Source organism: Meles meles, chromosome 5 (genome assembly GCF_922984935.1).
Source record: "Meles meles chromosome 5, mMelMel3.1 paternal haplotype, whole genome shotgun sequence".
In the NCBI taxonomy this organism is placed as follows: Eukaryota; Metazoa; Chordata; class Mammalia; order Carnivora; family Mustelidae; genus Meles; species Meles meles.
In genome coordinates, this window is record NC_060070.1 from 64193770 (window position 1) to 64315665 (window position 121896).

General features: G+C 38.4%; 1 protein-coding gene across 1 annotated transcript; it reads left to right on the forward strand.

Annotated features, from left to right (window-relative positions):
• Window positions 1–65556: 65556 nt before the first annotated feature.
• On the forward strand, window positions 65557–121383 carry TXLNB (taxilin beta). Its single transcript, XM_046005759.1, has 10 exons — window positions 65557–65650; window positions 68090–68533; window positions 76935–77026; window positions 83145–83315; window positions 89510–89704; window positions 91516–91635; window positions 95603–95677; window positions 102190–102282; window positions 119138–119233; window positions 120483–121383. Exons 2-10 carry the CDS (start codon window positions 68104–68106, stop codon window positions 121251–121253), a joined length of 2043 nt encoding a protein of 680 aa, XP_045861715.1. The 5' UTR covers window positions 65557–65650; window positions 68090–68103; the 3' UTR covers window positions 121254–121383.
• The last annotated feature ends 513 nt before the right edge of the window (window positions 121384–121896 follow it).

Sequence of the window (121896 nt, forward strand, 5' to 3'; positions counted from 1 at the left end):
TTGGTCCTGGACCACTATCACCAGAATCAGAGTTCTCAGGCAGGTTGAAGCAAGAACAAGAGGTAGCAAGTAAGTGACTTAGCCAATGAGCCCCTATTATCATGTGTTCTGTTTGCCTTCCCCCCCCAGAATAGAAGAAACAATGGCAATGTCAGAATTTTCATTGCCATGGACTGGCTTAAATTACTTGATCATTTTTACGCAGAGAGGAGAGAAATGGTTGTTTTTCCTGGTGGCAATACTTCTCATTTAAATTGGAAAAAGAAATATAAGGACTTTTCTCTATCAACTACAGTACTGCTCATAAATAGTGTAGTCTGCGTTATGGCAAATAAGACTCACATATACCTTTGAAAAATTTTAAGACACCTGAAATAAAGATCTTTTCCCTCTCATTGAAGAACTTAAATTCATAAGGAATGCTAAATACTGAACTGAAAAGACTCTTAAGAGCTGTCAGTGTGAATTCCCACAGTATTTTGCTACTTATGAACATAATAAGAGAAAGGCTAAGAGCAATTGGGGTCTACTGTGTTGAGTATCTGAATCCATGTTTGTCCTTGGGAAAAAAACGTCAGCCAACACCTTTCATTCCATCTCGGAACAAATAATTGCTCTTTAGTGCTGGGATCCTTATCAGCTTCTTCTTTGCCCAAGATGAGTGTTAAAGTTGTCAGAGCGGGCCCCAAGAGCCAGCTGGGGGTACTTTTTGAGGAATCTGCTTGACTAAACCAAAACATGCTAAGTGAACTAAAGCAGACATGAGGTAAACGATGAGTGTGCCTTTATGTTGTTGGTTTTCATGCGGCTGAACTAATCTGAAAGATTAGTGAGGTAGGGAACAACGTGGGTGAGGACAGTGCTTCACAGGATTCTTGGAATTTTCCTGTGGTATCACCAATGTGCTCCACCCTGGAATCCTTCCCCTTCTTCCCTCTACAGTGGAGCAGTTCCTTGACCCCTTTTGGGTTGCCGAACAAAGCAGACAAGGGATTCCGGCTCCAAGGTTCCTGTGGTCTGCCTTGCAGGAGATATGCAAATAGGCAAGTGGCTTTTGAAAAGTTAATGGTGCTAAAGAGTCCTGTGGGTCTATTCTTGACAGCTGGGTGGGGAGCGAGATTTAGGCTTGAATAAAAGTCAAACTGGCATGAAACCAGAAAAAAGTCGTCAGAGGACAGCCAACTCCAGGGTGTGCTATTATTTTATGAACACTTGTAGGGGACAGGATGCTAGAGTGGAGGAAATGTGATCAGGACTATTGAAGCCTTTTCTCTTTGTGTCTCCCTAGGGACTGATAGAAAATTTGGCCTTGTGGTTTCTTTAACTAGCTTGAGCACAGGGCTTTTTAAATTTCTGGTGACCCACCTTTGTTTTGTTGTTTTGTTTTCTACCCCCTTTGCTTCATGACAATATCCCCTTGCTGCCAAACGCACAGAACTTAACTTGTGCATAAAAATCCTTAGGTCAGGGGTGCTTGGGTGGCTCAGTGGGTTAAGCCTCTGCCTTTGGCTCAGGTCATGATCTCAGGCTCCTGGGATTGAGCCCTGCATCAGGCTATGTGCTCAGCGGGGAGCCTGCTTCCGCCACCCCCCACCCCTAGCCTGCGTCTCTGCCTACTTGTGATCTCCATCTGTCAAATAAATAAATAAAATCTTTAAAAAAAAAATTCTTAGGTCACCTTGGAAATATTGCCCCATTATATTTGTTTTGAATAACTCTTTGAAGGAAGATCCTAGATGCCCTATAATGGCTAGTTCCATTTTTCTTCTCTTGATCTTACGTGTTTAGCAAATATATGGACAATGGAGCCAGTAGGTGAAGGCGATTGAACTGCTATGCTCCTAACATGAACCTAAAATAAATATCTATATGTTTCTTAGATCCCTGTCTGCCACCATGCTTCAGGACAAAGGTTCTCAGCTGAGTGGGGCCACCCCTCTAGGAGGCAGATCAGAATGGGGAGAAGGTATCCAGCAGTAACCTGAAAAAACATAAAAGCCTACTATTATGTCTTTGGAAAAAGGTTTAAATACATATTATTTCAGTAGCACTTTTTAAAAATCTTCTTGACCAATGGGGCATGGACTTTAAACTGGTAAGAAACACTGGTTAGGCTACATGGTTTTTACCAAACCAGAGAAATTCACCCTTTCGCCAGCATTGCCGGACAAATCATTTTGTTAAGCTTGCTGTGACTGAGCTGACTTTGCTGAGCACCTACTATGCAACAGGCATGGTGATAGGTTCTTTATGTATGGAATCTTCTTTGACCCTCACACTATTCCTGCAAGGTTCATGTCCTTATTCCAATAGCAGATAAGGAAACTATTATTTGGAGAGGAAGTAAATACAAGGGCAATACAGCTGGGAGGAGGCTGAGTGGTTTCCCAGACCTCACTTCTAATAGTAACACTGCCATTCTACACCAAACTACTCTTATTCTTGGATGTCACGATTATAAGCTCATCAGTCAATTTAGTAATGTGCTTCATGGGGGAAAAAAAGCACTACATTATATATACACAAATGATGACGTATACTAACAGAACTATGACATGGAGCTTTCCGTACAGCGACATACCATTTCTTTTTGGGATTCACATTTGGGTCTACACTTCTCACATCCAGTCTAAAGATTCTCCTAAATTTAAGTTCCACCCCAACAGTGCAAGAGTAGCGTAGGCGCTTGAGTCTGCCTCCTCTCTCCTTAACAGCTTCACCTCGTTCACACTTCAAGTCAAATGAAATAGTACAAGTGATTTAAATTTTGATTTTGCTTTTTATTTCTTAACTGAACTACAGATTGCTGGATAGTAAAGTTTCTTTTGCAGATTAAGGGAATACCTTAGCTTTGTCGATTTCATAACCTATTAAATCACAATGTCAATGGCTAGATTCTTCCGGGTAAACAGAACTAGCTCACAACTTGATACACCTGGAAGCAACTGTGATTTAACATAGCTCGTAAGAGTCAGGCTGATATCAGAATATTAGCATGTAAAAATTAGATACATCTCAAAATAAGGAAAATACAGTATTTAGTTACTTTACACTTAAATAAGCTTCCTCAATCTATCTAAACTTTCTTGATAGACATATAAACCCATTTCCTCTTGCTTTGCTCTTCTATGGAAACAGAAAATTTTCCGCTAATAATTGTAGTAAAAAGAATAGTACAGGAGGAGGAAAGACCATGGGTTGCCGTCTTAGCTCTGCAACCAAATAGCTGCGTAACTTAATCACTGTTGGCTCAAGTTTCTCCATCAGTAAAATGAAGATATATGTTTAATTAATATATCATGTATTCAAATTCTCAAGAGGGAAACATAAACCCATTCCTGTCATTTGCTTCCTCTGGAAAACTGCAGTAGAATATCATAAAACCTCTTCAAAATCTTTACATTGCTTCTTGCCATTGTTTTTCCAAGATAAATGTGATTCCGGGAATGTGTTGCCATTTGGGTCAACTCTTCAATGGTTGGAATCATCTCCCTGAATGCCCCGCTTCATTGCTATAATAAATGCTCAGGTTGGCTACTGGGATTTCTCAATCTGTAAGCAAATGCCAAAAAAAAAAAAAAAAAAGCCACTTGCAAAGATACAGGTGACTATGTAACATTCTTGGCTGGTACAGTGGTTGAAGTATTTATATTATGCTTTGAAAATAATTTGATCAATTCTTCCTTCAGGTTCTGCTCTATTTTCTTACAGGTTAATTTCATTTTTCAAGCCCCATAAATACCAGATGCAGAATAAATATTTGGGCTCTCTTTCCTTCGAATAACTCTTCCTGGACCATCATCATCATCACTGTTATTGTTGTTTATTTTCTGGAAAAGACAATATAAAGCTAAAATAGAGGAACCTAGCAGGTGCTGAATACTGTAAGTTTTCAAGCACATCTATCCCCTTTTATATCCTTTTCCCCAGCTTTCCAACACACACACAGTCTCTTTCTGTTTTATACCATCACAGTCCTCCAGTTTGGGGAATCGATTATCTAACTAGATGACAAATAGAGTCTTTGAAAATAGTTATACAGAGGAAACTGTACACTATAATGCATAACTACCCAAGAAATAATTATTGACTGATATGTAAAGGAAAAGGTCAGCTGAAGAACCATGATCAACTATTAAAATAAAATATCTGTGCCTTTCACTACTTGGCCACTAGGTGTAGCTGGAGGTCCATAAGTTCATACTTATACTTAGGTCACCTACTAGACTGGATTGTCGTAGACTTGAACTTGCCTCCGGCCCTTGCTCTTTGTTTTATTTATTAAAATGTAAAATATTCCATGTGATCTATTATAACTCAAAATTAAAGATAAGCCTCAACACCCTCTGCCAAGACACCATTGCTCACTACAGTTTGATAGATATTGGAAATGGACTATATGTATCTTTGAACAGCTCCCCACTTTCCCACCCCTCAATCCCCTTCCCTTTCCAAAGTGCCCTCACCCTGCCTTTCCTTCACTCAAGTACCAGTGGCTCAATTTTCTGCCTTACTGGGAACATTTACATCTTAGGAGAGAAACTCTGGAGAGCATACAACATTTAAACTGAAGGCGTAAATTTTGAATGGTAGGTTCTTGTACACCAGTCTGAAAGAGATTTGAAGGTTGCTACGTCTTTCTCTGCCTTTCGCCGACCCTTAAATCATTCCCCTCTCCTGTTTCTCCTCTTATGTCTCAAGCCAGTCCAGTTCGATGTCTTATATTAAGCCCTTTGCTCTTCCCTTAAGTATTGATGTTCACCAGACTTCTCACATCACCTTACTTGCCAATTCCATAAATTCCCAAAAGTTGATACCATCAGAAAGAGTTCTAATACTGAGGATTCCAATACTTGGATCTTCAGCCCCAGCTTCCTTCCCACATTCTGCCTGCTACTGAATGAACACACACACACACACACACACACACACACACACACACACACACACGACGACGACTACTTCTGGTAAGCATTTAAGCACATTGTGTCCAAGACTCGTTCAGTCCTCTCTTCTTTGCCTCCTGTGTTACATTCCTAGTAATAGAACAACCATTTTTTTAGATTCACAAGATAGAAGTCTAGAAATCCTAGATTTCTTCCTTTTTATCCACCTCAACTCCCTTCAATCTAATTGGTAAATGCATTCAATAAGTTCTTCGCCCTTGCTGTCCCTCTGCCCGAAATGTGCTCTCCTTCCTAAACAACCTTTGCTTCTTCAATGACCACATTAATTAAAATGGAAAGCTATCTCCTGTTTCCCCCCTGCCCCCCACCCCTGGCATTCCCTATCCTTTGATCCTGCCCAGTTTTTCTCCAGAGCCCTCATGGTTGTTTTCATATCAATCTGTAAAGTCCTAGACACTCATCTCATCTAAAGGTGGATTCCCTGAATCTACTACACATCTTCAGAGGCTGAGTCAGAAAACACCATAGAGTTTCCTTGTAGTTCTCTTGGGATACTTGCCCTTGGAGCTGTGAGCTGCAATATAAGAAGCCCAACTCAAGCCCAACTCTTCTGAGGCTGTCATACCGTGAGGAAATCAGGCTACTTAGAAAAGCCATGTATAGGAGCATCTGCCAACACGCTCCCTCTTGATTGCCAGTAACAACCACTAGTGTGAGTGAAGATGCCTCCACGTGCTTCCATTCTCCAGCACTGAGTTGTCCTTAGCTGTTAAGTCTTTCCAGCAAAAGCTCCAGACGTCAGATGCTGTAGAACAGAGATAAACCATGCTCCTGGTACCCTTTCTGAATTCCTGCCCACAGAATCCATAAGGATAATAAAAATGGAGAGTGTGGGGGTGATTTGACAAATAACTATCATAACTGAATAACACCACTATCTCGCATAATACATAATTTACTTATTCAAATTATTTCCTGATTCTGTCCGTACTTTAAATTATGAGCCCTATGAGGATAGGAATTTTTGTCTATGTTGTTCATCATACCCAGAAGAATAAATATTTGTTGAATAAATGAATAAGTCAATGAGTGAATGAATTCATCTCACCTTTGTTGTATCATTCTCCTCTCCATCCCCCTCCTATTGTCTTAGGTCAGACACTATTTCTTACTTTGACCACAGTAACTTCCTATCTGGTCTCACTTCCTCTGATTTTACCCCCTACCATCCAAGCTTCTTGCTTCAGGAAGAGTTATTCTAAGTTATTCTAGATTCGATCCTATTACTCAAGCCAACTGAAATGGTTCATCTAAGTAGTCACGTTCATATCATAATGACCCTATCTCCCAATGACACGAATGATTGGACCATAGGCAAGTAGCTATCCAAAGGCTAGTACATTGGCTAGCCAGGAAAATCCCAGCCAAGAGACAGGGAAACTATAGTCAGATCACCATAGTGTTTAAACAGAAATCATCTTGAGGTGAGTCCAGGATGTCCTTTTGGGGTCATATATTCATATTAAAGACCAGAGAAACTAGCCTGCAGAAGTCCACTAGAGAGGAACACTCGGTCAGAACAAAGTAATACTAAGAGATCATATGACCCCAAATACAGAGGGAGAGAAGATACATCTGTCCCCAACAGATTTCTAATTCCCCAGTTCAGTGTCCATGACATCCATCTGTTCATTGTTCCTTTGAGTTATCCCCAGACTTTTCTTTATTTGCTCTAACTTGAGTTATTTAAACAGGAACACCTATTTTATGACTCTATGATCTTACATATGTTGCTCCATCTGCCTGGAAGGCTCTCCTCATCTTCATCCCCTTGTTGAGGTGGCCTTCAAAATCCATTTCAGGTGTCTTCTGCTCCAAAAGACCTTTTCATATGAGTTTGTACTTTGTGGCACCCCTATACATTGTAGATACCTCTATTTATTTGTATTTATCACACAATACTATAATTATTTCATAATAAGCTCCTCTTTCATACTTTGCAATTGGAGTAGTCCCCCTTTATTTGTATTGTGGCTTCACTATCCATGGTTTCAGTTACCTACAGTCAACATGGTCCAGAAGTAGATGTCAAAAGGTCAACAGGAGCCTAACTCTAAGTTATGATGTCTACGTCATTCACTTCACTACATCTCATCGCATAGGCATTTTATCATTTCTCATCAACATGAGAGGAAGAAGCATGGGTATGGCACAATAAGATATTTTGAGACAGAGACTATACTCACATAACCTTTATTACAGTATTTTGTTATAATTGTTTTATCTTATTAGCAGTTATTGTTATTCTCCTACTGCATCTAATTTGAAAATTGAACTTAGGAAAAAACATAGTATACATAGAGGTCCAGTACTATTCTTGGCTTCAGGCATCCCCTGGGGTTCTTGGAACATATCCCCCATAGACTAGGAGGGACTACTATATATACATTAAGAAATATGCAGCTAGAAGTAATAGAAACCTGATTTTGGTTTACAGCATAAGGAGATGTATCAGCCATCCTAAGTCAATGGAAGGAAAGACTCGGAGGTTGGTTAATTCATTGATTCAACAATGTCAACAGGGACTTGGGTTCTTATCTTTCTATTGGGCTATCCTCAGTGTTGGCCTCACTGGGACTAGTGACAGGTAGCATTGGCAGAGCAGACGTGACATATAGACACAACAGTGTCCAAAAGAAAATCTCCCCACATTCTGTGGAAGAGAAAATTTTCACATCACACAGCCCTTTCTGAACCAACCACTGAGACTGGTTTTACTGTGGGATGGAAGTAACACAGTGACGGTGGGATGGAAGTAACACAGTTGGCTTAAACTGATCACCTGGGGGTGGAGTAGATAGATATTGGACCAGCAGTTCTAACACTAGAAGAGTTAAAGGCTAAACTGATCCTTTCTGAAATTGAAGGCGAGATTTTTTTTTTCTGGAACTGAACAGGACTATTTTTAAAATTGTTATTTTTCAAATAGGTCTGCTTCATATGATAAAGATGTATAGCCAACAAAATTATATTGTAAATCACTCAGAGTAGGCTTGTTTGATAAAGGTGTAAATTCCTTCTATAAAGTGATATTTGTTAATATAAATAAATATCCTCTTAAAAAGAAGTATATAATCATTATGTCTTCATTTCTAGCTCTTAAAAAATCCCCTTGTTAATATGATTAATAAGCAATTTCTCTGAACCAAGAAAATCATGTACATGTTGGCAGGTGATTAATCTCAGTGCAAAATGAACAGAACCTAATATTTATGAACAATTTACTGATAGTTAGCTATGTGGTCTATTTCCATGATTAGATGCACTGACCCGTATGCCAAAGCCAAAAAGAAAATAACATTAGTCTGGTAAGATTGAAACAAGGGGATAAGAGAAATCTAATACACTACATGTTTTGTTCTATCCACTCATTGCTTGCCCTACCCTTCCTTAAAATGCTCCCTTTTGCATACCAGTCATGTGCATAAACTCAAGAACTCCCATGATCTTACTTGGCCACAGGGACTAGTTAGCACTATCCAGATAGACTGCATTGAACCAATCATCATACCTTATCTTCCTGGTTGCAGCTAATTTGTCCACAGATAACACTTGACCCAGTAAAAACCTTTCCCAGGAAGTTTTTAACTTCACAATAGAGAGATCAAGTTTTAATCCCTCTCCAGTGATGAAATTGAGCCTGGAAACTGCTGTGAGCCATATTTCCAGCTGTATGGAAGAAGCAAATGGGACAATGAAGACAATATGAAGAGAGAAGCAGAGACAAAAAAGTGATCTGTTACCATCTAAGTCCCTGAGGTCTACTTGCAGTTTTGCCTTTCCTGGAGTTTGGTTACATGAGACTATACAATTTCCTGTTTCTGAACTAATTTTAGTTGGGTTCAATTACGTGAAACCAAATCACCCTGACTAATACATACTAACACAAGTTTCATCTCCATTTGGGTTTTTTAAAAATGTGTCATTGAAATGTATGTTTGAAGGGGAACTTCTATTTTAGACCATACTGGTGAGTGACTTAAAAATTGTTCTTTTTGATGAACAACATGAGGTATATAAAGTGCCAGCAGTAAAACTCACTTTTTTTTCCCTCTCAGATGAAGCTTCCAGCATCCTCTTCCACTAATACTACAATTAGCAATGGGTGCAGCCCAGATTTCCCTTCAGGACTGAAGAACCTATTCCCTCAGTTGCTGCGAATGCTGTCAGCGGCCAGCCCACAGCAGACAACTCTCTTTCAGAATGGTCTCATTACTTTACTCAAGGTCATATCCCTTTCCCACGGCAGCCTGCCTCCAATGATGGGTTAATGTTTGGTACAAAGGACTGGCTCCCTTGCCCCAACTCAGGACAACTCCGAAAGGCTATCCTAGCGTCAGAGCTTGCCATGGAGTGGGCCGAGGATTTCACTGGGGCTGCATCAAAGGCCATCTTCTCCTCACCCCCTCGGTTCCCTTCCTTTCCCTTCCCTTCCACAGGCATTGCTTCCAACAGCACTTCCCACTCAACTCCCAGCCTGCTAATCTCCATCTCAGAGGCTACTCCCTGAGAAACTCAACCTGCCACACAGTGCTTTTTAAAAATCAACCATAAAGATAATATATGACCCTTTAAGAAAAACTCAATAACTGTTTAATGGCTCCTTAAATTTTCCCAGCACTATCCTAAGCATTACAGAGGACAGAATAAAACTATAAGGCATATTTCCTGCCCTTAAAGAATTCAGTCTCATTGGACACATGCAACTTAAGCAATCATTTTCATAAATTCATCAGTGTGCTCATAGAAGGAAAACTAAAAGGAAGCCCAAACTGGCATATGGTAGATGGTTCGTAAATATTCATTGGATGGATGGAAGGATGGATGGGAAGAGATATCTCTGAGCTGGGATAGACAAGAAAATGTACATGAAGCCTATCTACATTTGCCATAGCAACCTTTCTTCTATTTGTTAACCCCCTTTATCATCTCCTACTTTTCACATCAAAAAATAGAATAATCAACCCAAGTGAACACACGAAATCCTACTAGGAACTCAGATTTGGTTTGGGGGAAAAGGGACTGCCCTTCGCCCTGCGCCAGAATCTAATCTCTAACATACTCCTTGGATGGTCAAAGTAAACTGACCACACTCCAGCCTCACAAACAAGCTGTGGAGAAAAAGAGCTAATCTATATCCAGTAATGATTATACCAACATTGATAATAATATCTTATATCAAAAGTAGTGTTTTAGGGACATGACTCTTACCTTATTTGATCCTCACATAATCTTGGGAGGCAGAAAGGGCAAATATCATTGTACCCCCCTTTCACAGATGGAGAAACTGAGATCTAGAGGTCCTAAATATTAGAGTAGAAATTAAAATGTAGTCCTACTTCCACTGCAGTCCTATAAACTATTAGAATTTACATAGACTGTTGATGGGATTCTGTCTCTGAAGGCTACCAATTGAGAATTATTTAGTAATTATTTAGTAATAATTAGTTTTGGACTCAGTAAAGGTCATCAATCTTAACCAAGCAGAATTTGTATTATTGCATGTATTATTCAGAAATGATGTATTTGAACATAAACCTTAAATTAGAAAACATTTGAACATAAACCTTAAATTAGAAAAACAGAAAGAAGTTTGTCCAATTAATTATATCCATATTTGGAGATAAATATGGATAACTTTCCAGGTAATAAATATCCTTATCTTCTATCTAGGATCTTATTTACAATTGTACAATTTCCCAGGAGATAAAAGCTAGATCAGAAATCTATTTCCTTTTCTACTCAGTTGTATGGCACAACATTGTATTCGTAACTGAGATACACTTATTTTGGATGTCTACTTTGGCAGGTCCCTTGTGGGGTACAGGTAGGGGTGGGGGTGAAAATTGATGGGGAAAGAAATTAGGCTGCCAGCTCCTGCCATGTGCTTTCAACTCAAATCAGCTTGCTATTTCCTCCACACGTCTCCAGCCAGCACATGGCAAAGACATCAGTTCACTTTTTCTTCCCTTCATGAGTGAATTGAGGTCATCTCTTGTGCAGTCATTATTCAGTAAGGATTATTCTGTAGGATGATTTGATTTCCTATTGTCTTGCCTACTCTTGTTTCCACCTATATTTACATCTCATTGACTCTCAAGAATAATGTCTTACTCAGCTCTATTCCATCTGTTCCTGGATATAATGAAGATTCAGTTTCTAAAGTGCTCTATTCCTGAATCTGAGTCTCATCCCAGCAGTCTCACTTATGGACTATCTGACCTTGGCCAAGACAATTATACCCTCATTGGCTTCAGATTCTTCTTCTACTAGACAAAGGGGATAATTATAACTGTTCCCTTTATTAATGTGCTTTGAAAAATCATGGGGATCATTGGAATGTACAGATTTAATTGTTATGTCTATGCATCCACACATAATCTCTGACATATTCAGTACATTGTCATTTTGAATTAGTGGATGTTCAAGGATGATACCTGAGGTAGTCACTCAGCATGTATAAGCACCTGGACTGTCCAATAACTAAATTGTTCAGGCTTTGTAGTTCCCTTCTCATCAGCAAAAATTGACATTGAGCTATAGAAACTTCGTTTCTTTGTTTAAACATGGACACCTTGGGCCAAAGCAAGCCATATGCAAGTGCTGTTGGAAAAATTGAAGACAATGTTAAGAGAACTAAGAAAGTAATAATTATTAGTCAGAAAAATAAAGTTTTAAATATATTAAAGAGTGGAATCTTGAATTTGGCCATGTGACTCTTGATTTGATCATTAGTGATTCTATTATGTGAAAGACTGCCATATTTATTGAATATGAAAGAAAAAAAAGTGATTGAAGAAACTATTTCAGCTAGAATGTTAGCCAGTGCAAATATGGAAATTTGTGGGGGAAAAACTGTATGTTAAAGTACTTTTGTAACTTGAAAAATTCCAGATGGGTTCAGCTGTCTCTCTCTTGAATGTTAAGAACCTGCTATACAAGGCGGTGTGGAAATTCTGGGCATGTTATTATGGTCCCACCCAATGAGATAATGCTGATCGTATAGAAACTACTTTTAAAAGATTTTTTTTCTGACTGCTACATAAAAAAACTAAGTATTTAAAACTCCCTAGAGTTCATCTTCCATATTCCTGACTGAGAAAATAGTAAGCTGTTTAAATTACTCCTAAGCATTTATTTAAAACTATTGACTAATTTGAAAGTGACTATGATTGTGTATAAATGCTCATGTCTTTCAATTTCTCTGCTTTTCTTATATGAATCTATCCTAAGAAAGTAGTCCAACATATAGAGAAATGTTTATTCATTACAGTATTTATTTTTATGTAGTGAAAATATCCACTATTAAGGGGATGGTTCTGTAAATTATGGTTTAAACATGAAAGAAAAGTGCTATCATTTAAAATGACCCTTTAGCAGACTTTAATGAAAAGTAGAAATTCCGTGACAAAAAATTTTTAAAAGTTCAGAATAAAAATTCATTTACTGTTTGATTTCAACCACGTAAAGATGTATATCAATAGGGGCGCCTGGGTGGCTCAGTGGGTTAAGCCTCTGCCTTCGGCTCAGGTCATGATCCCGGGGTCCTGGGATGGAGCCCCACGTCGGGCTCTCTGCTCCGCAGGGAGTCTGCTTCCTCCTCTCTCTCTGTCTGCCTCTCTGCCTACTTGTGATCTCTGTCTGTCAAATAAATAAATAAAATCTTTTTTAAAAAAGTGTATTGATAAAAGTCTGAATGCAAGCCTGTAAAAATGCAATCGTTTTTGGACACCGAAACAAAGACTTCTTTACATTTGATGAACTTTCCAGTTGCTCTAGATGTATACATGTCACCTTTACAGTCAGGAAAAAGTTGAAGGGAAATTTTAAATACTCAGTCTTTCTTAAACATGACAATATTATCGGGAGGAATGAGCAAATGAAACACTACCCCAATGTCAGGAAGTGGGAGAGTGGTTGACAATCCACAGTACCTGTGCCCTACAGGCGTGGAACTGTCTCCCAGGTCCCCATCTGCCACTTATGAAATGTTTGTTTATGAGGCTAGAATGTTTCCACAGCTAGTAAAACAGAAATCACTGACAGTATCAAGAAGGAAATTTGAAGATGCTTCTGTTACTATCCAAAGCAGTTATTTATTTACAATATTGAACTAACTAGATACTGGGTACTATGTGCATAGGGCATGGGGAAATAAGACAGGATGAATACTGCAGAGTTTACAGCCTCATGGTAGAGCTACATGGGAAGCAAAGCATCATTTAACCCAAAGCTAGCAAGGTTAGGGTTAGCAAAGATGAGGGTTAGCAAAGCCAAACCGAGGGCTAAGTCAGGCATGGGGCAGTCAGAGAAGAACCACATGGTCCTCTCAATTGACGCAGAAAAAGCATTTGACAAAATCCAGCATCCGTTCCTGATGAAAATGCTTCAAAGTATAGGGATGGAGGGAACATTCCTGAACTTCATAAAATCTATCTATGAAAGACCCACAGCAAATATCATCCTCAATGGGAAAAAGCTTGCAGCCTTCCCATTGAGATCAGGAACACGACAAGGATGCCCACTCTCACCACTCTTGTTCAACATAGTATTAGAAGTTCTAGCAACGGCAATCAGACAACAAAGAGAAATAAAAGGTATCCAAATTGGCAAGGGAGAAGTCAAACTCTCTCTCTTCACAGATGACATGATTCTTTATATGGAAACCCCCAAGACTCCACCTCCAAACTACTAGAACTCATACAGCAATTCAGTAACGTGGCAGGATACAAAGTCAATGTACAGAAATCAGTGGCTTTCTTATACACCAACAATGAAAATACAGAAAGGGAAATTAGAGAATCAATTCCATTTACTATACCACCAAGAACCATAAGATACCTGGGAATAACCTGGGAATAAACCTAACCAAAGAGGTAAAGGACCTGTACTCGAGGAACTACAGAACACTCATGAAAGAAATTGAAGAAGACACAAAAAGATGGAAGACTGTTCCATGCTCTTGGATTGGAAGAATAAACATTGTTAAAATGTCTATAATGCCTAGAGCAATCTATACTTTTAATGCCATTCCGATCAAAATTCCACCGGTATTTTTCAAAGAGCTGGAGCAAATAATCCTAAAATTTGTATGGAATCAGAAGAGACCCCGAATTGCTAAGGAAATGTTGAAAAACAAAAACAAAACTGGCGGCATCACGTTACCCGATTTCAAGCTTTACTACAAAGCTGTGATCACCAAGACAGCGTGGTACTGGCATAAAAACAGACACAGACCAGTGGAACAGAGTGGAGAGCCCAGATATGGACCCTCAACTCTATGGTGAAATAATCTTCGACAAAACAGGAAAAAATATTCAATGGAAAAAAGACAGTCTCTTCAATAAATGGTGCTGGGAAAACTGGACAGCGATATGTAGAAGAATGAAACTCGACCATTCTCTTGGGCACAAGAATTCTCTGACATCCAGGTCTCCTTTTCTTGCCTATTCACAGAGGATTCTACTGCTTGGTTCCTTTGTAACTAGGTGGAGCGATGTGATTAATTCTGTCCAGTAAAATGTGAGCAGAAGTGACATATCTTCCAGGCTAGGGCAGTCTCTGTCATCCTCTGACCTTTAACTGAAGAGGTCCCGGGCATGCCTTGGGTGGCTCACTTGGTTAAGTGCCTGAATCTTGATTTGGGTTCAAGTCATGATCTCAGGATCCCGAGATGGTGTCCCAAGTCAGGCTCCATGCTCATTAGGGAGTCTGTTTGAGAGTCTCTCTCTTTTTCCCTCTCTCCTTCTGCCCCTCCCCCACCACTCATGCATGCTCTCTGTTTCCCTCTCTCTCAAATAATAAATAAATATTTAAAAGATCCTGAGTTCCAGGTTACAGGATCATGTTTCAGTCACTGAAAAACCACATGGATGGCAGTTGTCCTGGGGAGTCACATGGACCCACAGCTGATTGTGCATTGATAAGAAATAATTATTGTGCTCAGCTGCAGAGATGGGGGAGCTTTTTATTTCTAGTGTAACTCAACCTATCCTGTCTTAAACAGGGATTTTATTTATTTATTCATCTATTTATTTATTTACTTATTTATTTGAGAGGACCAGAGGGAGAGGGACTCTCACAACCCTGACACCATGACCTGAGCCAAAATCAAGAGTTGGATGCTTAACCAACAGAGCTACCCAGGTGCCCCTTAAACAGGGATTTTAAAGATCAAAATAGTATGACTGAATCAAGTAGAAGGGATGTACATTTGGAAATAAGAGTGTTAATTTCCTCAGCTATGGCTGACATCGTTATTACGTGGTTCCCAGAGGGATGCATTCCCCAGCATTAGCAGTTGGTACTGACTCCTTTTCGATTTTCCCCATGACATGTTTCTGGAATACATGTTTTCCCAACCCCATTTGTTTAATTTCTGCTCAGACCTCCCCTGTTGCAGTTATGTTTATAGTATACTTCACAATAGACTACCACCAATCCCTAACAACTCTTTCTTTGAAGACTTTTCTAGTAAATGTAAAAGTCAAATTTTAATGTCCAGTATAAGGTTTCTTTGCTTCACTTTTCTAGAACACTGTCATCACATGTATTGGCCATGTACAAGGTAAACAATGTAAAGAGAAGGCACAGGAAAGACTACAATGTTGCAACATAGTCAACTCAGAGTACTGGTGCAGTGGAGGGGTGCCTGGCTGGCTCAGTCAGTAGGATATCCAGCCCTTGACCTCATCAGGGTTGTAAGTTCAAGCCCAACATTGGGTGTAGAGATTACTTAAAAAAAAAATAAAATAAAATCTTAAAAAAAAAAGAATAGTACAGTGGAGAACATTTCAGGCATGATACAGAAATGTTCATTGCTATGGGTGCAGATTACAGTCTGCTGAATTACTTTTCGTTGTTTAAATATATAATAATAGTTAACATTACACAGAGCTTACCATGTGTTAGTAGATTAGAACAGAAGAACATTTTGGCACTTGCATCAACTCTTACTTCAAGAAATTAATCAAAGACTGTTCCCACTTACAATATCCTAAAACCAATGAACGATAAAAACTGTATAGTCATTTCCTCTAATGAGATGCCATTTCTGAATTGAAATCTTCCCTCTTGTTTCTATAGTTTGCTCATTTATATTATAAATGATTTCTTTATTTAAAGAGGAGATTTCCACAGTGTGGAAGACTTAGCCAGATTCAGCTCTGACCTTCCTGCCGCACACCAGGACTGATGAGCCAGACAACTTCTGTTTGGCTCAATAATAATTTTAAAATTTAAATTAAATTAAATTAAAATAATTTTTAAATTATTTTAAAGAGTTTATTAGAAATTGCAGAGGAAAAACTTAGTGTGTTTGAAAACATAGCAATAGAGACTATCCAAAATTATTATTCCTCAGGGCCTTGCTTGTCTCTTATGTTTGAGGTTCTTGGCTGTGCTGGAAAGATGAATCATGTGTTGGGTCTAAAATATTATTTCATTGCATATTCCAAAAATAAATAAAACTGTTTTTCCTGAGAAAATAATATTTTATTCATTCATGTCTTGAACTTTCTGATTAGATCTGTGGTACAAAAAATTCTTGGTGGAAAAAAAAATTCTTGGTGGTATTGTGTTCTCTTACAAAACTTTATCTTGTCATATCTTCTCATAAACATTATTTGCTGGTTACAGAAAAAGCAATATAGAATGATTAACAGATAGAATGATAAACAGAATCCCGGTAAGTCTAAGTCTGTGACAAAATTGGCACCACGGTCTTCTGCGTAGGACCAAGATAGAGTAACAGATACCAGATTTACTCTCTTGTCTAACCCTGGGCATCAGGAAAAAAACATCAATGACAGAGAAATGAGGAAGAAATCAGGTAAATCTTATGATTGCCTTAGCGTGGAAATTAAGGAATTTCCAGGTCACAGGACAGAAAAAGAACCCAGGAACTCAAAGCAGACCTCTTGCATTGAGGAGATGGAGTTTAGAGTTTCAGGAAAACAAGGTAGCTAGAGTTGACAGGGCAAAGTACTAGAGACTGCAGCTGGGAAAGAACCAGCCAGAAGGATTAGAACTCACCATGCTTAGTGTTCACCCAGGACTGGGAAGAGTGCCTTTTCCCACTAAGTAGACTGAAATACTTCATAATTCACCTATTTGGTAAAGCATCTTACTTCATTAGTGTGGGATGATTAACCTAGGCAAAACCTTACACTAGGACTGCTGACCACATCTTAAAAACAACTCATGAAAGAATCAAATATTTTCAGGTAACCTAACTGCATCCCAGAACAATGCTCGAAAATATTTTCACTAATATAAGAATATCCATCACAGAACAAGAAAAAAATCTACAATGTCCAGCATCCCATAAAAGATTATGAGGCATGCAAAGAAGCAATATACAACCCTTAATGAGGAGGAAAGTCAATCAACTGAAAACAACCAAGATATTAAAATTAGCAGAGAAGGACATTGAAAGAGTTGTGTTTCCATATGATCAAAAGGACAGACACGGATGATATAGAAAGGACCTAATTCAAATTTCTGGCGATAAAAATTTTAGTAATGAGATGAAAAACAAATCAAATGGAATTAAGAGTAGATTAGAAAAATAGGTAAGATGCTTCACAACAATGTGAATATACTTAACACTATTGAACTATGTACTTAAAAATAGGTAGATGGTAAATTTTATGTGATATGTTTTTTACCACAGTAAAAATTTATTTTAAGGAGTTGCAGAAGAAAGTTGCAGAGATTGCAGAAGAAAAACTCAGTGGTTTGAAGACATAGCAATGGAAACTATCCAAAATAAAGCAGAGAAAGAGAAAAAATAGTAAGAGTGTCAGTGAGCTGTGGACAACTTGAAGGTACCATATCTATGTATGTAGTAGAAGTCTCTGTAAGAATGGGTGACAGAAAGAAATTTGAAGAAACAATGGCCAATAATTTTCCAAATTAGGTGAAAACTATGTATCTGCATATCCAAGCTCAACGAATCCAAGAAACAAGAGTTAGGAAAAGAGAATACACCAAAGCACATCATAATTGAATTTACTAAACCAGTGATACAAAGAAAATTGTAAAAGCAAGAAAAAAGCAAAACTACAACAACAACAAAAAAAAAAAAAAAACTGTGGAAAGAACCAAGATGCCCCTCAACAGACAAATGGATAAGTAAGATGTGGTCCATATACACGATGGAGTATTATGCCTCCCTCAGAAAGGATGAATACCCAACATTTGTATCAACATGGACAGGACTGGAAGAGATTATACTGAGTGAAATAAGTCAAGCAGAGAAAGTTAATTATCATATGGTTTCACTTATTTGCGGAGCATAACAAATAACACAGAGGACATGGGGAGATGGAGAGAAGGGAGTTGAGGGAAACTGGAAGGGAAGATGAACCATGAGAGACTATGGACTCTGAAAAACAATGTGAGGATTTTGAAGGGGCGGGGGGTGGGAGGTTGGGTGAACCAGGTGGTGGGTAATAGGGAGGGCACATATTGCATGGAGCACTGGGTGTGGGGCAAAAACAATGAATTCTGTCACGCTGAAAAGAAACAAAAACAAAAACGAAAACAAAACCGAAAGTCCTGTTAAGTACAGAGAACTAAAGATAGAGAGATGAGAGCAGATTTCTTGTAGGAAACACTGCACGTGAGAAGACAGTGAAGCAACATCTTTAATGTATTGACAGAAAAAACAAAACAGAAAACCTGTCCACCTAGAATTCTATACTAAGCAAAATATTTTTTAAGAAATAAGGTGAAATAAAGACTTTCAGATGTACAAAAGATGAAAAAAATTGTTTAGAAAACAGTGAATAATCTATAATAGTCTACATAATTTATAATAGTCTAATTATTACCAAGAGGCATGGAGAATCTTCTGGGGAAAAAAATGGGCATTTTCATTATCTTGACTATGGATTAGCGCACCAATTTATATATTTGTCAAAACTTACAAATTTTATACTTTAATTATGTGCATTTTATTTTATGTCAATTATACCTCAATAAAGCTGTTAATAAAAATCTTGCAAGCTAATGTTCCCCAATTGCATAAAATTTACTTTGAGTCACCATCCAAAAACTTTACAAGGTTTATTTTTCCTCTTTTCTGCTTTTACAACCCTGGGAGTTAATCTGGGAGACAAATGTCCACAAATTTTATCTGCCAAAGACCACAAATTATCAAATCTGTTGTCAAAGATGGACAACCACTGGCTTGGGACTTGATATATGAAGCTATGGAATCAACACATTAAACTGCCCGTGATAATTTTCCAGAAATACCCCCAGTTCAAGTTAGCACATCTGCCAAGCTACTACTGCTTCTTATATGCAGTATCATTGTTACTCAAATCCTTGCACACATCCCACAAAATGGCACTATTTTATCAACAATCATTTAGAATCACAGTGATCGCTTTGGGTGAACTCTAGCTATTTCCCAAAACTGTCCATCTTAGAATCATCTTAAAGCAAATGGGCAGTCAAATCCCTAATGTTAAATGTATTGTCTTTTTTTTTTATTATTGCTATAGAGAAGCTTCTAAACAAAATTCTGATCTTCTAATAACTTTAATTACAAAGGAAGCTCCAAAAGCCCATAGCTTCACAGAGACTGTCTTTTGATCCAATGGCAAAGACCTACCTTGCCTCAAGGTTATAGCAGCCACTGCCAAATTTATGGTGGCTTCTGCTGGCACAGTTTCAAGGTCTTCCTTAGAACTGGTGTTATACAATTTGGCACTTAACTGAAAATAAACATTTCCAGCAAACTGGCTTATATCCTACAAGATAGTCTTGCTAGCAAGACTATCTTGTAAGATCTTGTTGCTTTGAAAGCCTCTCTGGAGTTTCGTGGGTGAAATCTGAAACCTGCCTCTGTACTCAGAGGGCATAGAGAGACTGAACAAAGAGGTGACCACTCCAGGTTGGTAAGAGGCAGATTTAAAAAGCAAAGGGAACTTACATACAAGGCTTGTCTTGGGCAGCAAGATGAGCAGATCCCCACGTCTGTTAGCCAAACTTAAAACTTTATAAAGAACCCCTAACTAGGTGCAGTCATGTATGCCTTGCAGATGTTCTCAACACATCACTGTCCAAAGTTTGTGTCCTTGGAACAGCCTCTGGGAGCAAGAAAGGAAAGCGGAACCCACATTCCAGGAAGGGGGGGGGGGACCTGATTGCCCAGGTCGCCCTCAGGGGTCAACTGGTGGTCACGTCTTCTCAATGACCTCTCCCTATAACCTCTCTCAACACTCCTTTATAAATTAGTAGCCACTGTTTTAACTTTCTACCTTGCTGCTTCCCTTCTCAGAATAAGGAGAAATGCACACAAATAGAGGTAACATCATCTATGACACCTCCTTAAAATTAGATATCCCTTGGGCAAGATTGATATTTAGGGGAAGAAGCTTAAGTTGAATGAATTAATCCTGAAATAATATATTTTTTAAAATCCTGATTTGATTAGGTTTATTCTGAATTGGCTAAATGAAATTTTTCACTAGCTGGTGGAAATTAACATTTATGACAGAAATTAATTTTAATAATAAAACAATTCTTAAAGTTGTATTTCATGCACAATTGGGGTCCAGACTGATATGTTTGCATCCATTAAAACAGCTTGCTTCCCTGCTAGGAGGAACCAGGTTCCTGGATGATTTCATTCGGACAGTAATGGAGTGAATTCTACAAGCCCCTAGATAAGGGTCTCAGGCTAGAATTTAAATTAATTCCACTGCAAGGATAAAGGAGGTGATGGAACAAGCTGATTGAAGGCTCTGGAGCAGAAATAGGAACCTAACCCAGCTTTACAGCCAAGTTTATTCGAATCCAAACCCACGTTCACTCTCTTTCTGAAGAGGTAGCGCGGGGTTTGAAGTCCAGTCCAGCAGCCTGGAGTCTGGGCAATATGGCCTCTTATGCAACAGGAGAGATTACAGCGATCTTCAAATATGAGAGAGCATCTGTGAACACCTGCCCGTAGCAAGTGTTTAACACCTTTTATTTAAAAATAATAAGCATCTAGTAGAATGTCAGGTGATGTGTACCCTCCAAAAAAGGAGGCTTTCATACTTAATGATCAGTTTTCTGGTCAAGGAGAAGTGTAGTCAGATTGGCAGGAAAGAGGCAGCCGGAGGTTTGAATGGGCTGCACATGACTTGGCGGCGGTCAGAGGGAGTCAGGAGAATATTTATACTTGCTTTTTCAGCTTCTGTCTACAGAATGACTCACCGCATAAATCTCGCAGGGGCTTTGTTCAGACGAGTTCTAAGTGCCTGCAGAGCCAATGGCCCCGCCTTTTGGACATTTATTATTTCACCTACCTCTGTTGGGAGACAACGAATAGAACTTCCCATTAAAGGTATTTCTGGATCCGAAATTTACTCATTTGCTGCTGTCGTCTGATCTGATCTCCTTACATATTCGCCAGTGTTCAGTGATTTCAGTTTCATTTGTTCTTGTGTCTTACCTTGACTCACGTTTTCAGGCTACTCCATTCACCATCCAGCTTCCCCTGACCCGCCTCAAGAACAAAACAACAACCGCCCAAAAAACCTTTCTGTATGTTTCTAAGTACCAGCCTTACCCGTATGTCATAGCCTCTAAGATTATAAAATCAATACAAATATTTTTCTCTTGAGACAGATTTCATCATCGCAGCCATGAAAGAAACATAAGATGATTTTTAGTGTTGATTTCTGAAGATGAGGACGCCTAAGGAATGGTCTGTTTGTTGGAAGATGAGTCACATTTGGCAAAGGTTTAAATGAAACTGCGAATTTGATAAATCTGTCCAAGGTTTAAGAATATTCAGACATCTTTCTTCTCAAGAAAATCCCCATGGATCTCTTCAAGAACAAAAGCTTCTCTACAACGGCTTCAAATGATTCCGACATAACTTCCTGCGTGTTTGCCACCAAAGGGATTTCTTTGCTTTTAGTAAGACCATTAGCTAGCTTGCCAAATTCTTCAGCATAACAAAATTATAGGCCGTTTCTCTCTTGGGCATGCTGAAATGGTGAAAATTGCCCGGAGAAAATTGAAACCCTGATAATTGATTTTCTTGCTGTTTTCAAAAGATCCAAACCTTTCTACGATTAAATTGAAACTTTTCAGGAAGAACACAATCAAGACCATAGGGAATACCGCTAGATTCTTAGAACAGTTTCACAGCTAAAACCTATATATGACATTTCTTCAGACACAGATTTAGAATTAAATTATTTTTCTAAAATAGAACTCTTCTCTTTGGGCTTATGCAGAATCAGCTAATTTAGTTATGTTGTTCACTTCGTCCTTGGAATCTGGGAGCCAAGAATTAAAAATTTTAAAAAAACAAAAACAAAAACAGGTAACTGTTGGCTGTGAAAAGAAATTCTTCATATTATAAACTTGATATTGAAAAATAAATCTATCTCCCCATCAGTGAATTTCAGATAGGGACTTTGTTGACCAACTGCCTGAAACGTGAGACCTTTAGTTTCCCCCAAAATACACTTCTAAGTGATTAGACCGTGTTGTCAATGTGATTGTGGGTTGTATATACTTCCAAATCAAGATACTTTATGGTTGTCCCAAGACACAGACTGGGTCACACAATACCATTGGTAGTTGATACATGAAAAACCTATTCAAAAGTTGAAGGAAACTTTATACATATATGGAAGGCTTTACCATATAAACACTTGGTTACCCTTTCTAGGATAACTGTGTTCCACAAGAATATTTGGACTATTAAGAAAAGTTCTTTGAATCATTATTTCTTGAACATGATACATCAATATTTAAAATCTCAACTGAAATGAATGTCCTTTATTTCTGAAGACCTAGATCAGAGGAAGGAGTTTATGAAGAGGCCTATAAAGGTCATTGCCTTCAAATACTGGCCGGCCTTGTGCTTGGAACATCCACATTACATCTTAGAGTGAATATTTGTTCTTTTTGCCCAGAGCATCCCATCTCCCTTATGGTGGTAGGTAAGAATACTCCAATTTTCCTTTGAGGGAACAAATTCATCCCTACAGCAAGTGTGTGGGAATAGTCACTCTAGTTCAGATGTGGGGCCTCAGCCAAGTTACTCATTTTGCCATGGACTCCCCGCCCAACCCTAGTGATTGGCTGAAGCAGGGATGGGCCCAGTAACCCAAAGTGAGACCCAGAAAGAGTGTGTGTGCATCTCCAGAAGTATGAGGAAACTACAAGAAGTGATTCTCTCTCTGCAGAACTTAAGAGTAGAATAATATGGACCTTAGTCCATTGAGGGCCACAGAGTAGATGCTAGAAAGGGACCCTAGTGGTACTGTTTGAGCACAGAATTAAGCAATACCTAAAATTAGCTCCATTTCATCAAAAGAAACATTAAATGTTAAGTCAATTCAACCTTCAAATATTTGCAATGAAAAAAAAAAATCCTAATTGGCATTTGAGCTTCTCTACTGCTCAACAAAAAACATACACATTTTATATCTTGATAAGATTATTGTTACAAACAAGATTTGGAAGGGAACTTTCATTAACCTGAGAGAAAACAAACACAAGCATAAACAGCTACGTGCATAGTTTATAAATTGTGTATATAACTATCAGTTTTATAGCAAAGTTGCAATGTATTAAATTCAAATACTTTTTTTAAAAAGAACTATAATGAAGGATCTTGAATAGCGCCAATAGGATCAATAATAAGTGTAGATTAGGAACAGAGTTTCCATGTTATGGCTTTCACGAGAGCATCATAACACAAATTCCAGTTTTGACCAACTATTTTACTATTATTTTACACAGCTTTACAGGTCATAATCATCTCTCCTCATTCTATAATTCCAAGACATTTTTCCCATTTAATAGTTTATTTGAACAAACATTTAGAGCTGGATGATGATAGTTACTCAGTCACCTCAAGAGGAATGAAGACTCAAAGACACCCTTCTGCTTACAGAATCCTTTAGAAATTGTCTTGAGAGTAGGGTGTCTGGGTGGCACAGTCAGTTAAGCGTCTGACTCTTTTTTTTTTTAAGATTTTATTTATTTATTTGACAGCAAGGGAGGGAACACAAGTGAGGGGAGTCGGGGAGGGAGAAGAACGCTTCCAGCAGAGCAGGGAGCCCGGCATGGGGCTCAACCACAGAGTCGATCCCAAGACCCTGGGATCATGACCTGAGCCAAAGGCAGACCCTTAGTGACTGAGGCACCCAGGTGTCTGTAAGCATCTGACTCTCGGTTTCAGCCTAGATCCTGATCTCAGGGTTGTGAGATCAAGCCCTACATTGGTTTCCACGTTCAGTGCAGAGTCTGTTTGAGATTCCCTCTTGCTCTCCCTCTGCCCCTCCCACTCGTGCTTATTCTTGCTCTCTCTTTAAAATCAATCAATCAATCAATCAATCCTTTAAAAAGAAAAAAAAGAAACTGTCTTGAGTGACATGTCTCAGTCCTGGCCAATTCTTTACTCTCATTAATATCTCAAGTATAGTTTCCTCAGAATGGACTTTATGAAATCAATCTTATATACAAAAGATAATTCTGCTGTCACTCTAAGTTACAAATTCTTTAGAGCATTTTCTTCTTTTGAAAGTATAGGACAGATTTCAGATGCCAGGTCTGGGTTTCTCACTCTGTTGTAAGGGGAAAAAAAAGATGACCACAAAATACTACTTTATTTTTCCTTCACTCTCATGAAGTATTCAAATTAAAGTCAGAATCATATTGGTATTTGTTAATCACTTTAAATTGTGTTCTTCCCACCTGTATGATCTTGGTATAAAAGAAACCAGGCTTTAAATTCTTAACATGCTGGCAGAGTGAGAATAGATAAGAGTAATATTCTGAAAGACAGAGTTTTAATTTTAATGTTTTCAAAATTGAGTACATTTTAACCCTTTCAGTTTTTGTGTATGTATGTATGCAGGTGTGTGTGTAAAGGATATTATTTAGATCTTAGTTAAATAGCGTCTATCCAGCCTTCTGAACAGGAAGATGGCCACATGGACAATAGGAAGAAAAATCTGCATATCAAGTCAGTTGATCCTGCAGATAATGGTATGTTTGGCAAATCATTCTTAAAATATAATTCTAACCAAAATCAAATTTAGAATAATGCCCTACTGAACCCAGAAATTCAGGGTGGAAACTTGAGTAAGAGACATAGAAAAGAATGATTTCTTTCTGTTCATTTTAGGGTCCATTATCATAACTAATATTTGAAAAAGTATATATTGATTTCTGCTTAATCTCTTTTCTTAATAAACTTTGCTTTTCTCTCGGATTAGTTCATCTCTTAGAAAGCAACATCCACATAGTCTCTTAACTCCTCCCTGAAAAGTCTTTGCAAAAGTTTAACACTATCCTTTCAGTATCTGTCAATGGCCAATATATAAAAATGGTCTGAATCATAGAACTTTTGTGTCTTATATAAAATAATATTTAAAGGTAATGTCCACTGTGTTATCATTGCTCCTCTGTATGGATCCATGTCGGGAATTCCCCCTGGAACATAATTTCTGCCTGCTTTACGATGTCAAGAATACTGTTTGCTTGTTTGTTTTCTTACAGTATACAGATGTTTCTTCCATAATATCTAAAGAGACCTCTAGAATCCACTAGACTTCCTTTTGGTCTTGTCTACTAGGAAACTAAAAGTATATATTGCCAAATTTAGGTTAAGTTGTATTTATAAACTATATTGCATTAGTGATACAATGTTAGATTTCTGTGGCAGTAAATTTATTTCTATTAAAATTCTGATCATTCTTTCATTCTTCATATTAATTGCTTTGTCTAATATCTGGGAAATATCTTAATAGTATGAAATTTCCAAGTTTTATTTGGAAGTAAGGGTAAAATAACATATTTTAAATATATGTTACCTTCTTAATTTACATATAGTTAAATTAAAGTTGAAAAAAAATCATGTATACGAACTTTCTGGTACTAAAGCCAAAAGCATTGTGAAACTAGAGAGTAGTATGGAGGTTTATAAACCATAAAGAAAAGTCTGAAGCTTTTCCCTAAAAACATATAAGGAAACACATCTAAGTGGTGATTAATAGTAAATGAAGTAACCTGAAATGAAATGTTCCATGTCTTCTGATATTGCTACTCTAAATTTTGCCTTTATTCATTGCTTGATTTATATTTATATATACTGCCATCAGAAAAAAAAATGGTTTCCTTCTCTCCAAGGGAAGTTCAACACTTTTAACATACATGGAACTCTGAGGGAGGAAGGGGACACTCTATTCATCCAATAGTGTGTTCACTCCTCCAACAAATATTTATTAAGTACTCGCTATATATTAGGCATTGAATTTGCAACCTTATTCTTACGGAACTTCCTACCAAATGGAGATAGATATTAAACAGACAGAACAAAAATGTCAGATAAATGTATAAATAAATATTTAGGTCAGATAAATATCTATATATAAATATAAATATGTCAAAATGAGAAGTGCTATGCAGAATTCAAAAACAAGATGTGAAGAGGAAGAACACAGGGAAGGCAATATATATCAGGGGATCAGGCAAAACAACTCAGAGAAAATGACATTTATGCTGGGCTCTGAAAGAGCTGTATGAGTTAGCAAGGTCAAGGAGGGCAAGAGGGAGAATATTCCTAGCAGAGAAAAAAGCTGGCGGAAGGGCCAGAGGCAAGAAAGATCCTGGCACATTTGAGGAACCGAAAAACCAGTAAGGCTCAGCTTAAAGAGTGAGGGAGGAGTACAGAAACATGGTACAGAAATGAACACCTGTTTAAACCACCAGATCAGTCAAATAAAGCCAACAATAAGGCAGAGAGCAATAGATATGACGGACTGATTGCTCTTAGTCTCTCATTGTTACTTGACTGAAATAGAAATTTACGTATGTGTTTTTGGTCATAATTTTTAGTAAAGTGAGTTTTTCAAAAGAGGTATAATAAGTCCATGGCTGCTTGGTGCTATCAGAGGCTGAGCTGTTCTCTCATTAGTCAACAAATATTTATTGTATTAGGACTGGGTATACAAAAAGTGAATCCTGCAGCCTAGGGAAGATAAAGCCAAGCAGGCAGACAAGTACTGGGGACTTTCTCATAGATGAGCAGTGGTAAAGGTGGCCATTCCACAGAGGAGGGAGGGGAGAAAGCAGCGGTGAGTAATGTCCACAGTTCTGTGGTTGAAGCAGGTGTGAAGGTTAGACAGGAACCCAAGGCTCTGGTGGGAGTAGGAAATATTCCCCACCTGAGAGACTTGAACTGAGAAGTATGGGAGGGAGGCTGTTTTGATGCCACCACATCAGTCTTGCCTGGAGTAAATCTCTCCTAGTTCTTGATTATCCTAAGAACATTTCATTTTCTTTTCCTCATAAATAGGATGTACTACTGACTTGGGGAATCATTCGGCTTAGATCCAGGATTTTAAAATAAACCATCGTTTTACTGCAATGTAAAATATTTGACAATTAAATGTCAGATTATTTGACTCTGTGTGTTTGCATTTGAGGGAAATGGTGGTTATAAGTGGGCATAAAAATTAACACCCCTTGAAGAATGAGGAAGTGACTCTTGCAGTTAGTAAATTGTTTCGGTCTCTGACCACAGAAGCAGAGGCTAGCATCAAATTTGATTTACAAAGTAAATATAATTTCTACAGTTGGGTTCAGCCTATTGTTTCTTTAAAGGATATATATTTTAGTTTGCACTGTGAAAAACACAGATTAGCATTTTTCAGAACATTAGGGATCAAACATAGTATCATAAAAGGAACTCGTTTTATCTTCTAGTCACAGATGATGATCCCAAGCAAAACAACATGTGACTAATTTGTGGGGCTCTGCTCTTACCTACATATTATTCCGTATCTGTTTCTTTATGGCAGCAGAAGACAAGACTCCAGCACTGGTTCATCTGTGAGATAAGAACATGAATATACCAGAATTTTCTCTATGCTATCTGATTGAGAACAACAGTCTAATATTCTTGACTCTGGGAAGTATTGACATACCTTTGAATTCAACTCAGGATTTTTTTTTTTTTCAAAATAGGCCTTAATCATTAAAAAATCATTCTATATTCAAATTAAAACAATTTAATAGAACTTTCCTCTCCAGAAACAATAACATAAGAAGCAAGGCATTTCATAAACTGTGGTCCTAAACTAGTCACAGTATAAAAATAAATAGACACTAAGTACACTAGTCAAACGGAGACAAAAATAAATATATATTAGGTACACTAGTCAAACAAAGACTCTCTGTCCCCTGAGCTTGAGAGGAAGTTGGACAAACTCTGGCCTGGGGTTTCCCAAACCAAATTTAAGCTCAGGCTGCATGTTTAACATTTGGTGCTAGGATATGGTGAACAAAGATAGAAATCATAAATTAATGTCCATGTCCCAGAGTGCTTTTCTTTGTTTTTGTTTTTCAAAGGTTTTATTTATTTGACAGAGAGAGAGAGTGATCACAGAGGGAGAAGCAGACACCCCATTGAGCAAGGGGCCCCATGCGGGACTCAATCTCAAGACCCAAGCCAAAGGCAGACAATTAACCAACTGAGCTACCCAGGTGCTCCCAGAGTGCTTTTTAAAGTAAAAAGTAGAGTTGTGAGAGTTAAGTACACAATGACCTGAACAGAACCCATCTGTATGGAGATGACAATAAACAGGATGGGCTGGCGGGGGTGGGGGACTCCTATTCACCTTCTCTGCTCAAAGCTCCTGAGGATATATTTTGGTGTATAACCCTGCAGGCACCAGACTGGACATGGGGTGGGCCCTGACAAAGGCAATCAATCCATGGAGTATCGCCTACTGGAAACCAGAGTGGACCAATTTTGAGAAATAGAGGCTGAATCAGTGAAGTGAAGGATGGGAGCAGATGTGAAAGTCAGTTCCGTAGTAGACTATTAAAGCCTTTGCAAACTGAAGAGGAAACAGAAATTATGAGTAAGCAACGGAAGTTAGTAAGCAAGCCTAGAGAGGAAAGTGGAGCAGATGTGCAGAGGGAAGACAATGAGACACAAACTATGTGCCTCATCTCATGATTCTTGGTGACTTTCCCATTCATTCCCAACTCAAGGCCACATATGTCCCCACTGTTATAGAAGTAAGTTTAACAGTAAACAAATGTTTTTTCTTGGGTCACAGTAATCAATCTCTAGAAGTTCCTTACCAAAAAAGAGGTCCTAACCATACAGTAATCAATCCAAGTCTCTACTTCATCTTGTGCTGACCCAAACATCAACACTGAGAAAATTACTTCCTATGTCTTTAAGTGAAGAAAAAACATAGTCACTTACCCAAAATGTAGCTTCTTACTGAAAAGACAACTGACATTACTCCTGATCTCTCACAGAAATCCTGGCTTAATACATGAAAATGAGGAAAGGTCCAGAGGGCATAAAAGGATTTAGGGAAACAGACATCCAAAAAGTGATTACCCCAAGATTCTCTGTCCTGAGACACTCGCTGTTCAGTGAGCAAATGTTTATGCAGGATTCAGCATGGGGGGAAAAACTGACAAAAATTCCTGCTCCATGCAACACAGATTAGAAGAGAAGATAAAGAACAAGCAAAGGAAGTAAGTAAGATATACAGTGCGTTAGATGAATTCTGAAGAGTAAAGCAAAATGAACAATGGAGACACAAACCTGGGGGTGGGGAATATTGATATTTTAAAGAGGTGACAAGGAAGCCTTTGCTAGAAGGTAACTTGTATGAAGAAATGGAGAAAGGGAAGGATCTCTCCTTATAGACATCCGTGAAAATGGGTTTTAAGACAGAGTAAACAGCAAATGCAGAAGTTCAATGCAGGGTGTTGGAGTGTTGGTAGAAAAACAAGGTAGGGAGCATGGCTGCAGTGGAATAAATGAGAGAGAGAGGTGAGTGAGGTCAGGCGGTCACAGGGGGCCAGGCTTTACAGGGGTTATAGGCCGATGTATGACCTTTGGCTTTTACTTTGAGGGGATGGGAAACCACTGGAGGATTTTAAGCATAACAGTAATGCAACATAATCTACATTTCAACAAAATCACACTGACTGCTGGATTAAAAGTAGATGGAAGGGGGCAAGGGCAGAAGCAGGTAACAAGTAAGGGCAGAAGCAGGTAACAAGTAAGACACTATCTTAATAATTCAGGGGTTAAATAATGATGATTATGGCAGGGTGATAGCAATGAAGATGATGAGAAGTCATTGAATTCTGAAAAAAGAACTGAGAGGACTCCGGTGCCAGATCAGATGTGAGGAATGAAAGAAAGAGGGGAGTCATTTGGTCTGAGTCACTAGAAGAATGGAGTTTCCATTTTCCACAATGTAGAGGGGTGGAGGAGGAACTTCTTTGGAAGGGAATATTAAGGGATACATTTTGGACATGTAAAATTGTTTATGTCCATCAAATATGCCCAGGTGGAGATGTCAGTAGACAGTTGGATATATAAATCTGGAGTTCAAAAGGGTGATGGGGTGGAAGCATTTTGGTGGAGTCAGTATAGACAGAAAAGAGGTCCAATCACTGAGCTCTGCAAGGCTCCCACACTGAAAGGCTGTGTGTCAGTTAGAATACAATCCCCTGGATGCAATAGAAAGCCCAAATAACAGTATCTTAAAGAACGTAGAAAACTGGAAGTAAGTCTTCCAGAGCTAGCAGGCAATCTATGATATCAACAGAGACCCTGTTCCTTTTCCTCTCTGTTCCACCATCCCAGACGCATGGCTTCCATCTCCACATTTGCCTCAGAGGTGGAATATGGCCGCTATAGCTCCTGGCAATATACCCACTTGAGGCAGGAAGAAGGTGAAAGCAGAAAAGGACAGAAGAGCTCTACAGGCAGTGCCACCCAGTAGCTCCTGCCTACACAAATGGAGAGGAGAAGAGATACAGGCTCTGAAAGCAAACTCCTGGGTGAGAATCCTGTCTCCACCATTGATAGATGCGAGGTCTTGGGAAGTCAGTTAACTTGGGCAAGTTGATTAATCTCTGCCATAAATTTGCCCTCCGAAAATGAAAACAATAATAGCTTTTACATAGACGTTGGTGTAAGGAATAAATGAGATAATCTGCTTTTGGAAAATTCCCCGCCCAGAGTACATGCTCCTGAGTGGGCTGATGTGAGTATGTTTCATTTAATAAGCCAAGGGGTAAGGGAGGCCAGAATACAGATTTTTATAAATTCTATGTAGACCACTAGTAGTGTCTGCTATAGAAGAGAATGGCATAAAATGGTGTGAAAACTTCTAGACTAGAAGTCCTGTCTCTGGCGCTACTACCCGTTCAATGCAGTGCTTTAGATAATTCAACTATCTGAAGATGACTTTAGGCATCTGTTAAGAAGAAATAAAAACACCTGCCCAGATTTCTTCTCTAGGATACTGGAGGATCAAATGAAGTATACATGAAGTAGAGTATTTTCTTAATTGTCATAAAATTCCTTCCCATTCTAACCCTACATATGCTTTCTTCTGCTGATGTTACAATTTACATTTTATATTTAGTAAAGTTTTCATGAAAGTAACAGACTTTTCTTGGAAAAAAATGAAAACTACAGAAGTATGTGTAGAAAAATTAAAGTTATCCATAATCCCACCCGTGTAGCATGCTTCCTCACATTTTTTTTCTGTGTGTGTGTATGTCAACATTTGTGTATATATACAAAGGTACATTTCGTTCTACAACAATAATTTTTTAGCTGATGAATAATTGACATTTTATATTAGTTTCAGGTATACAACATAATGATTTAATATTTGCACATATTAAGAAATGATGACACCAATAAGTCTAGTTAACATCTATTACCATACATAGTTACAATTTCTATTCTTCTGTTGAGAACTTTTACAATTTACTCTCTTAGCAACTTTCTATTATGCAATATAATATCGTTAATAAAAGTCACCATGCTGCACATTATATCCCCATGACTTATTTGTTTTAGACTAGAAATTTGTACCTTTGATCCCCTTCGCACATGACACTTCCCACCCCAAACTCTGCCTCTGGCAACCACTAATCTGTTCTCTATATCTTCGAGCTTGTTTTTTGTGTTGTTGTTGTTTTTTTAATTCTACATATAAGTGAGATCATAGAGTATTTGTCTTTTTTCTGTCTGACTTCATTTAGCATGATCTCAAAGTGAAAAATGACAGTTTTTAACTCACCTTACCCCTTGATCTTATATCATGAGCATGATCCCATGTCATTAAATGGTCCTTAAGAGCTACAAAACATTCCTGTTCATAAATGTGTAATAATTCTATTTTTATCCTGTGGGTATTTCAGTTGCTTCCAATTTTTGTTATTATAAATAAGCCTGTAATGAACATTCTTATGACTAGAAATATTTCAGCATCCTCTGATTATTTATTCAAGATAAATTATTAGAAGCAAAATAACTAAATCCTAGGAATGAATATTTTTAAGCTTTTATTACATTTTGCCGTATTGACCTCCAGAAATCTTGATCAATTTTTACATCAGTACATTAAGAATGTGTTATTAAGGAGTTCTTGAGTGGCTGAGCCAGTTAAGCAGTCAACTCTTGATTTCCATTCAGGTGATGATCTCAGGGTTATAAGATCAAGCCCAGAGTCAGACTCTGTTCTGGGCATGGATCCTGGTTAGGATTGTCTCCCTCCCTTTTCCTCTGCCCCTCCCCATTTGTCCATTACTGTAATTTGGAGTAGGGGACAGATAATATTATCATCTAGTTCTTTTCGGTTTCCTGATCAAGAGGATCCACACTTGGATTTGATGTAGAGACCCCTATGAACCTCCCCTAATGAAGAAACAACCCCACACCAGAGACACTGGAATTCCAATTTCATACTGTGACTGAATGGGACTTTAAGGATATTACCCCCAGAGAAGAGCTGAGTATATTTTGCATGCAGGAAGCAAAGTAGCCTGAATTTAATTACCAGAAAGGTGAATTGTGGTGGTCATTTGTCCCCATGGTAGATTTGTACTTCCCCTGAAAGTTGAGGCCAAATGATTGGTGTTGGCCAGTGAAGTGTGGATGGGAATGATTATCTCTTCACTGGCTATTGTTAGCCAAGGAAATAAACCCATGTGTTCCCTTTCAGAAAGCGGTACTTTCTGAGGTCTGCCACATTTGTCCCCCATCTCTGCATGTGCCATGACATATTCTCTATCTCCTTCAGTAATTATTCCTATTTGTTCTCAGTCCTGCTCACTCAGAGGAGTGCCCTTTTCTTTTTTTTTTTTAAAGATTTTATTTATTTATTTGACAGAGAGTGATATCACAAGTAGGCAGAGAGGCAGGCAGAGAGAGAGAGAGAGAGAGGAGGAAGCAGGCTCCCCGCTGAGCAGAGAGCCCGATGTGGGGCTCCATCTCAGGACCCTGGGATCATGACCTGAGCCAAAGGCAGAGGCCTCAACCCACTGAGCCACCCAGCCTCCCTGCCCTTCTCTTTTGAAAGTGAATATTGTTGGTAATTTCCAATATCTTCCTCACTGCCTCTCTTCACACTGTCCATTCTTCTCTATAACACAATACTTTATCAAAGATTTCCATGAAGATTCGCTGATCTCAATTACTTTTGGCCATATTTCCATATAATACAGAGTTTTTAGGATTTGTTTCTTGGTGACCATGTGGCTGTAATGTGTTTTTAAATTATTTTTAAAAGAATCATTATACAGTAATATTGAACTTGTGGGATTATATAAAATCCCAATATGTAAAAGTCCATATTCCACAAGAGTTAACACATATAAACACCACCATAATCTATATACAGAACAATTCCATCATCCCTAAAATCTTCCCTGTGCTATCTCTTTACAATCATACCTTCCCTACTCTTAAACCCTGGCAAATACTGATTTGTTCTCTGCCATTACAGTTTTGTCATTCAGAAAATGTCATATCCTTGGATTCCTGTATACCAGCTTTTGAGACTGGATTCTTTCACTTAGAATAATGCCTTAGATCTAAGTTGTTGTATGTATTCATAGTTGGTCCTTTTTTACTGCTTAGTAGTATTCCATTATCTAGATATACCAAGGTGTATTTATCCATTTATCCACTGAAAGACATTTTGTTTCCAGTATTTTGTCACTATGAAGAATTCTACAAAATTCATGTATAGATTTTTATCTTAAATAGGTGTTGAATTTTGTCAAATGCTTTTTTAGGTATCAACTCTTTAGACTATTTATATGGCAGATTGCATTGATTGGTTTCCAAATATTGAGCCAGTCTTGCCTTCCTGGGATAAAACTCACTTGGTTGTACTGTATTATTCTTTTTACATATTAATGAATTCAGTTTGCTAATATTGTGTAGATTATTTTTATATCATTTCCTCTTGTTTTTCTTTTTTGGGTATCATCTTTGTCTGGTGTTAGCATCAGAGTAACACTGATCTCATAAACTGCATTGGGAGGCATTTTCTCCTGGTTGTACTGTATTATTCTTTTTACATATTAATGAATTCAGTTTGCTAATATTGTGTAGATTATTTTTATATCATTTCCTCTTGTTTTTCTTTTTTGGGTATCATCTTTGTCTGGTGTTAGCATCAGAGTAACATTGATCTCATAAACTGCATTGGGAGGCATTTTCTCCTCTTTGATTTTCTGAGATTATGCAGAATTGGTGTTATTTCTTTAAATTTCAATGTAATTTGCCAATGAAACTAGACATTCCTTTTTCAGGTTTCATCCAGCAAATTTAATATCTTTCATAGTTATAGGACTGTTCACGTTACCTATTTCTTCTCAGGTGAGTTTGGGTAGTTCTTAGATTTTTAAAATTTGGTCCATTTCATGTACATTATCAAATTTATGCACATGGATTTTTTTTTTGTGGTGTTCTCTTATTATCTTTTTAATGTCTGCTGGCTCTGTAGCTGTATTCTCTGTTATAGTTTAATTTCATTATGGTCAAATGTGAAATGCTTTCCCATCTTCCTCATTGCTCTGTATGATTTCTGGAAGAAAAAATGGAAACATTTATAGCTAAGGCTCTTCTGCATTCTTAGTAAAACTGAAATATGAGAAAAACTTCCCTCAGATTTCCAGTGCCTCTTCTCTAACCCATGTCCAAGAATTTGGATTTTTGGTGAGAGTATCATGTTAGGAAAGGAGACAGTTCACTGGCAACATTTGTGTTTCTCCAGGACTGAAACTGGCAAGTCATAACCAGCTAGCAATAAAGGAGATTGTCTCTTTCACTGTAAATATTCTTTGTGGTTTTGAGAAGTTACTTGGAAGCAGAAAACCTAAAGGAAGAATGGATAAGTGCTCAAAATTATTATAATTTTAATTTTCAAATTTAATTTTAATAGATGTGAGATCAAATTTATATTCCCACATTGGTAAAATAGGACCTATGTTTTATGTAATATTTTGGAAAACACATAGACTTAATTACTAATTAAAAGCTGTTTCTTAGGTAACTCTCATTTAAGTGGAGGGGAGGAAAGTTGGTAACAGGGCATTCATATTTACTTAAAAGATTGAATAATTTAACACATTGGATTTTCAAATCACTTTAAGAAAATTTATTTTAAAAATGACATGAAGCACTGTATCTGCTACAAATTATGAAATATTTCAGTTCTGTATTATTGACATAAGCAAAATATTTACAAAGTAGTAGAAATGTGCTTTTTAAACTGATAATCTTTTGACTTTCTACCCACCTAATGGCCATTTTAGTGTGCTGTTTATTGCTAAGACTTTCTAAATTTGCATATCGTTTCCTGTTATAGTTCTTTGTCAAGTTCTTCAGATTTTTAAAAAGTGGCCCAGATTGCGATTTATTAATGTGCAGTACTCATCAAAACATAATAAATCCTGAACAATGCTGCATTTTCTCAGATCCCCCTAAAAAATTAACTACTTTTAGTGAATTCATCATTTTAGTCTATCCATTTATAACTCAGTATTTGAGAGTCTCTCTACCTTAATCAATGTTAATGTGGATTTACTGGCAATAAATATTCTCAGATTTTTGTCTGAAAAACATATCTTTATCGTATCTTCACTTTGGAAAGATAGTTTTGCTGCCTGCAGAATTCTAAATTGGAAAAAAAAAGGAATTCTAAGTTGGCAGTGTTTTCTTACAGCATGTTAAAAATAGCATTCCATTATCCTCTGGCTTTCATCACTCCTTAGAAGAGATGTGTTTTGTCCTCTGGATGCTTTTAATATTTCCTTTTTGACTTTAATTTTAGGCAGTTTTATTATACTGTACCTAGGTATGCTTGGGTTTTATAGAGATTCTTGAATCTTTGCTTGATATCTTGCATCAGTTTTGGAAGATTCTCATTAACTACTTATTCCCCATTTTCTCCCTCTTCTCCTTCTGGGGCTCTAAATACACATACATAAGAATTTCTCACCATTTGTTAGATATATCTTGTTTTCATTTGTATTTTTTGTCTTTTTCATTTTACACTTTTTTAAAAAGATTTTATTTGAGAGAGAGAGAGAGTGCATGAGCAGGGTTGCGGGGGGCGGCGGGGGCAGCAGCAAAGGAAGAGGCAGAAGCAGACTCCCCATTGAACAGGGATCCCAATGCGGGACTCAATTACTGAGGATCCTGAGATCAGACCTGAGCAGAAGGCAGATGCTTAACCGAGCCACCTAGGCATCCCTTCATTTAACACTTTTACTTGGCAGCTCAGTAATCCTCTTCTCTGCTCTAATTTAAATTAAATTCATCTGATGAGATCTAATTTTGGTATTTGTGTTTTCCAAATCTTGAACTTTGATTGGATTGTGTTTATAGATTCCAGCCTTTCTGTGGAATTCTCTTTTTATCTATTTTCTTAAATATTAAATATTAATCACAATTATTTAAAAGCTTCTGTGTGATAACTCTGATACATAGATCAACCAAAAGTCTGTTTGCTTTGATTTACTTTTGTTCTGGCCATTTTTTCCTGTTTCCTGGAATGCCTAATAATTTTTACTGAATGTCAGTCATTGTGAACAATGAATTATATGGGCTGTGGATAACATCCTCCTTAAAAGAAGTTGGGTGTGGAGAGGCGTCAAGATGGCAGAGAAGTAGCAGGCTGGGATGACATCAAGTAGCAGGAGATCAGCTATATAGCTTATCAAACCATTGCAAACACCTACAAATCCAACAGGAGACTGAAGAGATGAAGAGCAACAATTCTAGAAACAGAAAATCAACCACTTTCTGAAAGGTAGGACCCGCGGAGAAGTGAATCCAAAGTGACGGGAAGATAGACCATGGGGTCAGTGTGGCCCCAGGTCCTGCGGGGTCACAGAAGGATCATGGGGTGTCTGAGCTCACAGGTATTAGAGCGGGAAAGCTGGCTACAGAGACAAAGCCGAGGAGTGAGCTCTCAACTCAGAGTTACCTTGAATCTTAATCAGTGGCAGAGGCCACTGCTCTGTGAGTGGGGTCCCCACAAGATCTGGGGAGACACCTCCTGGAAGAGCTCATGGATCTGCAGGGTTTGGAGACTCCAGGTGGAGATGTGTGCCAGAGACAGAGACGCTTGATCACAGGCTAAGTGAGCTCGGAGAGTGGTCAGAGGCCAGGATGGGAGTGATTGAGCATTTTTCTCTGAGGGCGCACTGAGGAGTGGGGCCCCAAGCTCTTGGCTCCTCCAGGCCAGAGATTGGGAGGCCACCATTTTCATTCCCATCCTCTAGAACTCTAAAGAAAGTGTTCAGGGAACAAAAGCTCCCGAAAGCAAACCCGAGTGGATTACTTAACCTGGCCCCTGGTAAGGGTGGTGCAATTCCACCTTGGGTAAAGACACTTGAGAATCACTATAACAGGCCCCTCCCCCAGAATATCAACAAGAAATCCAGCCAAGACCAAGTTCACTTATCATGGAGAACAGTGGAATTCCAGAAGAGGAGAAAGCAAAACATGGAATTCATGGCTTTCTCCCCATGATTCTTCAGTCTTGCAGTTAATTTTTTTTATTTTATTTTTTTCTTCTGCTTAATTATTTTTCAACTTTTACCCTTTACTCTTTTAATGTTTTTAACTAGTTTATCTTAACAATACCTTTCATTAAAAAATAATAATAATAATAATATTTTTTGAAACTTCATTATTATAGTCATATTTTATCCTTCATTGTATCTAACTTTATTTTTTGTATACACATAGGGTTTAAAAACTTTGGGGTACAATTTCTTCTAATAGATTGAAATATACCCTAAATCTAGCTCCGTGCTTGTTCTCCAGCCCGAGCAAATTCTCTCCACTTTCTTTTTCTTTATTCTCCCAAAATACTTACTTTATCAACTTCTTTTTTAGAAATTAAAAAAAAATTTTTTATTTTCATCTCTATAGGCATATTCCATCCCTTCATTGTGTTTACCCTTATATATGTTTTTCATTCTTTAAAATTTTGGGAGGTAGTTTCTTCTAAGAGACCAAAATACCTCCAAAATTAAGTGGATGACCCTGTTCTAGTCACCAGTCTAATATATATATTTTTTTCCTTTTTTATATTTTTTGTTTATTTGTTTTCTTCTTTTATTTTTATTTTTTTCTGAACTTCTTTTTATCCCCATTCTCCCCCCACAATTTGGGGTCTCTGCTGATTTTGTTAAAGCACATTTTCCTGAGGTCTTTGCCACACTTTTATTATTTTATTTGCTCCATCATATATTCTTATCTGGACAAAATGACAAGGCGGAAAAACTCCCACAAAAAAAAAAAAAAAAGAACAAGAGGCAGTACTGAATGCTAGGGACCTAATCAATACAGACATTGGTAATATGTCAGATTTAGAGTTCAGAATGACGATTCTTAAGGTTCTATCTGGGCTTGAAAAAGTCATGGAAGATATTAGAGAAACCCTCTCTGGAGAAATAAAAACCCACTCTGGAGAAATAAAAGAACTAAAATCTAATGAAGTTGAAATCAAAAAAGCTATTAATGAGGTGCAATCAAAAATGGAGGCTCTTACTGCTAGGATAAATGAGGCAGACGAGAGAATTAGTGATATAGAAGACCAAATGACAGAAAATAAAGAAGTTGAGCAAAATAAAAACAAACAAGTACTGGACCATGAGGGGAGAATTAGAGAGATAAGTGACACCATAAGATGAAACAACATTAGAATAATTGGGATTCCAGAAGAAGAAGAAAGAGAGAGGAGAACAGAAGGTATATTGGAGAGAATTATTGGAGAGAATTTCCCTAATATGGCAAAGGGAACAAGCATCAAAATCCAGGTGGTGCAGAGAACCCCCCTCAAAATCAACAAGAATAGGTCCACACACCGTCACCTAATAGTAAAATTTACAAGTCTAAGCAACAAAGAGAAAACCCTGAAAGCAGCCCAGGAAAAGAAGTTTATAACATACAATGGTAAAAATATTAGATTGGCAGCAGACTTATCCACAGAGACCTGGCAAGCCAGAAAGAACTGGCATGATATATTCACAGCACTAAACGAGAAAAACATGCAGCCAAGAATATTATATCCAGCTAGGTTATCATTGAAAATAGAAGGAGAGATAAAAAGCTTTCAGGACAAACAAAAACTGAAAGAATTTGCAACACCAAACCAGCTCTACAGGAAATATTGAAAGGGGTCCTCTAAGAAAAGAGAGACCCTAAAAGTAGTAGATCAGAAAGGAACACAGACAGTATACGGTAACAGTAACCTTACAGGCAATACAATGGCACTAAAATCATATCTCTCAATAGTTACCCTGAATGTAAATGGGCTAAATACCCCCAATCAAAAGACACAGGGTATCAGAAGGGATAAAAAAACAAAACCCATCAATATGCTGCCTACAAGAAACTCATTTTAGACCCGAAGACACCTCCAGATTTAAAGGGAGGGGGTGGAAAATAACTTACCATGCTTATGGACACCAGAAGAAACCTGGGGTGGCAATCCTTATATCAGATCAATTAGATTTTAAGCCAAAGACCATAATAAGAGATGAGGAAGGACACTATATCATACTCAAAGTGTCTGTCCAACAAGAAGATCTAACAATTTTACATATCTATGCCCCTAACATGGGAGCAGCCAACTATATAAACCAATTGATAACAAAATCAAAGAAACACATCAACAATAATACAATAATAGTAGGGGACCTTAACACTCCCCTCACTGAAATGGACAGATCATCCAAGCAAAAGATCAACAAGGAAATAAAGGCCATAAATGACACACTGGACCAGATGGACATCACAGATATACTCAGAACATTCCCTCCCAAAGCAACAGAATACACATTCTTCTCTAGTGCACATGGAACATTCTCCAGAATAGATCACATCCTGGGTCCTAAATCAGGTCTCAACCAGTATCAAAAGATTGGGATCATTCCCTGCTAATTTTCAGACCACAATGCTCTGAAGCTAGAACTCAATCACAAGAGGAAATTTAGAAAGAACCCAAATACATGGAGACTAAACAGCATCCTTCTAAAGAAAGAATGGGTCAACCAGGAAATTAAAGAAGAATTGAAAAAATTCATGGAAACAAATGATAATGAAAACAAAACGGCTCAAAATCTGTGGGACACAGCAAAGGCAGTCCTGAGAGGAAAATATATAGCAGTACAAGCCTTTCTCAAGAAACAAGAAAGGTCTCAAATACACAACCTAAACCTACACCTAAAGGAGCTGGAGAAAGAACAACAAAGAAAGCCTAAACCCAGCAGGAGAAGAGAAATCATAAAGATCAGAGCAGAAATCAATGAAACAGAAACAAACAAACAAACAAAAAACAATAGCACAAATCAACAAAACTAGGAGCTGGTTCTTTGAAAGAATTAATAAGATTGATAAACCCCTGGCCAGACTTATCAAAAAGAAAAGAGAAAGGACCCAAATAAATAAAATCATGAATGAAAGAGGAGAGATCACAACCAACACCAAAGAAATACAAACAATTATAAGAACGTACTATGAGCAACACTATGCCAACAAATTCGACAATCTGGAAGAAATGGATGCATTCCTAGAGACATATAAACTACCACAGCTGAACCAGGAGGAAATAGAAAACCTGAACAGACCCATAACCAGTAAGGAGATTGAAACAGTCATCAAAAATCTCCAAACAAACAAAAGCCCAGGGCCAGACGGCTTCCCAGGGGAATTCTACCAAACATTTAAAGAAGAACTAATTCCAATTCTCCTGAAACTGTTCCAAAAAATAGAAATGGAAGGAAAACTTCCAAACTCATTTTATGAGGCCAGCATCACCTTGATCCCAAAACCAGACAAGGATCTCACCAAAAAAGAGAACTACAGACCAATATCCTTGATGAACACAGATGCAAAAATTCTCAGCAAAATACTAGCCAATAGGATTCAACAGTACATTAAAAGGATTATTCACCACAACCAAGTGGGATTTATTCCAGGGCTGCAAGGTTGGTTCAACATCCGCAAATCAACCAGTGTGATACAACACATTAATAAAAGAAAGAACAAGAACCATATGATACTCTCAATAGATGCTGGAAAAGCATTTGACAAAGTACAGCATCCCTTCCTGATTAAAACTGTTCAAAGTGTAGGGATAGAGGGCACATACCTCAGTATTATCAAAGCCATCTATGAAAAACCCACCGCAAATATCATTCTCAATGGAGAAAAACTGAGAGCTTTTCTGCTAAGGTCAGGAACACAGCAGGGATGTTCATTATCACCGCTGCTATTCAACATAGTACTAGAACTCCTAGCCTCAGCAATCAGACGACAAAAAGAAATTAAAGGCATCCAAATCAGCAAAGAAGAAGTCAAACTATCACTCTTTGCAGATGATATGGTACTATGTGTGGAAAACCCGAAAGACTCCACTCCAAAACTGCTAGAACTTGTACTGGAATTCAGTAAAGTGTCAGGATATAAAATCAACACACAGAAATCAGTTGCATTTCTCTACACCAACAACAAGACAGAAGAAAGAGAAATTAAGGAGTCAATCCCATTTACAATTGCACCCAAGACTATAAGATACCTAGAAATAAACCTAACCAAAGAGGCTAAGAATCTATATTGAGAAAACTATAAAGTACTCATGAAAGAAATTGAGGATGAAACAAAGAAATGGAAAAATGTTCCATGTTCCTGGATTGGAAGAATAAATATTGTAAAAATGGCTATGCTACCTAAAGCAATCTACACTTTTAATGCAATCCCTATCAAAATACCATGCATTTTTTTCAAAGAAATGGAACAAATAATCCTAAAATTTATATGGAACCAGAAAAGACCTCGAATAGCTGAAGGAATATTGAAAAAGAAAGCCAAAGTTAGTGGCATCCCAATTCCAGACTTCAAGCTCTATTACAAAGCTGTCATCATCAAGACAGTATGGTACTGGCACAATAACAGACACATAGATCAATGGAACAGAACAGAGAGCCCAGAAACAGACCCTCAACTCTATGGTCAACTAATCTTCGACAAAGCAGGAAAGAATGTCCAATGGAAAAAAGACAGCCTCTTCAATAAATGGTGTTGGAAAAATTGGACAGTCACATGCAGAAAAATGAAACTGGACCACTTCCTTACACCACACAGGAAGATAGACTCAAAATGGAGGAAGGACCTCAATGTGAGAAAGGAATCCATCAAAATCCTTGAGGAGAACACAGGCAGCAACCTCTTTGACCTCAGCCACAGCAACTTCTTCCTAGGAACATCGCCAAAGGCAAGGGAAGCAAGGGCAAAAATGAACTACTGGGATTTCATCAAGATCAAAAGCTTTTGCACAGCAAAGGAAACAGTTAACAAAACCAAAAGACAACTGACAGAATGGGAGAAGATATCTGCAAACGACATATCAAACAAAGTATCCAAAAATCTATAAAGAGCTTAGCAAACTCAATACCCAAAGAACAAATAATCCAATCAGGAAATGGGGAGAGGACATGAATAGACATTTTTGCAAAGAAGGCATCCAGATGGCCAACAGACACATGAAAAAGTGCTCCACATCACTCGGCATCAGGGAAATACAAATCAAAAACACAATGAGATACCACCCCACACTAGTCAGAATGGCTAAATGAACAAGTCAGGAAATGACAGATGCTGGCGAGGATGCAGAGAAAGGGGTAGCTCTATTTTCAACTTTTTGAGGAACCTCCATGCTCCATGCTGTTTTCCATGTGGTTGCACCAGTTTGCATTCCCACCAACAGTGTAGGAGGGTTCCCCTTTCTCTGCATCCTCGCCAGCATCTGTCATTTCCTGACTTGTTCATTTAGCCATTCTGACTAGTGTGGGGTGGTATCTCATTGTGTTTTTGATTTGTATTTCCCTGATGCCGAGTGATGTGGAGCACTTTTTCATGTGTCTGTTGGCCATCTGGATGCCTTCTTTGCAAAAATGTCTATTCATGTCCTCTCCCCATTTCCTGATTGGATTATTTGTTCTTTGGGTATTGAGTTTGCTAAGCTCTTTATAGATTTTTGGATACTTTGTTTGATATGTCGTTTGCAGATATCTTCTCCCATTCTGTCAGTTGTCTTTTGGTTTTGTTAACTGTTTCCTTTGCTGTGCAAAAGCTTTTGATCTTGATGAAATCCCAGTAGTTCATTTTTGCCCTTGCTTCCCTTGCCTTTGGCGATGTTCCTAGGAAGAAGTTGCTGTGGCTGAGGTCAAAGAGGTTGCTGCCTGTGTTCTCCTCAAGGATTTTGATGGATTCCTTTCTCACATTGAGGTCCTTCCTCCATTTTGAGTCTATCTTCCTGTGTGGTGTAAGGAAGTGGTCCAGTTTCATTTTTCTGCATGTGACTGTCCAATTTTTCCAACACCATTTATTGAAGAGGCTGTCTTTTTTCCATTGGACATTCTTTCCTGCTTTGTCGAAGATTAGTTGACCATAGAGTTGAGGGTCTGTTTCTGGGCTCTCTGTTCTGTTCCATTGATCTATGTGTCTGTTATTGTGCCAGTACCATACTGTCTTGATGATGACAGCTTTGTAATAGAGCTTGAAGTCTGGAATTGGGATGCCACTAACTTTGGCTTTCTTTTTCAATATTCCTTCAGCTATTCGAGGTCTTTTCTGGTTCCATATAAATTTTAGGATTATTTGTTCCATTTCTTTGAAAAAAATGCATGGTATTTTGATAGGGATTGCATTAAAAGTGTAGATTGCTTTAGGTAGCATAGCCATTTTTACAATATTTATTCTTCCAATCCAGGAACATGGAACATTTTTCCATTTCTTTGTTTCATCCTCAATTTCTTTCATGAGTACTTTATAGTTTTCTCAATATAGATTCTTAGCCTCTTTGGTTAGGTTTATTTCTAGGTATCTTATAGTCTTGGGTGCAATTGTAAATGGGATTGACTCCTTAATTTCTCTTTCTTCTGTCTTGTTGTTGGTGTAGAGAAATGCAACTGATTTCTGTGTGTTGATTTTATATCCTGACACTTTACTGAATTCCAGTACAAGTTCTAGCAGTTTTGGAGTGGAGTCTTTCGGGTTTTCCACACATAGTACCATATCATCTGCAAAGAGTGATAGTTTGACTTCTTCTTTGCTGATTTGGATGCCTTTAATTTCTTTTTGTCGTCTGATTGCTGAGGCTAGGAGTTCTAGTACTATGTTGAATAGCAGCGGTGATAATGAACATCCCTGCTGTGTTCCTGACCTTAGCAGAAAAGCTCTCAGTTTTTCTCCATTGAGAATGATATTTGCGGTGGGTTTTTCATAGATGGCTTTGATAATACTGAGGTATGTGCCCTCTATCCCTACACTTTGAACAGTTTTAATCAGGAAGGGATGCTGTACTTTGTCAAATGCTTTTCCAGCATCTATTGAGAGTATCATATGGTTCTTGTTCTTTCTTTTATTAATGTGTTGTATCACACTGGTTGATTTGCAGATGTTGAACCAACCTTGCAGCCCTGGAATAAATCCCACTTGGTTGTGGTGAATAATCCTTTTAATGTACTGTTGAATCCTATTGGCTAGTATTTTGCTGAGAATTTTTGCATCTGTGTTCATCAAGGATATTGGTCTGTAGTTCTCTTTTTTGGTGAGATCCTTGTCTGGTTTTGGGATCAAGGTGATGCTGGCCTCATAAAATGAGTTTGGAAGTTTTCCTTCCATTTCTATTTTTTGGAACAGTTTCAGGAGAATTGGAATTAGTTCTTCTTTAAATGTTTGGTAGAATTCCCCTGGGAAGCCGTCTGGCCCTGGGCTTTTGTTTGTTTGGAGATTTTTGATGACTGTTTCAATCTCCTTACTGGTTATGGGTCTGTTCAGGTTTTCTATTTCTTCCTGGTTCAGCTGTGGTAGTTTATATGTCTCTAGGAATGCATCCATTTCTTCCAGATTGTCGAATTTGTTGGCATAGTGTTGCTCATAGTACGTTCTTATAATTGTTTGTATTTCTTTGGTGTTGGTTGTGATCTCTCCTCTTTCATTCATGATTTTATTTATTTGGGTCCTTTCTCTTTTCTTTTTGATAAGTCTGGCCAGGGGTTTATCAATCTTATTAATTCTTTCAAAGAACCAGCTCCTAGTTTTGTTGATTTGTGCTATTGTTTTTTGTTTGTTTGTTTGTTTCTGTTTCATTGATTTCTGCTCTGATCTTTATGATTTCTCTTCTCCTGCTGGGTTTAGGCTTTCTTTGTTGTTCTTTCTCCAGCTCCTTTAGGTGTAGGTTTAGGTTGTGTATTTGAGACCTTTCTTGTTTCTTGAGAAAGGCTTGTACTGCTATATATTTTCCTCTCAGGACTGCCTTTGCTGTGTCCCACAGATTTTGAGCCGTTTTGTTTTCATTATCATTTGTTTCCATGAATTTTTTCAATTCTTCTTTAATTTCCTGGTTGACCCATTCTTTCTTTAGAAGGATGCTGTTTAGTCTCCATGTATTTGGGTTCTTTCTAAATTTCCTCTTGTGATTGAGTTCTAGCTTCAGAGCATTGTGGTCTGAAAATTAGCAGGGAATGATCCCAATCTTTTGATACTGGTTGAGACCTGATTTAGGACCCAGGATGTGATCTATTCTGGAGAATGTTCCATGTGCACTAGAGAAGAATGTGTATTCTGTTGCTTTGGGAGGGAATGTTCTGAGTATATCTGTGATGTCCATCTGGTCCAGTGTGTCATTTATGGCCTTTATTTCCTTGTTGATCTTTTGCTTGGATGATCTGTCCATTTCAGTGAGGGGAGTGTTAAGGTCCCCTACTATTATTGTATTATTGTTGATGTGTTTCTTTGATTTTGTTATCAATTGGTTTATATAGTTGGCTGCTCCCATGTTAGGGGCATAGATATGTAAAATTGTTAGATCTTCTTGTTGGACAGACACTTTGAGTATGATATAGTGTCCTTCCTCATCTCTTATTATGGTCTTTGGCTTAAAATCTAATTGATCTGATATAAGGATTGCCACCCCAGGTTTCTTCTGGTGTCCATAAGCATGGTAAGTTATTTTCCACCCCCTCCCTTTAAATCTGGAGGTGTCTTCGGGTCTAAAATGAGTTTCTTGTAGGCAGCATATTGATGGGTTTTGTTTTTTTATCCCTTCTGATACCCTGTGTCTTTTGATTGGGGGTTTACATTCTCACCCTGTGCAATTTATCAAATACCCCAAAGAAAAATAATTGCAGAATAATAGACTCACTTCCTTGCAATTCCCTTTATTCCAAGGTCTTGACTTCTCAAGTCTTAGCTACCTTGGCCATATGGAACCCCAACTCCTGCCTACCCAACTTTGTGAGCATAATAAAAGTTCTAAGACTTCTCTTTCCATTTATCCTCTCATCTGTGCCACTTACCTATTGGAAAACGGCTTGAGAGGACCACCAGTAAAGAAGATCATGTTTGCATCAATGCATTGCTCTTGTTTCCAGGATTTGATCCCACCAATCCTAATAGTCTTAATTGTTCTCTGTAGCCTCCAAAAGCAGGGAGGGAGGAGTTTAAATTTTAATACATTTTATTTTTTTTAATTGTTCTTTTTAGGGGAAGGGAGTCAATCTGATATAAACTACTCTGCCATAGCTAGAAACTTCCTTACAAAATTTTTGCATTATTCTCTATATATTCTTACCAAATGTATTTTCACCCTGTCATTTTAATTTGTTATTTCTGTGAAAGAGATTTTACTATTATCATTTCTGCATTAAACTTAGTTTTTGAATTTCTTTCCATTGATAAAAACCTATACCATATACACATTTTGTTTCTTTTCAGTCTGTAACTTTATTCTCATAATCCAAATTTTCTCTGTAACTTCTTTGTCTAAAATAGTATTCACTATAGTTCTCTTGATTAAATGGCTTATTTCTAAAGTTACAAGAAAGGAACTGTGATTTTTAAAAAACTGGCCTGCATACCTTTTGTTTATGCCAGAGTAAATTATTTTTCTTTTATCATTTGTTTTATTCTCAGAAGAATTTCAACCCCCCTTGCCTAGATATCCATCCTTGTGTTTCACAGTTTTTGTAATACATTCTACTTAAATGGAATCTGAATCCCAAACTTCTCTGGGATGCCATAAATATTCTACTTGTATAAAATTTGTATTCAGAAGTTGTTTCTTTATTATGTCATTCGTATAAGTAATAAGAGATGACAAACAATTACATTGATGCTGCCTTCATCCAAAGAATTCAAAGATCATGAGTTTTACTCATAATTTACTCTCTTTCATACCAGTAACAAGTTCTTTAAAAAAAAATAAAAATTTTTAAAAATATGTAGTATTGTTCCAGATAAAATTATTGTAAGGTTTGAAATCCCATTTTATAGGGGAAAAAAATCTTATAAATGAATACTAGGGCTACCTGCAATGTAGGAGTCTTAAAAAATAAGTTTGCAGCTGTGTTAGTACCCAAAATTAACCTTAACAGCATGAACTTTCCCATATCAACTGCCCCCAGTTGTTTCTGAAAGCACTACTGAACTTTGTCATATATGCTCCACAACAGATCTTGCATGTGGTCTTTCTGGCCCAAACTCCTAGTCAAGGCACTCTTTCCCTTTCCCTTCTCCTGATATGAGTTCCAAGATCTCCATTCTGTAGGAGCAGCTCCACTGTGGAAAATGGCCATTGCTAACACCTAACCAGTCTAGGGGACAGACTTTTCCCTGAACTAAGGGATGCAGCTAAGTTCAAACTGCAGCAGATGATGAAAGGATATGTAGTTTCTTTGATGTGTAGCACCCTCAGAAAAGCGTCTTACAAATGCTACAAATGCTACTAGAGGAAGCTACCCTCACAGTTTAGTCTCAACTTACTTTCTGGGCCCATATGGGTGCTCCCAGACAGAGTGAACATAGTAAGGGTCAGGTTATTCTAACCCCAGGAATGCTCTGAATATAAGTGTACCTAAGAGTGCTGATCACTCAAGACAAGTTGAGAAGGAATGATTTTTTTTTTTAACCCTTCTTTAAGTCTATGGTCCTAAGATCTGTTCCTCTTGCTCAAAGATGACTGAAGAAACATCTTCAAGGAAGGTCCTGCCCTTGACCATAGGAAGGGCCTTGCATAAAGACCCTAGCAGAACAATGACACCAAACAGAATAGTACAGTATTAGTCATCCTGGATTCTGTCTTTTTTTTTCTCTTTAAGATTTATTTATTTGAGGGGGGGGTGGTGGAGAGGCAGAGGGAGAGAGAATCTCAAGCAGATGACCGGCTGAGCACGGAGCCAGAGGCGGGGCTCCAGGTGGAGGCTCCAGGTGGGGGCTCCAGGCAGGGTCTCCCCACAGGGCTCCACCTCACAACCTGAGATGATGACCTGGGCCAAAACCAAGAGCTGGGCACTCAACTGACTATGCCACGTAGGATCCCTGGATGTTTGCTACTTTTAAAAAAGTTTCTCCAGCTTCTACTGATCAAGATTTCAAAAAACCATTAGGGCCACATTGTCAACCAACGTCCTCAATGACACAAGACAGGGTGGTGGGCAGAAAGGTATAGGGCTGGCTAGCTCATCTAGAGGTTGGAAAACTTGTGTTCTTACCTTAGCTCTAGATTAACTGTTATTTAAATAATGATTTCATTGGTTATTATATATTAGCATTTACTAAAAAATGCAGTAAGACCTGAGGGTGTCTGGCAGTGAAGCATAATGGCCTTTTATTTGCCAGTGCGATGATACTAAAATTTATCCCCCCAAAAAATTTTTTTTAATAATTAAAATACTTCTTCATTGGGTAGCTGGCACTAATTGGGAAGATGGCTCTGAAGGCTTCATAATTGGAAAGATGAATAGAATAGCAATACCTTAACTGTCAGAAATTTATATCTAATAGACTGAATGGTGGGAGTGGGAATTTGTTTTTGGGATAGATACCTTCTTTTTGGGGAGGTGTCACTTTAATGAGCATTTCAAAGTCAAAAATCTAACCATTTCCCTTGAGATATCTCTGGGCATGGCTGGAGGAACCCAGCTACAAATGCTTCATGCTAAGACACAAAATATTCTGTTTAATAATGCTAAAGACTGTCCTGTATCCCATCTCTAATGAAGGGTTTTTTACTCCAAATTGATTGTCAGTTTCCCTGGTCTAAAAAGAAAAAAAGGTTGAGGGAGCACAGGGCCTGGGTAAGGAAGGCAAAAGGAAAGGCCCAAGTCAAGGATAAGAATGCTAAGGGTGTACCTGCTCTCCCTTGGCCTGGACCCTCTGCGCTGGTCTTGGAATGGCTAATTCTTTCTGATCATTTGAATTTCAGCTCCAATAACACTTCACCAAGGAGGACTTCTCAAATCACCCTGTGCACAGCAGCCTCTAAGATGGCTTCTTATTGTCAGGATCTCCAAGGAAGGAAAGGAAATAACTTTTAAATGCATCGCTAAAGAAAACAAAATTACCAGTTTATTTTTCCCCTCCTTGTATGTAGAAATATCATTGTTTATCAGTCATTCTAAGAAATTTATAGCTCCAAGCTCTAAATTTTAAGCAAAATTTCAAGAAGAAATCCCCGTATTGTTTGTTAAATAAGAATAAACATACTGAATTTTTTCTGCCATCTGATGCTGAGATAAAAGACACCCTTTTTGTTCCCAAGAAACACAGTCCAGTGGGGTTCTAGGCAAAATACATCACTGTAATGAAATTGGATGAAAAGCTGCAATCATGGCTATTCTCCTAGGTAGATCTTACAGTTCTTACTTGACACTAATATTAATAAATTGTTTCAACCCTTTTAAGTTTTTCTCTGCTTAATTCTAAGTCTTCGGGAGATTAAAAGATGCATACATATTTAGAAAGATGATTCCCTTCCTGATCAATAGAGATTATTTACTGTTACAGACAAACGAAGGATCTAGATCCTTCTCAAGACCTGAGAATTAATGCAAAACTCTACTTACAGTAACCATGTTCATAATTTCACAACTCTGAGAGAAGTGATCACCCAGCTCACTTTCCTGGATTTACATTATAAACAATTTCTAATTCTTCCATTTACCTTTAGAAATCTACAGATCTTGTCCAGAATGATCCATTTGATGTGCTTGGGATTCTTAAGTTATGTAAATATCTCTTTGCCTCTAAAGACTTACAAATTGAAAATATCATAAAATATGTAGATGCTTTTTCCATTTAATCTTTTTCATAATCGAAATTTGTGTTCCATGATCAGTCCATAGATGCTATAAAGCTACTTGTAATAATTCTTAATATAAACACTGAAAGTTTAAAAATTCATGAGCTGTAATCCATAGCAATTTTTCCAGCAGCTTTCTATCTTAAAATTTGTAGGCAAATTGTTCTTAGAGGATCTCAAATACTGATATTTTAAAATATTGATGAGTTGTTAGATCTAATTTCCCTCCAACTTGTATTTTAATGCATATACACAAAAATTTCTACTCTTTGACAGCACATGAAAAAAGTAATAAGGAAAACTAGAGTACCAGCATCAAAGATGTCACAGTTCGAATGGAAAAGCTAAGAGCAGGGAGCAAGCATTGAGGGAAACGATTCTACTTTAAAAATGGATTTTTAAAAAGTAAGTCATTTGAAATACTTGTCATACTGAATACATGATTATGACTTCAAACTGTTCTTTAGTTACACTGCATATTGTAGGCTATTCAAACTGCCCTTCTGCAGCCTATGGAGAGTTAAGTTGACACAAAAGACAATCATTCACTTTTTAAAGAAGATTTGCAGTGAAAGGGGGGAAAAAAGGGCACCTACCTAAATATGTAAAAAAAAAAAAAAAGCGGGGGGGGGGGAGTAGAATAAGGGGTGGGACTTTCTCCCCTTTAAAATGTCTTTCTTGGGGCGCCTGGGTGGCTCAGTGGGTTAAGCCTCTGCCTTCAGCTCGGGTCATGATCTCAGGGTCCTGAGATCGAGCCCCACATTGGGCTTTCTGCTCAGCAGGGAGCCTTCTTCCCCCTCTCTCTGCCTACTTGTGATCTCTCTCTCTCTGTCAAATAAATAAATAAAATCTTTAAAAAAAATGTCTTTCTTGGGGTGGCTGGATGGTTCAGTGGTTTAAAGCCTCTACCTTTGGCTCAGGTCATGATCCCAGGGTCCTGGGATCAAGCCCCATATCGGGCTCTCTGCTCAGCGGGGAGCCTGCCCTCCCCCGCCCTCCCCGCCTGCCTCTCTGCCTACTTGGTATCTCTCTCTGTAAATAAATAAATAAAATCTTTAAATAAATAAATAAATAAAATGCCTTCCTTAAGGACACCTGGGTGGCTCAGTTGGTTAAGCATCTGTCTTTGGCTCAGGTCATGATCCCAGGATCCTGAGATCCAGTCCCACGTGTGGCTCCCTGCTCAGTGGGGAGTCTGCTCTTCCTCTCTGTCTGCCCCTCCCCTATGTTCATTTTTTTTTCTCTCTCTCTGTAATAAATACACAAAATCTACTTTAAAAATGTCTTTCTAGAGATAAAGAAGATGTGGTATATATATACAATGGAATACTATGCAGGCATCAAAAGAAATGAAATCTTGCCATTTGTGATGACATGGATGTAACTAGAGGGTATTATGCTTAGTGAAATAAGTCAATTGGAGAAAGACAACTATCATATGATCTTCCTGATATGAGGAAATGGAGATGCAACATGGGGGGCTTGGGGGGTAGGAAAAGAATAAATGAAACAAGATGGGATCGGGAGGGAGACAAACCATAAAAGACTCTTAATCTCACAAAACAAACTGAGGGTTGCTGGAGGGGGTGGTTTGGGAGAGGTTGGTGGGGTTATGGACATTGGGGAGGGTATGTGCTATGGTGAGTGCTGTGAAGTATGTAAACCTGGCGATTCACAGACCTGTACCCCTGCGGCCAATAATACATTACATGTTTATAAAAAATTTTTTAAAAATTAATTTTAAAAAATCTTTCTAGAGCTACCAATAATTTGCATTTATAAAGAATTGGTACAAATACCTCTGGATTAGCAAGAAGAGATATCCAAGGACCATAGGTGAGAGCTGGTATATGACACTAACTGGACTTCACTTTTAGTTTCTCTGGTTTCTGCAGGCAGTCTTCTATAGTTTCTTAGTGAGCCACCTCAACCTTTTTGCTTTTGCTTGCATTATTTTTGTCTGAAGATTTGTCCTATCCTGTTATCTTTTGGGGTTTTGTTTCAATGTGCATGAGCAGGCTCAGCTGACAGCCTTGCTGTTGCCCCTTCAAATCTTCTCGTCCTGCTCCATCTGTTGAATTGATCTTCTTTTGCTCCCCGTGGTGGCATTTGCCTCTTCCATTTTCCTTTTTTAAAGACACTTGCACAGGACACATTCCTTCCCATTTGCATCATTTAAAAAGTGATGCAAATGGATTTTGGAATTTGGCTATTGACTGACTTATAGTCACAAGTTATGGAGTCTTATTACTGACATTCTTCTTTTTTTTTTTTTTTTTTAAAGATTCCATTTATTTGACAGAGAGAAATCACAGAGAGGCAGGCAGAGAGAGAGGAAGGGAAGCAGGCTCCCCGCTGAGCAGAGAGCCCAATGCGGGGCTCGATCCCAGGACCCTGAGATCATGACCTGAGCCGAAGGCAGCGGCTTAACCCACTGAGCCACCCAGGTGCCCCTTACTACTGACATTCTTACCTTATGTCAGAAAATGCCATCGAACTGATACATTGAGGATCAGCTAATTTCTGTAATCTTTTTTTTTTAAAGATTTTATTTATTTATTTGACAGGCAGAGATCACAAGTAGGCAGAGAGGCAGGCAGAGAGAGAGGGGAAAGCAGGTTCCCTGCTGAGCAGAGAGCCCGATGCGGGGCTCGATCCCAGGACCCTGAGACCATGACCTCAGCCGAAGGCAGAGGCTTTAACCCTCTGAGCCACCCAGGCGCCCCTAATTTCTGTAATCTTTATAGGTACAATAAACAAGTCAATAATGCCAAGTAAAAAACAAAGCTTAGCAGTAATAAATTCTAGTCCCTTCATCTTCTTTCAAATACTTCATGTGATTTTTTTTTCTTTTTGTTCATCATTAGGGAATCATGGTTTTTTAATAGATTAAATGTATATAAGTTGACTAGATGATTTGTTACAACTTTGGCTTTTTTAATGTCACAACTTTGACTAGTGGTGGCTTCATTTAAGCAGGTTCCTGTCTTTCTGATATTACTTCATTTATTTTGAAAGATTTCTTGCTTTCTGGCAGAAGAGGATCCAAACTGTACAAGCTATATGTCTAGACCATGCATAGACAGATGTTTCTCCAAAGATCTTTAGTTTCTTTTAATGAAAAAATAGAAACACCAATAACTGAGTAATAGGGTGCAACATGGGGTAACATTGTTCCTAGGTTATTTCAATATCAAAGCTACAGAAGTTTTCTTTTTTTTTTCTTTATCTTTTTTGAAGATTGATTTATTTATTTTGGAGAGAGAGAGAGAGAAAGAGTGTGGAACCTGATGTGGGGCTCAATCCCAGGACTCTGAGATCATGACCCAAGCTGAAATCAAGAGTCAGACATGTAACCAACTGAGCCACCTGGGTGCCTCAAAAGTTTATTTTTAAAGTTTATACTGATATTTCTAATCCTGTTCTAAAATTACAAGTTCATCCTTAATTTGATGAATTCTATAATCATAGCACATTTTCTCTTAAGGACATAAGGTACATAAGTAAGAATAACTTCTTTTCTTTAGTTGACTAAGACTTCCAAAAGACACATCCCAATATCAATATGAACAATAAAGTCTTGAATGAAGCTCACCATTCTATATGCAGTCACTTTTATTTTGAGAGCATGATCCCAGAAAAGATGTGCATTCCAGCTACTTGGTTCTAAGTTCATTCTCAAGGCTTCATTCTTCATAGCTGTGAGATGATTGTTTGACAAATCGTTTAAGTTTCACTTGTCTCAACTGGTTTTGAGTCTGAAGTCTTGGTATCCTCACAGCTGCCAATTCTGTGTCAGAGGAAGTGGAGACTTTGGGTCACTACTTCTTTCTTGGTGCCAATATTCACCTTTGGAAGAGAGCCCAAGAACTAGCCCAGTCCACTCTGAGATGATAGGAAGAGTTTTGACCTCTGATCCACTATGACTTTATGAGCAATTAGAAGTAGAAATTCATTATCTAAGTGCATGCTGGGCAAATTGATCCTTCTTACTCCTCTTTAATTTCTAGTAATTTCTCACATTTAATTAAATTTCAGCTCTCCCAAATTTTGCCTTTCCCCTCATACTCTTTAAATGTATCTTACCCTTTTACCTGAGCCACAAGCACATCTTATACATACCATGCACTATTTCCTCATTTCCTTAGCAAATTAACATATCATGGAGTGTTTTATTTGTATTTTTTGAGCCCCACTGATCCTCCCAGTTCCACTTCCATCCAGGGCCAGGTCAGTTGAAAGTGTTTAATTTTCTGTAGGGAGATCAAGGAAAGACTTTGTATTCAAATAACATGATGTGTAAACTTGGGCTTTTGAGGTTTAGGCACAAAGTCTCTCTTTTAACCTATGATAAAAAATTTATGTATTTTGAATATATCATCTGAAAAATTTTCATTTATCAAAACCACATGTCTTTAATTACAGGTGACATCGGTATAGAACTCAAGTTTATCAGGAGCCTTTGAGTAAATAAAAGTACCCATTACTTATATGTTATGAATATAAGCCTCCAAAAATGACTTTGAGATATCAGAAGATAAGCAGAATGTAACAAAAATAAGGAAGTTCAATAGAAATACTATGTACATTTACCTAACATAATTGTATACTTTCACTTGTTTTTATGCGGAAGTCTAATCTTATGTCATTTAACCTTACAGAAAAAAACACAAGATCACATTAAATTTTCCAGTCTCATAATACACTGTAGGTATGATTACACTTCAAAATTTAACAGATTTTTAATACAGAATTACCCAATTTGGGAATAAGTAGTATAGAAAACCCACCAGATTATTTTTTTGTTGTTGCTGTTATTCAACCCTTATCTTTCTAGAGCTGGGGTTTTTGCTATGAGGACAGATTTTAAACTGCCACTTTTTCCTACTCTCAAAATTTGATTCAGGCCCAAGCTTCCTATGTCTTCCACGGCCTTAAGTTTTCCTACTGGCACAAAGTCAAATGTCTCTTTTTGAGCTTAAGTCTATGATATATAAAAAAGAATTCATTTGAAGCAGCGTAATTCATATAACATTTAACTTCATCGACATACATTTATGTTGCCATCCTATTTTTTAGCTAAATACGTATAACAATTCAAACAAATTCAAACAAAATAATTTCAAATTCAAACAAAATATTCAAATACAAATTCTTCATATATTCTTTGACCAATAAATCTTCATCATTTCAATTAAGTGTATTTTTTTTTTTTTTAATTGTTGGCTTGTTGGGACACCTGGGTGACTCAGTTGGTTAAGTGGTTAAGTGTCTGCCTTCGGCTCAGGTCATGATCTCAGGGTCCTGGGATTGAGCCCTTTGTCTGAGGGCTCCCAGCTCAGCAAGGATTCTCCCTCTCCCTCTGCCCCTCCCCCTGACTCATCCTCACCACTCTCTTGCAAACACTCTCTCTCTCTTTCTCTCTCTCTCTCTCCAATAAATGAATAAAATCCTTTAAAAAAATTTTTTGGGCTTGTTGTTGCCTCCCCCCCACCCTGCAAAAGTTTTTCATTCTTCAGATTCTAAGATCTCTGGATTTTAAATTTTGAATTTTGAAAAGTTATATCAGTAGCTTGTTTTGTTTTGTGTTCAGGCAGTGTTTGGCCTGTGTTCAAGCACCGATTTCCGTGAACAGGTTTCTTCTGGTGAGGGCCCTCTGTCCCATTCAGTGTGGGACACTGCAGGACAGTACTTATTTTGGTGAGGACCCAAACCCATTAGTGTTACACTGTCCTCTTCTAATCTACAGGGAAGTAGTGATCATGCCACAGGAACTTCTTCTTTTTTCTAGACAAAGGATAGAAGGCTTCCTGGCATCCCTAGAGGAGGGATATATGGTGGCTTGTGGGCTGTCATAGGAAGGTAGATACAGCGCAAAGAACAACAGCAGAGATTGCAGAAGTTGACATGGGCACGGACATCCCCAACAGCCAGGTATCACTACTTTTTAATAATAGTTGACATTTTCCCCTTTAAAGTGCTAAAAGATATTATCTTTTGCCCTTGGGGATGCTATACAGATCCCCAAGATGATTCCCTTGAATTACCCTTCATGTTTTTATTTTTTTGTTACTTTATTTTTATCTTTATTTTTTCAGTAGTCCCCACACCCATTGTGGGCTTGAATTCACAACCCTGAGATCAAGACCCAAGATCAAGAGTCAGACATTCAACTGACTGAGCCGATCAGGCACACCCTATCATGTTTTTAATGATTTAGCAAAACTCTCTTAGAAACCTATGAGAAAAGCAAGTAGAAATTTGTCCTTTCCAGATACCATGATTCCATCTGGCACAGTCCAGGTTGAACCTAGGACCACCATGACATGACATGACAGCTTTGTAGCTGGGGAGACCCTTTAGTTTCATTGATGATCCCTGGGGTTAAACAAGCCAGCTCTGACAGGATCCAACTACAGTTTGGCACCATTACTGATTAATTAAATTCTGAATGGATACAGAATGGGTTCCACTAAATGGTTTAAAGATGAATAGAATAGGTGAGGTGCTTCCTCCCCAGTCCTTGAAACTGAACTAAGGAGCACAAACGGTAAATGAATCTAGACTAGGAAAACCAGTCACTTAAAGATTATTAAGAACTGAAAAGGCTCTTAAAGATTAGATAGGCAGATAGACAAACTCAGTTAATGGTCTGTCTCCAAAACAATAAAGCCCAGGCCTCCCATACCACAAAAGGGACGTAAGGAGGAGACATAATAAGGAGGATAGAAAAGTGTCAGTGGTCTAAGCATTTGCTCACTCAGTCCTATCCCGCTGATCACCTCTGCTACTCTCAACCACATCAAATTATTGTGGAGGAAAAGGCTACATACTTAGAATTTTAAAAATAGGTCCAGACTCTCTAATAAGAACTACATTACAAGAAGTAAGGAGAAGAGAACCCACCAGCTTGTAACTAGGTGACCACCACACCCCTGTTTTTTAACACATCAAAATGACAGGCTTTTCTTAAACACAAGTTCAACCTTAAACCCTTTCTGAGAATTTCTCTGTGATCAGCAGGGGGAAAGGGGCCTTATGACACTCAGGTAGGGGAAAGAAGAACTCATGACCCTCACAGAGGAGAATCAAAAGAACCTTTGATACTAAACAGAGAAAAGAAAAATGCACCTTGCAGTCATTAGTTACCGAATCTCAAAAAAGGGATTTTGAAAGACAAGCCTTTGTCAAACCTTTGAAAGGAGGCACAATTGCTTGGGGTAAAACACCATGGATCTATCATTTTGGAAGACTTTATTCCGTTCTTTAACACTTGACAAGTAGTGCTGTCTTATTAGGAAGGGTTGATTTTTTTTCACCAAAATGTCATCTACCTAGCAGCAGGTCAGGTGGCTCTGGACAAAACCCCTGAACCCAAGGGAGATGGTAAGACAATCTGTGAGGTCTCTTCCCTTGCCAAGATTCTACAGATGCCACAGAAGTCATCAAATCCCAGAACAAGAAGGAATGAGAAGAGGGGAAGTGTGGGGAGGGGGGATATACCTGACAGGGAGTCACAGCCCAAAACCACTGGTGGCTTGGCAACCTCAAAGATGGGATCATCAGCAATTGGTATTTTCGATCTGCATCATTGCCTTCTTGTTGCCATTAATTTAGTGACTACGGTTCTTTCAAATGGGCTATATAGCCCAAGTTTTCTGTAGGGAACGTGAGCCAGAGGAAGGGGGACACCAAAAGTTACAATGCCCCTGGAGTTCAGGAGCATCTGTCCCCATAGTTATGTTATGAATATTCAAATGTCAGCAGGATTTTCCTATTGGTCTGCAGCAATAAACAGATACTCACCTGAGGAACATCCTGGAACTCTGCCGGGCAAATCGCTGATGACACATGTTTTAGACAGGACTAAGGAGAAAGATGTCTCTATGCTTCAACCATGTGTCCTTCAAGCAGGCACTCAGAGGCTGGAATGGTAAAGCCCATTTCAGGACAATGTCATTGCTGCAGCCCTTGGCAGCTATTAAAATTCAGTTTTACCCTCAGTGGACACATTCTAAATGAACAAGACAACACAAAGTCCCGTGCTCCCAGATCTCTACTATATTCAGCAATTTGGTAAAGAGGGGGGCTTTTCAAAGATGAGAGAGCCAAAATTATACATGTGACAGACTTCATTCTGAGCTTCCTTGAACAAAATATTGACACAAGCCAAATCTCCCTTGTACAGTGCATGTAGCAAAATCTTGTTAATGCAGATTAAACAGAGAATCAGTGTAAAGAAGCTTACTCTAAAACATATCTGCATTATTTATAAGAAGAAATTCATGATTAAATTATTATCATGAAAAAAAATTTAAGTGTGCTCAAATAAGGCTATTGAAGAAGTGGAGCTCTTTCCAAGCACAAGTGGAGCACCCAATATTTATGCAAATTTCAAATGATTTATTTTATTCATGAAAGCTAGCTCACATTGCCCTTTCTAGAGACAATCCTGGTTGGTTAATTCTTGTTTAGAAGTAATAAAACCAAAGTCTTTTCATAGGATGTAAATCATAATTTTCACTTCTGGAGACCAACTGTACACAAGAAGTACAAATTAAAGAGACATCACCATAAGAATCGAACATTGTAATTTGCTGCATAGGTTTCTGTATTTAGACTGATTGGAAATTATTTCTGTTGACCACAATCCTGCATTTTCTCCTTCCAGAAACACAGGTGTCGTCTGGTGAGTAGGAACAGAATGTACAAAGATTTGCTTCTCACCCCAAGCCAGTCTAATCCAGGTCAAGTATATACCATGACCATGATATAATGTAATAGATTCTCACATTTAACCTTGCTTCTAGATAGCAACAATTTCAAAATGCTATTAGTGTAGAAAATATTAATTTCCATTTCACAGGTTTCACTTCAACATGTCATTACTTGAATCAGTTTACATAGATTATGTGTTCATTACATAAACCACATTTACTATGTTGGTCTCAAAACAGCCATATAAAATAGGTAGTCCCATTTTACAGAGAAGAAAATTGAAGGTGAAGAAGTTAAAATATAGTCTAAGGGGGTACCTGAATGGCTTGGTCTGAAGAGCATGAAAATTTTATCTCAGTGTTATAAATTCAAGCCCCACATTGGGCAAGGAGCCTACTTAAAATAAATAAATAAAATAAAATATAGTCTAAGTAAAAGACAGATCTGGAGTTCATATGCAACTGTCTGATTTTCACACTTATAATCTTACTTATTAAATGATTTCTACTTCTCTTAAATCCACAGTAAAGAACTATAGAATTAATAAATGCATATTTGATAAAGGTCTTAAATGAGTCATTTCATCTAATTTTCCCACACCCTATGCAGAAATTTCTTCTTCAGTATATCTAAAAGAAAGAAAAACCAAGGCTCTATCAGATATTTCTGGTACTGAAGCTTTTGATTTTGGCTGACAGTACATTTCATCATTGGACCACTGTGATGGTTAAAGAGATCTTCCTGACTCCAAGATGGCTTTATAAAAATCTTTCTGATCTCTTTTCCTCTAAAATTCTATAGCAAACAAGAACAAGACATAAAAATTTATAACACCAATGAAACCAGAAAAATTGAATCTGTAAACCCCAAACCATAACGAATGAGGACTAGAACAAAAGACAGAATGGTAAATAATCGAACAGAAAAAGGATGCTTGATGGAAAGGGGTTAGTGAGCTAAGGGAAAGGCAGCAGGAGAGTTAGAAACAAATAATTTTCCTGGTAGACTTTGAAAAGACTAAAGAATTTGAGGTTAATACTCAGCAAATAGAGTTTGCTATCAAAAGTAGTAGTAGGGCTGGGTTTTTTGGGGGGTTTTTTTGGTGGTTTTTTTTTTTTTTTAACTCTTTGGTTTTTAATTAAGGGAATGAACAGTCAAACCCAAGGGTCCACAATCCCACCTCACAAATTAAAGTAACTTCTTTCCACCTTTTTGGGATACATAAGGATTGTTCTCTGGGGAAGCTTAACCAGAAAGACTCTGCATTCAGGGATATGAGGCCCAGAGGAAGAAGAAGGTGAGCAACAATGATAACGTGGGAAAGAAGTTAAAGTTATTAGTCTCTAGATTTAAAAACCCATTAAGCATCCAATACATGAAAATGTATCAATACATGATTTCATGTATCAATACATGAAAAAGATGCACATCAAATATTACCATTGTGAAACTTCAGAATATAAGGGATAAAGAGAAGATTCTAAAGGTTCCACAAAGGAAAAAAAGAAAAAAGGACCATACAAGAGATCAAGAATAAAAATGACTCCACTTTCAAGGAAAAAATTGGAAACCTAAAAAAACAAGGGAATGAGCCTTTAAAAATTCAATAAATATGTAAAAAAAAAAAGTTTTATTTAAAAAAAAGGTTTTGTTTTTGTTTTTTTTTTACATTTTGTAAAAAAGTTTACATCTAGCCAAGCAATGAAGTAAGTATAATGGTAGCAAAAAAGGCATTTGAGACATACAAAGTCCCCCATAAATGCTTTCTCAGAAAGCCAGCATACAATATGTTTCACTAGATGAGGAAGTATAACATGAAAGAGGAAGAATGGGAATCAGGAAACAAGAGAGAAATAAAGGGAATTCCCAGGATGACATCAGGGGAAGTGCTAGGACCACAGCTGTGCAGCAAGCCAAGATTGTGCCCCAAACTAGACTATAGCAAGAAGTCAAGTCTCTGGGGATGTTTGTATGTGGGGGTGATATCTCCAAGAAGATACTAGAATGTATAAATTGTCTGAGAGATTTTACCTTGGAGAAAATTGCTTAGCAAGGCATTTTACAGAACTTTTGTGCAGTTGGGGAATACAGAGTACTCTCAATACTAAATAAATGAAAAGAAAATGTAATCATTAACTCCAGGAAAAACTAAAAGTTACAAAAGAATGGAATTATATATAATCACAGTGCTTTACCCAATTTAGCAGTGAACATATTTCAACAATGAAAATATAGAATACTAGTTTAAAATGAGTTGTATTTTATGAAGAAAATGAGGGAAAGAGGGTATAGTTAAAATCTTTATTATTATGGGGAGACAATAGGTAATGTCAAAAACTGACGAGTTGACAGGGAGCAATCTAGGTGTCTTATTTATAAACGAAAAAGTAAACCGCAAAAGAAATACCTGGATGGGGCACCTGGGTGGCTCAGTGGTTTAAGCCTCTGCCTTTGGCTCAGGTCATGATCTCAGGGTCCTGGGATCGAGCCCCACATCGGGCTCTCTACTCAGTGGGGAGCCTGTTTCTCCCTCTCTCTCTGCCTGCCTCTCTGCCTACTTGTGACCTCTCCCTCTGTCAAATAAATAAATAAAATATTTAAAAAGAAATACCTGGATTGGTTTAATATTACTATCCCTGGGGAACATGACAAGGTTGAAGGAACAGGGTGGAGAGAGAGACAAGGGATTCTTGTTTCTTGTGATAAACTTTTTGTATTGGTATTAGAAATTAGACTTTATTTTCTTATACCATTTGCATAAAAATTAAAATGTTATTTTCCCCAAAAAATCCTTACAATAGCTCAAAGGAAAATCACTGAATTCTGGGGTACCTGGGTGGCTCAGTCAGTGAAGTGTCAGACTCTTGATTTTTAGCTCAGGTTATGATCTCAGGATCATCAGATCAAGCCCTGTGTCAGGCTCTGTGCTCAGTAGGGAGGCGGCTTGAGATTCTCTCTCTCCCACTCCCCTCTCCTTCTGCCTCACCCACTTCACTCACAAAAATAAATAAATAAATCTTTAACTTAAAAAAAATAACAGTATTATTAATTTATTAAGTAAGGCCCATAATAATAATGCTATTATTATTAATCAATTGATTAAGGCCCAGTTCTTTGGGCCTCTACCAGGCTAGAGATGTGGATTCTAGAGAGCTACAAGTTTGTGCGTTTGTATTCATTTCAATAATAATTGAAAATGTGTAAGTCTATCCTGGATTACCTGGATAACTGGCATTTGGTGCCATCACTATCACATGTGTATCTATCAACTTAGCTCGAAGTAGTGCTACTTTTTTTTAAGTTTTTGTTTCAATTCCAGTTAGTTAACACATATTAATATTAGTTTCAGGTGTATAATATTGTCACTCAGCACTTCCATACAACACCCTTGCTTACCACAAGCACACTCCTTAATTCCCATCACTTATTTAACCCATCCCCCCACCTCCCCTCTGGTAACCATCAGTTTGGATGCTACAATTAAGAGTCTGTTTCTTGGTTTGCCTCTCTCTTTCTTTCTCTCTTCCCCCCCATTCATGTGTTTTGTTTCATAAATTCCACATGTGAGTGAAATCATATGGTATTTGTCTTTCACTGACTGAGTATTTCACTGAGCATCATACTTTCTAGCTCCATTCATGTCATTGCAAATAGTAAGATTTCATTTCTTTTTTATGGCTGAGTAATATTCCATTCTTTTTTATATTTTTTTCTCAGATCTAGGGTTAGGATTAGGGTTAGGGTTATGGCCAGGATGAGAGTATTCAAGTAACATTACTTTAATAACAGCAAGAATGTGAGAAAGAGCTATAAATGATACATTCATATCAAAGGAAGTCCAGTTGAAATGATAACAGGTAATGTGTATGAAAATTATGTAATCATGTGGATGGACCAAGTGTTGAAGAAATCAAGTCATTTCATAAGGTACACTCTAGAAGAGTGTCATAAACTCAAGAGGACCAGCAGGCCATATTCATGTTGCAAGTAGCAATTTGGGTTCAGCAAATATTATCTGTCACATAAAAGTAATGTTCATTTGAATAGTCCATTTTTTTTTGTTGTTTTTTTGGGGGGGTTTTGTTTGGGCTTTTAAAATAATATATATTTAAAATTTGTATCATATAATAACTATTATAAAACTATAATATAAAAACAGCATCATATGATCTCCCTGATATGAGGACATGGAGATGCAACATGGGGGGTTAGGAGAACAGGAGAAGAATAAATGAAACAAGATGGGATTGGGAGGGAGACAAACCATAAATGACTCTTAATCTCACAAAACAAACTGGGGGTTGCTGGGGGGAGGTGGGGTTGGGAGAGGGGGAGGGGGGTTATGGACATTGGGGAGGGTATGTGCTATCGTGAGTGCTGTGAAGTGTGTAAACCTGGTGATTCACAGACCTGTACCCCTGGGGATAAAAATACATTATATGTTTATTAAAAAAAAAAAAATTGGAAGGGGAGGCGAACCATAAGAGACTATGGACTCTGAAAAACAACCAGAGGGTTTTGAAGGGTCGGGGGTGGGAGGTTGGGGGAACAGGTGGTGGGTAATAGGGAGGGCACGTATTGCATGGAGCACTGGGTGTTGTGCAAAAACAATGAATACTGTTACGCTGAAAAAATAAATAAATTTAAATACTGAAAAAAAATAAACAGCAGAAGTTTATATCTATTTTTACATTAGTACATATTGATACAATGGATAATATAACAACTTATTTCAATCATAGTAAGTTCTCTTTTTTCCTTTATTAATTTCAACATTAAATTATTCTGCTAATCCATATAGTACTTAAATTTGAGAAGAACGGACTTACTTTTTGTATTCACTGAGAGATCTAACTATATCTGCTTAATGCACTCCAATATGCCACCCATTTGTGGCCCTCACCAAGGACACATTAATTTAGAAAGAAGCACTTTTTTCTCTCACCCGTTTTAGTTTACCAACCCTATCATCAAATGATGCATATTGTTGGGAACAGTTATCTATTGTAACTTAGAGAAAGGTATGAGAAAATGTTTGGGGATGGAATATTTTAGTTTTTCTTTACTACTGTAACAATTTACCATGAATCTAGCAGCTTTAAAAAAACACAAATTTATTGTTTTACAGTTTGGGAGGTAAGAACTCCGCTATGGGTTTCACTGAACTAGAATCAGGTGTCAGCAGAATTGCATTCCTTCTGGAGGATCTAGAGAATAATCCACTTTCTTCCTTCTTCCACCTTCTAGAAATTTCCCAAATCCCTTTGTTTCTGGCCCCATATCACTCTGACCTCTTTTGGAGTCCTTTTCTGACTCTGACCCTCCAGCTTCCCTCTTTTATCTTTAAGGATCCTTGTGATTACACAGGGCCCACCCAGATAAGTATGGATAATCCCTCATCTCAAGATCCTTGGTTTAATCACATATGCATAGTCTCAATGTCTCTTTCATCTTGTAAAGGAACATGTTACCAGTTCCTGGGATTACGATGTGGACATCTCTCTGGTGGCAGTATTCTGCATACCACAATGGGTGTCATTATGCCCAGCCAGTCCCAAGAGCAGGAGGTCTGATGGAGGACCCATGTTTTCTAGAAACAGAAGGAAAAGGGCATGGATGTAGGTAAGAGAAAGGGGCATTGTATGGTGAATGAAGAGAAGGTTCTTTTCCTGAGGAGGACTAAGGAGCAAATTGAAGACATAAGAGGGATGGAAAAACTTGGAAGAGCAGCTGGTGGAAAAGGCTCCAATTCAGGAAGAAAAAGTGACTACCTCCCCAAGGGCTTATCTGAGATGTGAAGGCGGTGAAATGCTTAAGGTGTGAGATGTGAGGCCAATTACACCAATTACCAAGTCTCTGAAGATGCCACCAAACCCAGCCCCAAGACAGCCCCCTCCACTCGTACTTCAAACTTTACAAACAAACCAAAGACATCAGAATTCAAGGAGTTCTCCCACCTCCTTTTTGTTATGCCATTGGATTCCCTCCCCCCACCGCTCCCCGACAAGCTTCCTATGAGAAATCTGATGCTAATTAGACTTGCATAAGAAGGGGAAAAAAAGAAGATGAATCATGGATCACACTGGAAATAAACTAAGAAATAAGAAAATATGATCTCTGCCCAAAAGAACAGTGAAAAATTATACTTACAGAGGAGCCTATAGTGAGAGTTTAAATTTTTTAAAGGACAAAACATGGAGAGTCTGATATGATCTACCAGCTGTTTCTCTTTCCTCAGATACTTGACCAGGAGGCAGCTACTGAAAGTTGGGTGTATTTCTCTCTTGCTGTGTCATACACTGTTACTTTCCTTCCCCACCCCCTCCCTGCTCTCCTGTCGCTTTGGTGCCTGCGAGTGTGTGTCGTTTCTCTCTCCCCTGTAAGAACACAGCTGCCTGCCTGTCTCTGGCTGGCTGTCGCATCTTCTCTGACTAGCTTTTCGCAGCCTCCTGCCTCTCCTCTTTCTGCTTAGCTCCTTGTCTTCTGGTAAGTGCGACAAACACTCCTCCAAGCCCTATAAGAAGTTGCAGGGTGCGGTTTGTGGTGTTTGAAACTTGCAACTTTGAGATTGCCCGTGAACTGTGGAAGAACTTTCCATTGTTTTATTTATAATTGAAATGTGTTACTCAGGAAGGTATGTGGGTGATAACCTGCTGGATTCCCCATACAAGTGAAAAATTCTCAGAGAAGGAAAAAAAGTAGTAAAGTATATTAAGAAGATAAAATTTAAAAATAATTTCTTGCTGTTAATTAATATGGTAAGGAACAATTTAAAAGTAGCAGAATTCTTTGACTTTTTTTTTTCCTTTTTGTTGATTTATCTTGAGGCTACTTTTAGGAATTGAATTGTCTTCTGGTTTACAAAGATTCAGTTATTCTGTTTTAAAGTAAATGTGGGCTATGAGTTTAGAGGACATCCATGGAATTAATATTAAAAACATTATTGGCTGTGGCCTCTGAGGAATGAAGAACAAATCAAATACAACCCAACTTTTGCAGTTAGACTAGCCATACTAAAACTCCTGTGGAAAGTCAGTTTTAAATTCATTGCTTTGAAGTTGGGGTTGACTTTAAGATTTTATTCCATCCTCGGAAGCCTCCCTAACACTTTAAAACCCACATATGTATTTAAGCCAGTACATGTTTACTGCTTTTAGTTTTGATTTTAAAAGGATTCTCTTCCCCTGATTTGCAAAGAAGAACGGCTCAATGCCATGGCTCCTTTTAGAAGAGCTTAAAATAACTTCTGGCTGGACAGCAGGTGCCATGTATCTTTCTCCGATTTAGGGGAGGCGTATGTTATATATAGATGAGTGTACCAACAAGTAGGGGTCAGGATAGAGAAATGCCTGTGATGGAAACAATAAGGCTGTTTACTGCATCATTTAATCATAAAGTCGGTGCATTCAAGTGGGCAAGAGAAAAAAGTACTTCCTTCAAAGCGAATGAGTACTTAAGTGGGCGGCCTAGGACTGTAGGTTGAATTTTCCGTTCTTGTTGGAGTCCAAGCACTTTACAGCCCCTGCCCTGAGAACAAAAGAGGAAGCTGTGCAGTACGGGAAAGAGTATGTTTTTGTTTTTCCTCTCAGGCCACCACAACAGCAAAACCTGTGCATTATGAGAACCCCGTCATATTTTTATGCTGTTAATTAGCAACATGACCATTAGGCACCATTTACAAATAAAATGCACCATCACTTAAAGGCCTAAGTCAACTCTATTGCAACTCGAGAAATAGAGATAGCCAGAAATCCTGGAATTCTTTGACTCAGCTTGGCCTTCAGCCCCTATTTCCAAAGAGGCCATATTATATATGGATTATTTCTCAAGTTCATTCCCTCCCTATTCGTTAAACATTGCTATTTCTTAAAAATTACAAAGTTAGGGGCGCCTGGGTGGCTCAGTGGATTAAAGTCTCTGCCTTCAGCTCAGGTCATGATCCCAGGGTCCTGGGATTGAGCCCCACATCGGGCTCTCTGCTCAGCGGGGAGCCTGTTTCCCCCTCTTTCTCTCTGCCTGCCTCTCTGCCTACTTATGATCTCTGTCAAATAAATAAATAAAATCTTAAAAAAGAAAATTACAAAGTTATCCTAGAGCTTCTTGACTGAGAAAAAAAGAGTTGTAATCTTTTTCTTTTCCTAAAAGAAAGTCAGTTTTTATATTGGAACAAAAAAGTATTATAGAAATTCAATAAATTATTATCTTGACCATCACCATGGTTCCAAAGTAGTTTGTTGGTTAATTTTTACCTTCCTCTATTCTCCATTTTATTCCAAAAATGAAGCTAGTTTGAACCTCAGAAAACATATTTTGTTGATGGATAATTATGTGTTGCTCATTTGAGAAAAGGAAAATACTTGAAAAACAAGAAACCATTTCCTGTATATAGTGTAAGTCACTTATATCAATGTACTCATATTTATCAGATCTTCTCTTATGAATTAGATAGAGTTTAGGACTGCTATTGTTATGAGTGCTTTTAGTAATTCTGTGGCTCTTGCATTAAATGTTTTAACTTTGAAAAAAAAATAACACCACTTTAAACATTTTAAATATAGACAACTCTGTACTTACAATGACCCTAAGTCTACATAGAATAATGTAAGAGAGGGGTAACACAAGTTGGCTTAAGCAATATGATAAATATAAAATGAAAAACAATATCTTGAATTATCCCATTAATGTCAGTGAAAGGAATTTCTACTGGAATTAAAGACCAAAACCAAAAATATACTAATAGTGTGAATTGCTTTGGAAAAATGGCTTCCCACTGTTTCTACCTAACTAATTGCAACATCAATGGTTTGTGAAAGTACATTCATTTTATGTTAGAAATTGTAATGAGTAGGTGGCCTTTTGGGAATATCCATACCTTTTACATATAACTGAGTTAACTATATAAAACTTGACTATGCTTACCACTAGATACGACTCCCAGTATGGAGGTGAATCACTCTGTACAGCTCTCAGGAGAACCCCAGTCAACACCTCCTGGGGACAGTTCTTCATTACTGAGTCAAAACAGCCTGGAGAAGCAAGATGATAAGGATTCCTCAACCACACTCCAAAAAACAGAGGACAAGGCAGGTGTACAGTCTGAACAGGGAGTTCAAGATATCTCGGAGGAACTAAATCGACAACTGGAAGACATCATTAACACCTATGGGTCTGCTACTGAAAAAGAGGCTACCGCCAAGGCAAAGGAGCCACCTGAGAACATAGAACCACTGGACAATGAGGATTTGGATGGTGATGAGGCCACTGAAGACACTGAGAGAGAACCCTTGTCTTCTGGAGAACCAACCACAACCAAAGAGCCTGTCAGCAATAAAGAGCAAAAATTGGAAAAGAAAATCCTTAAAGGACTAGGCAAGTAGTTATGGTCTAATGCATGACTTTCCTTTGATGATTCCTTCATCAGGAAGGAATTGCACTTCCTCCAACCTTTACTAAGATCCTCATCTCATTTTTGGATTAATGTAACAGCTTCCTGTAGGGGCTCCCTACACTTCCTTTGCTATACTTGTGCTTAGCCGCTTCCTCTCAAAAGAAGAGAAGTGAACTTTTCAACATGTTACTCACCTACCCTGTTTCCCCGGTGGTTTCCCACTGCTCTTAGGACAAAGACTAAAATTCTTAACGTGGTCTTTCAGGCCCTAATGGTCTAACCGAAATTAGTCTCCCTAGCTTTATCTCCCATCACTCTACATAGCATCTCCTTCCTGAACTCTCTGCCCCTATCGCTACCACTACTACTACTGACTAATGGCTAATCATTCTGATCTTCTCTATCAGTGTTTTGAACATAGCATGCTCGATCCACGAGGCCCACATTTATCCTATTTTCTCTACCTAGAAATCCCTACATGTTCAGCCCTTTGGGCACTGAACTTAGCCTTTAGTTCACAATTCGAGTGGCATTTTCTTAGCCCAACTCTATATAAGGTCTTCTTGTTTTCCGTTTCTGTTGTATTTTGTATCTTTTCTTCTGAGCATTTAGCAGTATATGAGAATGTTACATTTACTTTCTGTGATTATTTGCTCAATGCATGTCTTCCCTTTCCCTAGCTGGTTTTAGCTCAAGAACAGGGACTGCATGTGTATTCAGACATCCCTGGATGCCTAGTGTTTAAGATAGTGGATGACACATGCCAGGTGATCAGTAAATATTTGTTATAAGGATGAATGAACAAGTAAACGAAAGGGAAATTGCTTAAAGCAAAGCTAGTGGAATCTGGATTTAAACAAAATATAAATCTAGAGATGGTTTATATGTAAAATGATTATCAGATCGCTGAGCTGTATGTTCCATTACTATATAAAATATATATTTTTTTATTTCACAAAACTCTTTAAAAAGTATCAATTATAGAACGTCAAAAATTGCACAAAATATTTTTATTCTCATTAGTTTATTGATTCAGCAAATATGTATTAATACCTCGTCTATATGAGGTACTGTACTAAGTACACAAAGATGAATAAGTCATCAAGACCCTTTGGTTAAGGAGCTCTAAGTATGGAGAGAAAAACCTTGTTTTTCTAATTGTAATTGTAATCTAATTGTTATATAGGATAGTGCTAAGAACAGGCATGGGAAAATTTTAGGTGCCCATGTGGGATTTTACACCAAAAATGGCTGTGAAAGAAGGATGAGTTAGTTTATTAGCTACTAGTGAAAGCATGTTACTGTACATAGGAGAACCCCTCTGCCTGTCTTCCTTGGTGAATTTCACTGTGACACTCTGTGCAAATACCACCTTCTATATGGTACATTCCCAGACACGCTCAGTAAGGGTTAGCATCGCCTCTCTTACTTCTCCATTAAATTTTCTGCATCAATCATTTGCTTATAAACCTGCCTCCCAAGGGAGGTAGAAAATCTATCAGGGACAGCTATAATGTCTTACTCATTTCTTGAAGATAGTGTGGCAAAGTGAAAGGTCATGGGTGCTGGAGTCAGAACTGGGTTTAGATTCCAATAACCAGGTATCTATAAATCCCAAAATATGTCTGCTGGCGTGGGATATCACTATCTCACTTAAAACCCATTGCGGGCAATGCTTTCAAGAAGGGCTAAAAGACACATTTAAATAGGACATTTGACTCACCCAACATAAAGAATGAAATAACCCAAATAATACTTTAAAAATATCTACCAAGTTGCAAAGTGCAAGACTGGAATCACTCATGGGTTCTGGATCTTTGGGAAAGAGAATAAAGTTGCTCTACGTTCAAAAGCTGTTTTTTCTTATCTAGCCAAGGCATTTCAGAAACTTCCCTTTGTATTAGCCATCGTTAAATTTCCCATAAGACAGTACAAAATCACATCATGGAGGGTTATGATTTCAAGTGTTCCTAATGGAAAATTCTTTTGCTTTACCACTTTATAACTATTTCTACAGAGGAATATGTGTGTGTTGTATTGAGGGGATATGAAAAAAAGTCGGCTTAAAATTAAAGATGACCAACTGTGGTTTCTTCTCTGTCTTCCATGAGTTATTTCAAAATCTATAGTGATAATCTAATTACCCGATAATCAAAAGAACTGTAGAGAAAGAAAACATTCCACAACTCTAATTCCACCACTCTCTCCAAGTGACCAGATTTCAACTGGGTGTTTGATAAGAACCAATGTTTGTGAAGCCAGTGCCCACTTGTGTCCACCCTAACTACATGTGTCTCTGAACACCATTGGCATATTCTTCTAAGCCCTGTAATGTTTCATTATGGCGTAAACATTTTTAGGCTGATGAAAATATATAACCACCATTTTAAACATGATTTCAGCTGCCTGTAAGTAGCTTTAACGGGCTTCCTAGCTGTTGATCGTCTAGACCAGTAGTTTTCAAACTTAACTGTGCATTAGAACCAAATACAGAATTTATGAAAAATGCTGTTCCTGAGCATAGAAATTCAGAATTGGGAGGATTTGAGTGGAACCAAAGCACCAGGGGCAATTTTGATACAGACTGCAGAAATGATGATTCTGCTGTTTCAGAAAGTTCTTCTTCCACCCTTTTGAAGAAAAAGTGAAGTGCTGATGGTGGTCTTCTTTAGAAGCTATTTGTGCCTTTTATAGAATTTTAGTAAATCATTTTACCAGCACCTGAAAATATATCCTTAGATTTTGCTTATCTACTTGATCAAAGATGAGTCTTCCATTATTTCATGTTTATCCAATAATATCTGCTTTATTGGTATTTTTGAGATGATGAAACATTCTGGCTCTCTAACCCAAAATTTTCCATAGTATATACTTTGGCATATTTGAGATTTCAGACAAAGTTAAAGATTACTTACTGCCAGAATTCTTTGACTTTTGCTATATACAATGAAAATCTCCACTATAGATGGGCATAGTTTACAATATTTTCTGGATTAATTGGACCAAAGAGATCCTTCTTTTACAGAACACTTTTGATTATTTGGGAAATGTCTCTACAACCCAAGTATCCAGGACTTGTTTTTCCCTGAGCGACTTCATATCCTCCCCACAATCAACACACTATACACCAAAGCAGTTAGAGGAACGTTTTTAAATCTCTTTAGTGGATAGAGCCACTTTCCCCTTGGCCATCTGAACTGAAAGAGACAAAAACAGAGTCCCCATTAGACAGCACTCTGACACGTCTTAAGTATCTCCCTTACCTCTCCCACCCACTCCAGACTCACGGTATCTTATTAATCACTTCTCTGCCAACAGTACGTGGGCTGCACAAGCACCACATAGTAATAAGCACAGAACAATGATAAAATATAATATTCTTTCTGATATTCCGGTTGATAACTGATTGAGTAGGAAATCAGAGGTTTGAAGCATAAGCCTGGGAAGAAAACAGAGCTGATCCACAGGTCCAGTCTGAGTTCAGAATACATTTAGTCAACCCACTAATTTAATAGACAGGGAAATTGAAGCTTAGAGAGTTTAAGAGTCTACAAAAAAAGGTTACTCAACTAGTTGATGTGATTGTGAGATGAGTCATAAAGGAAGCAAGGGGGCAGAACTGAAGTCACTAATATTGCAGGATTGAAGATACATACAAACTAATTGGTATATTGGTTAAGGAGAATTTACCATAGCTCAGTTAATGGGTTTTGCCTTTTACAGGTGACATTCAATTGTACCTTCTGAGGAGCTTGACTAAGATGGTGGATTCCAAAATGTCTTTAGAAAGCCAATTGCTTAATCTTCCTTAGAATGGGCCCTTTCCCAGATGACTTGTTTCGTCCATTTTTAGCTTGATTTCTAGTTTCACTGTGAAAGGGGGAATAAACTGTTGCCTTAATACAACCGCTAAACTTTTGGAAGAGATCATAGGAGACCAGAAGAATTCAGGGAAAAGAGGAATCAACAGAGATTGCAAGGTTCATGAGTCGATTCACAGGGAAGATAGATTTTAGGCCAGGTCCTAAACAGAGAGAGAGATTTAAAGAAATAGGTCAATTGGGACAGAAAAATACAACTTGAGCAAAGTAATTAGCACTCTCTTCTGATCAGAATTAGGAATAGATGTATTCATTTCTTACTGTTCTTCTTGGTATTTTTCTTTTTCATTATAAGGTTTTGCTTTATTTTGTTTTCCCTGGAATAATCTCTTCATTTTTAGACTCTTAAAGGTTTTTTTTTTCCTTTTAAGAAAGTTTTCTTTACAGTTAGATCAAGAAATTACTAATAATTCAAACATATCATCAACTGACCTAGTAAGAAGTCCAGGTCCACTCCCCAACTGGGTGAGAGGCAAAAGTTCCAAGTGCATAAAACAAAGTGACTAAAACACAAAAGATATAAAATGTTGGCCAAATAAAAACAGTATAACTAGAAAATACAGAGTAGGCAGTATTTTCAAAACTAATAAGCCATTAAAACCAAGCAAAACAGACAAAAACCAGACTATGAGAAGTAACAATGAGGGATAAGAGAATCCTGATAAATTTTAGAAGTCTGTTGTTGTTTTTTCCCCAAAACATTTTGGAAAGACAAATATACGATCCAAACATTGTTAATTTTATTGTTGTGTAAATCAAGCTAAAAATGGTTAAATTTATTCCAGTCACGGAATCAACAAATCCTAAATGCTAAACTCAGAACCCATTTAGTCAACTTAATAATTTTATAGAGAGGAAAATTTAGGCCTAGAGTGTTGAAGAGTCTATAAAAAGGGTTACTGTGTCAACTACTCAGTGACACAGTCTGTTCTAGAACCCAGGGTCTAGCCCTTATCCTTCGTCCAGTGTGAATTTAAATACAGTGTCCTTATAATCAATATACACAAATCTTATTTCTCTCAAAAGCTATCCATAGATACTCAGAAATTATTTGTATCAGAGTCACTATTTTTAAATTGTATTAGAAAACAAAATTAACATTGAAATTTGAATCTGGATCTAACATTTGAAACAGAATATTCACAATCTTTTCTAGCTTTAAGATTCTGCCATAACAGGGGCACCTGTGTGGCTCAGTGGGTTAAAGCCTCTGCTTTCGGCACAGGTCATGATCCCAGGGTCCTGGGATCGAGCCCCACATCGGGCTCTCTGCTCAGCAGGGAGCCTGTTTCCTCCTCTCTCTCTCTCTGCCTGCCTCTCTGTCTACTTGTGATCTCTGTCTGTCAAATAAATAAATAAAATCTTAAAAAAAAAAAAAAAAGATTCTGCCATAACACATAGAAAGCAGGGAGGGAAAAGAGAGACACACTTGTGTGTCCAAGATCAAATTTTAGCCCCAAATTTCTAGAAGGTAATTTTGGTAGAGAAAAAGTCAGGGTTTAGACACTTATCAAATCTGCATAAACTTAGTATAAACAGTTATCACTATGCCAAAAGTTTAAGAAAAATTCCCATCCTCATTTATATAGCTGACTTCATTATCTCAATTTAAGTGTTTTAATTTCTTTGATGTAAAAATCTTTCCTTTGTAGTATAATACTCCCTTGGTCTACAATTGTGCCTTTGGCCATAGCCGTGTGTGACACAGCCGTTCTTGTTGCTCATGTGGCCCTACCCCCTTGTAGACTTACTACTCAACTGAGTATTTTGTGGAGGGAGGGCCATATGCCCTTCATGTGTCTTCCCCATTTTCAATGGGGACTTCAGGTCTGTCCCTCACTTTTTTTATGACTAATCTCACAATCACACTGCTTTGGAATGACACACTGGGGGAAAGACAGGTCACTCACTCCTAATAAAATGTTCCTGGAAAAAAGTCAGTTTGTCTCTTGTGTCTGACACTATCACCAAATGACCTCATTTCTGTGGAATTGTAATTACAGCCTCTAAAAGAAGATGAGCAATCTCTTTCCTAGTTCTCTTCTCCATCATAATACCATACAGCATTCAAGTCCGGCAAACCAATGGAAGTCTAAAAATTAAGCTCCCTGATGTCACACATTTATTCATTCTGTGCATGCCTATCTCCAGGTTCCTGGATATTTGGGTTGTTTTTGTTGAAGGGCAAAATCATTTTTTTTTAAAAGATTTTATTTATTTATTTGACAGAGAGAGATCACAAGTAGGCAGAGAGGCAGGCAGAGAGAGAGAAGGAAGCAGGCTCACCTGCGGAGCAGAGAGCCCGATGCGGGGCTCGATCCCAGGACCCTGAGATCATGACCTGAGCCGAAGGCAGTGGCTTAATCCACTGAGCCACCCAGGCGCCCCGCAAAATCATTTTTGAAGGATAAATTGATGCTTCTGAATGTTGACCTTTTAGGCAAAATAACAGAACATGAGAGCAGAAAGATACCTCTGTGAGGGTGCCCAAAATAAAACCCTCTTCTCATGGTTAAAGAAAATAAAAAGTTAAGATACTTGGTGTGGAGAGAAAAAGAGACTTATTGTACTCACTCAAATGTTTCTATCTCCCCCAAATGAGACACATAATGGTTTTATGTGACCATAATCATACTGAGAGGTTTCCTAAGCATATATTCAAAGGCAGAGGTGAGAGTAAGATCTGTCATTCAGAAAGTCAATCACAGAGTTGTCTTCAGGACAGTGTTCATTTAATTCACCTGCTACTAATGTGCACACGTTGGCTTTGCTTTGTTCCACTATTACCGACATTTACTGAGAACTTGCCATGGATCAAACGTGATCTCGGTTCTGGGCCAAATCTGATCCACAGCAATTTCTTTCCTCTAATAGATGGCACTGACTCAGGACAACAGTCTTCATGTGGCCCCTTTCCCAGACTGAAGACAAGGGGGAAGGGATGTCCCGACCAATGCACATCTCTCCTGGTTGCTTAAGAACTAACTCCAAGCACAGGCACAGGGGAGGTGGGGCAGCAGTGATGACCAGTTTAAACCTGGCTCGATATGTCACAGGCCATAATTGGAAAGCTGGTGGGGTGCCTCTCACACCCACCTTCTCCCTGTCTTAGGCCATGTCTCTAATCTGAACTGACTCACTGGGCAGAGATGGACAAAACCAGCTGTTAGCAATGAGGTCATGTTTTTTAAGAAAAAGTTTCCTTTTATTTCTCTGAGTTTCCTGGGATCCAAATTCCACATGGGAATGAAGTGATTTAGAGCAAGTAGACAAACCTTGGATTCAAGCCTTGACTCTGCCAGTGCTAATTATGTAACTTTGGACTTCACTGGGCCTTAGATTTTTAATCTATAAAATTAACCATTTGTCTGAATCGTCTTTAAAGTCCTTCTAGACCTAAAATTCTTTGATGCCATTAGAGTTAGCAGATATAGCAAATAAAAATACAGGATGTCAAGGAGAATTTGAATTTCAGTAAACAATGCAAATTTTTTTTAGTATAATTATGTCCCATGTCCTGTATTTCATCTGGCAAGCTTAATTTCATGATTTATCTGCCTCTCCAGGATAAAAGCAAATATTCTAGCAAAAGGGAAATGCCTGTTCTTGGGGAAAGCTTGTCAAAGTTGTTAATATTCTCACATAGATTTACATCAGGAAACATGGCCTCTACTGTGTGGATTGACCTTCCTATTCTAATTAGACAGACAGGCTGTCACTCTGTTCCACCTTGATCAGACACTTTGAAAAGATATCATCAGGGGTACATGCAGGCCCCAGGGTCCCTCTCTTCCCTGCCAACACTCAGCCCAATGGCTACTTTAAAACAACATTTCCAGGCCCACAGAAAGGCAAATGGGGAGGCTGAGCTAAAGAAGACAAAAGGAAGAACAATGAGGAAAGAGAAGAATCCGAGATTCACCATCAAATAATCACGAACAGATGAGTCTTAAACTGTAGCATAAACTCCAAGTGGGATCAGAAAAGGAGACTGTCAACAAAGATTAAGCCTGGGTGGGAGGAAGGAAGGGCCAGGAAGGCTGAACCCATTATCACGAGAGACCCAAAAAGGCCTGTGGATAGGGCCTTCCAAGTCTTGGCTTGGTTTTCCTTCTATGTTGATTTAATTCTCTGCTAGGTAGGAAATATGAGTGGAACATTCTCATCCAAACCTCACAGAATGCATTCACACAGAAAAACAAGACAACTGGTTACCCCCCAAAAGAGAGAAACAAAAGTACTGAAAGCAAAAACCAAAACCCAAAAATGGCAGAGGAAACTGTCAAGACTCTGTGCTTTGGACTGGAAGTCTAGAACCGCACGCATCAATGCAGCAGTTTGGTGGGCGTCAGAAGTTTTGATTGGCTGCTCTACCTCTTTTTTTTTTTAATTAACCAATGGGGGGAAATAGGTGACTTATATGAAGTCAGCATTTTTTATTCTTTTGAATATTTTCAAAACATTTTTCTAAATGTCTTGATGGGTTTTGTTTTCTTTAAAGGCAAAGAAGCCAACGTGCTGATGCAAAATCTGAACAAGCTGCAAACACCTGAAGAAAAACTGGATTTTTTATTCAAGAAGTATGCCGAATTGGTAAGATCTTGGATGAGCTCTTTGTGTCAGAGAGGTTCAGGCCCTCATTGGAGCTGAGAAAAGGCCATTCGTTTTTCGGGGACCTCATTAGCTGGTTACCTCACACAAGCCAAAGCAAGAATCCATAAAAGCAGAATTTTTTTTTAAAGGAAAAAGAGAAAAACTGAGGAAAAACAGCACAACCAAGAAAGAGGATAGAGCTGGAGTCTATTGGAGTCTAGCCTTCAATTATATGTATAATTTGGGGAACAGAAGAGAGAATTAGAGATCATTGAAAATTGCAGATATTTTAAAGTTCTTTTTGGGTTTGTAAGAAAACAGAAATATACTCAACCTAAAGGCAAACTTTCATTCAGTTCTTGTGCCTAGGTATTTTGAGGAGCCCCCTCAGGAAGGCGGAGGAATGAATTTTTCCTACCCTCAGCTTGTGACCCCTTTTCATTTGGGCTTGAAAACTCTATTCATTCAGTCAGTCAGTCATTCAACCATTCATTTTTTCTCTTTGATCTACGTTCTTCTCCCCATCCCACTGTGGCAGTGTTTGATGTGGGTTGCTTTGTGCCTAGTTCTAGGTCCTCCCCAGGCAGGGTCCCTCTGAATAAGGCCATTGGGAGGCAGGGAAGCCACTCAGAGACATCAGAGAATCCGTGAAGGGCACTGCCTCCCCGCCAGTACTCTTCCAATGGGTCAGTTGGGAAAAAGAGGAGGGTTCAGTGAAGCCAGTCTCTCTGTGAGAGGAGTGCCATTTGAGGTCTGGGCACTACTGCCCAGGGTGTGCGACCCTCCACAGGGATGTGACATCCTCTCACATGACGCTATCCAATGTGATCCTCCTTCCCATCGGCTTCCTTTTTTTGTTTTAAGATTTTATTTATTATTTGTCAGAGAGAGAGCACAAGCAGGAGAAGGAGCAGAAGGAGAAGCAGACTCCCCACAGAGCAGGGAACCCAAGGCAGGGCTAGATGCCAGGACGCTGGGATCATGACCTGAGTCAAAGGCAGACACTTAACAGACTGAGCCACCCAGGCATCCCCCTGGTTGCTTTCTTTAAAAAAAAATTTTCACTCACTTATGTCTTCTGGACAAGCAGTGACAGGAGAATGACGCTAAGTCCACAGAGCAAAACACTTTCCCCAAGCGGCAGGCCGAAGGCAGATCTACCTTGCAGCTAATGAAGTTTGGTTCAGAGCCTCTCACTGGCATGGGCCCCTCTGAGACTCTGGATGCAATTCTCTTTTCTTAATTTTGGGGGTTTTTTCTGTGTGCTCTGTTTTTAAAAGAGAGCCTCCAAAACTGAATGAACTTCAGGCACACAAACCCCTCATTTTAACCCTATTGATGGACTGGAGTTTAACAAGTGACTTGTTTTCTTTCTTTTTCTAACTCCCATCCTGTGGTCATGTTCCTCCCTTTCTTCTGTCATCTTGCCTCATCTTCTTGGGCTGAACAGTCCTGCAATAAGCCCAGAGGGACTCCGGAACCCTGAGTCACTGGCTGGTTGTTTAACTATGCCAACACTTTTTAATTGTTTTTTAATCACGTAAACCCCATATCATGATGATATGAGAAATGCTGCAGACACAAGCAAATATATCACTAATCCCATAACCTAAAACACAAACTTTGATTTATCCGTCTTCATTCCCAGTTCTGCTATAGAAGAAGATATAATTTTTATAACAATTACTATTATAAGGTAGATACATAATTTGGTATCCAGTTTTGATGACTCGTACGACAGACAATTTCCCATGCAGTTTAGAGTCTTTATAATTATATTTTGTAATAGTTATGTCATTTTCCATAGAGTGGCCATCATCTCCTGGTTCTCTGATTTGGGGACATTGGATTCCTTCTACTGTTTGCTTTACCAAATCCTGCTGCACTACACATCGTCATGCATTAGATCTGTTCCTTCTCCTTCGTTTTATGATCCATGATCCCAATCCAGAATTGGGATTACTGAATCAAACTGCATGAATGCCTTTTGGTTTTTTAGGCGTTTTTTTTAAATGGTCATAGTATTATCCAAAAGAAAGGCAAACATTTATAAAGTGAGTATCAAGTGTTTCAACTTGTTTTTATTGCAGCTTGTTTAACATTAGCTATTAACCATCCATGAGCAGTTTCAATGCCATAAAATAAGTTAGGTTTCAAAAATATTTTTCCCAAAAATAAGGCCCCCATTCTGGGTCCATCCTTGGTCTCTTTGGTATTTTCCACATTGTTTCCCTTTGCCCCTCCGATTTACCTTCTTTTACCAAAGCCATTCATATTTCTAGTGCCATGCTCCATACTTGACTGGACTGGGCAGCGTTCCAGCCTCATATGGGAAGCTGTGGAAGGGGCTGCAGCCCTCAGCAGCACATGAGAGAAGCATCACTTGTCCCGTCTGCCCGAGATTTTCTTCCTGAGCCACAGCTGTTCACCCTAGGAACTCCCTCCACCTACTCACCTTCCCAGTCAGGAGTCACCCGATGGAGGTTATCTTTCCAGAGAGCCTGCTCAACTCAAGCCTTACTTACTATACATTGGCATTTATACCATGTCCTATAATAAACTTTAAAATACAAAAGGTCATTCTAGAAAAAATGAATAAGAGAAAATTGGCCAAAAACCCATTACATTTCCTTTTCAGAAAGGAAAAATTATGAATAATTTCAATCTTTTACTTGGAGACTAAAACCTATTTCATTGCTCACTGATTTGGATATTAATATAAAATGTGTCTGACATGTAAGTGCTAACATAGAATAAATCATCAAATTCAAAGCTGAATCAAACTGCCACTCTAGCTCACTCACCCTTCCAGATTCTGAATGCCATAATATCACCTACTATTGTTTTCATTAACAAATAAGGATACATTTATTTAGAAAGATACCACATGACCTGGAAGAAGTAGTTTTTCTAAGTGTCCTCAGTTTTAATGCAGTTACAACAAATCACTAATACTATTCTGATTTAGTAATTGGCATTAATTTATTTTTAACTTAATAGTAAAAAGGGGAGAGCAAGAAAAATACCAGATAAAAATCAAATATGCCTGTCACAATAGTATAGAAGCACTGTGATGTCTAATTGCATCATTAAATCACTAAGCCAGGAAGAAATCTGACTGAAGTTGACTTGGTTGCAATATGTTCACTTTCATGAATGAAGAAACCATATATGGGGGCACCTCGGTGGCTCAGTGGGTTAAAGCTTCTACCTTCAGCTTGGGTCATAATTCCAGGGTCCGGGGATCAAACCCTAATGGGGCTCTATGCTCAACGGGGAGCCTGCTTCCACCTCTCTCTCTCTCTGCCTGCCTCTCTGCCTACTTGTGATCTCTGACTGTCAAATAAATAAGTAAAATCTTTAAAAAAAAAAAAAAAGAAACCATATATGTATTCACAAGCCTGAAGTATTTGAATAACATTAGCCACAGGCTTTAAAAAATTGTCAGAAAGTTAAGGGTTTTTATTTAGATAGACCTAGCTAAATGTCAAATGTATATAATTTTGCAGTAAAACTAGAACATTAATAATAAGCAAGTTGATAAGCAAGTGAAGTCATCTCTTCCAACTTACGAAACCCATGTAGGGTATCCTCTTCCTGGTGCTCAGGTAAATCCATGTGGCGCAGTGCTCCCCCACCAGGTGCAGTAGTCGATGTCTGTCTGGAGATGTTATGAATGTTACAATTGTAGGGGGTGCTATTGGCATCCAGTAGGCTGGGGACAAGGATGTGGCTAAAGAGCCTACAAAGCCCAAGAGAGCCCTCCACAACAAGAAATTTTGTGACCCAAAGTCTAAATCATAATGGCAATAATATGTAAATTTCAGAAAGAGATAATAGGTCATTCAAAATCCAAATATACTCTCTCTCTCTCAAAAAAATTTTTAGGGGTGCCTGGGTGGCTCAGTGGGTTAAAGTCTCTGCCTTCAGCTCAAGTTATTATCCCGGGGTCTTGGGATCGAGCCCCGCGTCGGGCTTTCTGCTCCACAGGGAGCCTGCTTCCTCCTCTCTCTCTCTGCCTGCCTCTCTGCCTACTTGTGATCTCTGTCTGTCAAATAAATAAATCAAATCTTAAAAAAATAAAATAAAATAAAATGAAAAATTAAATAAAAAAATTTTTTTAATTAAAAAAATTGAAAAACAAAAGAGGGGATGCGCCTGGGGATGCGCCTGGGTGACTCAGTGGGTCAAGCATCCAACTCTTGATTTCTGCTCACGTCATGATCTCAGGGTCATGAGTGGAACTGCCTAGGGCTCTGTGCCCCGTAGGGAGTCTGCCTGAAATTCTCTCTCTCCCTCTTCCTCTGCCTGTTCCCCCACTTTTTCTCTCTAAAAGAAAAGAAAAAAAAAAATCCAAATATAAGTACAAATATAACTATAGTCCAAAATGAAAAAACTCATCCTTCCTGTTAACAGGAGGTTAGCACGAGAAGCATATAATAAAATATTGATGACTGTCCAATTGAATCTCAAGAAGGAAATCAATTTCAATCAATGTTTAAAGCAATATGGGTCCAATTTTTCCTGACGCTATTCTCACTAATAAATAAAAATTGCCCATAAATGTGATGATAGAATACCATGTATGAATATCCCCAGCTTACTCCAGCAATGGTCACTGTGTGGCAGGAGGAAGGGAGAAAGATAAGATTTGAACTGAAGAGAATGTGAGTCTTGTTTGGCTAGTTCAGAAAGAACAAATACTTTTTCAAGACATGGAAACTGAGGCACACATGAGTGTTCATATCATGTGTGTCATCACTTGTATCAGGCTCTATAGGGCACAAGGAACACCTGGGGTCCAAAAGCCCCAACAGTCTCTCAAGGGCTTTTCCTCCCCTTGAGCCAATAAGGTCATAATCAGGACAAACCGACTCCTGGATTAAGCGTCATTTGGGCACTCAGGGAACTGAGTCTAGCAAAGGAAAGGCTCTGGACGAAGAGCTGTCTTTGCAGACAGCCTCACTGTCCACCTGAGATCAACATGTCCGGAGTATGCTGTCTCTGGTGGCTTCTGTAGACTGATCCCCAAACTCCCCACACTGGAACTAGAATTCCATTCAACATTGCCAAATTCAGCAAGCGAAATACAGGACATCCAGTTACATTTGCGTTTCAGATAAATAATCTTTTTTCACTAAAAGTGTCCAATGCAATACTTTTGATACACTTTTACTAAAATTTAATTTCTTAATTATTTGAAATTCAAATTTAACTGGATGTCCCACATTTTATCTTGCAACTCTATCCCAGAAGTATAGCTCCCCAAGATGGAACATCCCATGGCACGCGGGCTTCATTTTCCATGCCATCCCTAATACTTTGTGGTAGCTGCTGGAGGAGTGTGAGAAGAGACCCTAGCTATGGTTGACAAAAGCATGCATGTCATGATTTGTTGGCCATAAGCGTGGAGGGTGGAGATAGGGTGGTCAGAGGGCAGGACATGTTAAGGATACTTGCCATTCATGCTACTGAAGTGTGTAGCTTCTACTTCTGAAATTCTGGGGGAAAATTGCCGATGCTGGGTAGTTGAGAGGTCCTTTCTCTTCTCCCCCTGTTTCACAAACCACAGACTTCATCTTCCATTTTACCAAGAAGCTGTTTTATGCTTTCCTATTTTTAAAAAAAAAAAAAGTTGCTCTAAGTTTGTTTTGAGAAAGAATTGTGAGACCAAGTATACACCAAGCAGACACACTGTTGACCATCGCACCAACGCAAGGCATTATCATGAATTCTGAGAGCCTATGGATTCCAAGATGTGCCCTTCCCTATTGACCAGTGTCACTGGTCACTCATTCAAGAGTGACCTTGAGTCACTTTCTCACTCAAGAGAAAGGAAATGATTTCTAGACCACCAAAAAGACGATAAGAGTAAGAAGGGATTGTTATAATGATAAGGGAAAAGCTATAAATGATATGTTCTAAAAGCCGTATCTACAAGTATCACAAGGGCCCATTTATGAGGTTTATTTGATTGCAGAGAGTTGGCCACGATAACAAAAAGAATGTTTCCAACAACCATAGAGTGGTCTTTAGGTATTTCCTCTTTTGCTGCTTTTCTGTCAACTCAAAAGCGATTCCTGCCATTTTCTTTTATGTTTGCACCCCTTGTGTCTAGCTGGACGAACACCGGACTGAGCAAAAGAAGTTAAAGCTCTTACAAAAGAAGCAGGTACAAATCCAAAAGGAAAAGGACCAGTTACAAAGCGAGCACAGCAGAGCTATCCTTGCAAGAAGCAAACTGGAGAGTCTATGCCGGGAGTTGCAGAGACACAACAAGACACTGAAGGTATGTATCACCACCGCTCTGAATAACACACTTTTTGGCATGCTGCATAGACACAGGCTTCTCCCACTCATGGAAAGAGCATGAGTTTCTGACCTTCAATAAGTTATTTTAACTCCCCAAGACTGTTTTCTCATCCCTAAAATGGAGATTATATTATATTACCATGTGGCCAGGGAAAAATTAAATGAGGTCATATAAATAGGGTGCTCTGTAGTACCTGACCCAGAGCAGGCTCCCAATAAAATGTGTGCCATCCCCCTTGTTTTTTTATTACTTCAAGTTTGTTTTATTGTTAAGGTAAGACTCAGCTTTACTGTTTAAAATACAAATTTGTAGAAATACAACAGTTTCTGTATTATAATGAAATCTGCAGGACACGAGAAAAATGGACACAAAGCTAACTGACATTAGACAGCAAGATTGAGAGCCAAAAAGTCAATAGTCAGCTGAAAAAGAAGCTACTTGGAAAACCACTGAAGCTCTTCAGACTTAATTATTTAATCTAAAGATAATGGACTGATCACTTCATTCAGTCTGTATGGATTTCATTAATTACAGCATAAGCCTGTAGCAGTGTGCTTAATTTGATTGCACATAGACACTAGCTCCATTCAATGAAGCAAGAATCAGGGCTCTCCAATATAATACTGCAGACGTCCACAATGCCCTTTCCAGCTGAAGATCTTAAAGGTTTTGACAAACAATAATTAATTAGACACCAACATTTCCATGAGATAGTTATTATTACATGTGTTTAGAAGGAGATCCTTTAAGAAGCAAGAGATTAAGATCACTGCTGAGTCTGCACAACAGGGTTCGGAAGAAAACTGGAAGAGAATCATGGCTCCTCATATTACAGATTGGTTTCTGATATCTGGGAAATGGAAGGCCAGCCTGATGAACTATAACTCTTAGATCACAAGTTGTAGGAGAAGGGCTTCTGGCATCTATTCAGTCATTGCTCTGGGGACAGTCAGAAATGCAGGTTAAATGGGGGCCTGGGAATGAGAGCATTATTCTGTACTTGAGATACTAATCAAGTAAATATCACTGTGTGTTTACAGAAGTAGTGTTATATTATAAGGAGATAAAAGTTAAATCAGATAGAGTAGAAAGGTTATCAACAAAGATATTTGAAGAATGGGATGGGGCGCCTACGTGGATCCATTGGTTAGCTCTTTACTTTGACTCAAGTGGTGAGCTCAGGGTCATGAGATCCAGCCCTATGTTGGGCTACAGGCTGGGCGGGGAGCCTACTTAAGATTCTCTCTCTCCTGCTGCCCCTCCCCCTTTTAAAAGTAATTAAATAATTACTTAATTAAAAATGGGATCATGTGGCTTGGGCTCTTTGAGTAGCATTCAGAGACAGAATGATGGAAGTGATAGGAGACCCGATACGTATAGCCACACACCCTCACCAATGGCCTCCAGTTACTGGCAATGAAATTAAGTATCATTATTACACTAGAACATGTGCTAAGTGCCTTACATATGTTGTTTTATTTGATCTTCACAACAACCTTGCAAGGATTAATATTAATAGCTCCATCTTGTTGCTGAATAAACTGAGACTTGGCAATCTAAATCAGTTGCCCAAGGTCATGCATATATTAAGTGTCAAAATCAGGCTTCAAATTCAAAATATTTTCTGAGTTCCCTCCTCAGTTTTTCTTTGACCCATGGATTATTTAGAAGTGTTGCTTAATTTTTATGGCCCATCATATATGATCTATCAATGAACATACTATACACACTTGGAAAGAAGGTATGTTCTTCAAATGTCGGGTATACTTTTGCATAAGCAACAATTAGCCTTAGATCATTTAGGTTTTTACTGAATTTTTGTCCAGTTGTTCTATCAATTATTGAGGAAATCTCCTAATATAATTAAAAATCTCCCAGTATAATTGGGAAACTGTCTACTTCTCCTTTTAATTATATAACTGTTTGCTTCATGTGTTTTGAAGTATTAATCTAACATCTGTGATTGTTATGTCTCCTTGATAAATTGTTTAATTGCTGTGAAATGTCTTTCGGTAATATCTTTATCTTGATGTCTACATTAACTGATATCAGTAAAGCCCCTCCAGTTTTCTTACTCTTATCATTTGCATGGTATATCTCCTTCCATCCTTATTTCCAAACCTGGCCTTTATATATAAAGTGAAGCTCTTATAGACAGTATATAGTTAGATCTTGTTTATTTTCATTCTTACGATATCTGTTAAAGTACTAGTCCATTAACATACAGTGTAATTATTAGTGTGGTTAGATAGGCTTCTACTATTTTATTATTTATTCACTATTTGCCCTCTCTGTTTTCTAGTCCTCTACTTTTTTCCCATCTTCCTTTGGATTATTTGAATATTTAAAAAATTCCATACTAATTTATCTCTTGGATTTCTAGTTATACTTCTTTGTATTTTCAGTGGTTGGTCTGTGATTACTTAAACATTTGTAACTTTCCAGTCTAGCTAGAGCTAATATTGTCTCACTTTATATAATGTGTAGAAACACTGCAACCTAAATAGTCCATTTACTAACCCCCCCTTCAAACTATTATTGTTATATGAATTACATTTGCATATGTTTATAAAGGGATCATGACCTGAGCCACCCAGGCAACCCTGTTAGATCTTTTGCTATTGTCCCACAAGTCCTTCAGTCTCTTGTATGTTCTTCACCAATCTTCTTTCTTCTATCTTCAGATTAGATCATTTATATTGGTCTAGCATGACATTCACTGATTCTTTTCTCTGTCATCTCCATTGTCCTCTAAGGCCACCCAGTGATCTGAAAATCTCATATTTTGCTGCTTTAACTCCAGAATTTCCATTTGGTTCTTTCTTATAGATTTTTTTTCCTTTCTTGAGATTTCCAATCTTTTCATTCATTAAGGTAATATTTTCCTTTATAGTCATTAAGCATACTTATAATACCTGTTTTTAAATTCTCATTTGCTAATTCCACATCTGGGTCATTATGAAATAGACTTCCTCTGATTATCTTTCCTTATAAGAATGGGTCACATTTTCTTAACTCTTCATACATCTAGTCATTGTAGACTCTATCCTGGATGTTGCAGCTATTGTGTTGTGGAGCATATAGATTCTACTATACTCCCTGAGAATGTTGTCGTCGTTCTTTTTAAGCAGGCATTTAACTTGATTAGAGTCAAATTACAAATTCCCTCTCTTGGGCAGCAGCTCAAACTCAGTTCATTTCTTTTTTTCTTATAGGCTGCTTTGAGTCTGCCCTGCACATATGTGTTTCAGGGTCAGCCAAAGATTTGAGCAGAATTTATTCACAGAATTTAGGGTTCTTTTTCTTTTTCTCTCTCTCTCTCTCACTCTTTTTTGGGACTCTCTCGTCATCTTCCAGGAGGTACAGCTGTCCAGAGTGCTTCATTCTTCACATCGGAAAAATGGTAGGTAGGTTTTCTATGAGAGTTTTACGCATCCCATGCAGATGCTAATTTCAGTCTGCATTCAAGCTACAAGCTAGAAAAAGAGAGAGAGAGAAAGAGAGAAACTTAGAGTATACCATTCCTTTTTTATAGGTGTCAGCTTCCCTCTAGCTTTTGCCTGACTCTATCTCCAGTTCTCCAGTGTTTTTAAATAGTTGTTTCTTGCATTTTGTCGACACCTTATACTTATTATCCATAGAAGGGTCAAAGCAGTATGAGCTTCCTTGGCCATACTAGTAAAACAACCTAAGTATATCTGCATCTAAAATCCAGGTGTTAGGAACTTGGGAAGATATAGAAAAAGAATGCATGCCAGACTTTTCCACACACACACACACAAATAGTAACTATTACTATTCTTTATTAAAATTGATTATTCAGTAAGTCAAAAAAAAAACCCACAAAAGCTCACAATTTAGGATCATGTAAAAAAAGACAAATGAAGGTCTGAGACATGGGTTTATTTCAACAAAATACTCATATATTTGAAGCAATAAATGTGAACTTCAAACTATACTGAAAAAGAACTGGCTAGTTAGAGATAGGTAAGTGTTTTGGGGAATATGATTTTAGTAAATAATAGGACTTGTTATCAGAGATCATAGAATTTTAACATGGAAAGGACTATAAGACTCACCTCGTCCATGTTACTCATGTCTGTATGCAAATTAGCAATGTATTCATTCACTGAATAAGCATTTACTGAGTATCTATGAATGGTGTGCCAGGCACAGCACCAGTTCTAAGATGCACAGTGCTACTTGCACAGTCTGTTTTCTTAGTAATTTCAGATTTTGCCCTTCAATCTTATTTGCATTATTAATTTCCATTTTGAATAATGTGCTTGATAAGGAAATTTTTTCCCTGACATCATCCAAATGATTACAAATTCTTTCCCAAAAGAGTCAAATTTTATAAGATTTCACTAGATTTTTTTTCTCCCAATGAGAAAGAGTGTACTGCGAAATGCAAAATGCTACTTTGTGGGCCAGGATTCAGCACTATAATGGTTTGACCTGTGTTTAAACCATCTTAACGCCCACACCTTTTTTCTGTAGTCAGTTGCCAGTGACAAGCTCAAACTTGCTGATTATCCTGGGGTGTTTCTTTCATTTACTCATTCATTCATGGATGCAATAGTTATCATTGCAAACAGCATTCAGATCATGGTCTATAGTTCTACAGCTAGGAACCTGTTGACTTCTAAGCTAAGCTAAAGCAGTAAGGAGACAATTACTATCATATAATATTCAGTGACTCTTAGCAAATGGCTATAATCATGCTTAGTGAAATATAAATAGTGAGTGTTGGCATACAAAGACCGGGGAAATAACATCTCAGTTAATATCTTCAGATTAGAAAGTGTGGATATTTCCTATAATACCCCTAAGAAATGTTTTTGTGACTTAATTATGATTCAGATATCAGGAGATTTATTGGAGTAGGAGAATACGTTAATACTGTAGAGGAAAGGGGATACCTAATGATAAGTTAATGTATTTTCAGAACATAATTCTTAGCATCAGTTTTTATTTTGATCACATTATTCTACTATCATAATAAGGATTTGCACAATTACTTCTATTTAAATAATTCATTTCTTTTTTAAAATCCTGTTACATAATTTGATCACAGAAGGCAACTAAATGCAGTATAATTTTACTTGCCAACCATGAAGCAAGCTTTCATAATAACAATTAGTCAGAACTGAAAGGCATCCTAAAATGCCTATATCATTTTTCAGCAGTATCTCTATCTTTGGTATGATATAGCAAGATTAAACCCTTTGATTCTAAAAGAATGAGAGGAATCATCACAAAGCAAATAATTCTCAATATAGATATGGGGGAAATTTGGGCACATTGTTGGTCGTTAGCAATGAAGGGAGGGTTTTGATTTAGGAGAAAAGAGAACAGAAATGATATAAAAGATAATTTCCAATTCTTGAAGAGGGGGAAATTAGATGTTTCATTTGAGAGTTAAAGAAAATTTGGAACTTAAAATTGCTTTCAGATTCAAAATCTATATTGAACATTTCAATTACCCTATGTGACACATGGCCTGATTGTTCTTTCAGAAATAAAATATCCAGCAAATTTTCTAAGATTTCTTTTTACATTCCTGAATTGCTAAAAATGATCTATAGCTATTTAGCTAAATTTGTTTTCTTTTCAAGCTTGCTGATGAAAGTTTTTCTTACTAAGAAAAAGTTTAATATTGTGATCACTTGTATTTACAAAACTTGGATAATACAATTATGTGTTTAACATGTCATAGTTTTTTTTTTAATAAAGGAATATAAGATCTATTATTCTTCTTTCTATACCAAACCAAGGTAACACAGGATCTGTCTCAACAATCAGTAAAGCTGAATGGCCTTTTTTCCAGGCCACAGCCAAGAGATCAAAACCCACCTACTGCATGTTTGATAGAAATTGGTACAGTATAGGCACTCAGCACTCAATGGGAGACCCGTGCCTATTCATCACTATCAATTTCAAGACCCTCATTGCACCTTCTCTGGGCAACTGTGCATTTAACTGTGCATTAACTGAAACTTATCCTCATACATTTATTTTGGGCCTGAGCAAGTTTAGCTGCAGAGAACTGAGAAAAAATGTCCTGCTTAATCTTCCACACTGATCTCCTTTCACTCACCTAACCCTGAGTTCTATAACCTGGATGCACATAAACCAGCATACCAAGAGACTTGGCTTTTTATCCACAGGAGGAAACCCTTCAGCGGGCACGAGAGGAAGAAGAGAAAAGGAAGGAGATCACAAGTCATTTCCAGACAACTCTGACGGATATCCAGGCCCAGATTGAACAGCAGAGTGAGAGAAATATGAAGCTGTGTCAGGAGAACACAGAGCTTGCAGAGAAACTGAAAAGCATCATTGATCAGTATGAGCTCAGAGAGGAGGTGAGAACCACATCAAACAACTTAGGGGCACTATATATAGATCCAGATCTGGGCTGTGAAGGTGGGGGACTTGGTTAATAAGAAAGTTATGGCCAGCCCTCTCAACTGGCTAATATGTAGGATTGGATATCTTTTACTAGCCAAAATAAAACAGGTGGTATTGCAAAATACCTGGCTGAAAGCCATATGGGATTTCAATAAAACTGGAATCACTACAAAGCAAAGGCAATAAATAGGAAGTAGTAGGCCATGAGCACAGTTACCTTTGAAAATAGTATTTCTCAGCTTTTCAAAAACACTTTCTACAGAGCCAGGAAATCTCTCACAGACTCCTTCTTAAGAATCATCATATCATCTGAATGTCATCTACACAGTCTGTGTTCTATAAGCCCCACAAACCAATAGTAGTATTAATAATATAATAATTATAATATTATTTATTCAGCACTGAGTTTGTGCTAGGAAAGGTGCTGAGTACTATACTTTACATACAATATGTCATTTCATTGTTTCAGCAATCTTGTGCATTAGATAATACCATATCCACATTACATGGGTGGGAAGCAGAGGTTGAGATTAAATCACTTACCCGTAGTCACAAAAGCCAAAAGAGTTTTGTTCTCAGTATTTTACATTAGGGAGACTATGAGGATATTTTATTATTCCAAAATTGTATCTTAATATTTAATATATTTTTAAGACTCCAGAATCCTTCTCAGGGTTTTTATATATCATATTATTTACCCCATCCCACCCAAATTTTAAAAGCCTGCCTTAAGTGTCACAGAACATAATCAGAGTGGTTCTGTTGACAACATGCTAAAATTTTATCAAGAGAAAAACTGAGCCAATAGCACACAGAAACAATAGTTAGGTAAATCAAGAAACTCCTCACAGTAAGCCAAAATGCCATGCTACCATTTTACCTTGTCACCAAGATCATTCCTACTCCAGAGTGGAGGTTCAGGCAAAAGCAAAAGGGAAGGAGCTTAAAAAAAAAAAATTTTTTTTTTCCATACTCTTCAGAGAGATTCCCAGATAAGAATGGCCTGGTAGACCAGTTGTACATTCTTGAGACTGGTTCTAGATAAGCCCCAAGGCTAGAATTCCATAGGTCCTCTTGTCAGTGGGACCTCCTAATGACAAAGAAATTTGCACTGAAGTAGAATTTGAAGCTTCTCTTCACTAAGCTGGGTGAGAGGTCAAAAGATGTAGAGGAGGTAGGAGCACATTTGCATATCAATTCATCTATGACCCTTGGCTTTTGTCTTGCTCACCAGAGCAACAGAGTTGAAGTGGGGAGGGGTTCCCCCTCAGTCCCAGACCCTGAGCCACAGACTGGCCCCCCAGAGCTGCCTCACAACCCTTGAGACAAGAATGTGGAAGAGAATTCACTATGATAAATTATATGAATATGATTAAAACCAGTTTTAGAAATTGCCAAAATACTCAGTGATGGTGCTATAGCTCTCGCAATATACATCAGTCTGCCCTCTAGTATAATAAGCAGCATCGTACTTAGTAGTTGCTACATTTAGACAAAGTTGGGAGCTTCTGGAGCTAACATCACTGAACTCTGCACCTCGACCTTTTGTAGCCACTACTTTGCATAGCGCTAAATGCAGGGAGTTTTACTAATTTATGATTTTATACGAAGCCATAAGTGATGCCAGTGCATTTATTCACCCCACCTCCCTTTTCTTTAAATCTCAAAACCTGTAAAACATGTGTGTTGATATTACTTTTTTATCTTACATTTCTCAGCACCAATAATAAGTCAAGCTTGATATGTGCCATTTCTTTTCTCTTAGCATCTGGACAAAATATTTAAACACAGAGAACTGCAGCAGAAGTTGGTGGATGCAAAACTGGAACAGGCCCAAGAAATGATGAAGGAAGCCGAGGAGCGACACAAACGCGAGAAGGAATATGTACTTATCAGTGTGCTTGTCTGGTGTACTTGGGGGTCAGAGAACCTCTGAGAAAGTTGTTTTTGACCACAGTCACAGAGCACTAGACTGATGGAGGGAGCTGAGCTTCCCTAGAGAACTACATTGGCCAGCCCACAGAAGGCACGGTACCTACACAGTTTTTGACATAAAATCATCGTGCATCCATTCAACAAGACTTTTTCAAGCACCTGTCTTATACTAAGCATCATCCTAGGTGCTGAGGGATAGCAGTGAGCAAGACCAAGAAGGCCATATCCCAGCACGGAGACTAGAATCTAACTAAGACAGGACAGGCAATAGGCAAGCAAAAATGAAGGAAAATTTCAGATAATAATTGGTGCTATTAGGGAAATGGGGAACTGAAAAGGGGGAGAAGGAGAGAGCTACTCTAGATGGGGTGACCAGTGGCCAAGTTGTATAGCTTTTTATGCTTGAAAAGTAGTTTGGATTTTACCCTAAACATGCTGAGAAAGTCTAGGTAGTTTTAGCTAAGGAAATGACATGATCTGCCTTGCATCTGTTAATAGATGACCTTGACTTCTGGGTGGAAAATGAACTGAAGAGGGACAAGGAGCTTACTCCAGCAATATGGGAGAAGCCTGATGGCGGCTTGGGTTGGGCACATGGCAACATCCAGTTGGCGAGCTGGACATGGATAGAAGTTTTCAGTGCAAAACCAACAGTCAGTGTTCTGAACTGAAGATGGTGACAGTGAGGAAAGGAAACAGTCAGGGATGGCTTCTGAGGTTGGGGTTTAAGAAACTGAGTGGTGGCTTTTAATGATTTCTCACTAATTCCAAACATTGTGAAAACAGCTATAGGGCCATTCTGCAGATGCAAGAACGGAAGCTCGTAGAAGATATGTGACTTGTTTAAGGTCACACACTGCTAAGTGATCAAGATGTGTTGGTCACACTTCCAACACATCACATCTCCAGTGTGTCTGTCTCCAAAACCTAAGCTCTGTGATTGTACATCACACTCAGAGGTGTGTTTCAGAGGCATGCATTGAAGTGTGTGTCTGTCGCTGGGGAGAGAGATTTAAAATGCAGTCAGTGGACCAATCATTCAAATTTGGCCATTTAGCAACTGATCACAAACTCTGTGATAACATAAAACCAGATTAGAATCACTTCAATTTGTTAGAAGAGTAATTTAATCATAACTTCAGTTTGCAAACATAGCAACAAAGGACGAATTTTAGAGAATAGAACCTGATGGACACTGAATAATCTCAAATCAGAAGTCCATGGGCTCTTAATAAAAAAGGTTAAGTTGGGGCACCTGGGTGGTTCAGTCAGTTAAGTGTCTGCCTTCGGTTCAGGTCATGATCCCACGGGGGTGGGATCAGGTCCCACATCACACTCCCTGCTCAGCAGCGAGTCTGCTTCTCTCTCTCCCTCTGTGATCCCTCTTGCTCTCACTCTCTCTCAAATAAATAAACCTTTTAAAAAAAAGGTATGTTGTTAAATCCACCTACAACTGGCTCTCAAAATAAGAAATAAAGCATCTAATTATTAGTCAGAATCCAAGAAAATTGATATGCCACCATGGGCATAATTATCCTCTGAGGCAAACTATGCTCCCTTCAGGATAGCAGTATCTTTGATACAGAACGTTAAGACCTGACAGAAGAATAACCAGGCAGAGCTTCATTTGAAAGAAACTAGGGGCAGTTTTGAGGTGACCCAGCCTTTGCAAGAAACTAGCGTGCTACCCTTTTTTCCTACCCTCATTTAGCAAAGCAGCAGATTTGAGGCCAAAAAAAGTAGCCCCCTCAGTTCTTCAGGTACCAGCTGTGATGCTTCTTATTGAAAGCAGTGAAATATCAAGTCAGAGCTGGAGGGTTCTTTCATCCCAAGCGGAATAGGCAGCCACCTTGTTCCCTCTTGGTCAGGGAACCACCAGTCACCACTGGCCTCCTCAGCCTGCTCAGTGAAGCAGGGGATCGGATGGCCAGAGAGGAGCCTACAAGTCTTGGACTCCACATGCTCCCCAGCCCTCCATGGGATGGGTTGATTGCACTCCTCTAACAATTAACCTTCATAGCTCACTGAGAGGCATAGAGGAACAGATAGAATCCATTTTACAAATGGAGAGGTTGAGCCAAGAGAAAAAGATAAACTTGAATGCTAAAAAAGATGCTTCCAAGTTTTTTTAAATGATGACTTTATTGTTTTTTGTTCTGATTGCAAAAAGTGGACATTTTTTAAAATAGGAGCAAAGAAAAAGAAAGAAAGAAATCAGCCTGTCTTCCCATATACTAGAAACTTCATAAGCTGATGGCCACCTAATTGACTAGCCAGATTAATCCATGATGTCCATCATTCTCTTCGTAAACACACTAAAGATGCCCACAGCATGTTGAATCCTATGCCTAGACAGCCACTTGAGTGTCTGTACATGGGTTCCCAAGTTAAGTAAGATGGCAGTGACCAAGAATCAGCTCTTTACTCCCAAACCTTTTCTTTCAGTTATTCTTGCTTTTGTATTATGAAAACCAACAGAACGACAAAGAAACTAATGAAATGTAAGTGTGAAAAGAAAGAGTTGTTTCTATGAAAACTATGCTTAAGGTTTTGAAAGATGAAATGGAGACAAATAGCACAAAACATGCTATTTTTGGAGTGGGAATAGCTATAAAAGACTGGGAGAAAGCTCTACAACTCCAGAGAATTACCCAATCAAGCTTCTTTGCAATACCTTTAGGTCTGTAGGTTCTAGTACTATTGTTTTAAAAAGTAAAAAAAAAAAAAAAATTATAAATTGTATGTGGCACATTATGGACATAATTTTTATAAAAACAAAACAAACAATGAAAAGCTTCTCTGAATTCCAATCAGAAGACCCATACCCAAAACAAAGACCACAGCCCTCTATCAAAACAAATAAATAGGCATCTTAAGTTGAAATAACATGTTTTTTTACTTTTATAAAGATAGATTTCTTTCTTTCTTTCTCCCTTTCTTTCTTTATTTCTTTCCTTCTTTCTTTCTCTTTCCTTATTGGAGTGAGAGGGCACAAGCAGGGGGAGGGCCAGAGGGAGAAGGAAGAACCATACTCGCACTGAGTGCAGAGCCTAACGCAGGGCTCCATCTCACAACCCTGAAATCCTGACCTGAACCAAAATCAAAAGTCAGGTACTTAACTGAATGAGCCGCCCAGGCACCCCCAAAATAACATGTCTTACATATGTGTGTGTGATTTTTATACCTAGAACAACATTTTCAATTAAATCCATCAGCTCCCAATTCTGACTATCTTTGATATGAGGGCCTTGGCTGTATTTGACAGGCTGCCTCCTGGAAGAGGGATAAGACTTACCGAATAAATCTTCTATAAGATTTGGCATAATAGGTCAAAATTCTAACCCAATGTTTCTCAAAATGTAATCCATGGGACACCAACATCCAAACTGTCTTGGGGATTTGCTCTCATTATAGACTATAATCACACCCTGTACTTCCCAGTTGACATTGTTTGAGAGGGATCTGCTTTTTATCATGCTCCTTAGCAGATTCTGATGCCTGCAGTGGTGGAGAACCATGGTCTAGGAGGACAACTCTGAGTTTACTATAAAGAAACATTTGCTCACCCCAATGACCCAGGTGGAGGTGTTCTGGAAATGTTCGAGCAGAGGCTGGATGATGGTTGAACAGGATTTCTAGAGGAGGTTCCAGAATTTGGTGGGAGGTTAAATTTTGTGTGATTCGTGCCTGAGTTGTAGGTTATTTTTCTCTTTTTTATCCATTAGAACCACAGATTTTCAGTGGAGAATCCAACTGTTTATCTGCTTACTTAGCTTTCCTAGATACTTTGCAAAGTTGCCAAAAAATTACTTAAAAGGGTTAGTTAGCAAGTCATTAAGTTTTATACACAAATCATCACCACATGGTGACGTAAAGGGCAATTTGACAGTCTTTCCATGCATTCTCTCTCCTCACAGTTGCTGAACCAGGCAGCAGAGTGGAAACTTCAGGCCAAAGTGCTGAAGGAACAAGAGACAGTCCTACAGGCTCAGGTGAAGGGGGGACAACAATGCATGGGGTATGAAGCAAAGCTAGTCTGTACCAGGCCTTATGTGTGGCAGGGCCGGGGGGTACAGGAGTTAGAAATGAACCCTAACTTCATATTTATTATTTTAAAATAAAAATAAAAGCACGATATTATCTCTAAGAAAAATAAATGCTCCACACAACATCCAGTCAGATGGTTTGCTGAAACACAAGTGAGGGCCCTGAGATGGCCAATTGGAATGAGCTGGTGTCCAGGCTCCTGCCTATCTGTTCATAAAACATCCTCTCTCTCTCTACTCCCTGTTACCCTACTAAAGCAAGAATAAAATGTAAACTGATCAGATGTACCATCTAGAATATCCTTGCTTGTTAGATATGATTTATAACAAAAGGAAATTAGAAAAATAAAGTCAGCACCAAAGTTTTGTGCTATCAGAAGTTGGACTTGTCAGTGGTTAATGACTAGAAACAACAGACAAGTAGGGAACAATTTTGATTTGGCTTTGTAATGCCATGTGTGTTCTGAGGAGACTGCAAGAATTCCTATTTCAGACTCAAGAATAAAGCCTCAGGCAACAGATGATTCTATCCATCTTTTCCATGCCCCCGGGGCTCTGCCCTTCCGGCAAATGTTCCCTGTCCTGTTCCAGATGAGGCATCCCAGGGCTGAGCCATAGAGTGGTGCTAGCTCCCCCACTGGGAATCCCAGTGCTACAAGGACTATAAGTCCCAGAGAGCAAATAAACTCACGAAAAGTGAGGAAATCACAAGCCTTCCAAGCTCTGCAGCGTTAATTTCAGATTGGTGTAATTCACTTGTAAATGTTTATGTGCACACTGCTATATCCTTATTCACTATAAAAAAACAAAACCAAAAAACTTGTTCATTGCCTGAATGAACAAGTTCAATGGATACTTGTTCATTTTTAAAGAGGCAAGCAAGAGGGGACCTGGGTGTCTCAGTGGGTTAAAGCCTCTGTCTTCAGCTCAGGTCATGATCCCAGGATCCTGGGATGGAGCCCCACATCAGGCTCTCTGCTCAGTGGAGAGCCTGCTTCCTCCCCCCACCCCTCTCTGCCTGCCTCTCTGCCTACTTGTTATATCTGTCTGCCAAATAAATAAATAAAATCTTTAAAAAAAAAAGAGGCAAATAAGAAAAGTAAGAGACAAAATCACAAATCTTATCACTGCAGATAAAAACACAGATAGCATTTTCTTTTTTTTTTTTTTTTTAGATTTCATTTTATTTATTTGACAGAGAGAGAGATCACAAGTAAGCAGAGAGGCAGGCAGAGAGAGAGAGGAGGAAGCAGGCTCCCCGCGGAGCAGAGAGCCCGATGCGGGGCTCCATCCCAGGACCCTGAGATCATGACCTGAGCCGAAGGCAGCGGCTTAATCCACTGAGCCACCCAGGCGCCCCACAGATAGCATTTTCATATCTAAACTTCCTAAAGCAGACTTTTCCAATGTGTGAACCCAATGCAACAATAATTGTTTTCCCTCAGTAATATAAAATAACCCACATCAAAATCATTTTTAAATACTGATTAAATAGGAATTTGAAGCATGTTTCCTACTCTCAATAAAATCAAAGGATCCAGGGTTAAAAGACTCAACTCTAGAGTTACAACTCAAGCTCATCCTTTAGGTTAGTACAAAGCCACCAACCACATCATGGTTGTGGGGTGAGTGGTAGGCAGTGGTCACTCTAACCAGAGGTGGGCAAGAGGAGAGAAGGTGTGACCTCACAGTCTTGGAGACAGTCCAGAGAATCAGGGCAGGGCTCCTGACCCTGTCTCTACCCCATTCACAACAGAGAGCCTTGAGGGGTACAATAGATAATATTTGAAGCTCTTCATTGTTTGTGACAAGCAATCTCTACTCCTCTATACTAAATGGTGATAACGAACCTGAGAAGGGTAGGTTAATACCACTAGGCTCTGGGCTAGAGTCATGTCTCCAGCTGGCATCAGAATCTAGGCATTTAAAGACCTGTAGAATAAAACATAAAGGTGTGATCCAATATCCCACCAATACCCCCTCAAATACGAAAAAGCTTCTACCAGGGGTTTTAGACATGCCCATGTTCCTTGCTTGTCCCTCAGTACTGGACCGAGTGACTGAGTCCAGGGACCAAGATCAGAGTCCTGGCTCTTCTGCTCAGAATTTGTCTGACCTTATGCAATTCATCTGAACCTCTCTACACCTAAATTTCTTTGTCATAAAAGAAGAATACTGTAATATATCAGTGATCCCAAGCTGGAGTTCTCCGACCTCTGGGAGCCTCATCAATTTTCAGTATTTCCAAAATATAACAGCATACAAGGCATCAGCTACTATCTAAAATTTAGTTGTTTTTGACATTCTATCAGCACTCCCTCAGCAGCTATGGATGGCAATTATTCATGTGTTTGGTTAAGTTTATAAAAGGAAAATGAGTAAATGAATATGTAATATATGCAGTTTGTTTTCAAGTTATGCATGCAAAGCACCTAGCTCCATGCCTGGCCCATAAGAAGTATAATTAATTCAACCAGTATTGATTGAGTACCCACTCAGTGCTCAGCAAGATTCTAGGTGTTGGAGATATACTAATCAATAAGAGAATCAAAAATCCCTACCTAATTAAATTTGCAATCTAATGATAATGATAATTTTAATAAAAATGCTAACAATTAGTGTATGAGCTAATACAACTATTATTTCATAGGTAAGGATCTGCATAGGGATGTATGAGACAAAAGGAGTCTGTAGGGGCAAAAAAGATTGAAGAACACCTGGAAAAGGATCTCCAGACCCTGTTCGGCTCTAGTTCTTGAAGGCAGAGAACTTCCAGGGTTGAAGCCATGTGGCCCCAAGCTAGGTTAACCTTGACTTATCCTGTACTTTCCATCATGTGGGCTCTCTGCAAGGACCCTCCCTTGTATGTCTCTTGTCTTCAAGGCACTTTTCAAAACTCCAGTAATAACTTAATCTTCAAGAAGAATATAGAGGTCTCCAAGCCCTATGTTAAATCATGTTTAAAGTTCTTCTTAAAAAGTAGCAACATTATATTTTTAAAACCTTTAAACCTTGAGAAAAAAAATCTACCACAGGTCAGTGTGCTTAGCCTTTGAACACTTCCTTTGGTTTTACAGTTTCTTTGAAGGAGCGGGGTGGTCAGAAACAAAGGTCTTAAGTCCATTGAGACCACTTCTATGGTCTGAGCAAGGGAAATAACAAGGACAGATTGTGTTTTACTAGGCGAAGTCACTTTCAGCCGTAAAACAACAGCTTGCCAGTTTAGGGCATGGTTTTCACTTAGGGAAGGGATGTCTGGCTCTCAGTTATACAAACCAAGGCAACAGAGTAAATGTCAGAAATGATCAATGGGATGCAATTGTCACTACAAATAGAGTGTTCACTGGATCGATACGGATGAAGATGGTGGATGTGGAAAGTCAGCAGTACTAACGATGCAGCCACAAAAATACGGCCCAAGGGGGAAGATCACCGAGTAAATTGGCCTTTAAACCCCGAAGTCCTCACCTTCTGTAGAGAGGATGAGAGGAGATTACTCTTCAACTACTATAATAATTGGACTTGTTCCCAAACCAAATCGCACAGGTTTGCTAAGACGATTCCTAGGCACGCTTCTGTTTCCTATATGCTATGAAAGTTTGTCATTAAAATTCGGTGCTCCATTAAAAGACGGTGTGTGTCACTCACTCACTTAAAAGTGAAAATGTTGGAGCAATTGTTGTTATTATTGACCCTAAAATGGTTTGGTTCTATTTCTGCCTCTGGCAGAAGTACTGTGGATGACCTCTGGATGTCCTTTCCATGCCTCTCTGAAATACCAAAATAAGAGCAGGCATATGACACATGAAACCAAACATGCACCATGTCAGCATAGTAGAGAGGGGAGGTACTACCAAGCAAACTGGCATAAAGTAAACAGGAAGTGCCCATTTTTAGTTACTGTAAGTAAAGAGCCTTAGAGTTGGTTACCTGAGAAAAATATAATCCACACAGCTTTTGCCACCTACAACAAAGAGGTCAAATAGGAAGAAAAGCTGAGTATGAAAAATAGTTCGAAGAAGGGAAACAAGGACTTTAACTGTTTCATGGGTGTTGAGTTTCAGTTTTGCAAGATGAAATAGTTCTGGAAATCAGTTACACAACAACATGAATAGAAGTAACAATACTGAACTGTGCACTTGAAATAACTGAGATAGTATATCTTATATTACATGTAATTTAAAAAGAAAGAAAGAAAGTTGGGGGGGGGGAAACGGTCCCTAGAAAAAAGCCAGGAGAAGGGGTAATGAAATGAGACACCGCTTCCTGGCACTCGGGGTGTGTCTGCCTTCTCCATCCCACAAGAAAACAAGAGGAAGGGAAACAAAATCTGCCCAACGTATACACCCGAAAGAGTGTTCTGCCCAAAGGAAGAGCAGAAGCTGACCAAGCTGGGTGCGGTTGTCCGGGCTGATACTGACAAGGTTGTGCCCAGGAGGTGGACAGCGCATGCACCCACTCCCACTCCTCCTGTGGGCTGCCTGCAATTCCGGGGCTGCAAGAGTGAGTTTGGGAGGACCTGCCCAGGAGACTGCAATATATGCCACCCTCCTGTAACTCTGCAGGAATTACTGAGCAGTGTGGAAAAGAAAGGAGAGAAAGTCAGAAAAAGAAGCTTAACAGGAGATAGGACCAAGAATGCAAAGGAACGAATTTTGCAATAGAAGGTGAAGAAGATCATTCTGGAGTAGTTATTCCCACCCTAGACCACTAGATCACGTGCAGTGTAGGTAGCCAGTCCCATACACGCTTATTCTCGGATTACGGGGCTTGACCTACTCGGGGCCCTGAAATCAACTCAGTGGATCCCAGCCAGTACTTTGAAGAAAAAAAAAAACAAAAAAACAGAATGGAATAGAATAAGTCAAGAGTGCATTGCACATAATGAGTTAATGCGTAAGGGTTGTCTTATGTGCTCTGTGTGTGTGTGTGTGTGTGTGTGTGTAAAATCGTGGTGTACCTTCCTGGCCATGACTTCCCTGATGCTCCTTTACTCAGGCTTCTTTAATCTGTGTGCCAAGGAATCATGAGAAACAAATTTTAGGCCACTAGAGTTGCCCTGTCATATATTCGCAGAGCTAAGGTGTGATTTTAAGGTGATGGTCAGCCATTGTTTGGCTTTGCAAAAATTTATCCTGTGGAGAGGTTTTATATTATCATTTCATTGTTCTTGTTTACTATGGTAAAATCTCTGCCATTCTCAAACATTTGAGAATAAGCCATTCTAGATAAGCAGATTTTCTGGGTTCTAGGGGTTGAGTCCCATACTCTCTCTACTTCTCACCCCCAAGACTGAGAACTCTCCAATCTACTGGCTTCCAGTCATTCTTTTTTTCTGCTTTTGAAATGACAGTGTCACAGGTACTACCAGCTAGTCATCTGGTGCCCATCTGAGGAGTTGGAGCTGCTCCAGGCATCCAACAGTACTAAATACTCATTTGAAAATGCAGGCTTTACTAACATGTACCATCTATATTAAATCTCCACTCACTCAAAGCATGCTATTCTAAAATCATTTTCGAAAACATTTTATTATTGCATTACTGTCACTAGCAACACACCCTCCTTCCCTGCCCTGCTTTACTCCTACCCCAAACGCAAGCCTTGGAATAAGGATGTGGATAGAGGTACAAGGTACCACTCCCATGGTGAGCCACACCTTGCCAACCCTAACCCATATGATGTCTAGTATTGTATGCATATTAGAAAAGGCGTTCCTTCCTCAAGACTCATTCTTTCCATCTGTAGAAAACTGGTATAATAAACTGATTTTGATGAAAAGGGACATTTAACTGCTATTGGCTAGAACACTGTATTCATAAACACACAAAACCAACTTGACTAAAATGTAAATAGCGGCTGCTCAGTGTGGACCAAGCTATATAATGGCAGTCACCCATGTCTGGTCTACCTTTTCTACCACTTCTTTTCATTTGTATACATTCGCACTCCAGGTAAGTGTAAGGCTTGCCTTCCCCACAGAAATATGGCTCACGTGATCACCTGCCATGTTCACGTCCCTCTCTGACTGGCGCTATCCTTAATGGAGCTGGCACTTTGCATTCACTGTCCCACAGTCAAGCTGTCTTTGAGAATAGCTTCCTATCAGGAGCACAAGACTCTCAAAGACAGTAGTCATTTGTTAAATGTTTTTGAACATAGAGTCAATATGTATGTTCAGTGCTCAATAAAAGTTTGTTGGTAAAAGTTACGATAATAATGAAATGGCGATGACACATGTTATTTTTTCATTTTTCCTTAAAAATGTACTTCAGTCATACTCACTGATTCAGGTTATTCCCACAGTAAATAAAAGAACTGAACATACTACTAACATTGTATTGAGAATTCCCTTAAGTCATTTTTCTTCTCAAATAATGAACAATGACATGTTGTTTTGTTCTGGAAGCATTCTGAAAGCAACCCTAAAAGGGATCCACTTTTTTCCCTATTTACAGCTTACCCTCTACTCTGGAAGATTTGAAGAGTTCCAGAACACACTAACAAAAAGCAATGAGGTATTTGCCACTTTCAAACAGGAAATGGATAAAGTGAGTATTACTTATCCCCCACAAAATCCTGACATTTTTTACTTTGACAGGCAATTCTCCTTTGGGTTTTTTTTGGGTATTTTGGGGGGTATTTTTCTCTCATTAAGATACTTCAGTGCATTTCATAAAGTAATGAAACATTTATACATGCAAATAAGATTTAGACTATATTTTTTATCAGTAAGTATTTTTCTGGTGAATTGATCTCAGAAAGAGTCCAAAAACACTAGGATACATTTTCACTCTGAGAAAGAATACTTTCCTTTTCTAGGCCATATAGAGCTAAGCGGGGAGGAAAAAAGACAAGAGCTGGCAATTTAATATTATATTGTTTATACTAATTTTTTTAAAATCTTATTTTTAGAGATTGAAAAAACAACTTTCATAAAAATATGCAACAGGAGAATTTTAGAATAGAAAAACCATTTCATGCAATCCTTCTTAGAAGAGAATATATGTAGTATGTTGTAAGTGACAGTGCCTTGATTGAGAAGGCAGCCTGAATTCAAATTCTAGGTGTGTTGTCACTCCTCAAGTAGCACAAGACAATCCACTTAACTTCCTTCCAATTTTATTTTTCTTATCTATACATTAAGATACCATTTCCGTTTCCTATTTCACAAGATTATGAAGTTCAAATATACATTAATGTGCTTTAAAAAACTTTCTTATACTCTTTTACAAATATAATGTGCTAAATATTATTATTAGACATAATGTTCAAATTTTATTCAATACAATATTTTCCCAAAATAAAATCAGTATCAGAACTGTGTTTCTTAACAGGCAGTGGCATTAACTTTTTTCAAGTGCACAAAGCATCCTTTTAAAGATATTTTCTTGGGGCACCTGGGTGGCACAGTCAATTAATCATCTGCCTTCAGCTCAGATCATAACCCCAGAATCCTGGGATCAAGGCCCACATCAGGCTCTCTGTTTAGCAGGTAGTCTGCTTTTCCTTCTCCCTCTGCTCATGCTCTCTCACTCGCTCATTCTCTCAAATAAATAAATAAAATTTAAATTTTTTTTCTTAAAATTATATGATAAATTTCACAATTCAGTGAACCAACATAAATAGGTGAATACTTGTTAAAATTATAACTTATTCACTCCAGGATGGCTCTATGTGTTTTTCAAAAATCTTTTTTTCACTATGGAGTGTTAAAACTAGAGTAAATATTAGAGTAGAAAAGTGTTTTTGCTTATTTCAAAATTATTTTTGAGATTGGAATAAATATTAAAACAGGAACTTTTAATCCTGAATTTATTTATAGACTTTTAAAGTCAACTTGAGAATTAGTGCACACACACACACACATACACACACACAAACTGATGTGCATATTGCATTTCTTTGAGTGTGGTTCCATAGATTTCATCAAATTCTTAAAGAAGTTGATGACTTTAAAAAGTATCTAAACTACTAACTTGTTAAAATGCTCAAAATTAAAAGCCATTCAAGGCTCTCCTAGCTTCTCTATAGAGCCCAGGGGCTAACAGCCTGGGCCCAGTCTCTAGCCTTCATGCATACACAGCCTCAGACAGCATGGCACAGAGCAGCAAGTGTCCAGGTGTGGTTCATCCAGAGAAACTGCACCTGATTACATGCCTGACCTTCACTTCGTTTAAGCAGAGCAGAGATCCAACAAAAAGTTTCAGGCTCAAAAAAGAGGAAAGAGGAAAAAATTCCTCAAAAAAGAGGAACTTTATTAACTTCTGTATCTTCTATACCCAGCTCCTTACTGGTGACCAGCAGATATTCCACATATGTTGTATTAAATGGAATGAAATAACTCTAGTCCCACTCTACTGCTAACTCCCTGAATATTCTTTCACCTCTTTGAGCCTCAGTTTCTCCAGTGATCAGTGGAGGTTCAAACAGCACCTTCCTTATGAGACTGTTTCAAGGATGAAGTTAATAATGCACGTAATTGCATTATATGAATCCCACCACCCTCTACAAATGCAAAGACAGGAGCAGGAAGATGGTAGTGGAGTAAGAGGATCCTAGGTTCATGTCATCCTACAAACACAACTAGATAGCTATCAAACCATCCTAAATACCCCAGAAATTGACTTGAACACTGACAGAATGAACTCTACAACTAAAGGGAAAAGAGGGCCACATCAAAGAATGTAGGAAGTGCAGAGGGAGCTGTGGTCATAGAGCAGGGTGAGAGAGTGACAGAGAGGAACACACAGAGGAATGCACAAGGAGAGCATTTCCCCAAGTCATGGGCTTGGAAAATGAGAGGGGCTAAATTTTGTGAGTTCTTGCAACCAGTGGGTCTTAAAGCTTGGACTTTTAAGGCCAGCAGTCTTGGCTGGAGAGAAGCACGCAAAAAAACCAGGGTAGACAATGTGGAAACAGCGATGAGAAGAGCACCTGGGGCACACAGTGAGGAGATTATTCACTCTTCTCAGAGGTGTCCCTGAGGGGCAGCATTCACTGAAATGCTCTCCAGGAACAAACGAGCTGGCCAGCACCATTTTCCTCCTCTGCCCCTCAGCATAAATGCAGAGCCACCTGCAGGAAGCAGCACAGCACAGACACCAGCCACCACAGCACACACTGGAGACCTTCCCTGAAGCACCAGGCTCTGGGCACTATATGACCTTTGCTTTATAAGGCCCTTACTTTCAGGAGCAGAAGACATAACTGGCCTTTATAACACTGAGAAGAAGACTTAGACAAAATGTGAAGATGGAGAAATTGATCCAAAATGAAAGAATAAGATGAGACCACAGCCAGAGACCCAAGCAAAACAGATATAAGTAACATGCCTGATGGAGAACTTAAAGCAACAGTCATAAGAATACTCACTGGCTTGAGAAAAGAAGAGAAGACACCAGTGATATCTTCTCATCAAACCATAGAGATAAAAGAGTTTGAAAAGAACCAGAGATGAAGAATGCAATAAATGAGATTGGAAACGGGCTTGTTGCAATGAACAGCAAGCTGGAAGAAGCAGAAGGACAAATTAGTGACCTGGGAGACAAAGTAATGAAAAGTAAAGAAGCTGAACAAAAGAGAGAAAGAAGACTCATGCAACATGAGAATCGACTTAGGGAAATCAGTGACTCCATCAAATGTAATAACATTTGTATTATAGGAGTCCCAGAAGAAGAAGAGAGAGAAAAGGGGACAGAAAATTTATCTGAGGAAATAATAGCTGAAAACCTATTAGGAAGCAGATACCCAGACCCAAGAGACACAGAGTACTCTCATCAAAATAAACAAAAGCAGGCCAACACAAAAACACACTGTACTTATATTTGCAAAATATAGTGATAAAGAAAAAAATCTTAAAAAGCAGCAAGACAAAGTCCTTAACTTACAAAGGAAAAGCCATAAGGCTAGCCGGAGGTTTCTCAACAGAAACTTGGCAAGCCAGAAGGCAGTGGCATGATACATTCAAAGTGCTAAATGGGAAAAATCTGCTCCTAAGAATACTCAATTCAGGAGGCTATCATTCAGAATGGAAAGAGAGAAAGAGTTTCCAAGACAAACAGAAACTAAAGGAGTTCATGACCCCTAAACCAGCTCTGCAAGAAATATTAAAGGAAACTCTTTTTGAGTCCAAAGTTGAGACCTAAAGTGACAGTATAAAGGCAGGAAACACAAAAGCAGTAAAAATTAGTATTTCCATAAAAATCAACTGAGGAACTCTCACTAAAAAGGTATAAAATATAATAACATATATCTAAAATGTAGGAAGGACAGGAGAAAAGAATGAGTTCAATCCTGAATAACCATCATCTTAATATAGAATGCTATTTGCAGAAGAGGTTATATATAAACCTAGTGGTAATCATCATATATCAAAAATCACTAATAAACATGCAAAGAACAAAGAGAAAGAAATCTAAATATATCACTAAAGAAAACCAGCAAAACATGAAAGAGAGAGACAACAAAGGATCAGAGAAAATCTCCAGAAACAACCACAAAGCAAGTAACGAAATGGAAATAAATACATATCTATCAATAATTTCTTTGAATGTAAATGGACTAAATGCTCCAATCAAAAGACACAGGAGTCAGAATGGATTAAAAAAAAAAGACCCATCTGTCTTCTGCCTACAAGAAACTCATTTTAGACTAAAACACCTGCATATTGAAAGTGAGGGGGTGAAGAAATATTTATCATGCAAATGGATGTCAAAAGAAAGCTGGAGTAACAAAAGTTGTATCAGACCTGACCCATATGATTGTCTTACCTATTCAAAACTTAAGTTGAAAATTAAAGTATAATTAATCACCAAAAAAAAAAAAGTTGTATCAGACCAACTAGACTTTAAAACAAAGACTGTAACAAGAAAAAAAAGAAGAAGAAGAAGGGCTCTATATAAATAATAAATGGGACAATCCAACAAGAAGATATAATAATTGTAAATATTTATACATCCAACATAGAATCACACAAATATATAAAACAACTCATAACAAACATAAAGGAACTAATCAATAATAATACAAAAAAAGTAGGGGACTTTAAGTTACATCAATGCACAGATCATCTAAACAGAAAACATACAAGGAAACAGTGGCTTTGAATGAAACACTACACCAGATGGACTTAACAGATATATTCAGAACATTCCATCCTAAAACAGCAGAATATATATTCTTTCCAAGTACACATGGAACATTCTCCAGAATAGAGCACATATTAGATCATAAAATAGGCCTCAATAAATACAAAAAGATTGAAGTCTTTCCACGCACCTTTTCTGACCACAGTGCTATGAAGTCAAACACAAGAAAAAATTTAGAATGACCATAAGTACATAGACATTAAACAGCAGTCTACTAAACAATGAATGGGTCAACCCAGAAATCAAAGAAGAAATTTCAAAATACATGGAAACAAATGAAAATGAAACCAAAACCTTTGGGATGCGGTACAAGTGGTCCTAATAGGGAAGTATACAGCAGTACAGGCCTATCTCAAGAAGCAAGAAAAATACCAGATAAACAACCTCATCTTATACCTAAAGGAGCTATAAAAAGAACAAAAAAGGCCTAACACCTGCAGAAGGAAGAAAATAATAAAGATTAGAGCAGAGGATGTGAGAGTGATCTGGCTGCAACATCTATCACCCCATCGATCACGAGGGTTAATTCAGTGGATCTTGCTGGGTAGGCGGGTGTTGCGATAGAAGAGGGACATTCTTTAGTCAGGGATGTACGAGTAGTTGCACTCCCCTGCTAGAACCTCAGACAAGCTCTCAAGGTCCATTTGTAGGCAAAGGTGGGGTAGTCAAGCTTCCAAGACTCCAGACACACCCAAATGAGGTGCTGTGTGTGGTAGTCTGCTTTTCTTGAAAAATAATAATTAATATAATTAATAATAAGAATAAAGATTAGAGCACAAATAAATGATATAGAAACTTAAAGAACAATAGAATAGACCAATGAAAGCAGGAGCTGGTTCTTTGAAAAAATTAATAAAATTGATATACCTTTAACCAGTCTTACAAAAACAAGAGAGAAAGGACCCAAATAAGTAAAATTAAAGATGAAAGAGGAGAAATAACAACCAACACCACAGAAATACAAACAATTATAAGAAAACCCTGAAAAATTATATGCCAACAAATTGGACAACCTAAGAGAAATGGAGAAATTCCTCAAAACATATAAATTATCAAAACTGAAACAGGAAGAAGCAGACTGATAACCACCAAAGAAATTGAATTAGTAACTAAAAAATTCCCAACAAACAAAAGTCTGGACCAGGTGGTTTCACAGCCAAATTCTACCAAATATTTAAAGAAAAGTTAATACCTATTCTTTTCAAACTATTCCAAAAAATAGAAGAGGAAGAAAAACTTCCAAACTCATTCAACAAAGCCAGCATTATCCCAATACCAAAACCAGATAAAGACACCACTTAAAAAAAAAAAAAATACAGGCCAATATTCCAATGAACACAGATAAAAAATTCTCAATAAAATATTAGCATACCAAATCCAACAATACATTAAAAAAAATCATTCATCATGATCAAGTGGGATTTATTCCTGTGTTGCAAGGGTGGTTCAATATTTCCAAAGCAATCAATGTGATACATCACATTAACAAAAGAAAGGACAAGAAACATGTATGAGCATTTCAATAGATGCAGAAAAAGCACTTGACAAAGTATAACTAAAAACTATATGCTAAAAACCCTCAACAAAGCATGTTCAGAAGGAACATACCTCAACATAATAAAGGCCATATATGAAAACCCACAGCTAATATTACCCTAAGTGAGGAAAAACTGAAAGCTTTCCCTCTACAGTCAGCAACAAGACAGAGATGTCCATTCTCGCCACTTTTATTCAACATAGTACTGGAAGTCCTAGCCACAGCCATCAGACAGCAAAAGGATATAAAACACATCCAAATCAGAAAGGGAGAAGTCAAGCTTTCACTATTTGCAGATGACATGACACTATGTATAGAAAACCCAAAAGACTCCACCAAAAAACTGCTAGAAATGGTCAACAAATTCAGTAAAGTCATAGAATATAAAATCAACACACAGAGTATATTGCATTTCTCTACACCAATAATGAATCAACAGAAAGATATATTAAGAAAACAATCCCAATCAGTACTGGAGCAAGATGGCAGAGGAGGAGACATATATATCATCAGGTCCCAGGAGTTCAGCTAGATGGTTATCAAACCATCCTGAACAGCTACAAACTCAATAGGAGATCGAAGAGAAGAGCAGCAATTCTAGGAACAGAAAATTGACCACTTTCTGGAAGGTAGGATGTGTGGAGAAGTGAATCTGAGACAACATAGGGAAGAAAAACTACAGTGGGGAGGGGCCAGCTCCCAGCACGCAGTAGAGAAGCACTGCACAAAATCGGAACTTTTAGGAATCTGCTCCACTGAAAGACATCGTTCCAGAGGCTAAGCGGGGGTGGAGCCCTCATGGGGACAGTGTGGTCTCGGGACCCATGGGATCACAAAAAGACCAGTGCTCTCTGAGTGCAGCAGAAAGCCCAGGAATCAGAGCAGGGAAGCTGGCTGCATAGAAGGAGCTGGGGGGGAGAGGGGGTTTTCAGCTTGGGGTTACCTTAAACTGTGATCCAAGGCACAATCAGGCCACTGCTCTTCAAGCAGCGACCCCAAAAGTGGCAAATCTGGAGAGACCCCCTCCTTTGTCCTCTGGGAGGAGTGGTACGAGAAGTGGCAGGAATCTGCTGGTTTTGGAGACTCCAAATGGGGCTGTGCACCAGAGATAGAAACACTCAGTCAGGCACCTGGGTGGCTCAGGGGTTAAGCCTCTAACTTTGGCTCAGGTCATGATCTCAGGGTCCTGGGATGGAGCCCCACATCAGGCTCTCTGCTCAGTGAGGAGCCTGCTGACCTCTCTCTCTCTGCCTGCCTCTCTGCCTACTTGTGATCTCTCTCTCTCTCTCTCTCTCTCTCTGCCAAATAAATAAATACATAAAATCTTTAAAAAAAAAAAGAAGAAGAAGAAAGAAAGAAACAGTCACAGGCTGGGTGAGCTCAGAGTGTTGCTGGAGACGAGGGAGATGGGAGGGATTGACTGCTTTTCTTTAAGGATGCATTGAGGAGTGGGGCCCAGAGCTCTCAGCTCATAAGGGGCTGGAGATTGGGAGGCTGCCATTTTCGTTCTTGTCCTCCAAAGTAGTACGGAAAGCATTCGGGGAACAAAAACTCCCGAGAGCAAAACTGAACAGATTGCTTAGCATGGCCCCTGGCAAGGGCAATGCAATTCTGCCGTGGGCAAAGACATTTGAGAATCATGGCAACAGGCCCCTCCCCCAGAAGATCAGCAAGAACATCCAGCTAAGACCAAGTTCACCAATCAATAAGACCTGCAAAACTTCAGAGCTATGGGAATACAGCACATAGAATCCATGGCTTCTTTCCCATGATTCTTTAGTCTTGCAAAGTTAAATTTTTAAATTTTTTCTTATTCTATTTTTTTTATTTTTCATCTTTCATATTTTAACATTTTTATTTATTTTTTTTAAGATTCTATTTATTTATTTGACAGAGATCACAAGGCAGAGAGGCAGGCAGAGAGACAGGAGGAAGCAGGTTCCCTGCCGAGCAGAGAGCCCCATGCGGGGCTTGATCCCAGAACCCTGAGATCATGACCTGAGCTGAAGGCAGAGGCTTTAACCCACTGAGCCACCCAGGAACCCCTATTTTAACGTTTTTAAACCATTTTATCTTTTCAGTACCTTTTTAAAAATCTTCTTAAATTTTCATTCTTATAGTCATATTCTATCCCTTCATTGTATTTAACCTTATTTTTGTATATAGGTTTTTCTTTCTTTAAAATTTTGGGATACAGTTTCTTCTAACAGATCAAAATATACCCTAAATCTAGTGCATGGCTTTGTTCTAGTCTCCAGCCTGATCACATTCTTCCCTCTTTTCTTTTTTTCTTTTTTCAACCAACTTCTTATCTTATCAATTCCTTTTTTAGAATTTTTTTTTAATTTTCATCTTTACAGTCATATTCCATTCCCATAATCATGTTTATCCTTATTTTTGTATATATATGTTTTTCTTTCTTTAAAATTTTGGGAGGCAGTTTCTTCTAACAGAGCAAAATACACCCAAAATCAAGTGTGTGGCCCTGTTCTATTCACCAGTCTAATATGTATGTATGTATGTATGTATGGGTATATATATATATATATATATACATATATATATATATATATTTTTTTTTTCCTCCTCCTTTCTTCACCTCTTGGTTTTAGGTCTCTTCCAGTTTGGTTAGTGTATATTTTTCTGGAGTCATTGCTACCCTTTTAGTATTTTGTTCTCTCACTAGTCTATTCTTACCTGGATAAAATGATGAGGCAGAAAAATTCACCTCAGAAAAAAGAACAAGAGGCAGTACCAACAGCTAGGGACCTAATCAATATGGACATTAGTAAGATGTCAGATGACGATTATCAAGGTGCTAGCTGGGCTCAAAATAAGCTTGGAAGATACTAAAAAATCCCTTTCTGGAGAAATAAAAGAACTAAAATCTAACCAAGTTGAAATCAAAAAGCTCTTAATGACAGACAATAAAAAATGGAGGCTCTTACTGCTAGGATAAATGAAGCAGAAGAAATTAGTGATATAGAAGAACAAGTGATGGAAAATAAAGAAGCTGAGAAAAAGAGAGATAAACAACTATTGGACCACAAGGGGAGAATCTGAGAGATAAGTGATACCATAAGATGAAACAATATTAGAATAATTGGGATTCTCCCCCCCCAAAAAAAGAATAATTGGAATCCCAGAAGAAGAAGAAAAAGAGAGAGGGGCAAATTAGAGAATTTCCCTAATTTGGTGAAGGGAACAAGCATCAAACTCCAGGAGGCACAGAGAACCTCCCAAAATAAATAAAAAATAGGTCAACACCACATCATCTAATGGTAAAACTAACAAGTCTCACTGACAAAAGGAAAAATCCTGAAAGAAGATCGGGACAAGAGGCCTGTAACATACAATGGTAGAAATATTAGACTGGCAGAAGACCTATCCACAGAGACCTGGCAGGCCAGAAAGGACTGGCATGATATATTCAGAGCACTAAACGAGAAAAATATACAGCCAAGAATACTATATCCAGTAGGCTGTCATTGAAAATAGAATGAGAGATTAAAAGCTTCCAGAACAAACAACAACTAATAGAATTTGCAAACACCAAACCAGCCCTACAGGAAATATTGAAAGGAGTCCTTTCAATATTTCAATAAGGAAAGAGAGAGCATAAAATTAACAGACCAGAAAGGAACAGAGATGATATACAATAACTGTCATCTTATAGGCAATACAATGGCACTAAATTCACATCTCTCAATTGTTACCCTGAATGTAAATGGGCTAAATGCGCCAATCAAAAGACACAGGTATCAGAATGGATTAAAAAAAAAAAAAAAAGACCTATCAATATGTTGTCTGCAAGAAACTCATTTGGACTCAAAGAAATTCAAGAAACTCATTTGGACTCAAAGAAATTCAAGAAACTCATTTTAGACCCAAAGACACTTCCAGATTTAAAGTGAGGGGATGTAAAACAATTTATCATGCTAATGGATGTCAAAAGAAAGCTGGGGTGGCAATCCTTATATCAGATAAATTAGATTTTCAGCTAAAGATGATAATAAGAGATGAGAAGGACACTATATCATACCTAAACGGTCTAACAAGAAGATATAACAATTTTAAATATCTATGCCCCTAACAAGGGAGCAACCAATTATATAAACCAATTAATAACAAAATCAAAGAAACATAGAGACAATAATACAATAATAGTAGGTGACTTTAACACCTCCCTCACTGAAATAGACAGATCATCTAAGCAAAAGATCAACAAGGAAATCAAGGCTTTAAATGACACACTGGACCAGATGGATATCACAGATATATTCAGAATATTCAATCCCAAAGCAAGAGAATACATATTCTTCTCTAGTGCATATAGAACGTTCTCCAGAATAGATCACATCCTGGGTCACAAATCAGGTCTCAACCAGTACCAAAATATTAGGATCATTCCATATATATTTTTGAGCTACAATGCTTTGAAACTAGAACTCAACCAGAAGAGGAAAGTTGGAAAGAACTCAAATACATGTAAGCTGAAGAGCATCCTACTAAAGAATGAATGGGTGAAGCAGGAAATTATAGAAGAATTGAAAAAATTCATGGAAACAAATGAAAATGAAAGCACAACTGTTCAAAATCCTTGAAACACAGCAAAGGCAGTCCTGAGAGGAAAGTATATAGCGATACAAGCCTTTCTCAAGAAACGAAAAGGTCTCAAATATACAACCTAACCCTACACCAAAAGGAGCTGGATAAAGAACAGCAAAGAAAGCCTAAAGCCATCAGGAGAAGACAAATAATAAAGATCAGAGTAGAAATCAATGAAACAGAAACAAAAAGAACAGTAGAACAAATCAATGAAACTAGGAGTTGGTTCTTTATATGAATTAATCGGATTGATAAACACCTGGCCAGACTTATCAAAAAGAAAAGAAAAAGGGCCAAAATTAATAAAATCATGAATGAAAGAGGAGAGATCACAACCAACAACAAAGAAATACAATTATAAGAACACATTATGAGCAACTATACACAAGGAAATTTGACAATCTGGAAGAAATGGATGTATTCCTAGAGACATATAAACTACCAAAACTGAAACAGGAAGAAATATAAAACCTGAATAGACCAATAACCAGTAAGGAGATTGAAGCAGTAATCAAAAATTTCTCGGGTGCCTGGGTGGCTCAGTGGGTTAAGCCTCTGCCTTCGGCTCAGATCGTGATCCCAGAATCCTGGGATCAAGCCACGCATCGGGCTCTCTGCTCAGCAGGGAGACTGCTTTCCTTCCTCTCTCTCTGCCTGCCTCTCTGCCTACTTGTGATCTCTCTCTGTCAAATAAATAAATAATATTAAAAAAAAAAAATTCTCAACAAGCAAGAGTCCAGTACCAGACAGCTTCTCAGGGGAATTCTACCAAACATTTAAAGAAGAATTAATACCTATTTTCCTGAAATTGTTCCAAAAAATTGAAATGGAAAGAAAACTCCCAAACTCATTTTATGAGGTCAGCATTACCTTTATCCCAAACCAAAGACCCCATCAAAAAGGAGAATTACAGACCAGTATCTTTGATGAAAATGGATGCAAAAATTCTCATCAAAATAGTAGCCAATAGGATCCAACAGTATAGTAAAAGGATTATTCACCATGACCAAATGGAATTTATTCCTGGGCTACAAGGTTGGTTCAACATCTGTATATCAATGTGATACAATACATTAATAAAAGAAAGAACGAAAACTATATCATACTTTCAATAGATGCTAAAAGAGCATTTGACAAAGTATAGTATTCTTTCTTGATCAAAACTCTTCAGAGTGAAGGCATAGAGGATACAAACCTCAATATCATAAAAGCCATCTATGAAAAACCCACAGCAAATATCATTCTCGATAGGGAAAAAACTGAGAGCTTTTCCCCTAAGGCCAAGAACATGGCAGGGCTGTCCACTATCACCACTGCTATTCAACATAGTAGTAGAAGTCCTAGCCACAGTAATCAGACAACAAAAAGAAACAAAGGTATCCAAATTGGCAAAGAAGTCAAACTCTCACTCTTTGCAGATGATATGATACTTTATGTGGAAAACCCAAAAGAGTCCACTCCAAACTCCTACAACTCATACAGGAATTCAGTAAAGTGTCAGGATATAAAATTAATGCACAGAAATCAGCTGCATTTCTATACACCAACAGCAAGACAGGAGAAAGAGAAATTAGGGAGTCAATTCCATTTACAATTGCATCCAAAACCACAGATACCTAGGAATAAACCTAACCAAAGAGGCAAAGAATCTGGGCTCAGAAAACTATAAAGTACTCATGAAAGAAATTGAGGAAGGCACAAAGAAATGGAAAAATGTTCCATGCTCCTGGATTAGAAGAAAAAATACTGTGAAAATGTCTATGCTCCCTAAAGAAATCTACACATTTAATGCAATCCCCAGCAAAATACCATGATTTTTTTCAAAGAAATGGAACAAATAATCCTAAAATTTGTGTGAAACCAAAAAAAGACCCCAAAAGGGGTGCCTGGGTGACTAAGTGGGTTAAAACCTCTGACTTCAGCTCAGGTCATGATCCCAGGGTTCTGGGATCAAGCCCCACATCCGGCTCTCTGCTCAGCAGGGAGCCTGCTTCCTCCTCTCTCTCTGCCTGCCTCTCGGCCTACTTGTAATCTCTGTCTGTCAAATAAATAATTAATCTTTAAAAAAAAAAAAAGACCCCAAAGAGCCAGACAAATGTCGAAAAAGAAAACCAAAGTTGGCAGCATCACAATTCCAGACTTCAAGCTCTATTACAAAGCTGTCATCATCAAGACAGTATGGTACTGGCACAAAAACAGACATATAAATCAATGGAACAGAATAGAAAGCCCAGAAATGGACTCTGAACTCTATGGTCACCTAATCTTAGACAAAGCAGGAAAGAATGTCCAATGGAAAAAAGACAGTCTCTTCAACAAATGGTGTTGAGAAACTTGGACAGCCACATGCAGAAAAATAAAACTGGACCATTTCCTTACACCACCCACAAAAATAGACTCAAATGAATGACACAAGAATCCATCAAAATCCTTGAGGAGAATACAAGGAACAACCTCTTCGACCTCAGCCACAGCAACTTCTTCCTAAAAACATTATGAAAGGCAAGGAAGCTAGGGCAAAAATGAACTATTGGGACTTCATCAAGATCAAAAGCCTTTGCACAGCAAAGGAAACAGTCAACAAAACCAAAAGATGACTGACAGAATAGGAGAAGATATTTGCAAATGACATACCAGATAAAGGACTAGTACCCAAAATCTATAAAGAACTTATCAAACTCAACACCCAAAGAACAAATAATCCAATCAAGAAATGGGCAGAAGACATGAACAGACATTTCTGCAAAGAAGACATCCAAATGGCCAACAGACATGAAAAAGTGTTCAACATCACTCAGCATCAGGGAAATACAAATCAAAACCACAGTGAGATACCACCTCACACCAGTCAGAATGGCTAAAATCAACAAGCCAGGAAAGGACAGATGTTGGCAAGGATGTGAAGAAAGGGGAACCCTCCTACACTGTTGGTGGGAATGCAAGCTGGTGCAGCCAGTCTGGAAAACAGTATAGAAGTTCCTCAAAAAGTTGAAAATAGGGCTACCTTATGACCCAGTTATCACACTGCTGGGTATTTACCCTAAAGATACAAATGTAGTGATCTGAAGGGGCACATGCACCCGAATGTTTATAGCAGCAATGTCCGAATAGCCAAACTATGGAAAGAAACTAGATGTCCATTCAACAGATGAATGGATAAAGAAGATGTGGTATATATAATGGAATACTATGCAGCCATCAAAAAATTTTGCTGTTTGCAATGATGTGGATGGAACTAGAGGGTATTATGCTAAGCAAAATAAGTCAATCAGAGAAAGACAATTATCATATGATCTCTCTGATATGAGGAATTTGAGAGGCAGGGTAGGGGGTCGTGAGGGGTAGGGAGGGAAAAAATGAAACAAGATGGGACTGGGAGGGAGACAAACCATAAAAGCCTCTTAATCTCACAAAACAAACTGAGGGTTGATGAGGGTGGGAGGGTAGGGATGGGGTGACTGGGTTATGGACATTTGGGGAGGGTATGTACTATGGTGAGTGCTGTGAAATGTGTAAGACTGATGATTCACAGACCTGTACCCCTGAAGCAAATAATGCATTATATGTTAATGAAAGAAAGAAAGAAAGAAAAAAATAATTCCACCTACAAACACCAAAAACTATGCAATACCTGGGAATAAACCTAACTGAAGAGGTAAAAGACCTGTACTCCAAAACTATAAAACACTGATGGAAGAAACGGAAGATGACAGGGGCATGATCCCAGGGTCCTAAGATCAAGCGCTACAGCCAGCTCCCTGCTCAATGGGAAGTCTGCTCCTCCCTCTCCCTCTGCTGCTCTCCCTGTTTGTGTTCTCTTGTGCTCTCTCCCTCTCTCCCTCTCTCTCTCACAATAGAGCTAGAACAATCCTAAAATTTATATGGAACCACAAAAGACCCCAGATAGTCAAAGCAATCTTGAAAAAGAAAAACAAAGCTGGAGGCATAACAATTCCAGATTTCAAGTTATATTACAAAGCTGTAGTAATCAAAAGAGTATGGTACTGGCACAAAAACAGACACATAGATCAATAGAATAGAATAGAAAACCCAGAAATAAACACACAATTTTATGGTCAATTAATCTTCGACAAAGCAGGACAGAAAATCTAATGGGAAAAAGAATGTCTCTTCAACAAATGATTTTGGTAAAACTGGACAGCAACATGCAAAAGAATGAAACTGGACCATTTTCTTATACCATACACAAAAATAAATTCAAAATGGATTAAAGACCTAAATAGGAGACCTGAAACTATAACAATCCTAGAAGAGAACACAGGCAGTAACTTTTTGACATTGGCTGGAGCAGCTTCTTAGATACACTTCCTAAGGCAAGTGCAACAAAAGCAAAAATAAACTATTGGGAATACATCAATACACCAAAATAAAAAGCTTCTGCACAGTGAAGGAAACGGTCAACAAAACTAAAAGATAACCCATGGAATGGGAGAAAATATTTGTAAATGACATATCTGATTAAGGGTTTGTTTCCAAAATATATGAAGAACTTTTAAAACTCAACACCCCAGGGGCGCCTGGTTGGCTCAGTGGGTTAAGCTGCTGCCTTCGGCTCAGGTCATGATCTCAGGGTCCTGGGATCGAGTCCCGCATCGGGCTCTCTGCTCAGCAGGGAGCCTGCTTCCCTCTCTCTCTCTCTCTGCCCGCCTCTCTATCTACTTGTGATCTCTCTCTGTCAAATAAATAAATAAATAAAATCTTTAAAAAAAAAAAAAAAACTCAACACCCCAAAAATGGATAACCTGATTAAAAATGGGCAGATGACGTGAACAGACATTTTTCAAAGAAGACATCCAGATGGCCAACAGACACGTGAAAACATGCGTAACATCACTCATCAGGGTAATGCAAATCAAAACTACAAAGAGATATCATCTCACACCAGTCAGCATAGCTAAAATTAACAACTCAGGAAACAACAGGTGTTGGCAAGGATGTGAGAAAGGAGAACCCTCTACATACTGGGTGGGAATGCAAACTGGGGCAGCCACTGTGGGAAACAGTATGAAGATTCCTCAGAAAGTTAAAAATAGAACTGCCTTATAATCCAGCAATTGTAGTACTAGGTATTTACCCAAAGAACAGAAAAATACTAATTCAGAGGGAAACAAGCACAAGCACCTTAATGTTTATGGCAGCATTATCTACAATAGCCAAATTATGGAAACAGCCCAAGTGTCTATTGACTGATGAATGGTTATAGAAGATGAGGTATATTTATACATGCAAAGGAATATTACTCAGACAGGAAAAAGAATGAACTCTTGACATTTGCAACAACATGGGTGGAGCTAAAGAGTATTATGCTAAGTGAGGTAAGTCAGTCACAGACAAACACCATGTGATTTCACTCACAATGGGATTTAAGAAATAAAACAAACGAGCAAAGGGGGGAAAAGGGGTGGGGGGGAGGCAAACCAGGAAACAGACTCTCAACAAACTGATAGTTACCAGAAGGGAGATGTGTGGGGGGATGGGTGAAATAGGTGATGGAAATGCAGGAGAGCACTTATTGTCAGGAGCACGGGGTAATAGATGGAAGTGTTGAACCACTATACTGTACACCTAACATTACACTGTATGATAACTTACTAGTATTTAACTAAGAACTTTTTTAAAAATGTAAAGACTGAGAAAATAGAGAGCTGTTGTTGCATAGCAACTTTTCAGATGTGCCCAGATAGTATCAACATTTTAATGGTAAAGAGCCTGTTTAGCTTTCTCACTGATAGTCTCTTATTCAATAATGTAAAAAAAAAAAAAGTCTAAATTGCAAGCTTATCCCTGTGACTAAATAAAGCTACTTTTACTTTAAACTAAGGAAAATACAGTGACAAAACAAGGACAGACTTAAGGAGCTTTCTTCTTCCTGAATGGGCTCTGGTCCAAATAACTTCGTTCAACACTGACCTAGATGATTCATAAATATATATGACTCTCCCCACTCAATCTTCATTCTGCAACATCAGACCTGTTTGCTTCAGCAGCTAGAAACAAAAGGACTTTTCTTAGCATCACATATGGAACTAATAGCCTTTTTTGATATATTAAGTCTTTAGGATTAACATTAAAATATTCCAATTTCTGTAGACAACTAAGAAAATGAAGAAGTTAGAGAAGGACACAGCCATGTGGAAAGCCCGGTTTGAGAACTGCAACAAAGCTCTGCTGGACATGATTGAAGAGGTAAGAAGACTTCCCCCAACTTATTTTCCCCTGTTCAGTCCAAATATTCATGCTCAGAAGATAATTATGATTGAGTAGTACAAATTATAATCTTTGAAAAAGAGTTGATTTTTTTCTGAGATGTGACAAATGAAATTATAATAAAAATATTTAGAGCAAAATAGAATCGGGTCCAGACTCACAAAGAGCTTTGTGACCCTAACTCACCTGCCTACTTGCCGAGTCCAAAGCTGTCCTCAAATCAGCTCCATGCCTGCCCAGCTGCATTCCTTAAAGACAGGACAATTGTCTTACTTGTCTTTGAATTTCCTCAGTTCCTGGCACTTGGCAGGTGCAGAATATATTAGTGAGTTGATTTGAACCTTTGAGGAAAGACACCAGCCTGAGCACCCAGGGTATGTACTACTTTATAGACAGATGTGGGTATGTATTGTTTAATTCTTCCAACAGCCATTTAATTATGGATAGTATGTCAAGCTCTGTAGATGTTGAGGCAAAGATACATGGTCCTGGATCTAAGAAGCAGAGCTTACAGGCAAAGGTCTCTCCATATCAATAAGCCAAAAAAAGAAAGAAAGAAAGAAAGAAAAGTCTTAAAGGGTACCAAGTAGCACAAAGGTGGGGGCGAAGAGTAAGATGATTAGGAATGATTTCATACAGAAACACACCAACATTTTGTAAAGAAAAAGAGGAGAAGCAGGCAGCATCATGCATTAGTGTGTGGGGAGTTTCTGTCGTTATAATTACTCTTCTAACAATTCGTCCCAAATTGCAACCAGTTCCAAAGAGATGAGCTTATTATTCACCAACATAAATCAAACAGTCGCTGGAATCGCATACAGCAGTTTTTCTCTAGACGAGATGAGGCACTGTTGACAGCCATGTCCCCCTCCATCTCATTGTGCCACTGGAAGACGCCTCAGTCTTGCAAGCAGAAAATGCATGTACTTTAAGATTTTGGAGGCCCTGGACTGGAGCAGAGAAAAGCTTTGCCCTCTTCCTCTCCCAAAGGAAAGGATATCAGTGATTAAAACTCTACCAGAGTCCCACACACAATGGAGCAACAGCTGTGACGCCCCCAACCAGGTGTCTGTCTAGCCACCTCTCTGCGGTCAGGCCCCAGAGTCTGGTAGACAGATTCCTGGGCAAATGGTTTTGCTTGTCTCCGGAGAGCATCCTGACAATTTTGCTTTGTTGTTTTATGCTTTTTTCTTTTTTTCCCCCGCTTTCTACTATTTTCAAATCACAGAAAGCACTGAGAGCTAAAGAATACGAGTGCTTCGTCATGAAAATCGGGAGGCTGGAGAACCTCTGTCGAGCTTTACAAGAAGAGAGAAATGAACTGTACAAGAAAATTAGAGACGCGAAAATGCCTGAAACGGACGACCGAAGTCAGCACACCTCCGACGAAGAGCCCGAGTCCGCCGTGTCTGGGGGCGTGGGGGTGGACACAAAGGAAGCCGAGAGCGTTCACAACGCTGTGAAAAACCTGGCCACAGCCTTCATGGTCATTCATCATCCAGAGTCAGCCCCTGACCTGGCCAAAGAAAGCCAACCAGAATCCGGCAGTCCTCAAGGGGGTGCTGTCTCGGCCCTGCAGGAGCCGGAACAGTCCCCTCGGAGCCCCTTATGCCCTTCAGAGGGTTCCCTGCCTCCCGCAACTCCTCAAGTGGAAGCCGAAGGAAACCATGAGGCAGAACTGCCCCCCAGGCCCGGGAATCCCCTCACGGAGTCGGGAGCACAGGCCCAAGACCGGGGTCTCCCTGCAGCAGCCCAGTCTGACCAGCCGCCCCAGAAGCCCGAGGCAGAAGCTTCCAGTCAGGCCCCGCAGTCCCCCGCCGAGGCTCCCCTACCAGCGATAGAGGCAAATGGTGGGGTTCCACCCCCCAGGCCAGGTGAGCAGACTCCAGCTGGGGTGCTCGCATGTGGGCCCAGGAGGCCGCCGCCCCCACCCCCACCAGAAGCAGCGGCAGAGGGGCTGCCCCAAGGGGCCGACACCAACCTGGAAGGAGTAGACTAAGCCTCATGGTGCTTCCGAAGCTCTTCTTCCTGCCGGTACATCTTCATCATAACAGATTGTCTTCTGAAAAGGCATGAAGGGCTAGGGATGTCTAAGGGAAGAGACTTAATTAGAATCAAGACATTTTCAAATGTTGTACAGAGCGCTCTCAGTCTGTGCTATTTGTTCTCAATTTATAACCCATTTGCAGCTTTTCTGTTAACACTGGTTGATAGTATAATTTTCCCAAATGGTAACAAAACATACAAATAGAAAATTCATATTAGTTCTCCATTGAGATGGTATTTATTTCAGTTTCTCTTTTTTTTTTAAAAAAGATTTTATTTATTTATTTGACAGAGATCACAAGCAGGCAGAGAGGCAGGCAGAGAGAGAGAGAGAGAGTGAGGAGGAAGCAGGCTCCCCGCTGAGCAGAGAGCCTGATGCGGGGCTCGATCCCAGGACCCTGGGAACATGACCTGAGCTGAAGGCAGAGGCTTTAACCCACTGAGCCACCCAGGCGCTCCTTTATTTCAGTTTCTTAATCAACAATTAGATTTGGTGTTTCAACACTTCCACTACAATATATAAATATAGAAAGTGTGATGTTTCATTTTATTTCCCTATATAGTTTTGATAGGTTCCATAGCAAGTAATGGATGTC

What these genes read in the sequence shown, in the direction of transcription:
- TXLNB (XM_046005759.1), top strand. Translation starts at nt 68,104, where the DNA reads ATGGAGGTGAATCACTCTGTACAGCTCTCAGGAGAACCCCAGTCAACA. An exon ending in GAAAATCCTTAAAGGACTAG is followed by an intron (nt 68,534 to 76,934) that starts GCAAGTAGTTAT and finishes TTTTCTTTAAAG; the next exon opens with GCAAAGAAGCCAACGTGCTG. An exon ending in GACACAACAAGACACTGAAG is followed by an intron (nt 83,316 to 89,509) that starts GTATGTATCACC and finishes TTTTATCCACAG; the next exon opens with GAGGAAACCCTTCAGCGGGC.